General features: G+C 44.0%; 2 protein-coding genes, 1 long non-coding RNA gene and 2 other non-coding genes across 10 annotated transcripts; 3 read left to right on the top strand and 2 right to left on the bottom strand.

The window, feature by feature from the left end:
- The first annotated feature begins 35,734 nt into the window (after positions 1-35,734).
- GGCT (gamma-glutamylcyclotransferase) lies at positions 35,735-44,612 on the top strand. Of its 3 annotated transcripts, XM_021689630.2 has the most exons (4): positions 35,735-36,093; positions 40,377-40,522; positions 41,584-41,719; positions 43,778-44,612. In XM_021689630.2, exons 1-4 carry the CDS (start codon positions 35,953-35,955, stop codon positions 43,919-43,921), a joined length of 567 nt encoding a protein of 188 aa, XP_021545305.1. In that variant the 5' UTR covers positions 35,735-35,952; the 3' UTR covers positions 43,922-44,612. The 3 variants fall into 3 exon arrangements, with proteins under 3 accessions (XP_021545305.1, XP_044775930.1, XP_044775931.1); XM_044919995.1 differs by lacking the exon at positions 41,584-41,719 and having other exon boundaries at positions 43,778-43,880; XM_044919996.1 differs by lacking the exons at positions 40,377-40,522; positions 41,584-41,719.
- A 16,211-nt stretch (positions 44,613-60,823) lies between these two features.
- Positions 60,824-121,866, top strand: NOD1 (nucleotide binding oligomerization domain containing 1). Of its 4 annotated transcripts, none has more exons than XM_021689691.1 (12): positions 60,824-60,853; positions 81,375-81,688; positions 82,803-82,977; positions 84,975-86,799; positions 89,434-89,517; positions 91,830-91,913; positions 92,789-92,872; positions 96,175-96,258; positions 97,137-97,220; positions 100,504-100,587; positions 104,113-104,196; positions 120,856-121,866. In XM_021689691.1, exons 2-12 carry the CDS (start codon positions 81,488-81,490, stop codon positions 120,926-120,928), a joined length of 2,862 nt encoding a protein of 953 aa, XP_021545366.1. In that variant the 5' UTR covers positions 60,824-60,853; positions 81,375-81,487; the 3' UTR covers positions 120,929-121,866. The 4 variants fall into 4 exon arrangements, with proteins under 4 accessions (XP_021545366.1, XP_021545369.1, XP_021545367.1 ...); XM_021689692.1 differs by lacking the exon at positions 60,824-60,853 and adding an exon at positions 64,267-64,303; XM_021689694.1 differs by lacking the exon at positions 100,504-100,587.
- On the bottom strand, positions 109,138-116,670 carry LOC110580035. The gene is made up of 3 exons (XR_002480294.1): positions 116,652-116,670; positions 115,824-115,956; positions 109,138-109,230 (listed from the first exon to the last, which is right to left on the bottom strand). It is a non-coding gene; the product is annotated as an uncharacterized LOC110580035 (long non-coding RNA).
- Positions 112,980-113,107, top strand: LOC123326438. Its single transcript, XR_006541098.1, has one exon. It is a non-coding gene; the product is annotated as a small nucleolar RNA SNORA24 (small nucleolar RNA).
- An 8,652-nt stretch (positions 121,867-130,518) lies between the features above and the next one.
- On the bottom strand, positions 130,519-130,587 carry LOC123326448. The gene has a single exon (XR_006541107.1). It is a non-coding gene; the product is annotated as a small nucleolar RNA SNORD2 (small nucleolar RNA).
- Between the last annotated feature and the right edge of the window lie 13,123 nt (positions 130,588-143,710).

Raw genomic sequence — 143,710 nt, 5'->3', positions numbered from 1 at the left:
GGACACCAGTTCTACTGGATCAGGGCCCCACACATGATCTCATTAAACCTTAATTACACCCCTAATGACCCTATCTCCTAATACAGTCACATTGGGGGTTAGGGCTTCAACCTGTGAATTTAGGGGGGAACATAGTTCAGCCTGTAACAGTAACCCAGCTGAGGAGGAGGTGACAGGGGTAAAGTTAGATGTCTGGATATTAAGTTTGAAGGACACTGTTCCAATGCTGGATAATGCCACATGCCTGCAGATGACAGGAGCATGACAAGACCGTGACATACCTTGACAATGGGCCATCTCTTGGGTGGCCTTTGCATTATCAACCGCAGATGGTATGGAAAGCTGAAAACAAAACACGGTTTTGTTTCAAGGGCCGTAAGGGCCCATGTCGGTTACGGAGCTGCTGTATTCCTTAGTGCCTAGAACAGTGCCTGGTACATCACATGTGCTTGATATATTAATAGTCACTGGGCTTCTTTGCCTATCTCATTCTTTTAAACTCTTTTATTTCCATTTTATTTTGTTGAATTTTTGTCATTCCTGTCTTCTGTGTCCCTAATATTTTCAGCAGTGTTTTTCCTCCCTTGAGCTGTTTTGTTTTTCTTTATTTTCTTTTTACACTTTTTTCCTGAGCTCTCGTTTTGCCTCCTGAGGTCTTCCCATCTTTTCCCTGTACTCTTTCTTCATAGAGGCAGTCCCTTCGTCAAGTCTTTTAAATGCCTGGCAATTGTTTGGTTACAGCTTTTGTCTGCTCTATGGCAGCATTTTCCTGGTAAGCATTTCACATCTGCCACTTGCTTTTCCTATCCCATTCCTGTGCATGGAGAGATCCTCTGCATTTTCCTTTTGATGAATCACCTTTGAACAAGTGGAGTTTTCCCTGGACCAGCTCTTTGCGGGAGCGACGTGTGGGATGGGTCAGAGCAATGCTCCTCGCTAGCCGGAATTTTTCCTGATGATCCAGGGTTCACACATGAGCTTGATCAACCTTCACTTCTCAGCTTAGGCATGTCTCAGCAAGTTTGGCAACCCAGAGATGCTGGCCTCTGCCAAGGAGATTTGCATGATTTGATTTTCATTTATTTATTCCATTTGTTGCCTGAATGATATGAGAGAAGAAGTTTATGTCCCAGTGCCTGGGGGCAGAGAGAGAGGGTGGAAAGACAGAGTGTCTGCAGGTGTCCTCAGGAGGACCAGGTTTGTAGCTGTCTGGAGAGAGTTGCTGCAGGCAGCAGAAGACAGAGCTCTTCTGCTTCGGGGCCAGATGCTCGTGTGAGAGGCCACAGCATGGCAGAGAGGGCAAGCGCTTCTCCCCGCTCCTGCCAGGATCAGGGGCTCAGGAACGGGCTGAGAGGAACGCAGCCCTGCTTTGGCATCATGTGAACTGAAATCTTGGGTTACAGGGGACAGAAGCCAGCTGACCAACGTGGGCAAGCACCCAAGCTTTTCTTTCTCCTTCCACTTTCTCCACGTTTCCTGTGCCTCCATCAACAACAGGACCACCCTCCCCACATCTTGCCAGCCTGGCCTCCTCCTGGTCCTGGACCCAGGCTTGGCCTAGCACCTTTTAAGACCTAGTTAGGAGTCTAAATGTTTGAATATCTTAATCAAAGAGGAATCTATTGTAGATCACAAGATCAAAGGAGGAATTGAGTATCAGACTATGTATAGATGGGGCCCTGCCTCAGGTGGCTCAGCTGGAATCCTCTTTGGACTTCCCTTCAGGTTCAAATTCCTAGAGAGAGAGTCTTATGTTTATCAATAATGAGAGAAAAGAACTAAAATACATCAGCCGCCAAGGGCTAATGTCATCTTTTTTGCATTTGCTTTTATAGAAGAAACACCAGTGCAATATCATGCTCGAGCCTGTCCTTCCTAGAGATTACCGGACCATTTCATTTATTCAGTTAAGATCAAAGGAACCAAATGATAGCAATGGCCAAACTTTTTTTTAAAGATTTTATTTGAGAGAGAGAGCACGCGAGTATGATCGGTGGAGGGGGCAGAGGGAGAGGGAAAAGCAGACTCCTGGCTGAGCAGGGAGCCCCATGCAGGGATCAGTCCCAGGACTCTGGGATCACAACCTGAGCCCAAGACAGACACTTAACCGATTGAGCCACCCAAGCATCCTAGCAATGGCCAAACTTAATCATCAATAACCCTATATTTTGACATGGGTAAAAATAAACTCTTTTATTTAAACTCTTTTCACTATGGGTTTCAAGTTAAAATATGATATTTCTTTGGAAATGTCTGTTTCCTTTTATAATCTTTATATAATCCAGGTCACTGTTGCCCTTGGTTCTTCATTTAGCTACTAAAAAGATTTGATCTCAACTCAGTCCCATCCATATCACCTATTGGCATGAGTTGTGTGGAGCTCAGATGAAAGGCTTGCTGAAAGCCTGCCTAAACCCAACTCAGCAGTCTAAGGGAAATTCTGATGAGGAGAATTTGGAGAGGACTAAATTTGGGGAGGATTCAATTAAATCGATAAAAGGATTAGAAATTGGACTTAAGTAAGAAAAAGGAATTCATGGAGAAGAAAAAGATGTTTCATTACACAGAGAAATTAAAACCTGAAGCAATTACCATTGAGATTTTTGTTCAGGAAATGAGTATCGACTACCTACTGGGTGCCAAATGAGGTACTTCATGCTAACGGTACCAAAATAGATAAGACCTAGGCCCGGAGCTCATTGAGCAGTGGAGAAAGTATTTGCATGTTTCTGAGGAATCATCAGGAACTGGGATCAACAGTCTATTATATTTTAATTGCCATTTTTTTCCTGATTATAAAAACAATGCATGCTTATTGAAGAGAATTTGGGAAACGAAGAAATTTAAAATGGTCTCTGATGCTGCCAGCAGAAATAATCACTGTTAATGTTTTTTGTAAATATATGTGGTTATAATAAACACTGGCATTGATTAAGTGAATTCCATGTGCTAGACTCTCATTTCATCATTAGCTCTATGAAGTGGGTACCATCATCATCATCCTCATTTTACTGATGAGGAAACAGGTTTTGAGGTTAATCTGCTCAAAATCCCATGGCTAGGAATTGGCAGAGGTAGAACTAATCCAAGACTCATCTTGTCTTCTTCTCAAGCTCTCATAGCACCCCAGGGACCAGAAGGACCCAGCAGCCAAGCCTTTGTCATCAGAGGGGCAAGGCACTTCTGAATATAGCCCCATGGCTACCGCTCAGCTCTGACTTTCAGGGGCCTAATGCCCAATTCCTGTGGAGAGACAAGGGCTGAACTAGCTGTACTGTCTAAAAATAAGAACAAAACAAACCAGAAAAACTTGGTCTCTTTGGGAACTCTTCAGTAGTAATGCAAGGGGCAGAAAAGGACGGTTTGTCACACTCCGGGAGGAGGGCACTGTGAAGCCGAAAGGCAGTGCCTGCTGATGTCGTGCTGCCACCTGGTGGAATTAGTGGTATAGGACACTGTCCAGCAAGACCAGCCCTGAAAACACTCTCTGGGAGAAGGAGAAATATTTGGAGAGAACTTTACAAGAAGTCGGAAGTCTTGCATTAGCGGGTAGGGACAAGAGTTATAACTGCTAATGTCACCCCCTTGCTCTCCCTATATCCTGATGGGGGATGAAGAAGCTCAGATGATGTATATTTTCCTATAATCATAAAAAAATGTTTTCTTCAGTACTTTATAATAATGAAATTACCTCTGATGTTCACGCACCTGAAATACTTAGTAGATCTACTAGATCATCGTCAGGAGTTGGTGGACTGGCATCTAACATCAAAAGCAGGGCACAGAGTAAGGGATCAAAAAGTGCAATCTGGAGGCGCCTGGCTGGCTCAGGAGGTAGAGCATGCGACTCTTGATCTCAGGGTTGTGAGTTTGAGCCCCACGTTAGGTATCAAGATTACTTTAAAAATGAAACGAAACAAAACAAAGTGCCATGTGTTGGGTTCGTCCGTTGCACCCCGCCTGGGATGAGAGGCTCTCAATCATTGCGGTACTAATGAGAGCAGAAAACCCTCCTGCCCAGACGCTCATGTATATTGATGACCTGACTCACTTGTCCTCGTGAGTCCCTTTTTGAACATAACTTAGAGGATCGTGATCATTGTCTTACATCTCCGTTCATTAGACAAAATAAGTTTAAAATAAAGAGATATACGTCAGAAACGAAAAAGTGTTGGTTTTCTGGGTCTTCTGTCAAAAAGTCAGATGAAAAGTCCCATGCAGGTTGTCTGTGGGATTAGATATATTGTAGAACACAGGCATGGAATCTCAGGTTCAGGGGTGGACTTCAAGGAATCTACAGAACCCCCAAAATATTAGGCAAAATGCAATTTGTCTGAAAATGTGTTTCTAGCCCCCCCCCCCCCCCCGGGGAGAAGATCAAGAGCTTTCATCAGCTTCTGCAAATGACATATACCGAAAGAGAAGGTTCAAAATCATTGCTAGGAACCCCTCAGAAGGTCCCTCAAATCATGGGGTTCTCTACTGTTGATCAACATCACATGCACTACTGTTGTGAATTATCAGAATTATTAGCTTTAAATAAGTGATGATGGTGGTCAGGCAGACTTTCATCCTTTTCTCCTTTAGACCTGCAGACCCAACTAAAGATAGAGTCCATGTGAACGGGCACTGGGCAACAATAAGGGCCCCCCCACCCCTCGCCCCCCACCCCCGGTTCTGAGTTTGGCTCTGCCCTATAAAAGCTTGGTGACTTTGGGTACTTAATGCCCCTGGCTCTCATTTTCCTTATCTGAATAGTAAAAGCATGTGATGATATCATTTTTAAGTTCTGCATTATTAAAATTCAATGATTTAGGAGAATGGCTTTCAAACTTTTTTAGCTTCAAACCCCATCCTAGGTTTCTGAAGATTCCCTTGGGCCACTCCAAAGATTTGATTTAAATTTGGAAGTCCTAGGGGCTCCAAGGAGCACAGTTTAAAAATTACTGTCTCTGGATAATTATGTGAGTCATCGTATTGATACGTGAAGAGGTAACTAACATTCTTAAAGAAGATTTTGCCAAAAAGTTGTGTTTAAATTGAACTTGGATGACCTAGTAAGATTTCCTATTGATTTAAATTAAATCTAGAATTAGGAGCCCCTGTGTCTTTCCTTTCCAATTGAATTTCTGATTGATAATCAATTAACAGAGTCTTCTCATTTAGCATTTTGCATTTTTTTGCTTTCCAGACTGCCACACATCTAATGAAAGAAAACCCTTAAAGATTATTGGGTTTAAATGAAGTTCTGGAAAAAGCAAATTTAATCTATGGCAGAAAATCAGAAGAATGGTGGTTGCCTCTGGGAGGAAGGGTGAGGATTTGCTGAGAAGGAATACTGGAACATTTGGGGGTGATTTGGGGTTATACATTGGTCAAAACTTAATGGATATGCACAAAGATTTTTTTTTCATTTCATTGAATTTAAATTTCACATTTAAAATATGTGAATACAGGGGTACCTGTGTGGCTCAGTCGGTTGAGCGTCTGCCTTCAGCTCCAGTGATGATCCTGGGGTCCTGGGATGGAGCCCCACGTCAGACTCCCTGCTCAGTGGAGGGCCTGCTTCTCCCTCTGCCCCCCCCCCCACTCATGCTCTCTCTCCCTCTCAAATAAATAAATAAAATCTTAAAAAAAAAAAAGTAAAGAAAATTTTGTCACTTGCTATTATGAGGATGGGCCTTAAGGACATCATGCTAAGTGACATAAGCCAGTCTCAAAAAGGTCTTGTTCAGATGTAGCCTTATAGCATCTGCTCATGGCAAACTGACCATCTCTGATTTTTGCAGCCGGTACTTAACCCAGCAACCCTATCTAGATGAGGATACTATATAAGTCAGGATCTGGCAGGAAAAGGTGACTCACTCAAACAAGGCAACTGAGGAGAGTTTAATGAAAGGACCATCAATAGAGATGTCAAAGGTTCAGGGGATGGTTCCCCTCCACCTGGATTCCACCAAGGTCCCCACCCTTTATATGACCTTATGCCCCAGCCCTCTCCCTACTCCATCCCAGTTCAGGTGGCCCATCTTTAGTCCCTCTGGGGGTGGAGCTGTGGGCTCTGCCAGTGGTTGGCAGTCCCAGTGAGCAGGAAACTTAGCTGGGGAACCTTTGAAATACACCAGTGTCTGGGCCCCACCTCCAGAAGTTCTAATTTAATGGGTCTCGGGTGCAGCCCGGGCATTGGTGCTGCTTAAAAGCTCTCAGGAGATTCCAGCAGGCCCAGATCAATTATTTTAGGCTCTCAGAGGTGTAGGATTGGGTACTTCTTCGAATCTCCCCAGTACAGCCAGAACCAAGAAGCTCTGTTCTGTTTTCTATCAAAATCTGTTGCTTTGGCATAAACTTGGGGGCATAAACTCTGTTGTCCTCAGACCTTCCTTTCAAAGTGGATTTCAGAAGTAAAGTAATTCAATTTAAAAACTGAGCATTGATTAATTTCATCTTAATAACACTACTTGGGGTATTATCAGTAGCTCTGGCCAGAGCAGAGTCGAGAACAAGGGAATAGAGAAAAGCAACATCCATATTTCAGAGCATCATTATGCACAGTATCCAAAAGGTAGAAACACCTCAAGTGTCCACTGATAAGTGAATGGATAAGCAGAGTGTGATGTGTGCATAAATGGAATACTACTCAGCCTTGAAAAGGAAGGAGCTTCTGACACACGCTACAACATGGATGAACCTTGAGGACATCATGCTGAGTGACATAAGCCAGCCACAAAAGGACAGATACTATTTAAGAACATTTTTAAAGCAGGAATATTTAAATAGTTCAAAATACCTTCATACACACATTAGATGAGAAAAACCCCTCAGTCTTCCTCCTGTCCCACCCCCTGGGCTTGCTCCGGATACTGGGAGAGCAAATTTTACCATCTTCCTTTCCTCTTAATTTGGCCTGGTGGGAAGACCCTGCTGGGCCTAAGAACATGAACTCACTGGAAAAGAAAAACAACTTCGCAGGCTCCTCCTAATTCACCATGTGGTCAGCGAGGGTGTCCAGAGTGAGGGGCTCAGCTGTCCAGAAGCAAGCCAGCAAGGACTCCATCATGGGTGGGACCACCTGGGGCAGGGCTGGATAGTGGAAGAAGAGAAAAGTGGGAGTAAAACTTCTCTGCATAGTAAAGTAGAAGGAAACAGATGTTATTTCCATGCATACTGCTGTAGGAAAGTGTTCTTTGTTGACATAGATTCCCCACTGGACTGTCTCTGAGCAGTGTTTATCCTGCAAGCTGCATATGTGGGCTTCTGGCCAAGAGTTACCCACAGGGGGGCTGGAGGATCCCAGGGGAAAGGAGGCTCCATGATGTCACCTGGCCCTGGGGAGGAGAGCTCACAGGGTCTGAGAGACCGGGAGTAATGCCCACCCCGGGCTCCTCTATTGGAGCTCTTTGGTGACTAGATTCTAAACTCACCCCCAGGGAAAGGGATTGCTGTGGTTTACTGTGTTCCACTGTGATGTTCAGGATAAAGGTACAGATTCCAGAGCAACACCAGTCTGTGTATGCTTTCCTGGATGGCCTACAGAACCGAAGAGGAGGGTTCAATTTGAGAAACCGAAAGTGAGGCTAGAGCTCGCTATGCCCATGAGAGGACTCTTATACAGCATTTAACATTTCCCCCCTTTTTAAAATTTACTTATTTTTATTTTTTAAAAATATTTTTATTTATTTATTTGAGAGAGAGAGAGAGAGAATGAGCATGGGTGGGGGGGGGCACAAAAAGGGAGAAGCAGACACCCCACTGAACAGGGAGCCAGACGTGGGGCTCGATCTCAGGACCCTGAGATCATGACCCGAGCTAAAGGCAGATGCTTAACCGACTGAGCCACCTAGGTGCCCCTCATTTTCCTCTTTTGATTTTAGGAACAATAGTTAGCATCTAGTTTTTAGACACTTTCTGCTGTGAAAATCAACAAAGACCAACCAAATGAGATCATTTATTCAGGGCTTGCTATAGCAAAGGAGTCAGCCACCATCACACGTTTTGGCAGAGACCCAGAAGCAGGCAGAGGCATGGGAAAGCTTTATCATGGAATGAGGGGAGGGCTGTGGCCGGCCCCAGTTGGAGACTCTTGGCTTGTGCGACCTGTAGGCTGGCTAACTAGAAGTGGGGTATTTTATGTGACTGGTCAGGAATGTATATTTGCTTTCTCTGGAAAAATGAGGGGCAAGAATTAGGGAGGCTGTCACTTATTAATAATGTGCTGACGCTTTGGGTCTGATTGTTCCAGGGGTTCTTGCTTGATTTCCTGGACTGGTTGGTGGAGAGAGAGGTCTGACTTTCTACAAGTCTGACATAGAGAATAGATCAGCTCCCTGGGCTGGTTGCTGCAGGGTGTAGGTTAGAGGTCTCTTGGTGTATGTGGTCTGGCCATTGTCCATTGGTATATTCAGTCTCTTGCTACCAAACCTTGAAGTGTCTCAGCCCGACAGTCTAGTGATGGTGGATTGCAGGAGTACGAAAGGATGGGCAACCGTTGGAAGTGCAGCTTTCTTTGCTTCCCCTCTGCTCAGGCCAGTGTGGCAAAGGCCATATCAGATCAAGGGGACCAGTGGTCCAGAAGTTCCAGGTGTGGCCACTACCAAGGCCCAAATCGAGGAGTGGCAGGTAACAACAGGGAAGCTCCCTCTGCATTGTGAACCAGCTCAGGAGTCACAAATCTGTAAGAGGAAGGTCACCTTGACAGCAAAAGGAAGCACTCCAGTTCTGCTGGCTTTGGAAGATAAGGGAATTCCCAGAGAGCGAAACCCTTTGATAAAATCCCTACTACCCATGAGTTATTTCAGAGTTTGCCATTGAAAGTGATGTCAATCAGTCAATCTGTCCTAGCATCAAATTGTAAACAGCTTCTTTGCCCCCGCCCCCACCATCAGCTGAGCCCACCCTCTAACTAGAAATCTTCGGAAGTGTCTCTGAGAATCATTTTCCACCCTCTGACACCCTAAGATTTTTTTTTTTTTAAGATTTTATTTATTTATTTGACAGAGAGAGACACAGGGAGAGAGGGAACACAAGCAGGGGGAGTGGGAGAGGGAGAAGCAGGGGGAGTGGGAGAGGGAGAAGCAGGCTTCCCGCTGAGCAGAGAGCCTGATGCAGGGCTCGATCCCAGGACCCTGGGATCATGACCTGAGCCGAAGGCAGACGATTAACGACTGAGCCACCCAGGCGCCCCTGACACCCTAAGATTTGGTTTGATTCTCATATGGCTTCTGGATTGCTGTATGGCTTGTTTTATTCATATTTACTTCTCTTAACCTCCACCAGACTGTAAGCTGTCTTTATCACCTGCGGTGCTGATGCAAGGCATTGCAAAAACACGGGCTGATCTGTGTCTCTGTGACAGATGACACATTCATTCTCCCAGTACATACTGAGAGGCTTTTTCCTGCCAAAGCAGAAGATAGGTGCTGGAGGACACAAAGAGAAGACAGCCACTGGCCACTGGCCTCAGGGTGTGAGAAAGCAGCCAAGTAATTAAAGACAATGTGATAAGTGCTAAGTAAAGGAATGGAAGTAAGTACAAAGTAGCTTGGGAACACAAATAAGGAAGTGACTTGCTTTGATAGGCAAATCAGGTCTCCCAGAAGAGGTAACACTTGAAGGCTGAGTGGAGGTTTTCCTTGGCAGAAAAGGAGTAAGACATCCAGGTGGAGGGAGAGGTTTTGGAATGCGGAGTAGCTCAGGTGATGGAGTACCTCAGGTGATGGCATCCAGGGGCCAGCAGATGGGTGGATGAGGGCTGGTGGAGATGGAGCTGCCCATGTCCACAGGAACCAGACTACAAAGGGCCTTGTTTGCCTTTTTTTTTTTTTTGAGATTTTTATTTATTTATTTGTCAGAGAGAGAGAGAGCACAAGCAAGGGAAGTGGCAGGTAGAGGGAGAAGCAGACTCCCCGCTGAGCAAGGAGCCCGACTAAGCGGGATTCAATCCCAGGACCCTGGGATTGGGACCTGAGTCGAAGGCAGACACTTAACCGGCTGAGCCACCCAGGCATCCCTTGTTTGCCATTTTTATAAGGCATTTGAATTTTATTCTAGTGGCAACATGGAGTCTAGGCAGGCTGCTAAGCAGAGGAATGTCAAACATCTGTGTTTTATTATAATTTTGGTATCTGTGTGGCAGATGGTTGGGGATGCCCAGTTAAGAGACTGCAGATTATAAGGACCTGAACTAGGACAGATGATGAGGATGGAAAGGGAAAATGGGTTTAAGAGGTATTAAGGAAGGAGAATTGGTGGGACTTGGGAAGATGATATAGTTTTGGAATGTTGGTGAGGTCCAGAGCTCACGGCCAAGAAAGAATTCTTGAGACATCTTTGGTGCAAAGAGGTGATTTTATTAAAGCACGGGGACAGGACGTGGGCAGAAAGAGATGCACTGGGGTTGTGAGGAATGGCTGATTATGATTATATACTTGGGAGCTGGGGGAGGTAAGGAAAAAGGGAGGTTTTCAAAAGGACTTTGATATGCTAAAGAAGACTTGGGGTACTGCCTGCCTTGCTATTGTCAAGCTAAGGTTGTTTTCCCTTGTAGTAAGGATATAACATTAAGACGCTCAGGAGCTTCCTGGAGGAACGTTATACTCTGCCTGCCTCAAGTATTTGTCAATGGGCTGCAGGTTATAAGGGCATTTCCTATGTTTCCTTCTGCCTTTGTTTCCCACATTAGAGGGAGTGAAACAGAAAATTGGGGGTGCTAGGTTTTTAGCTTAGACAACTGGATTCGTGGTAAGGAATTGAGAGATCCAGTCCTGGGGTGCCTGGGTGGCTCAGTCGGTTAACAAGGTCTGCCTTCAACTCAGGTCATGATCTCTGGGTCCTGGGATCAAGCCCACGTAGGGCTCCCAGCTCAGCAGGAAGCCTGCTTCTCCCTCTCCTGCTGCTCCCCCTGTTTGTGCTCTCTCACTCTGTCTATCAAATAAATAAATAAAATCTTTAAAAATAATAATAATTGAGAGATTCAGTCCTGGCTCACGATGGACATGCCCAGGGAAGGGTACCAGTGGCCATTACAGAGAAGGAGAGCACACCATATGCACTCCATAGCCGAAATCACAAGGTGTCTCTGAAAATCTGTAAATCACTGCAGTGTCCTTCTGCTCCTATGGTGTAAACTAGATCTTCCTTGGTAGTTTTCAGGCAGTCAGCTTGCCAAAAGGCAAAAGGGAAGTCCCACGGTATCACCTCCTGTGTGGTGTTTACCTTGATACACCCTACCCTACCTTTGTTCTATGATGGTCTGTGCTTGATTTGGTCTCCTGCATATATGAGTAAATATCTGCTGTGAGAAATGTCTCTGAATTATGCCTTGAGAGTTACTTGTGGAATCTCCATCAAGATCGGCCCGCTTTGTTCCCCTGTTGGAGCCTATATGTGGCATCTCTTCTGGACACCTTGAATTCTGAATTGTCTTCCCTCAGCCCCTCTGGGGGGCCTCTTTGGGTGGCCATTAAGATTTGTGACTCTTGGGCACCTGGGTGGCTCAGTTGGTTAAGCGACTGCCTTCGGCTCAGGTCATGATCCTGTAGTCCCGGGATCGAGTCCCGCATCGGGCTCCCTGCTCAACGGGGAGTCTGCTTCTCCCTCTGACCCTCCCCCCTCTCATGTGCTCTCTCTCGCTCATTCTCTCTCTCTCTCAAATAAATAAATAAAATCTTTAAAAAAAGATTTGTGACTCTTGCATGCTAAACCTGGTTTCTGAACAGTTCTGGCTCCACAGCAGCTTGTTTTTTGTTGTTGTTGTTGTTTCCATTGGTGGAAGAAAAGTGGGTGGTTAAGCCTTGATTATCTGATCTCTGTCAAGTGGCAAATGGCTGGGAGCCTGGTGTCTCTTTGTCTTTTTTTGTTCCTGTTTTTCTTGAAGATTCTAATACTTGGGAAACCGGTATGTGTACCTTAACATCACAAGACAATGGTTTAATCAAGCACTTGCCACCCTCAACTATAAAGTTGAAAATTCAGTTATGTCATATCCAACACTGTTGATTTATTATATTTTTTGACTATTAATACAATCCTTTGTGATCTTTGTCTTATGCTCTATATTTAGTTTTGCCAGTTCTCTGAGTATCTATAAATGAAAAAAGCCTTGCCCCCCTTGCAAAGGAAGGAAATATTTTCTTTTTTAAACAGTCTGTTAATAAGTATATTTCTCTCGTATTTGTGGAAATTAAAAAAAAAAATTTTTTTTTCAAGTAGGCTCCACGCCCAGAGTGGAGCCCAACATGGGGCTTGAACTCCCAACCCTGAGATCAAGACCTGAGCTGGGCTCAAAAGTTGGACACTTAACTGACTGAGCCACCCAGGCACCCCATGTACTTGTGGAAATCTTTTTAAGCAGCTTTATTGAGAGGTAATTCACATACCATTAACTTCATTTAAAGCATAAAATAGAGTAGGTTTTAGTATAGCCAGAGTTGTGCAGCCATCACCACACTTTTAGAACATGTTTATCACCCCAAAAAGAAACCCCGTGCTCATTAGCAGTCATTCCCCTTTTTTCCCCAACAGCTGAACCCCCACCCCTAATCCCAAATCCTAGGCAACTGCTAATCTACTTTATATATAGATTTCCCTAATCTGAACGTTTCATATAAATGGAATCATACAATATGTGGTATATGACTGGTTTCTTTCCCTTAACATAATGTTTTCAGGGTTCATCCATATTGTAACACATATCAGTACTTTATTTCTTTTTATAACCAAATGGTATTCCATTGTGTGGATATACCACATTTTGTTTATTCATTCATCAGTCGATGAGCATTTGGGTTGTTTCCACTTTTGGGCTATTATGAATAATGATGCTATGAACATTTATATACAAATTTTTGTGTAGACATGTGTTTTCATTTCTCTTGGGAATATGCCAAGGAGTGGAATTGCTGGGTCATATGGTAACTCTATGTTTAACTTTTTTGAGGAACTGCCAAACTGTTTTCTAAAGTGGGTGCACCATTTACATTTCCATCTGCAGTGTATGAGGGTTCCAATTTCTGCATATCCTCCCCAACCCTTATTACTGTCTTTTTGGCAATCCTAGTGGTATAAAGTGGTATCTCATTGTATTTGGCGTTTCTCTGATGGTTACCTATGTTGATCAGATATATGATTAGCAAGTAGTTTCTCCCATTCTTTGGATTTTCTTTTCACTTTCCTGATGGTGTCCTTTGAAAAGCAAAAGGTTTTAATTTTGATGAAGTCTAATTTATTTTTTTTTCTTTTCAATTGTGCTTTTGATGTCACATTTAAGAAGCCTTTGCCTAGCTGGTGCAGCCACTCTGGAAAACAGTATGGAGGTTCTCAGAAAGTTGAAAATAGAGCTACCCTATGACCCAGCAATTACACTACTGGGTCTTTACCCCAAAGATACAAATGTAGTGATCCAAAGGGGCACCTGCACCCCAATATTTATAGCAGCAATGTCCACAATAGCCAGACTATGGAAAGAGCCTAGATGTCCATCAACAGATGAATGGATAAAGGAGATGTGGCATATATACACAATGGAATATTATGCAGCCATCAAAAAAAATGAAATCTTGCCATTTGCAATGATGTGGATGGAACTAGAGGGTATTATGCGAAGCAAAATAAGTCAATCAGAGAAAAACAAGTATCGTATGATCTCACTGATAAGAGGAATTTGAGAAACAAGACAGAGGATCATAGGGGAAGGGAGGGAAAAATGAAACAAGATGAAACCAGAGAGGGAGACAAACCGTAAGAGACTCAATCTCAGGAAACAAACTGAGGGTTGCTGGAGTGGAGGGGGCTGGGAGGGATGGGGTGGCTGGGTGATGGACATTGGGGAGGGTATGTGCTATGGTGAGCGCTGTGAATTGTGTAAGACTGATGAATCACAGACCTGTACCCCTGAAACAAATAATACATTATATGTTAATAAATAAATAAATAAATAAATAAATGTAAATCTCATCCAAAAAAAAAAAAAAAGGCTTTGCCTAACCTAAAGTAATAAAGACTTATTATGTTTCTATCTAAGAATTTCATGGTTGTAGCCCTTACATTTAAGTCTATGACCATTTTGAGGTGATTTTTGCATACAATAAGAGTCCAACTTCATTCTTTTTTTTTTTTAAGATTTTATTTATTCATTTATTTGAGAGAGAGAGAGAGCACATGAGAGGGGGGAAGGTCAGAGGGAGAAGCAAACTCCCTGCCGAGCAGGGAGCCCGATGCGGGACTCGATCCCGGGACTCCAGGATCATGACCTGAGCCGAAGGCAGTCGCTTAACCAACTGAGCCACCCAGGCGCCCCCAACTTCATTCTTTTGCATGTGGATATCTAGTTGTTCCAGCACCATTTTACTGAAAAGCCTGTTCTTTCCCCCCATTGAATTATCTTGGTACCCTTGTTGAAAATCAGATAACTATAAATACAAGCGTTTGTTCTGGACTCTCACTTTATTGATCTGTATGTTTTTCTTTATGCCACAACCACACTGTCGTTGCTTTGTAGTAAGTTCTGAAATTGGGATGTGTGAATCCTCTGATTTTATTCTTTTTTTTTTTTTTTCAAATTGTTTTCACTCACACCAGCATCCCAGAAGTCCCATCAGATAGTTTTTGGTTTTGGTTGTTAATTATTGGAGATTAATTAGCCACAAGATTTTTTTTGTCATTTGTGAACACCATAGTTTATATCTAATTCAAACAGGCATATTTTCTATCAAAGGGGAGGGAAATGTATACAAAGAAAAAAGAAACAATTGAAACTGTTTTTTCATGACTTGGAAAATAAAGAACTCTAATTGAGGGGCGCCTGGGTGGCTCAGCTGGTTAAGCGTCTGCCTTCGGCTCAGGTCATAATCTCAAGGTCCTGGGATGAAGCCTGCTCCCTGCTAAGCAGGAAGCCTGTTTCTCCCTCTTGCTCTGCCTGCTTGTGCTCTCTCGCTCTCTCTGTCAAATAAATGAATAAAATCTTAAAAAAAAAGAGAACTCTAATTGATAGCAACTGTATAAATATACTGAACGTGTGTTTTTGGAATGCAGATGGAAGTAGGAATGATTGCTTCTGACTTTTCAGAGCTTCATGACATCCCAAGAAATTGTAGAGGTTCTGACTACAAGGCTCTTTCTTCTTCCATTCTCCACTAAAAGGAATAGGGAAGTTCAATGGAAATAAATGCAAATGAGCAATGTCAAGGTATGAGGGAACTCATATCTCAAAAATTCTTCTAACAGTTATCTAGCTTTCCGGACAGTTTGATAAGATATTTTCAATGTATGGGTATGTGATGGTTAATTTTGTGTCAATTTACAGGGTGTTTGGGGATGAAATTAACATTTAAATCTGGATTACCCTCCAAAATGTGGGTAGGCTTCACCCACTCAGTTGAAGAACTGAACAGAACAAAAAGACCAGCCTCCCTGAGCAAGAAGGAATTCACCAGCAGACTTTCTTTGGACTTCATTTGCATCATCCACTCTCCTGGGTCTCAAGCCTTCTGGCCCACACCGAAGATTTGGACTTGACAGCCTCCCTAACAGTGTAAGCCAATTCCTATAATAAGTCTCTCTATATATGTATACCTCCCAATGGTTTGTTTCTCTGAAGAACCCTAATGAATACAGGGTATAAATAATTTCTAAACAAATGGACTGGTATATCTTTGCCTACCTCCAGAGAGAATTTATAGATTGCATTATAAAACACCTTAAAATTAAAGGTGCCTCTATTTTGATTGACTTATAGGAACTAATTATCTTTTTTATTTTTTAAATATTTTATTTATTTATTTATTTATTTGACAGAGAGAGATTCTACGAGAGAGGGAACACAAGCAGGGGGAGTGGGAGAGGGAGAAGCAGGCTTCCTGCTGAGCAGGGAGCTCGATGCGGGGCTCGATTCCAGGACCCTGGGATCACAACCTGAGCCAAAGGCAGACACTTAACAGCTGAGCCACCCAGGTGCTCCCTAATTATATCTTTTATTGAAGTGTAATTGACATACCATGTTATATTAGCTTCAGGTGTACAATACAATGATTCAGCAATTCTATACATTATGCATTATTCATTATGATAAGTGTCCTCTTAATCCCCATCACCTATTTCACCCATCCCCCCATCCACTTCCCCTCTGGCAACCATCAGTTTGTTCTCTGTATTTAAATGTCTGGTTTTTTGTTTGTCTCTTTTTTGTTTGTTTGTTTTGTTTCATAAATTCCACATGTGAGTGAAATAGTATGGTATTTGTCTTTCTCTGTCTGACCTATTTCACTTAGCATAATACCCTTTAGGTCCATCCGTATTGTTGCAAATGGCAAAATTTCATGCTTTTTTATGGCTGAGTAATATTCCATGGTGTATATACACCACATCTTTATCTATTCATCTATTGATGGACACTTGGATTGCTTCCATATCTTGGCTGTTGTAAATGCTGCAGTAAACATAGCAGTGCATATATCTTTTTGAATAAGTATTTTCATTTTCTCTGGGTAAATACCCAGTAGTGCAATTACTGGATCATATGGTAATTATGGTAAATTTTTAAGGAAACTCCATACTGTTTTTCTTTTTTTTTTTAAGATTTTATTTCTTCATTTGAGAGAGAGAGTGAGAGAGAGCACAGAGGGAGAGTGAGAGGGAGAAGCAGAAACCCTCCACCCAGCAGGGAGCCCAGTGTGGGACTCTATCCCAGGACTCTGGGATCATGACCCAAGCTGAAGGCAGACACTCAACCGACTGAGCCACCATACTGTTTTCCACAGTGGCTACACCAATCTGCCTTCCTACCAATCGAGCAGTAGGGTTCCTTTTTCTCCACATCCTCACCAATGCTTGTTTTCTCCTGTCTTTTTGATTCTAGCCATTTTGACAGGTGGGAGGTGATATCTCATTATAGTTTTTTTTTTTTTTTAAGATTGATTTATTTCTTTTACTTTGAGAGAGAGAGAGCACAAACAGGAGGAGGGCAGAGAGAGGGAGAGAGAATCTAAAGCAGACTCCATGCTCAGTGCAGAGCCCGACACAGGGCTGGATCCCGCAACCTCGAGATCATGACCTAAGCTGAAACCAAGGGTCGGTCACTTAACCTACTGAGCCACCCAGGTGCCCCTCTCATTGTGGTTTTGATTTGTATGTACTTGAGGATAAGTGATGATGATCATCTTTTCATGTGTCTGTTGCCCATTTGTATGTCTTCTTTGTATGTCTATATAGAACCTCTCCCCATTTTTTAATCAGATTATTTATTTTTTTGGTGTTGAGTTTATAAGTTCTTTATATATTTTGGATATTAACCCCTTACTGGATAGATACATCGTTTGCAAATATCTTCTCCCATTTGGTAGGTTGTCTTTTCATTTTGATGATGGTTTCCTTCACTGTGCAAAAGCTTGTTATTGTGGTGTAGTCCTAATAGTTTAATTTTGCTTTTGTTTCCCTTGCCTGAGGAGACATATCTAAAAAAATGTTTCGGGCGCCTGGGTGGCTTAGTCACTGAGCATCTGCCTTCGTCTCTGGTTGTGATCCCAGAGTCCTGGGATCGAGTCCCACATCGGGCTCCCTGCTCGGCGGGAAGCCTGCTTCTCCCTCTCCCACTCCCCCTGCTTGTGTTCCCTCTCTCGCTGTCTCTCTCTCTTTCAAATAAATAAATAAAATCTTAAAAAAAAAAAAAAAGGGCGCCTGTGTGGCTCTGTTGGTTAAGCGACTGCCTTCGGCTCAGGTCATGATCCTGGAGTCCCAGGATCGAGTCCCGCATCGGGCTCCCTGCTCGGCAGGGAGTCTGCTTCTCCCTCTGACCCTCCCCCCCTCAGGCTCTCTATCTCATTCTCTCTCTCAAATAAATAAATAAAATCTTTAAAAAATAAAATAAAAGAAAAAAGAAAAAAAAAGAAAAATGTTTCTACAGCCAATGTCAGAGAAATTACTGCCTATATTTTCTTGTAGGAGTTTTATGGTTTAGGTCTGAGATTTAGGCCTTTCATTCATTTTGAGTTTATTTTTGTGTATGGTGTAAGAAAGTGGTCCAGTTTCATTTTTTTGCATGTAGCTGTTCAGTTTTCCCACCATCATTTGTTCAAGAGACTGCCTTTTCCCCATTGTATATTCTTGCCTCCTGTGTCGTAAATTAATCAACCATATAAACATGGGTTTATGTCTGGACTCTATCCTGTTCCATTGATCTGTGTGTCTATTCTTTTGACAGTACCATACTGTTTTGATTACTACAGCTATGTGGTATAACTTGAAATCTGGGATCTTTTGTGGTTCCATACAAATTTTAGGATTATTTGTTCTAGTTCTCTGAAAAATGCTGTTGGTATTTTAATGGGGATTACATTAAATCTGTAGATTGCTTTGGGTAGTATGGACATTTTAACAAGATTGGTTCTTCCAATCCATGAGCACAGAACCAGAAACTAATAATCTGTCATATAAATATAGGAGAATTCAAGAAAAGAAAAATATTTAATTCCATATGCCATAGGTCTACTGACTTGACTATTTTGATTTAAAAACAGTAATATGTTTTCTCTGTTTTCAACAAGGAAAAAAAAAAATAATGGTAGCTAATATTCTAGCTTTTGCAAGACCTGGATTTATTTATTTGTGGAAAGTCTTACTAATCTGAACTTCCTAAATCATGTACTAGTCTTGTTCTTCCGATAAGCTTACGTTACTAATTATTTGACAATATAAAAACGTTAAGAAATGCATATGCCCAACTACACTGAGTAATAATTAGATCTTTTTTAAAGATTTGTTTTTAAGAATTTTAAACAATGTTAAAACCTACTTAGAATGAATTACTCCACTTCCACATAAAATTCATAATATCACCTCTCTGACAATATTTGATAGCAACGGTGATTGTATTATTCTATAGCCTCAGCTTAAATCATAATACCAAGATCCCTCATCAAATTTGTCCTTCAAACCTAATTGCTTCAAAACAATGCACAACAGTTACCTGCCTTTTTTTTTTTAGTTATCTGCATTTTGCCTGTGACATTTTTCCATTGTCCACTTCTCATGTAATTGTCAAGTACCACTCCAACCTCAGTAATCCAATCTAAGGAAACCCATCTAATAACTCCCCCTCTCAATAAAAGTGAATCCCATAGGGCATTTACTTTAGCTCTTCAGACTCTTAGCATTCCCCCTCTTGACTGATATTACCTTGGCCAATGCTGATGTATTATTTTTTCATGGTTCTGATTTTAAAAATGATCAAAGTACGTTCTGTGCTGCATAAATTGTAACTTCAGAACTCTCTGCCTCTTAACAAGAACATGCCATCCCTTTAAAGATTTAAGAATTCAAAATACCCTGATAGTAGATATGCCTTTGGATCATTCAAGATCTTGGCATATTTTGAAAGCAAATGGGTCTTCTAACTTCCTTGAATCAAAGATGGAAAATGAATTAATAACTAACTAGAGACAAGACAACACCTGAAAAAATATTATTTTTAAGATACTATTAAAAGTACTGCTTAAATACTACTACAAATACATACTAATAATACTTTTGAAGCTAAAGTAAATGTCCTAGCCATCTACTGTGCAAAACAAACAGCCCTTACTGATTTTCCCATGATTGTTATTATAGGGAGCGCTACTTAATATGATTTCATCAGGGGCGCCTGGGTGGCTCAGTTGGTTAAGCGACTGCCTTCGGCTCAGGTCATGATCCTGGAGTCCCGGGATCGAGTCCCGCATCGGGCTCCCTGCTCGGCGAGGAGCCTGCTTCTCTCTCTGACCCTCCCCCCTCTCATGTACTCTCTCTCATTCTCGCTCTCTCAAATAAATAAATAAAATCTTTAAAAAAAATATGATTTCATCAATCCAGAAGGATTTATTTGAATACAATGATCTGCCTCTACAGAAGGAAAAAAGATCATAACTATATCAAAACTCTCATGCAGAGCTTTGGGTTTGGGACTTCCCGTGATGGCCACCTGGTGGCTCCCAAGTACACCTGCAAACCTTTATTACATCAGTTACAGGGAAGCATCTGTGAGGCCAAGGATGGATTCCATCTAAAATGCAAAAATACGGTTGGGGAAATTTTACCTGAGGCCCAATAGGTGACTGAAACTTCCTTTGTCTATAAGTATCAAAATCCAGGAAAAACTGTAAAGAAAGGGCAAAGTTCAGAATCCCGCCTAAAGATTCACTTAAACATTTACAAGTAGATTCATTCTTTTTTTCTTTTTTAAGATTTTATTTATTTATTTGAGAGAGAGAGAGAATAAGCAGTGGGGGGCTGCAGAGGGAGAGGGAGAAGCAGGCTTCCACAGGGAGCCCGACGTGGGGCTCTATCCTAGAACCCTGGGATCATGACCTGAGCCAAAGGCAGACACTTAGCCAACTAAGCCTCCCAGGCATCCTACAAGTGGATTCATTCTATTGCCCAAGTGATAAAATTTTAAATATGTTTCAGTAATAGACTTTTCTTACACTTTTTCTTATTGGGACAAATGCTTTATTCTGCTAAAAGGATAATACTTTAATTGATTTTAAAAAACAAACGGGATTTTGTTTTTTTCTACCTGAAAGGAGGAGCTTACAATTTCTATACTTAAGGATCTATGTAGAATCTTCAAATAAAACAGAAACTTTATTGTCCCTTTTATCCCCAAAGTTCTAGAAAGGTAAAACTAACAAATGATATTTTAAAATCAAAACTGTTGAAATTTCTAGAAGAGCTTAACCTTTCTTGACCTTAAAGATCAAGAAATAATCAGATACGGGGCGACTGGGTGGCTCAATCGGTTAAGCGTCTGCCTTCGGCTCAGGTCATGATCCCAGGGTCCTGGAATCGAGCCCCTCATGGGGCTCCCTGCTCAGTGGAGAGCCTGCTTCTCCCTCTCCCTCTGCCTGCCGCTCTGCCTGCTTGTGCTCTCTATCTCTCTGTCAAATAAATAAAATCTTTATTAAAAAAAATAATCAGATGTGATGATTACTGATGAATAATCATAATGCGATGTACACTACAAAAAGCTCAAACTCTCACCATAGGAAATTCATATAAGAAGACCCATAACGGGGGGCGCCTGGCTCTGTCGGTAGAGCATGTGACTCTCGATCACAGGGTTATGAGTTAAAGCCCCACGTCAGGCATAGTTTATTCAAAAAGAAAAAAAGAATAAGATTGAGGCTCAGATTGACTCCTCCAACAGACTTTGCCTTGTTAAACAATCCAAACTTGTCAGCTATTGTCAAAATTAATACCATGTACTCAATCACAAGGTGCAAGCTGCACTTTGAAAATGACAACATCAAATGCATTCCTACATGATATAAAACCAGGAAACTGGGTATATTGAGAAGGACGCCAAGACGCCAAGACATCAGCCTTGGAGAGGTCATATCATGGACTTTGAACTGCCAATTACTCTTAAACTCTAAGGATTAATGATTCCCACTGTACAGATTCTACAGCCTGGACATCCAATCCCACTGGAGATATATAACTCTGAGGCTTAGTAAAAAGCTTTTAGAAGCACGCAGCTCTGGAAATAGATAGCTACTCCAAGATTTATGAATCAAAATGATGATATAAGGTGTAGACAGTTTCTACCTAAGGTTTCCAGATTAAGATCTGTGGTTAGGGGCGCCTGGGTGGCTCAGTTGGTTAAGCGACTGCCTTCAGCTCAGGTCATGATCCTGGAGTCCTGGGATCGAGTCCCACATCAGGCTCCCTGCTCGGCGGGGAGTCTGCTTCTCCCTCTGACCCTCTCCCCCTCATGCTCTCTCTCTCTCATTCTCTCTCTCTCTCAAATAAATAAATAAAATCTTAAAAAAAAAAAAGATCTGTGGTTAGGACTTACATTTTGTTATTTGTTTCCTCCCTTATTACTTATATGCTTTTCTTTGTGTGAGTGAAAGGATGAGATTATAAAATGACTGCCATAATCCTGTTTGCTTTTCCCTCAGCTATCTTCTTTGCCATAAACTCTTTGAACTCCCTAATTAACCTATCTCAAACAATTGCAATGGCTGCCAATGTTAATAATGGATGGATTTGCCAATGGCTTTAGACTCCTCTAATAAGACCCCCTAACATATCAATATATCTTAACTGAACTGTTGGCCTCTAACCACTAGCTGCTGTTACTGAAATCTACATAAGCCTCAAAGGAATGCAAGGAATACAAGGGATAATAATAATAATAATAATAATAATAATATAAGACAAGAGACTTATTTGCCCGGTTTGGTCTAAGCCAGCTGGGAAACTTGGATACAAACTGGGTTTCAAATGTTTTTTAATTTTATTTGCAATTGTTCTCATACATTGTGAGCTCCTCCATTGTCTGATATCCAGTTACTTAAATACTACTCTGAGCTATTATGTCAATGCAACATCCAGTGGGTGATACTGCATCAGGAAGACACTAAAGTCTTCATGGTTAGCCATGGTCCTGGGTCTGAGTTTGACCACAAGAAGGGAGTGAGTAATTATAATGAGAGAAATGGGACAGTCATAGCTTAACTATGGTATAGATACCAAAGGAAGGACATCAGCAGCCAATACCAAAAATGAATATACTCCCTACCTATTCCACAGCTGATATCACAGGATTTCGGGGCAGGGGGGGGATCACAAATAACTAAAATTGTCTATCCTGGTAATAATGCAGTCTGCTTGGGTGCAAATTATCCCCTCGGTAGTTTCAGCCAATTAGCATGCTTAAGTTCAAAACAAAACAAAAAGCTTTCTCATTGTTCCACCGATTAAGGGTTCCTGTTTTGCCTCTTTGGTGACAATCTGTATATGACTAGATCTCCCCGTATGATAAATGTCAGCTGTGCTTTAAACTACATGTCTGTGAGATATTCTTTGACAGGATGATGTCAACATCCAAGATAGGCAATAAAAGCAGGACAGATAGTCTGGAAGGGGGTTAAGGATCAGCACATGCAGAGTTTGTGGTACTTGTAAGACGTACAGGAAATAAGTAATTAATTAAAAGGGAAGATGAGGCTGGAGAAGAAATTAGGAGTTATTAACATAAAAGTGGTATGGGAGACATGTTAAAGTAGATTACCCACAGTGCAGGAGGAAAAAGAGTGAATCACCACCAAATTATCTATGCTGTCATCTAAGGGTTTGTCTGAGGAAGAGGAGTCAATGAAGAAGACTGTGTAGAGCTCTCGGAGGGGGAGGAGGGAAGCCTGTTCACAGGGATGTCAGTGGCACAGGAACAGAGAGTTTCCGGGAGAGGGGAATGGGCATGGTATGAAATACGAAGAAGGGTGAAGAAATTGAATTTTCCAAACACAAATACAAAGTACCATTGATTTTAAGACATCCTGCCCTCAGAAATGTGAAAATTATGTGTGTTAGAATTTATTAAACACAGCAGAATGTGAGCTGAAAAGAAAGCACTGGATTTGGAAACTAGGAAGGCATTGCTTGCCTTACTTAGAGAAATCCCTTTTGTGAAATTGGTAAGTGTAGAACTGATGGCTGTGAGCTGAGCAAAAGGGAGGTGTGGAAGTAGGGACAGCACGCTGACTGCTATTTTGAGAAATTTGTGATGGGAAGATGTGATGAAACTGGAGATGAGGTAGAGTTTAAAGGAAGGTAATGTTTGTATGAGGAGGAATAGAGGCCGTTTGAAAGTGAAGGAGAAGAAGCTGATGGAGAGGTAGAAATTAAAGATCCATGCAAGGCAGTGTAGAATAAATTAGTGGAAGGAAGGACAGCTATGGAGTCAGTCTGGGCTGGATTTAAGTAGTGACTTCTCTACTTACTAGCTCTCTGACATTGGGCATCTCACTTAAGCATTCTGAGCTGGGGTCTTCTCATTTGTAAAAGTGGAGTAATCATTCCCCTACCTCATGTGGTTGTATGTACTAAGTGAGATTATCCACATACAGTCCTTAGCACAGTAGACAGGATATATCAAATGCTCCATAAATGGGATCTACTATTAAGAGATTAAGAGAGAGCATAACTGATTAGTCAAGTCCAGATGGGAAATGATAGAATCAAGCTTATAGGTGGATGAATTACCCTGAAAAGGAAGAGGGATCCCTCTGTTGTGGTTCTAAAAGATGGCCACAGATTCTTTGATACCCCTGCCTTCAAAATATAGAGGCTAATTCCCCTCCTCTTGAGTGTAGGTGGTACTTAGTGACTCTAATAGAATGAGGTGGAAGTGACAATGTGCAACTTTGGAAAGGAAGTTATAAAAGGCATTGCCATGTTTCCCATGCTCATTCTCTTAGATCATTCAGTCTAGGGGAAGCCAGGTGATATTTCATGAAAACATGCAAGCAAGCAACCCTGTGGAAAGGCTCATGTGGCCGGGGAGTGAGGTTTCCTGCTAACAGCCACATGAAATTTTCACCTGGGAAGTTGGTCCTCCGGCTCCGGTCAAGCTTTCAGATGAATGCAGCCCCAGCTGATATTTTGACTATATGAAAGACCTAAGCCAGACCATCCCAGCTAAGCTGCTTCTAAATTCCTGACTCATGGAAACTGTGAGATAATGAATGTTTGTTCTTTTAAGCTCTAAACTTTAGGATTGTTACACAGCAATTTGTTACCACTACTTTCTCTGAGTCAGAAGGAAATTGAAGAATGACAGGTGAAGACATGCATGGTATGGAAAAGGAAAGAAAGTAGATGCCTAACAGTCTCTCTTTTCTCTGTAAATTAAAATATGAGGGATGCTACTTGCTGAGCACATAGTCTCTTGACAAGACTGGTGGGAGGTTGAAAGCCATGCAGAAAACAGGAAAGGAAATCAATGAGGAATGCACATAAGATTGATGGTTTTCTTTTGGGCTTGTCTTTCTTTATGCCACACCCAACCACAGAAATTACACTTGCTACTGGAACTAGATCAGACTCCATGTAATAACCCTTCATCTCAAGTGTGAAATTCAGAGGCATTGTAGCCTGTCTGGGCCAGCCCCAGAGACTACGGTGTGGGCAAACTGCTGACGAGCAAATTCAAGGCTCAGAATGGCTCAGGCTCATCTTGGAAAAATACTCCCTGCTGTCAAAAATGATTTGCAGCAGCTATGTAAGGCCTAGCACATTATTTATGAAGAGAGAGAGAGAGAGTATCAGAGGAAATATTGTAAGAGAAAAATCAACAAGCATTATGTTTTCTGCAACAAGAATATTGCAGTATGGGGGAAACCCACAGTCTTTTAAATGTCTCATTTGCATTATTCTTTCCTCCTCAATCCAGTGCCCCCACCCACCTCTCTCTTTCTCTCAACCCTAGTTATTAGCAGGGGAGCCCTGGGAATTCTCCTGATTTAGCCAGCCTTCAATCTTATCTCAGAACAGATCCAGCACATAGAAGACACCAGGCTAGGACTGCGCCCTTCTAAAGTTATACCACTTTATAGCCCTGGTATCTTTAAACCTCTAAGGTCCCCTAGGAATTGAGTCATTGGTCTCCTTGCGGAATGATAGGTCCTGCTCTCCTTGGGAGCTTAACTTCTCTCTGCACTGATTCTGTTTGCAAATTGGGAAGCTAAAACTTCCTGCAAAACTGGTGCCTTTTCTACCTTATACAATCGAGTCCATTCATTCATTCATTCATTCATCCTTTTACTCACTCAGTTACTCAATTATTTAGCAACTCATTGCTGCATGCCTACTCAATAATGGGACAGTCATGTACTAAGTGTTGGGAATAAAAAGATGAATGTTGCAGTTTTAAGGAGGAGGAAAATGGCCTGCTGGCCCATACTAAGCACTCTATAAATATTTGCTGAATGAGTAATGATTCTCGCGTTCTGTGGGCATCTAGTCTAGTAGGGGAAGAAAGCATGTCAACAAATGATTAAAATAAAATGGTTTTAGTGCAAGAGTAAAGGAATCAATCAAGTGTTATAAACATTGAAGACTGAATCTAGCTAGAAGTTAAGGATGGCTTGATATAGGAAACAACATTAGTTTGATCTTAAAGAACAAATAAGAGTTTTCCAGGAAGGTAGGAAAAGTCTTTGCAGGCAGACTGAAACTATACACAGGGCTTATTTTTAGCAGGTTTATTTCACTACAGTCCAGTCCTACTTTGCTAATGTAAATATTAACCAATATCTTGTGGGTTTTAGTCTTTTGACTTTATTTTTGCTTTTGTTCCCTAGGCAGTGATAGCTTGGCAAAGTAAGATTCAAAACAATTCTATAAAAGAGATTAATTTTGACAGAGTGAATGAAATTAGTTCAAGGGAAAAAAGGATGTATTTTAAGTTTCTTCCTGATAAATATTCTCATTTCTAAGCCAGATGGAAGATATTCTTCTTAAAAATGGTCTCCCTGTTACTTCCAAACCTTCCTCTCTGACACTTGACTGAAAACCCAGGAAGCACCCCTGTTCCGCGCCACATCAGTGTTTACTGTCATTTGCTCCCTTTGGAGAACATCAGATATTGTACACACTAAACCAGATTGGCAGAAGGACTGGAAGGAGCCAGATGCAGTAAATCTGATTTGTCATTATCAATTCATTAGTGATTTTATATGTTGAAGAAATTCTTAATTGCATGGCAGCTTGGAAAATCATATTACACCAGGGAGTAGAATTTGCTAAGCCAACGCTTTTCTCCAAATGGGAATTTAGAAAGAACTCTTATTTGCAACAGGAAACATGAATCAGTACTGACATTTACTAAAATGTTTTAATGGGTAAGCTCAAGCATTTTGTTTCAAGAAGCTACTGGCCTAACAAGACCTGCCATTATTATCAATGGTAATTAGGTACATGTCCATGAAGTTGTCTAACCTGTTTTATTAAGCCTATAAACTTCTTTGACAATCTTAAAGGAACTAAGAAGGGACAAAATAAGAAGGGTGGGAAATAGAAAGAGCCAAGGAGCCGAATGTTTTTCCAGTTTGCGAATTTTGGAAACTATCACTTTTGCTTTCAGCCTTGCAATCAAATTCTTATTTTCACCAGCTTACAACCATTATTGCATTTAATAGAAGTTGGCGGTTGATGGGTATTTTTATACATGACTCTGCAGCTTCAAATTATCAGTTATCTTCAGTTTCTGGTTATCAGGTATTTAGCCAGCAAAGGCATACACTATTTCCATGAGTCAATCCGTGATAAGAGGTTATCTATCACCCACCAAACCAGGCAGTAGCAAACCAGAACAGTACGAAGATTTAGAATCTTCCCTTTCTAGCTCACACACCATTATTGCTTGTCTTCAATTTTCTGGATAATTTAGGGTTTTATTTAATATGATTCTTCAAAAACTTAATAGTCATCCTAAACAAATCAAGGTCAGCCTATCAACACAGAGCAGCATTTTCCACACTCTGAGTAATATGCTTTCCACATCCAAGGGGTTCTGTGACTAAAGAGGTATGGACAAACATGTCACCAGGTTTCTTCACTACAGGTATTCTCAGATTCCTTCATGTGGTAATAGAATAGTGAATCTCTAAGAAGAAATACAGAGTATACTGTTTTCCAGCTCATTTGACTACAGAGCTGTTTTTGGATGGAGGACCATCTAGTGGGGCCAGTGTCTCAAGCATCATACTTTGGGAACTATTGCTGTTCAAGTATAATTGTTATTTTTGAACACCTCCCTATTGTTAATGGAGCACCGGACACTATAAGGAGACTCCAGGGAAGGAGCAGCATATTAGTAATGATTGATTTTCCCTTCCCACAATATCCACCAAGCACCTACTGCAGGCAAAGGTTCTGCCATCATCCCTTGAAAATAGTAAGGGCATCACATTCCTTCAGTGAGTGCATATGGGAACAGGAGTGACCTGTCCGGGAGACATGTCAAATCTGTTAAACTCCTCACCCTCACCTCATATCAGAGGAACTTGATGTCCAAGTTATCCACCAACATTACTTTTTTTTTTTTGTCCCCCACCCCTACTCCTTGATCCACCAACATTCTACTGTCACTTCTCACAGCACTGATGAGAAACCCTGGAAAGTAAATGGGGTTTTTGACTTTTCCTTTTTTTTTTATTAAGATGAAATTCACATAATCTAATATTAACCATCTCAAAGTGAACAATCTGGTGTCATGTAGTACATTCATAATGTTGTGCAACCACCAACTCTTTCCAGTTCCATTTTCATCACCCCAAAATAAAACCCTATACCCATTAAGTAGTTACCCCTCTTCCCCTCCAGCTCTTGGTAACCACCAATCAACTTTCTGTTTCTATGGGTTTACCAATTCTGGATATTTCATATAAATGGAGTCATATAATTTGTGACCTTTTATGTCTGGCTTCTCTCGGTTACCATAATGGTTTTTTTTAGATTCATCCACGGTGTAGCATGTATCAGTACTTCATTCCTTTTTATGGCTGAATAATATTCCATTGTATGGATATACCACCTTTTATTTATCTATTCATCAGCTGATGGACTTTGGGTTATTTCCACCTTTGGGCTGTCGTGAGTAGAGCTGCTATGAATATCTGTGCGCAAGTATCTGTTGAGTCCCTGTTTTCAATTTGTTTAGTTATATACCTAAGAGTGGAATTGTTGGATCATGGAAATAAAATTCTAAAGCATATGGATTCTAATAAAATTCATATGATTCAGCTAGCTTGAGACAGTTTTTAATGCATCTAAAAAAGATGCATATAAAATGCACTACCCTCAGGAAGCTTAGAGGATAACTTGCTGAAGCAAGTTTCTTCTCCACACAAAACACACCTATTTCTCCCATGAACAACTGTCATTTTCAGTGAGCCATCTGAGTTTCTGTTACTCAGCTATCTAGAGTTTCTGTTGTCTTCTCATCCAATAAGCATTTAACAAAGACAATAAGTAGAGATGCCTTTTGGGAGCTCTATTATTGGGATGTGTTGTATTCATGTGAAAGCAGAAAATAATGAAGAAGAAAAAAGGTTGACACCAGCACTAGGTCAGCTATTCTGGAAAGATTTCCAAACATCCAGAATTGTTTTAATAGTCAAGTAAAATGCTTCATTTGAGTGTATGTCTCTGAGAAGTGTTAATTGTTGATTAAATATTGTTGAATAGACTGAAAACATGAAATCCAAGCATATTAATTAAGCAGAGAATTCAAGCATAGTTCTCACTTTCCATAAATGTTTCCAAATGCTTAAACTAGGCCTCATTCCAAAGCCATTCTTCCTATGGGGACGTGGAGAAAACCTTGGCTCTCATCTAATTATTATACATGATACTAAGAATTTACTGAGTTTAAATTTCCAGGAAGAAAAGAATGAGGTCTATCACCAAGGGAAACATTGGGATTCTCACTTAAGTAAATCTACATTCTAAAGTGTTATTGCTTATATTACAGCTATTATTGGCAGTAGAAATACGCAGCAATAGTCTTCCTTTACGTTTTAATTTCAGTTAAACTTAAGGTGTTACAAATAATATGGGCATATAAACAGAAGAGATCAGTATATTAATTATGATACAGTTTGTCAGACTTTAACATTAATGGTAGTAGATCTTGGGATTGGTACATCTTGATCTAATGTAGCTATGGTAAATGACATGGAGATGGCTGAATTGCTATTATTTCTAGAACTTCCTGGAAGGGACTTAAGGTTGGCAGTAGGATCTAGCAGGTCATTGTCCTAGAATATATGTGTGGTCTTCCCCTAAACCAAACTGGGAAAATAGTCTGGGTCTTGTATCCACTGGCATCTCACAGGGCAAAGAGGGACTAACCGGATAGACACATGGAGATTCTGCCGCTGCAGGCCTCTCAGAATGGGGTTGTACCCTTCCACAGAGGAAGGTTGACCTGCTCTGGCCTAATTATCTGACGTGTTGAGAGGTGAGTCACTTGGGAATGTGTTTGCTGGGTCTGCTTTTATTTTGGACAGTTATTTAGTCATCACCCTCTTTTTACCCTCCTGACATTAGATCTCCAGATATTGACTTTAAATTCCATAGGATATGAATTTAATAACATGTATTTTTAAATAATAAAAGTAATACAGGAATGCATGCTCAAACATGGAAAAAATACCAAAGAATACAGAATGAAGAAAATGAAAGCTTTTTGTCCAAACTGCTCCCCTATTCCCCACCCCTCCAATTCCATTTCCCTTCCCATAGGTAAGCACTGTTAGCAGTTTGGTGCATGCCTTTCCAAAGTGTATGGTTATAGATAAAAATACATATAGATATAAAGATAAGCACTCTTTTTTTACTAAGCACTAAGCACTAAAAAACTGTATTGGAACCACTTCCTAGGGTTAATCTCAAAATAAGAATACGGATTATCTGTCAAACATCCTGACAAATTACTGCCTACCAGAATTTTACTTTTTTTTCCCCCAGAACACTTCTGATTTAATATCTTCTGGCATGCTTCCCAGTCATGTGGCCATGAGCTGGGAGGAGATATAAATACCACTATGGCTAATAAAATGTATGCAGAATCCTGTATGTTAAAGCATTAGTATGAATTTTTAAATCTTAAATCAGAGCTAAATGACAAATGCCTCTCAGTAAGTCAAGGAAAGCTGGAAAAAAAAATCATAAAGAAAAAAAGGTTTGGGCATCTCTGTGAAGGGCAGGGGAGATTTTGACTCTGATTTGATTGATCAGCAAATATATATTATTCATCTATGCTGTGGTAAGTGCTGTAGGTGTACAGAAAGATGAGGTGTAGTCCCTGCCTCCAAAGGGCTTACCATCAGCGGGAAATCAGACTGGCCAAATAGAATGGAATCAGATAAGAAAAAGCTTTCACAAGAGCTTGAACTTGATAAAGTAATAGACAGCCAGCCTCACAAGATTTCTGTACAAAGGAGTGATACAATAAAAGCAAATTAAAAGAATATGTCTTTGGGGGCACCTGCGTGGCTCAGTCGGTTAAGTGTCTGCCTTCACCTCGGGTCATGATCTTGGGATCCCAGGGTCCTGGGATTGGGCCATTTCAGGCTCCCTGCTCAGCGGGGAGTCTGCCTCTCCCTCTCCCTCTGCCCCTTCCCCTCACTCACACATGTGCTCACTCGCTCTCTCAAATAAATAAATAAAATCTTTTTAAAAAAAGAAAAAAATATGTTTCGGGTGCCTGGGTGGCTCAGTCAGTTAAGCGTCCGACTCTTGGTTTTGGTGATGATTTCAGGGTCATGAGATCGAGCCCTGCATGGGGATTCACACTGAGCAGGGAGCCTGCTTATGATACTCTCTCTCTCTCTCTCTCTATCTCAGGGCACCTGGGTGGCTCAGTCAATTAAGCGTCTGCCTTCGGCTCAGGTCATGATTCCAGGGTCCTAGGATTGAGCCCCGCATCAGGGAGCCTGCTTCTCCTTCTCCCTCTGCTTTTCTGTCTGCCTACTTGTGATCTCTCTCTCTCTCTCTCTGTCAATAAAATCTTAAAAAAAAAAAGCTTCTCTCTCTCTCTCTTCCCCTCTGCCCCTCCCCCCACTTTCCATCCCTTCAATTATGTTCTGTAACTACTGCCTTAGCTCTGACTTTTAGGACTTTGCCTATTGCAAGGAGCTAGTGCCCAGCACTCAACCATCTCCCCATCCTTCTTCTTCCCAGGCCATCCTACACACAGCCACAAGAATGTTTCTAAAGGTGCAAGAGGGCCCCTTTCTGTTCAAAGGTCAAAAATGTCTCCCCTTTGACCACCACATAGTCTGAGCTTTTTAGTGCGAAGTTCAAGACCCTCCCATAAATCATGCTAGTCTCCTTACAGACTTGTCTCCCATTCCCTAATATGAACCTATTACTCCACTGAAATTGAACTACTTACTATTCCCCAAACCTCTTCCGTGCTGTCCTCATGTGATCCCCCACCCTTACCCCACCTCCAGAGAAAAGCAGAGTCGGGGAAAACAGCTAGGAAGCTGTTGAATAATTCAGGTGTGGGCTGATGCCACCAGGGAGAAGGTAGTGAGTGTGAGAATGCAGAGGATGGCTGATGGCAGCAGATCTTCCTGATTGGACACAGGGTTTGAAAGAAAGAGATGAGTCACAGGTAACTCATTTTGGGCTTGAGGCAGCAAAAAAATTCCTTCTCCATAACTGCTTATTCCTCATCCTTGCAGTTGTTGGAAGTTCATATTTATTTCATACTGCCTGTGTGACCTGGGACCACATATAATTAATGATTTCTCTATACTTTAGGTCACTAATATATATTTATTTAAAATAATACAGGCAGCGCCTGGGTGGCTCAGTCGTTAAGTGTCTGCCTTCTGCTCAGGTCATGATCCCAGGGTCCTGGGATCGCGCCCCGAGTTGGGCTCCCTGCTCAGCGGGAAGCCTGCTTCTCCCTCTCCCACTCCCCCTGCTTGTGTTCCCTCTCTTGCTGTCTCTGTCAAATAAATAAATAAAATCTTTTAAAAATAAAATAATACAAGCAGAACAAAATACTTTAGGAGCTAGAAGTCTTCAAGACACAATCTAAAATATTGTTTTGGGATTAAATATGCCACATTTCACATAACCTATGTGCATTTAATAAAATCTTTCAATTCATTATCCGTGTGGTTTGGAATATAAGGCTTATGAGACTATCTCATGAAAAACAACATGAGAAATTCATCTGGGTCTGGTAACAGCTGGAGCCAGGCACCTCAAAGCTCAGGACTTGGGTTTCTCTAGCTCCGTTCTCTTGTTAGGTGGGGTCTGCTTTCTTCTCAGTCACCCTGCCTCCTCTTCCCATTCCATCTGACACCAGCTCTGAGACCACCAGGTTTTACAGTTTGAGAAATCTGGGAGTCAGTACCCAGTAACGACTCTAGAATCAGAGGGCTTAGCTGTTGAATTGTGTGCCTGTCTTGCTCGCTACAACCTGGGGCAAGTGAGTTAACCTACTGACCTCAGTTTCTTCAACTGTAAAATGAGAATAATATTAGTACTGTCTCAATAGGGCTATTTTCAGGATTAAATGAGTTGATATATATGAGTTTAGATTGGAGCCTGGCATTTGATAAGTGCTCAGTGAATGTTAACTACTAACCAAGCTTTGATTAAATTTGGAAGAACAAAAACCCTTGCTATCTACTAACTTAGCCAACAGGGGTCAGTACACAGCAATCCACATGGGGAAGCTAAATAAAATGCTTAATGGGCATAAAAAAAGATTTTCAGTGTTTGAGGAAACATCAGTGCTTCAGAAAATTTTTGTAAAATGGTGTTAAGAAAAATCAGTAACCATAAAATTAAGCAATTAGCGAGAAACATAGGAAGAGGAAAAAAAGGCAAAGTAATTAAATAATAAATACATTTAGAATGGGCGCCTGGGTGGCTCAGTTGGTTAAGCGACTGCCTTCGGCTCAGGTCATGATCCTGGAGTCCCGCATCGGGGTCCCTGCTCGGCAGGGAGTCTGCTTCTCCCTCTGACCCTCCCCCCTCTCATGTGCTCTCTCTCATTCTCTCTCTCTCAAATAAATAAATAAAATCTTTTAAAAAAATATATATATTTAGAATGTCTAAAAACAATTTAAAATGCAGAAGGACATTTTAAGTGGGAATGCTCCAAAGCAGAGGCCTTGAGAATTCATGATGCAGTAGAGTACTATCTTGCCAACAAGAGCAACTTGCTCACTGAAGTAACCAAGTACGAATTTCAAGTTCTACCTTGATGTTTGGGGGATGGGAGAGGGTATGAACCATCCTATTTTCCGATTACATGACAACAGTGTTATTGCTTATTGAGTGTTCACTGTATGCCAAGTGCTTTACACACATCACCATATTTCTTTGACTTTTTAACATGCAAATGTTGAAATATATAGGATAGAATAATAAAATGAACACCCATATACACATCAATCGAGCACTGAACACTTTCCATATTTTAATTTTTCTATATTATTTTAAAATAAATATAGATACCAAAAATTTTACCCCAAAATATATTAATATGTATATCTAAAAATAGAGACATTTTTCTACATCGGCACAATACTATTATCATACCTAATAAAAAAGCAGTTGTTTAATATCATCTCATGCCCTAGTTCGTATTCAGATTTAATTGTCCCCAAAATATCTTTTATATCTGGTTTATTGAACCAGAAACAAGGACAAGCCATTGCATGTAGTTATTGTGTCTCTTAGGTTTCTTTTAATCTAGAACAGCCTGCCCTCTGTCCTGCTTTTTTGTTTGTTTGTTTTGTAATTACACTGACTTAAGAGACAGCCATTTGTTCTGCAGGATGTTCAGAATTTTTCTAATTGTTTCCTCTTGGTGTCATTTTATTCTTCTATCCTTGTAGTTCCTGCTTGAGCGTGATTATATAGAAGTGAAAAAGTTTGGGAAACAATCCTTCACAGACAAAACGGGGGCATCATATTGTATCACATCAGGAGGCACATAATGTCTGATTGGTCCACTTTTAGTGATTATAAGATTGATCTAGGTTAAGATGGGAGGGACCAGATTCCTTCATTGTCATTATGTTTTTCTTCTGACTACAGCTAGCAATCCCTGGGGGATAATTTGGCCCTAGGTGAATATTCTGTTCCCTGTCACCCTTTCACCACATGGTTTCATTGATGATCCTGGCATGAATCAGTTATTTCATTAGGGGCTACAAGATGGTGATTTTCTAATTCTATCATTCATCTTACATTATTTAGCTGGAAAACTTTTGTAAAGAGAACTGTTTCCTCATCAACTGGGACTATTTGGTTACCCTGAAATACAGCTGCAAGTAGGAGGGCAAGATAAATGTTTAATTTATTTTCTTAAATTACCACTTTTCAGAGTAAAGAGTTGCTGTAACAGTCACCATGGCAAACGAGGCTTTTAAAAATTGTTTTTTATATTTGGTTTATTCTTTTGGTGGGACTTCTTTGACATTTTCAATCAATTGCAGTCATTATTTTTGGTGCTCAAATTGTTCTAATTTTGGCCAGTGGGCATTCCTTCAAGCTGGCTCCCATATCCTTTTGAAAGGACCTCGTTTTTTTTCTTGGATACCTCCAGATTTCACTGTCACAAGATGTCCCAAGCGCTCCTATTCATTCCCAGCTTTTGACCTGGCATATATCATTTCTCCAAGGAGCCCTGGGACCTTTTAGTGGAGAGTGGTTTTTAGAGATCAAAATCTGGGTGCCAAGGATAACCACTGCCCTGAGTTCAAATTAATATTTTCATTTCAAAGTTAACATAAGGTTTTATTTCTTGTTTTTATACTTTTATATCTTATTTTACACTGGAGTTTTTGCGCCTAATAACATTAACAAAATTATTCTTTAAATACTTAAACCAACCCTATGAGATAGGGGATTATAAGTTATATAACTGTGATCATAATTCATGTTAAAATCGCTATTTTACAAGGAGGAAACCGATATGAGAGGTGCCCAGGCTTACGTGGCCAGTAAATGGCAGCGTTGGGATTTGAACCCGGCACGCTACTTCCATCCGGGAAGGGAGTCCCAGACATTCAGAGGGTCTTCTCCACGTTAAGTGATCAGGGCTGGGGATGCAAGAACCAGCATGAGGGGGAAATTGACCCGTCGTGACCGACTGCTTCGAACCGGGAGGGCAGGGCGGGGGGCGAGCTCCCTAAAGAGCACGAAACACCTGGAACCACACAGGCACCACCTTAAGGTGAGAAAACCTGGTTAGGAACCACGCGGCGCAACCCCCAAACCGAACCCACCGGACCTGACCCGCCTCCGCGTAGCGCCCGCCCACCCACCAATCGTACGGAGCCTGGAGCATCGGGGCGGGACAACAGAGGAGTATGTCCAATGAGGAATCGGCTCGCGGTCGCCTCAGAGCTGAGCATTTCAGGGTCCTAACTGGAGAGCGAAGGGGAGGTGGGGGGCTTGGCCAATCATAGGGGGAGACTCAACATTTGGGCGCGCAGCCAGTCAGAAGAGCGGTCGCATCCGATTCGCCCGGCCCACGCTTCCCGCCTTTCCGCTAACTCCAGAGGCCCCGGCTCGTTAGCCACCGGAGTTGGGACGCCCGCAGTCCTCTTCTCACAGTCGTATCGCGGACCCCGGGGCCGCGCGGGTGTCTGGTGGAACATGGCGAATTCGGGCTGTGAGGACGTCCGGGGCGAGGAGGGGGAGAGTTTTCTGTACTTCGCCTACGGTAGCAATCTGCTGACCGAGCGGATCCACCTCCGAAACCGGTCGGCCGCGTTCTGCTGCGTGGCCCGCCTGCAGGTCAGTGCTGCCGGCGCGCGGCCCCTGCAGTGCCGTGCCCACCCTGCGGACGAGAGGGCAGGATTTCGAGAAGTCGCTTTCTCGGGGCCGGGAATGCAGCTCTTGCTGATAAGAGCACGTCGGGGCTGCCTTCACCGTCTGGCTTCTGCCCTCCTGGGCGGGCCCGCCTCGCCCCCACAGCGCTGTGCCCGCCTGGCAGCTGTGCGCCCCCGGGCCGCCCTGAGCCCCCCTGCTGACTTTCCCCGGGAGGCTCCTTCTGCCCAGACCTGGCCGCCTCGGTCTTGCCCACCGACTTAGGGGAGCGCTCACAGCATCCATTCGCTCGGTGCCTCCCAGACGCCTTCTCTGTCCCAAGTCAGGGAACGCGTGGCTTTCTCTTCCCTACCACACACCTTCGCTGCAGGGCTTGTCAGCTGGTATTGTAAAACTCCGTTCACCTGTCTTCCGCTCCCGATGGGAGAGGTCCTGAAAGCTGGCACCGTGTCGTAGTCATAGTAAGGGCCGTGCTCAGTTCAGTCAGGTGGCTGGGTGAACCATAACACACGTTGGTAAAAGTCATTGCTCTTCAGGGGCGCCTGGCTGGCTCAGTCGGAGGAGCATGTGACTCTTGGTCTCAGGGTCTGAGTTCGAGCCCCACGTTGGGCGTAGAGATTACTTAAATAAATAAAAACTTAAAAATAATTGCTCTTCAGTACAATCCGTTCATTCCTTTGGTAGATTTTTTCCCCTGCAGATACAAAAGTGATAAAGTGGGCTGCCTTGAGGACCCGTCCATGTCTATAGGAGGGACACACCAAAAAATTATGTACGAAACCTTTTGACATTGTCGAATTAGACAAACATGGTCTCTGCTGTCCTTGTCAGGTTCTTAGTGGCAAGCAACAGAAAGTGGCTGATTTAAGCAGAAAAAGAATGTGTTGAAAGGCTGTTGGAGGCCTCACAGAATGACCAGGAAGGTAGGACCACAGAGCTGACAAAACAGGGAGGCATAGGGGCGCCTGTGTGAGTCGGTGGGTGGAGCATGGGATTCTTGATCTCAGGGTTGTGAGTTCAACCCCACTTTGGATGTGGAGCCTACTTTAAAAACAAAACAAAAAACAGGCAGGCATAGAGGGAGGTACAGCGACCACAACAGCCCCGGAGGCCACTGGCGCGCCTCTGCTGAACTTCGTAAACATGGACACTAAGTTGTGCATCACTGACCCTGTCTGCTTCGGACCTTGCCTGCTACTGTCACTACTGCAGTTCCTGAAACCTAGATGTGGCCACCACCTCCAGGATGTAGTTTCTGCTGTCCTTGGGCACTAGCACTAGCTTCTAATTCAGTCTCAGGTGGGTGTCCTGATTGGCTAACCCATGGCCACATGCCCATGCCCTGACTGCAAGCAAAGCTGCGAGATCCAACTGCTGGCATTTGAAGCCTCAAAAATGGGAGTTGGGCTCTAACACTTTCTACCCCCCAGACTCCTAAGGTAGGGAACTGCCCAAATGTGGAAAAGAAGTTCAGATGCTTATAGTTGGGACAAGTGGAAGAGTTATCAAACAAGTGATTATTCAGTTACACATGTGGTGAGTTTAAAAAGGAGACACGTACCTTCCTCTCAGTTTTGCTGTGAACCTAAAACTGCTCTAAAAAAAAGTGAAGGCTTTAAAAAAGAGAGAGAGAGAGATCTACAAGGTGCTATGCGAGTGTATGACTTGGAGGTCCTGACCTAAGAGCTTAGTAAAGCTTTTCCTGAAAATATGACTTTTAAGCTGAGACCTGAATGATTGGGCAGGGGGAGACAAAGAAAAGAGAAGGAACAGCATGTACAAATGACCTCAGGAAAGAAGAAGCTGGATCATCCAGCTGCTGTGGCTGGAGTTTAGTGTGTGAGGAGGATATTGCTTGACAACTAGAGAGGTAGAAGGACCACATGTTACAGGATCACAGAGGCCAAAGAGGACTTTGGTCTTTATCTTGAGAGCAATGAAAAGATCCATTGCAGAATTTAAGCAAATGAAAGATTAGATTTACAACTTTGAAAGCTCATTCTGGTTGCTATGGAAAATAGATTGGAAGGAGAGAAAACAGTTGATGTGGGGAGCCCAGTTAGAAAGCTTTTGTAGCAATGCATGCTAAAGATAATGGCACCTTGAACTCAAGTGGTAGCAGTGGCGGGTAGATGGGTTGGGGAGATATTTAGGGGATAACAATGTTAGGCCTTGGTGATTGATTGTGAAGGGAGGAAGAGATAACAGGGGTGACTAAGATTTTTGGTGCGGGCGCCTGGGTGGCTCAGTTGGTTAAGCGACTGCCTTCGGCTCAGGTCATGATCCTGGAGTCCCTGGATCGAGTCCCGCATCGGGCTCCCTGCTCGGCGGGGAGCCTGCTTCTCCCTCTCCCACTCCCCCCTGCTTGTGTTCCCTCTCTCGCTGTGTCTTTCTCTGTCAAATAAATAAATAAAATCTTTAAAAAAAAATAATTAAAAAATTTAAAAAAAAAGATTTTTGGTGCAATAGGGTGGATGATGGTGATATTTGTAAAGAGGAGAATCCGTTTTGGAGGGAAAGTCAAGCTCAGCTTAAATATACTGAGTTTGAGATGTTTGTTATACATCCAAGTGAGCAGAAAAATATTACTGAGCATTTATTAAGTACTCACTGTGTGGTAGACCCTGTTCTAAGCATTTTTGAAGTTTAGAAGAGAGATCTGGGTTGGATTAAAAGATGATTGGAATATCGGATGGTATTTGAAGTTATCGGAAGGGATAGATTGTCTTGAGCAAATTGCTGATGAACAAGAAAAGGGGCCTAAACTGAGCCCTTAGCAACTCTACCATTTGAAGACCAGGTATGGAGGAGGAGTTAACAAAGGGAATTGAGATCAGGGAACAGTCTGAAAGTCAGGAAGGAGGCAGATCAAGACAGGCTGGTTAAGTCTGTCGGAAGCAGCTGAAAAGTGGAGCAAGAGGAGGAATGAAAATTGTCCATTGGATTTAGCAGTAGACAACCAGTACCTAATGTGGTTGTGACTTTTTATCAGCTCTCCTGATGTCCTGCCAGGGCTGCTTGGCCCTAAAACATCCAGTATACCAATTGAAGATACTGGTCACTCAAACCAACCTTTTTCCTGAAATGTCTAACATTTTTAAGAAAATAAAGGTGACAGGGATAAAATATAAACCTTAAATTTAGTATCTAGTCCAACCTTTTTTTATTATTAAGGAAACTAAGCTCTGGAAAGATGAAAAGAAATTTTCTACACCAAATGGCCAAGTAAGGGTTTGTAATCTTCCCCAGGATTTTCTCCTCTGATTACCCATCTCTATAAGGAAGAAACTAAACTAGAAACCTGGCAGGACGCCTGGGTGGCTCAGTCGGTTAAGCGTCTGCCTTCGGCTCAGGTCATGATTCCAGGGCGCTGGGATTGAGTCCCACATCGGGCTCCCTGCTTGGCGGGGAGCCTGCTTCTCCCTCTGCCTGCTGCTCCCCCTGCTTGTGTTCTCTATCTCTCTGTGTGTCAAATAAATAAATAAAATCTTTAAAAAATAAAAATAAAAATGAACTAGAAACCTGCCTCCATTACTTATTAGTTGTGAGACCTTGGGCAAGTTGCTTAATCTTTATAAGCCAGTTTTTCTTGTTGTTAAATGGGTATAATAAAGTTGTTGGCAGGATAAAAATGAGTCCACATAAAGCTCATAATGCAGTTATAGAACCTAGTAATGTACTAGTGTTAGCTGCTCTTAATGTTTATTATAGATATAATAGTACAATTCATGAATGCTAGATTAATGTTAGGAAGTATACAAATCACCCTCAAATGCTGGCTCCTTGAGGGCAAACATGGTGATACATGCTAGTAGGATACTCTCTATGTACATAAAAGTAGGTTATAACCCCTATGTAGCTACCCAGCTCCAACAATTATGTATACTATGGTTGCCTCTAAGTTAAAATCTACGTGTATGTAGGTAGACTGGGAAGTAATTTTTTAGAATGAAAATAGTTACATTAAGGCATTGGGATTATGGGGTTTTTTTTTAACCAATTTATGGCAAAATATATATACATATGTATATTCAGTATACATTTCATTTTTAAAGAAAAATATGAAAAAATATAGTCCTTGAGATCCGGGTCCTTGTTTATCTTTGTATTTTTTAAGCTTCTTATGCAGAGAAAGAACTCAAAGTTTTGTTTTAATTGCATGGAGTTCAAGGTAAATTTTTTTTTTATATTGAAGAGGGAAATTTTGGTTCAAGTTGATATTGATCAAATCATTTTGGCTTCCTTTGTAGGATTATAAGCTTGACTTTGGCAATTCCCAAGGCAAAACAAGTGAAACTTGGCATGGAGGTATAGCCACCATTTTTCAAAGTCCTGGCGATGAAGTATGGGGAGTAGTATGGAAAATGAACAAAAGCAATTTGAGTTCTCTGGATAAGTAGGTGGCTTCTAATTATAAGTTAAATAATAACTAATTCAGAAAGTGGATCATATGCAAAGATGTGTATATATATATATGTTGGTTTTTCAAAACCATATACTACATTCTTTACACTGTAGAGTTAACCATATACTACATTCTTTACACTGTAGAGTTAAAAGTATAATGTGCATATCCTAAAGGAGCATGCAACTCTTGATCTCAGGGTTGTGAGTTCAAGCCCCACATTGGGCATAGAGCCTACATTAAAAAAAAAAAAAAAAAAAAAGCCTAGAAGGGTCACTTATTCCAGTTGAGATTTGGGGGATATTTATAATCTCTTCTGTAAAAAAATGGAAGTCTTTATTTTTGTTCTGTTTATCTTTTATTAAAAAAAATCTCTTTGTAGTTTCATATTGTGAAAAGGCATGAAGATGTTTGTAATTGTTGCATCTTTTTATTGGTTTCAAAAACAGTTCAGTTTTTACTAGAGTCAGTTTTTAAAAAATAATTCTTTAAGGTGGCAGTTGAATCAGTAAAAAGTAATAATTTGTAAAAACTTTGACAACATACTAGAAATGTTTTGATACTGTTTATAACTAGAACTCTCCGGTTGTGTGGTAGAGCATGTATACAAAGAAAGTTGGCAGAAAAGAGTAGGACTTGAAAAGAACGCATTATCTGATATGCATGATACTTTATGTCACTGGTGAATAAGAATGACCCATTCTCTCTACTTTTCTCTGGGTGGATATTCTCTTGTTGTCAGAACACATAGTCATTTTTTGTAGCCTAGAGAGCAGTGTTGAGGGGTATAAAGATTGAAATAACTATATTCAAGCATGGGTTTATATAGGATAAATATAGAGATCTGTTAGAAGTATACTAAGTAATGCTAAATCTGAGGCTTTCCAAATGAAATGCTAGGTTTACTTTTGATGTGGTAGTATTTATAATATGTTCTACCATATCCCAAAATACAAAGGGAGCAAGTACATCCATATATAGTTAAATTTTTAATCCAGTAAACTAACTTGGCTAAATCATATATGGTTAAAATTTGGCTGTTCTGGTTTCAGGCAAGAAGGGGTTAAAAGTGGAACATATGTCCCAATAGAAGTTAATGTTTATACTCAAGAAGGAAAAGAAATAACCTGTCGAAGTTATCAGATGAAAAATTATGAGAGTGCTCTGCCATCTCTCCAGTATAAAAAGGTAAGCTACTTACAAAGACTGTTGGCAATTCCTTTTTAATTTTCACTGAGCTAAACTAAAAAATATCTTGTTTTAAAAAGGCTATGTGTGCATTAAATTCTACACAAACACTTTTTTTTTTTTTGCCTGCCCTACCCCTATGAACACTTCATTTTAATAAAAATGTTTTTAATACAAAAAGGATAGTTATTTACCTAACATGCAAATTGAAAAATATTCAGATTTATTTGTAAAAATAGCACTATGTTCCTAAAACAGATTTATTAAAAAAAGACTGTGGAAATCTATATGAGCCATAATTCTAGATACGTGTTTTCTTTCCTAAAGTAGAAAATAACACATATGCATGTATTTTTAGTGGATTTATTCTATGCATAGGCTTTTGTAATCATTTTTTCTCCACAAAACAGTATTTCATAACACCAAGATTCATTTTTATGGGGAAAAAACACATTTCCTATTGCTGAAATGTTTTCCATCCCTAGATGGAGGGAAAAAAGTCGCACTCTTTCTTTCTTTTTTTTTTTAAGATTTTATTTATTTGACAGAGAGAGCGAGACAGCAAGAGAGGGAACACAAGCAGGGGGAGTGGGAGAGGGAGAAGCAAGCTTCCCGCTGAGCAGGGAACCCGATGTGGGGCTCGATCCCAGCACCCTGGGATCATGACCTGAGCCGAAGGCAGATGCTTAACAACTGAGCCACCCAGGCGCCCCAAGTCACACTCTTTCAAAATCAGAGAAACTACTCCCACAAGCATAGGAAAAGAATGTGGGATAGAAACCCCAACATCCCTTTTTAGAAACCCAAACTTAGGTACTATTGGAAGGCCCAATCAGGACATAGCACGTGGAGTGGATGACCCAGTTCCTGGGCCTAATCTGGAATTTTCTAGTATGGAACCTAGAGGAATTAGCCTGGTATGGATCTGGGAAGTACCACTGAACATAGTTACCATCTATTAGCTCATTTCATATCAGAGGTAGAGTAGACTCCCAGATTAAACTAAAACTGCTCCCTATAAACTTCACATTTTTTTTAAAGAATGGTGTTTTTTCTTAATAGATCATGCCAGTTCTATACAATAAGTTTTTGTCTTAATATAAAAATATTTTAAATTAGAATGACTAGAATCAAAAACACAAGAAATAACAAATGTTAGCAAGGATGTGGAGAAAAAGGAACCCTGATGCGATGCTGGTGGGAATGCAAGCTAGTCCAGCCACTGTGGAAAACAGTATGGAGGATCCTTAAAAAATTAAAGATAGAATTACCATATGACCCAGTAATTCCACTACTGGCTATTTACCCAAAGAAAATGAAAACATTCATTTGAAAAAATATATGCACCCCTATTTTACTGTAGCATTATTTACAATAGTCAAGATATGGAAGCAACCCAAGTGTCCATCCATAGTTATGGCTAAATAAGACATGGCGTGTGTGTGTGTATATATACACATACATACAATGGAATATTATTCAGCCATAAAAAAGAATGAGATCTTGCTATTTACAGCAACACGGATGGACCTAGAAGGTATCATGGTAAGTGAAATAAGTTAGACAGAAAGACAAATACCATATGATTTCATTCATACGTGGAATCTATGAACAAACAAATGAATAGACAAAAAAACACCCAGACTCTTTATCTACAGAGAACAAACTGGTGGCTGCCAGAGGGGAGGTGGGTGGGGGATGGGTGAAATAGGTGAAGGGGATTAGGAGCACACTTACCATGATGAGCACTGAGTGATATAAAGAATTGTTAAATCATTATATTGTATACCTGAAACTAATATAACACTGTATATTAATTATACTTTAGTGTTTAAAAATATTTTAAACCATATTATTGAGTGAAATTGATCCTCCATGAGAATGTATCATGTGGCCTGGAAAACTCCCTGCACATTCATGCTCACTATAAGAGGAATGATTCTATTTTGTTCTATAACTGTTTATTCTAGAGTTATCTAGAAGTTATCATAAAGCTGTGGTATATTAAATTGTGTTCCTAATTAAAAGGTGCTTTTGGTTTCTTTTAACCATTTCTAGGTCATTTGCCTAGGTGCAAAAGAAAATGATTTGCCACTGGAGTATCAAAAGAAGTTAAATGCAGTAGAACCAAATGACTACCAAGGAGAAGTCTCAGAAGAAATTGAAGACATTATCAAAAAGGGAGAAACAAAAGTTCATTAGAACATAATAGGTATTTTAGATAGAAATCTAAATTATAATAGAAAATACAGATATTTTCTGTACGTGCTAATATATTTTTAACATTTGGAAAAGAGATCTGAGGTATCTGTATGTTTAATATATTTTCAGCAGTGCTCTGAAGGGATATCTTACTTAGGTAATTCCTTGTTTTCAGACTCGAAAAAGAAACTAGGTTAGAAATTAGATAATTGAGGGGCGCCTGGGTGGCTCAGTCAGTTAAGCGTCTGCCTTCGGCTCAGGTCATGATCCCAGGGTCCTGGGATGGAGCCCTGCATCAGGCTCTCTGCTCAGCGGGGATTCTGCTTCTCCCTCTGCCTGCTGCTCCACCTGCTTGTGCTCTCTCTCTCTCTGTGTCAAATAAATAAATAAAACCTTAAAAAAAAAATTAGATCATTGAAAAGGAGGCCATGATGCACTGGAATGCATGACAAATGGATGTGGGTACTCCTTCCATGAACACTTAAAGTTATTTTCTGGAGTTGAGTGTATTCTTGCTCTGTGACAGAGGAGAGATTTGCAACTTAACGATCGTGCTGGTGAATCACTCTGCTCTGGGATTTTTTTTAATCAGCTTAATAAAAGCAAGCAAACTGCAGAGACAGTTGATATATATATATTTTTTAATTTAAAAATGGCATACTGTTCTTAGAGAAATAAATGTATTTGTGGTTTAACCTGTCTTCCCTACTGAAGTACTATTTCACTTTGTTAGAGACTCATATCCTCACCCATACTGGGTCTGATGTTGGCTGTACACAGTCCATACTAGAGGATTATTGCACAGACTCTGGAACCGGACAGCCTAGGATCAGTTGTCAGTTCTACCACATTCTAGCTGGGAGACTTTGGGTTATCTGACTCTTTGCCTCAGTTTGCTCATCTATAGAGTGAGAGCAGTTGAAACACCTATGTCCTAGGATTATTTTGAGGAGTATGTATATGTAATAAGCTTAGAACCGAGCCTGGCACGTAATAAGTATTAGAAATCACTAATGTTCTTATTGAAGAATTAAGTTTATACAGAGCCATCCTTGGAACAGGATTTTAAAGTAGAAGAGTTAAGATTATGAGGGGAAAACGTTTTTTGAAAGCTCCAGTTTGACTCTTGGCTTCTTAAATTTATTTACTGAACAAATGGAAGAAAGAAGAGTCATGAACAAAACAGCACTGGTTATCAAAAAACCAGGTCTCTGGAATGCAGTGAGCTAGACTTTTGAAACAGGTTATTGGAATGAAATGAGCTAGCTGCAGGAACATAAAGATTTGGTTCTCTTGGGAAAAATAACCAAAGAACTTTTCAGCTACAGCTGATGAAGTGGGACTGAACCATAGACTTCAGGTTAGATCATGTTTTATAGCTATTACACCTCTAATATTCTAGTTTCCTCCAGTTCGTAACTCCTCCCAAGAAGACCAAGTTTGTCAGTACCTAGAACTCAGTTATGGTAATATAGTGAGCAAGGCTGAGCTTTGTTGTAAAAATAGAATATTATTCTCGTAATCTATCTCACCCACCTAAAATGACAAATTTCATTAAGGAATTTAAAACACTAACAATAAAACCTTCATGTCTGGCCTGTTAACGAAAATCTGGTAATCATGAGGAATACTGTTTCTCCAGTCATTTTCAAGGTAGTAATACCAAATATCATATGTAAGGAATTTGCATTTCTACTAGTGATTTTGGCCCTCTAACCACAATACAACCAACTGGATAAACTATAACAAACAGTTTTATGAAGAGCATTTCTGAGCTTGCAAGAAAATAAGGGAAGTCTTCAAGATATACCAATCCCTGTCCCACGAAAAGAAAAAGACACTTTTCCAGCACTGGTAAACAAGTGACGCTGACATCTTTGGGTACAAATGCCAATAATAGCCCTGGAATTTGACTGCTAACCCTTGAGCAATCCCGCTGCAAGACAGGAAAACAACTTGAAAATTCTGTATGAAACTGGGACCCTTGAAGAGAACTAAAATGGTCTCTAGTAGCTTCCAGCGGAGATGCAAATCCTCTCTGGAGAAAGCAATTCTAATTTAGGTCCTCAGAATGTCCACCTGAAAATTTAAAAGATAATAAGGAAAATGATGCATCATAAGTGAGAACAGGAAAAACACCTAGATCCCCACGGTTTTGAGATACTGAAATGATCAGTAACAGTATAAAATAAGCATATATGGAGACTGACTTCTGGAAAGATGGAGTAGACATACTCTTCCTTATTCCTTCTGTTAAGTACAACTAAAATCCCTGAACATTATATATAAAACGACTCTGAGAGGGAGAGAGAAACCAGACTAGACAGAGACAAGACACAACATGGCACTGAATTCCCTGGGTTTTCTCTTGCCTCCTACATCTCAGACTTGTACCTGAGGAAGCCAGCAATCTGAAAGCACCAATGAGAACAGACAAGCAAAACAAGGAAAACCTACTCTGTAGTAAAAGGACTAGGAAATGGACAATCTAGCAAGACAAAACTTTCAGAGAATAAGTGTTCTCCAGCCAAACAGCACAAAGAAAAATTATGGACCTCCCCCACCCCTCTATACCCATGCCAGGAAAGGTCAAGAGGGGAGCCTAGACTTCCACCCTCACCAGGCTGTAGCAGGGCACCCTAACACTGTCCCCTACCACAACTACCAGTGCAGTGTCAGAAAAGGCTGAGTAGGGTGCCACCCAACAGTAATAGGCCCTGTCTCTCTCCCACTCCCCATAGAGTGGAGACCATGCGGGAACCTGGACTTAAACTGCCCATCAGGCATTACCAAGGTGCCTCCCTCTCTGCTGGGGTGGTGTCAGAGTCCAAGTGGTAGGTCAGGACTTTTATCACCACCCAGTGGTAAAAATGCCACCCTTCCCTGCTATATCAGTGAACACCATATAGTGGGCAGTGATAAGGCTTTCCTACTCCTAGGAGCTGGGGAATTACCAGTGGAGGCTTATTGGGGGCTTGGAACTTCCACCTCCACTCAAGTTCCTTGGGTGACAACAGTAGCTGAGTGGGAACCTGAACTTCTACCTCCATTTAGCAATATCAAGGCAATGACCCTTGCTGCCTTCTGCTGGAGTGGTTTCAGGTGAAGCTAGTTAAAGTAGATTTCAGTAAGATCCAGAGACTTATAATTTCAAGAACGTCCGGGTTTTAATTGAAAATCTCTTAATTCCAAGATCCAGGAAGATCTCAAACTAAATGAGAAAAGATCATGAGTAGATGCCAAAACAATTAGATTATGTTAAAGGAAAGAAGCAGTGAACTGGAAGAAAGAACAATAGAAATTGTTCTATCTAGGAGAGAAAAAACAGACTAAAAAAAAACTAACAGCCTCAAGGACCTATGGGGCTATAATAGAATCTCAGGAGAGAAGAAATAAAGAGAGAAAAAGAAAAAGAAAAAAAAAAGGAGAGGAGAAAGGGCAGGCTGAAAAAGTACCCAAAGAAATAATGGCTTACATGTCCTAAATTTGGCAAAAGACGTAAACCTATAGATTCGAGAAGCTACATGAAGCCATGACAGTTGGCATGTGGTTTAACTTAACACACCTAACTCCCAGGTTTGTGGTGGAATTAGCAATAGTGTACGTAAAATGCCCAGCACAGTGCCTGGTATACAGTTGTTGCCTAATTAGTAGTAGTGAACATTAGAAGGAGGAGGAGATGAGTGAACCCCAAATAAGCCCAAAGAAGTCCACACCAGACACTTTATAGTCAAACTTGTAAAAACTAACAACAAAAGTTCTTGGGAGCAGCACATGAGAAATGACGCCTCACCTGCAGGAGAAACAATTCAAATGACACCAGATTTCTCATCAGAAACCATGAAAGCCAGAAGAAAGTGGCACATTTTTCAAGTGCTGAAAGAAAACTGTCAAATCAGAATCCGGTGAAAATAGCCTGTCAGAATTAAGGGGAAAATCAAGACATTCTCAGATGAAGGAAAACTAGAAAAATTTGTTGCTAGCAGGAATGGCTTAGAAAAGGAATGGCTGAAGAAAGTTTTCTAGACGGAAAAGAAGAAATAAAAAAAGGAACTGGAACATCAGAAAGGAAAAAGTAACATGGTAAGCAAAAATATGGGTAAATATGATAGACTTTCCTTCCCTTGAGTTTCTGAAATAATGGTTGAAGCAAAAATTATGACATTGTGCTTCTAAATATATGTAGAAGTAATATTTAAAATAATTATTAAAGGACTGGTATGAATGATGACACCAGTAGACTGAAAAATTATATGGATATATTGAAATAGCTAAAGAAACAGCTTAAAAAGGTATACAAACAGATACGCTTAAAAAAAACTATAGAGGGGCCTGGGTGGCTCAGTCACTTACGTGTCCGACCCTTGATTTCAGCTCAGGTCATGATCTCAGTGTCCTGAGATTGAGCCTTGTGTCATGCCCCACGCTCAGCGTGGAGTCTGCTTAAGACTCTCCCTCTGTCCCTCCCCGCCTGAACATGCTCTCTCTCTCAAAATAAATAAATAAATCTTTAAAAAATTTTAAAAAAGAATATGATCCAACCTTATTCTGTCTATAAGAAACTCACTTCAACTATAACAATATAAGCAGTTTGAAAATAAAGGGATAGAGAAATATATATGCTGCAAACATTAATTAAGGGAAAGAACGAGTGGCTATATTAATATCAAATAAAGTAGATTTCAAAGCAAAGCAAAGTATCAGAGATGGAGGGGCATTTTGGTAACCCTTACCAATTTATTTTATGAAGCTAGCATTACCCTGGTACCAAAACCAAAGACAATAGAAAAAAACAAGCAAACAAAAATAAACCTACAGGGCGCCTGGGTGGCTCAGTCGTTAAGCGTCTGCCTTCAGCTCAGGTCATGATCCCAGGGTCCTGGGATCGAGTCCCGTGTCAGGCTCCCTGCTCAGCGGGGAGTCTGCTTCTCCCTCTCCCTCTGCCTGCTGCTCTGCCTACTTGTGCTCTATCTCTCTGTCAAATAAATAAAATCTTAAAAAAAAATAAAATAAAATAAACCTACAGACAATATCCCTCATGAATATAGATGTAAACATTATTAACTAAATAGTCGTAAATAGAATTCGGTACTACATAAAAAGAATTACACATCATGACCAAAGAGGGTTTATTCCGGAGATGCAAGGCTGGCTTGATACTTGAAAATCAAAGTAATCCACTGTATTAACAAGCAAAAAAGTAAAGTGACATGATCATATCAGTTGCAGAAAAAGCATTTGGCACAGTTCAACACCCATTCATGATAAAAAAAAAAAAAAGTTCTCAAGACGCCTGGGTGGCTCAGTCAATTAAGCATCTGCCTCTTGGTTTTGGCTCAGGTCATAATCTCATGGGTTATGAGATGGAGCCCCCCCAATGGGGCTCTGTGCTCAGCGGGGAGTCTGCTTGGAGATTCTCTCCCTCTGCCCCTCCCCCCACTTGCACATGTGCATGCTCTCTCTCTCTCTCTCTCAAACAAATAAATCTTTAAAAAAATTCTCAGAAAAATAGGAACGGGGAACTTCAACAATATGATAAAGAACATCTGTAAAATACCTCCAGCCAACATTATACTTAATTGTAAAAGACTGAATGAATGCTTTCCCCCTAAAACCGGGAACGAGGCAAGGATATCTGCTCTCACCACTATTATTCGAGATGGTGCTAGAAGTTCTAGCCAGTGCAATAAGAAAAAAAAAAAAATGAAATGAAGGCATACAAATTTGAAAGGAACAAATGAAACAGTTCCTATCTACAGATGACATGAATTGTCCATGCAGAAAATTCCTGGGAATCTGTAAAAAAAAGTATCACCTAGAACCAATAAGTGAGTTCAGCAAGGTCACAGGATACAAGATAAACATACAAAAATCAATTGTATTTCTATACACTAAGATACATGGACACTGAAATTAAAAATGTAATAACCATTTGCAATTGCCTTTCATAAAACTAATATTTCTTTTTTTTTTTTTTTAAGATTTTGTTTATTTATTTGACAGAGAGAGACACAGGGCGAGAGGGAACACAAGCAAGGGGGAGTGGGAGAGGGAGAAGCAGGCTTCCTGCTGAGCAGGGAGCCCGATGCAGGGCTCTATCCCAGGACCCTGAGATCATGACCTGAGCTGAAGGCAGACGCTTAACGACTGAGCCACCCAGGCGCCCCAAAACTAATACTTCTTATTGAGATGAAATTCGTGTAACATAAAATTAACCATTTTAAAGTAAACAATTTAAGAAGAACGCACGAGTGGGGGAGAGGGGCAGAGGGGGAGGGAGAGAGAGAATCCTCAAGCAGACTCCCTGCTAAGTGTGGAGCCTGATGCAGGGCTCGATCCCAGGACCCTGAGATCATGTCCTGAGCTGAAATCAAGAGTCAGCCACTTAACCAACTGAGCCACCCAGGTACCTCAAAAATGCTGTTGATATTTTTATAGGGATTGCATTAAATGTGTATATTGCTTCGGGTAGTATAGACATTTTAACAATATTTGTTCTTCCAATCCATGAGCATGGATTGTCTTTCCATTTTTTGGTGTCATCTTCAATTTCTTTCATCAGCGTTTTATAGTTTTCAGAGTACAGGTGTTTCATCTCTTTGGTTAGGTTTATTCTTAGGTATCTTATCATTTTTGGTGCAACTGTAAATGGGATTGTTTTCTTAATTTCACTTTCTGCTGCTTCCTTATCAGTGTATAGAAATGCAACAGATTTCTGTAGATTTATTTGTATCCTGCAACTACTGAATTCATTTATCAGTTCAAGTAGTTTTGTTGGTGGAGTCTATGGGGTTATATATATATAGTGTCATGTCACCTGTAAATAGTGAAATTTTACGTCTTTCTCACCAATTTTTTTTTTTTAAAGATTTTATTTATTTGTTTGACAGAGAGAGAGACAGTGAGAGCAGGAACACAAGCAGGGGGAGAGGGAGAGGGAGAAGCAGGCCTCCCACCGAGCAGGGAGCCCGATGTGGGGCTCGATCCCAGGACTCTGGGATCATGACCTGAGCCGAAGGCAGATGCTTAACGACTGAGCCACCCAGGCGCCCCTTTCTCACCAATTTGATGCCTCTTATTTATTTTTCTTATCTGACTTCTGTGGCTTGGACTTCCATTACTAAGTTGAATAAAAGTGGTGAGACTGGACATCCTTGTCTTGTTTTTGATCTCAGTTTTTTTACCATTGAGGGTGATGTTAGCTGTGGGATTTTAATATATGGCCTTTATTATGTTGAGATTTTTTATCGTGAATGGATGTTATACTGTGTCAAATGCTTTTTCTGCATCTATTGAGTTGATCATATGGGTTTTATCCCTTCTCTTGTTAATGTGATATATCACATTTATTGATTTGTGACTATTGAACCAGCCTTATAGCCCTGGAATAAATCCCACTTGATCATGGCAAATGATTTTTTTTAATGTATTGTTGGATTCAGTCTACTAATATTTTGTTGAGGATTTTTGCATCTATGCTCATTAGAGATATTGGCCTGTAGTTTTCTTTTTTTGTAGTATATTTATGTGGTTTGGGTAGCAGGGTGATGCTGGCCTTCTAGAATGAATTTGGAAGCTTTCCTTCCTCTTCTATTTTTTGGAACAGTTTGAGAAGAATTGGTATAAACTCTTATTTAAATATTTGGTAGAATTCACCTGTGAAGTCATCTGGTCCTGGACTTTTGTTTTTTGGGAGTTTTTTGATTACTAATTCAATTTCATTACTAATAATTGGTCTGTTCCAATTTTCTATTTCCTCCTGATTCATTTTTGGAAGGTTATGTGTTTCTAGGAATTTATCCATTTCTTCTAGGTTGCCCAATTTTTGTGGCACATAATTTTTATATATTCTCTTATAATCCTTTGTATTTCTATGGTGTTGGTTGGTATTTCTTCTCCTTTATCTCTGATTGTATTTGAGTCCTCTCTCTCTCTCTTTTTTTTTTTTGATGCATTTGGCTAAAGATTTATCAATTTTATTGATCTTTTAAAGAATTAGGCCCTGGGGCTCCTGGGTGGCTCAGTTGGTTAGGCATCCAACTCTTAGTTTTGGCTCAGGTCATGATCTCTGGGCCGTGAGATTGAGCCCTGCATTGTACTCCGCGATCAGCACAGTCTGCTTGAGATCCTTTCCCTCCCCCTCCGCCACTCCCCACCCTCCCCACATCAGGCCTAGAGCTTACTTAAAACAAAAAACAAAAAGTGAAAAAACAGAGTCAGCTCCTGGTTTCATTGATCTGTTCTATTTTTTTAGTCTCTATTTCATTAATTTCTGCTCTAATCTTTATTTTTCCCTTCATTCTAATGACTTCAGGCTTTGTTTATTCTTATTTTCTAGCTCCTTTAAGTGTAAGGTTAGGTTGTTTATTTGAGATTTTTCTTACTTCTTGAGGTAGGCCTGTATTGCTATAACCTTCCCTCTTAGCTTTTGCTGCATCCCAAAGATTTTGGACCATTGTGTTTTCATTTTCATTTGTCTCCATGATTTTTTGATTTTCTCTTTGTTTCTTGGTTGACCCATTCATTGTTTAGTAGCATGTTATTTAGTCTCCATGTATTTGTTTTCTTTCCAGATTTTTTACTGTGATAGATTTCTAGTTAAATTTCTAGTTAAATATGATTTCTATGCATGATATGATTCCTATCTTTTTAAATTTATTGAGATTTGTTTTGTGGCCTAAAAAGTGATCTATTCTGGAGAATGTTCCATGTGCACTTGAAAAGAATGTGTATTCTGCTGTTTTCACATCTATTTGCATGACAAATGTTTCTCCATCCCTTCACTTTCAATCTTCATGTGTCTTTAAGTCTGAAGCGAGTCTCTTGTAGGCAGCATATAGATGGGCCTTGCTTTTTATCCATTCCATCACCCTATGTCTTTTGATTGGAGCATTTAGTCCATTTACATTCAAAATAATTATTGATGGGCATGTACTTGTTGCCATTTTGTTACTTGTTTTATGGTTGTTTTCATAGTTCTTCTCTGTTCCTTTCTTCTCTTGCTCTATTCCCTTGTGGTTTGATGGCCTTCTTTAGTGATGTGTTTGGATTCCTTTCTCTATTTTTTGTGTATCTTTTACAGGTTTTTGATTTGTGGTTACCATTATGATATATATAACATCTTATGTATATAGCAATCTATGTTAAATTGATGGTCACTTAAGTTTGAACCTGTTCTAAAAGCATTAAATTTTTACTCCCATCACCCACATTTTATGTATGTGATATCATACTTTATATCCTTTTATTTTGTGAATCCCTTGACTAATTTTCATAGATATAATTGATTTTACTGCTTTTGTCCTTTTACCTCTGTACTGGTTTTATAAGTGATTAATCTACTACTTTATTATGTTTATAGTTGCCTCTGAAATTTTTCCCTTTCATAATTTTTTACTCCTGATTATGGCCTTTTCTTTCCATTCAAGGAATTCCATTTAGGGGCACCTGGCTGGCTCAGGAGAGCATGCAACTCTTGATCTTGGGGTAGTGAGTTCAAGCCCCATGTTGGGTGTAGACATTGCTTTTTAAAAATTAAAAAAAAAAAAAAGCATTCCATTTAATGTTTGTTGTAGTGCTGGTTTAGTGGTGATGAATTCCTTTAACTTTTGTTTTTCTTGGGAAACTTTTTATCTCTCCTTCTATTCTGAATGCTACTTGCTGGGTAGAGTATTCTTCATTGCAGGTTTTTTTCTTTCTACACTTTGAATATATCATTCCAATCCCTTGTGGCCTGCAAAGTTCCTGCAGAAAAATCAGCTGATAGCCTTATGGTGTTTCTTTTGTATGTAACTGTTTTCTTTTTTCTTGCTGTTTTTAAAAATCTCTCTTAATCACTACTTTTTTTCATTTTCATTATTACATGTCTTGGTGTGGACCTCCTGGGGTTGGTTTTTTTGGGAAAATTTTAGCTATTATTTCTTCAAATAAATTTTCTGTCCCCTTTACTTTCTCTTCTCCTGGGACCCCTACAATGTGAATGTTATTACACTTGATGATGTCCCTGAGTTCCCTTAACCTAGTCTCATTTTTTATTATTCTTTTTTGCTTTGGCTGGTCAGCTTGATTATTTTCCATTACTCTGTCCTCCAGGCTGCTGATCCATTCTTCTGCCTCCTCTAATCTACTATTGATTCCCTCTAGTGTATTTTTAATTTCAGTTGTTGAGTTCTTCATCTCCAGTTGGTTCTTTTTAATATTTTTTATCTCTTCATTGAGGGTCTCATTGAGATCCTCCACTTTGTTCTCAAGGCCAGTAAGTATCTTTAAGACCATTACTTTGAATTCTTTTTTTTTTTTTAAGATTTTATTTATTTATTTGAGAGAGAGAGAATGAGAGAGAGCACATAAGAGGGGGGAGGGTCAGAGGGAGAAGCAGACTCCCTGCCAAGCAGGGAGCCCGATGCGGGACTCGATCCAGGGACTCCAGGATCATGACCTGAGCCGAAGGCAGTCGCTTAACCAACTGAGCCACCCAGGTGCCCCATTACTTTGAATTCTTAATCAGGCATATTGCTTATTTCATTTAGCTCTTTTGCTGTGGTTTTGTCCTGTTCTTTCCTTTGGGACATATTCCTCTGTCTCTTCATTTATCTAACTCTCTGTTTTTGTTTCTACATATTAGGAAAGTCTGTTACATTTCCTGATCTTGAAAGTAGTGACCTTATGAAGAAGGGTTCCTGTAGTACCCTACAGCACAATGTCCCCTCTTCACCAGAGCCAGGTGCTTCGGGGTGTCTCCTATGTGGCTTTCATGTGCTGAGCCTTGTTTTGCCTTCTGTGCAGTTGACTGCAATGGCTCACTTTGTCTGTTGTGGGCTAGGTTTGATCACTGTGCTGTTAAAGGGCCAGTCTGAGACTATGGTGGGCTTGTATTTGGGTGGTGTCAGCAGGTAGACCAGATGTCTGTCCTCAGCCCATTTGCTGGGGCTGCAGTGGCACCAACTGCAAGGTGCTCTTCTTGCCTCATCCCCCGGGAGGCTTTTGCTGGTGGGTGGGCCTGGCACCAGGCCAGATGCCTGCTGGGGCTGCAGATGCACTGATCAGCAGGGCACTCTCTCTGCACTGCCAGTTTAGGGTGGGGCTGCTGGGGCTGTGAGTATACTGCTGTGTTGTTATCGTCCCTTCTCCCTGGGGCAAGATTTACTTTGGAGTGCCAATGGTCTTGCAGGGGCTGCTTGCAGGATGAGATGTGGCAGGAGCTACTTTGGAAGCACTCCTACCTGGGTGGGGGTGGGAGTAGGAGGGGCAGATCTGCAGGAGATTGTGGTGTTAGCAAGTAGGTGGAGAGTGCTGGTGCTGTTTCCTGCAGGTGTCTGGCTATCTAGGCTGGGGAAGTAGAGGGGAGAGAAAATGGCTCCTGCCAGCTCTTTTGTTCTTAGAGAGTGTCCTAAAGATCTCTGCCCGTCCAGCACGCATCGCAGGATTAGTAAATCAACTGCCTTCGTGCATACCCCAGGCGCTCTTCAAACTGCTGCTTCTATGCTGTGTCTCAGTGGGGTTCTTTGTTATACTGTCTCTTTAAGAGTGGGGACTCAGTTTCCTATCACCCTCCAGGCTGTTGATTTTTAAAGTATGTTGAGTTAAGCCCCACTGGTTATGAAAATTCATGAAGTTAAGCACCACTGGTTTTCAAAGCCAAATATTATGAGGACTCATCTTCCCAGTGCAGGTTGCCCATGTCTGGGTTACCTGATGTAGAGTCTGCTTCTTTCCCTTCTCCGTGCTTGTGGTGTCCCTCCTGCTTGTGGTTAATCTCCCTAGGAGTTTGGTTCCCAACCCCATCTCTGCCCCTCCTACCCTTTTTGATGTGGCCTCCTCTCTATGATTAACTATGGAATGTCTGTTCTGCCAGTCTTCAGGTCATTTTCTGGGTTGGTTGCACTGATGTGGCTGTTATCTAGGTGTGCCCATGGGACAAGGTGAGCTTAGGATCCCACTAATCCACTACCTTCCCAGAACTTCCCAGAACTTCTCTTTTCAATTATTTTGGGTTTATTCCTGGGAGTGGAATTGCTGGATCATATGGTAATTCTATGTTTAAACTTTTGAGAAACCACTAAACTATTTCCCACATTGACTGAACCATTTTACATTCCTACCTGCAATGTTTACAATTGCTTTTTTAAAAAATGTAATACTTAAATGTAAATCTTACAAAGCATATGTAAGCCTTGTATGCTGAAAAGTATAAAACACTGATGAAAAAAATCAAAGATCTAAATAAATAGGCATACCATGTTTGTGGGTTGTAAGGCTCAATACAGTAAAGATATCAATTCTCCCTGATACAGGTTTAAAACAATTCCTATAAAAATCCCAGCAAGGGGCGCCTGGGTGGTTCAGTCCATTAAGCGGCTGCCTTTGACTCAGGTCATGATCCCAGGGTCCTGGGATCAAGCCCCACTTCGGGCTCCTTGCTCAGCGGGGAGCCTACTTCTCCCTCTCCTGCTCTGCCTGCTTGTGTTCCCTCTCTGTGTCAAATAAATAAATAAAATCTTTTTTAAAAAATCCCAGGAGGATTATTTTTCCAAAATTTACGTTGAAAGTCAAAGGAATTAGAATAGGTAAAACAATTAAAAAAAATTTTTTTTTAAGATTTTTATTTATTTATTTATTTGGGGGCGGGGGAGGAGCAGAGGAAGAGGGACAAGTAGACTCCATTCTGAGCACAGAGCCTGATGTGGGGCTTGATCTCACAACCCTGAGATCATGACCTGAGCTGAAATCAAGAGTCGGATACTCAACTGACTGAGCCACCCAGGCACCCTAAGTAAAACAATTTTAAAAAAGAAGAATAAGATGGGAAGAATCTTCCCAATTTTAAGACTGTATAGTATTGGCAAAGGGATAAACACATAGATCAGTGGAACAGAACAGAGAACCCGGAAATAGACCCACACAAAGTTGCAAAGGTAATTTAATGGACGACTGGAGGGAAAATAACCTTTAACAAATGGTCCTGGAGCAGCAACTGGACATCCACAGGCCAACAACAACAAGGAAAGAAAGGAAGAGAGAAAGAAAGAGAGGAAAAGGAAAAGAAAAAGAAAAAATTAACCTTAACTCAAGTCTCCTACAAAATTTAACTTGAAATGGATCGTGGGCTTAAATGTCTGACATAAAACCATAAAACTTTTAGGGAGAAAAAGAAAAATCTTTGAAATCTAGGGCTTGTCAAAGAATTCTTAGACTTAATACAAAAAGCATGATTCATACAAGGAAAAATTGTTAACTGGACTTCATCAAAACTAAACCCTTTGCTCTGTGAAGAATCCTATTAAGAGGATGAAAAGACAAGCTGGGAGTGGAAGAAAATATTTACAAACCACATATCTGACAAAGGGCTGGTATCTAGAATATATAAAGAACTCTCAAAACAATAGTAAAAAAGCAAACAATCCTCTTTGAAAATGAATGAGAGATGTGAAGAGACATTTCACCCAAGAGGTGATAGCAGATGGCAAATAAAGCACATGGAAAGATGTCCAAATCATTAGCAAATTAAAACCACAATGATATATCACTATCACGACACACCTATCAGCATGGCTAAAAACACATTGTGACAGCATCAAATGCTGATAAGGATGCTATGAAACTGGATCACTCATACATTGCTGCTGGGAATGGAAAATGATACATCCACTCTGGAAAACAACTGGGCAGTTTCTTGAGAAACTAAACATGTTGGGGCACCTGGATGGCTCAGTCATTTGAGCATTGGACTCTTGGTTTCGGGTTAGGTCATGATCTTGAGATGGAACCCTGCATGGGGGGGGCGGGGGGGGGTCTGTGCTCAGCAGGGAGTCAGCTTGAAGATTCTCTCCCTCTGCCCCTCCCCCTACTCTCTCTCTCTCTCTTTCTCAAATAAATAAATCTTAAAAGAAAAAAGAGAAACTAAATATGTGGGGCGCCTGGATGACTCAGTCAGTTGAATGTCTGACTTTTGGGGATTTTGTTCTTTTTTTTTTTTTAAAGATTTTATTTATTTGAAAGAGACTGAGAGAGAGCGTGAGCAGGGGGAGGGGGAGGAGCAGAGGGAGAATCAGACACTCTGCTGAGCAAGGAGCGTGACAAGGGGATCAATCCCAGGACCCCAGGATCATGACCTGAGCCAAAGGCAGTCGCTTAACCAACTGAGCCACCAGGTGCCCCTCGACTTTTGGTTTTGGCTCAGGTCATGATCTCAGGGTTGGGAGATGGAGCTCTGTGGGGCTGCACACTGGGCATGGAGTCTGCTTAAGATTCCCTCTCTCCCTCTCCCCCTACCCCTCCCCCAGCTCTCTCGCTGTCTTAAAAAAAAAAAAAGAAGAAGCTAAACATGTAACTACAATACAACCCAGCAGTTGCACTCCTGGGCGCTTGTTATGTTCACATATAAACCTGTAGATGAATGTCTACAGCAGCTTTATTCATAATAGCCCCAAACTGGAAAAACCCAGATGTCCTTCAACATGGGGAATGGTTAAACTGTGGTAAATCTATGTGGTAATGCAATGGAATATTACTCAACAATAAAAGGGAAAGGACTATTGATACATGCCATGACCTTGAATATCCGGGGAATTATGCTGAGTAAACAAAACCAATCCCCAAATGTTACATACTGTATGCTTCTATTTATATAACATTCTTGAAATGACAAATTATAGAAATGGGGAACAGATTAGTGGTTGCCAGTGAATAAAGGGGAAGCAGTGTGGTATGAAAGGGTGACATGAGGGATCTTTGTAATGATGGAAATGTTCTGTATCTTGACTGTGTCAGTGCCAACACCCTGGTTGTGATCTTGCACTGTGGTTCTGGAATATGTTACCACTGGGAGAAATTGGGTTACGGGTGAATGGATCTGTCTGCATTATTCCAGCTGCATGTGAATTTGTAATTATCTCAAAGAGTTTAATGAAAAACAAAATAACTATGTATTTTTTAAAGTGATAGAATTAGCAAACAACAGACTATTAAAAATGACCAAGAATGGGACGCCTGGGTGGCTCAGTCGTTAAGTGTCTGCCTTCGGCTCAGGTCATGATCCCAGGGTCCTGGGATCGAGCCCCGCATCAGGCTCCCTGCTCTGCGGGAAGCCTGCTTCTCCCTCTCCCACTCCCCCTGCTTGTGTTCCCTCTCTCTCTGTGTCTCTCTCTGTCAAATAAATAAATAAAATCTTTTTAAAAAAATGACCAAGAAAACTGGAAATAGAACCAAAATGCTATATATATTGTTAAAATTAAGAACTTAAGTGGATGGTGTATTGTTTCCTAGTGCTGCTATAACAAGTTACCACAAATTTAGTGGCTTAAAACAACACAAATTTATTTTCTGACATTTCTGGAGGTCAGAAGTCTGAAATTGGTCTCACTGTGCTAAAATCAAAGTGTCAGCAAGACTGTTCCTTTGGAGGCTCTATGGAAGAATCCATTTTGTTGGCTTTTCATCTTCTAGAAACCCCCTTAGTCCTTGGCTCAGAACCCCATTCCTCCATCTTCAAAGCCAGCAACATCAGGCCAAATTCTTCTCTGCTTACCATCTCTTTGATTCTCCTTTTTCTGCCTCCCTCTTCCGCTTATAAGGACCCTTATGACTACACTGGGCTCACCAGGATAATCCACCATAATTTTCCCATCTTAAGGTTAGCTGATTAGTATCCTCAATTCCATCTGCCACCTTAATTCTGCTTTGCGGTATTCACAGTTCCCAGGTATAGGCCATAGACATCAGGGGACCCGGGGGAAGGGTATTACTCTGCCTACCACAGATGCCTTAAAAAGCAGATTCAAATATTTGCAAAATAATTGATGAATGGAATGACAGAAATGAAGAGGTTACTCAGAAGGCAGCCAGAGAAATAGGATATGGAAAATAGGAGAGTTTAAAAGCCGTGGAAGATAAAATTCAGAATCCTAGAAGGAAAGAGAATTTTTCTAATTTTTCTACCAGAGGTTAATATAAGGGTAAACTGAAAGAATTAGTATCTTTTTTGTCTTCGTTTTGGTGTTTACAAGTTGCACTTTGTATCCCATCAAGTTTACATTTGCAAAGTTTTATTTTTGAGTTATGAACGTGTTCTCAGAAGGCAGCCTTTGGTAGGAACTTAAATATTCATGAGCATTTGTGGTCACATGACTGAACGTATTTTAGTGTGAATGACAACTTACAGAATCAGTATGCCTTCTGTAGACCTTCCCCGTTTAAAACGTTTAAAAATATTTTATTGGGGAAATTTATTAAAACTTATTTTATTGGGGAAATCACTGATTAACGTATACAGTATAAAATGTACACTGCCAAGAACAAATTTAAGAACAGGAAGAAAGGCTTGGATTTTAAAAGTATAAATCGAAGTAAATGGTCTGTTGTAAAGTTTGATTACTTTGAGCCACTTCTCATCCAGGCGCACGTGTGCCATTTTAACAAGTTTCACCTTCGCGCCCAGGCTTCGCCTCTGGTTGCAGGATCGGGGGTGGTACTTTTAAGGGGACTGGCTGGGCTCGTGGCCACCGTGGCGCAACTGGCCCGCTGAGTTCGCAGGCGTGAACTTGAGAGCGCCCCTTGAGGTTGCTCGCGGCCACTTTACGCGCGCCGCGTCCCCCGACTTCCAGCGAGCCAGCGGCCGGAGCGCCAACCCCGCCTCGTCCGCCGGGCACCGCCTCCGCCCCTCCGCGCTGCCCGGGAAGGCGAGCGGGCGCGGCCGCCAGTACCCTCCCGGCCAGTTCCCGTTCCGGGCCGGGGCGCGGCTGCTCCTGCTCCGAGCCTCCCGCAGCTGCCAGTGCTGCGAGCTCCCCCGGTCTCGGCGCTCCCCGGGCCTCGGCGCTCCCGGGCCTCGGCGCTCCCGGGCCTCGGCGCTCCCAGTCTCGGCGCTCCCCGGTCTCCGCGCCCCCAGCTCTCGCTCTGGTTCCCAGCTGCTGCGAGGTCTGCGCACGTGGAGCCCAAGTAAGTTCTAGCGACGGGGGATGTACGGGGAAAGAAGTTTCCTAGGGTCCTGGGTGCTGCTAGCGAGGAGGCGCAGAGAGGAGGGATCCTGTTTGTGGGCGGAATGCAAAGCTCCCCTGGAAGAGCTCCTGGTGGGACAAGGAGGATAAATAGAGGAATGCAGAAAAAGTTCAAATGGATGAACTTCAGCCTCTGCGGAATCATTGATCCCTCGTTAGGGGATTTTCTAAATCCTGCCTGCAACTTGGAATGCCCCGTCCGCATCCCAGACCAATTACATCAGAAGGCCTGGGGGTGGGACCCAGGCCTCTATAGCGTTTCAACTCCCCAGGTGATTCCAATGTGCAGCCAGGGTTGGGAACAACCAATGACCAAATAAAGGATGGCTGCCAAGGCAGGTGGAAAGGCAGGCCAGGGACCTTGATGGAGTCCGGCTGCAGACGGATCCCGCTGCACCCAGTGTCCTGCGTGGTCTTGGGGACCCGGCAGCGGGCTTCCCTCCGGCTTTCTGGGCTCCAAAAAGGGGAACGAGGATACGCTTGACAGGGTGAATAGCGTGTTCAGAAGAACCTCCTATATTCACAGTCTTTTGGCCCGTTGTGAAAAACAGAAGGACTGCCGGGTCCTTCTCTTATGATCCCCGATTGGTTCTGCATTCTGGAAAATGACGCCATTGTTGCATTTGACATGAAGTTGGGGGAAACCAGTAAACTCATGGCCTCGACAACTTCTGGGTGATCTGCTTTAAGGGTGAGGCCAGGTGTGTTTGCCACAGGTTGGGTTTGTCCCTCCTTCTAAAAGCCTCCATGTGGGTTATATCATATCCAGCGAAGGGTAACTCTACTGTGAATATCTGAGAGGAGTGGATTTCACAGGATGGACCCTTCCTCGTCCCCCGGGGAGGTGCTGGGAGCAAGTAGCTATAATCCCAGAAGCAGGGCCATTGGACGAGACACATTGTACCACATGTGCAGGGCAGATAAAAAAGGTGGATTTGAAATAAACAACAGCCGGGAGGTAGAAGAAAGGACTTTCAAAGGTTTTAAGAAGATTACATTTAATTTTGGTGGAGTGGAGAAATAAGTTCAGAGCTTTGGAGTCCATCAAACCTGGACCCGAATTCAGATTCTGTCACTTCTGTGATACTGACCATAGGTAAGTTACCTGAAAACTGGGGGTAAAAAATAGTAACTCTGTCCTGGGACTAATATAGTTAAGTGTAGCAAATGCCTGGCAGGGCAGGTGGCACATGGCAGGTGCTCTGTGAGCGGTGGTTATTTGTGTCCGACAGCTGTTTTCTTTCCTTTTTTTTTTTTTAAGTATTGCAAATAAATCACTACCGACAGCTGTTTTCTTAGCACGGCCTTGAAGGGGAGGGGGGTGGTGTTTGTCCAGAAACTGTCTCCCTCAACACTCCATTCCCCAGCTCTTCTCCTGCCCTGCTAAGGGGAGGGTTCCTTCCCCCTTGGGCCTCTGGGTGCTTTGATGTCTGGAATCTCAGGCCACCAGGTTCCCCCACCCGCAGCCCCCAGGGCTAATTGATGACTCTGGAATATAGCTTTACTGCATGTGATGGGAATGAATTTCTTGACAAAAGAAAGCAGTCCTGGGGGCCTGGGTGGCTCAGTCGTTAAGCGTCTGCCTTCGGCTCGGGTCATGGTCCCAGGGCCCTGGGATCGAGTCCTGCATCGGGCTCCCTGCTCCACGGGAAGCCTGCTTCTCCCTCTCCCACTCCCCCTGCTTGTGTTCCCTCTCTCGCTGTGTCTCTCTCTGTCAAATAAATAAATAAAATCTTAGAAAAGAAAGAAAGAAAGCAGTCCTTAATCTTGAGACTTCTCCACCCCGCTGTCACGTAGATAAAAAATGGGCTGCCAAGAAAGCTGGGCTGTCTGTAGGGTCTCAGACACACGCACATGTGGGCATACACACGTGGCTGTCCAGCTGGCAGCGTCCCCAGACAATACCCAGGCTGCTCCTGTTTTGCCTCTGACTCTTGGCCTAGGGACAATGACTCGTGACCAAGAACAGGAATTTGGGGAAGGGGGACCCAGATCCTACGATTGCCAATGCCAACACCCCAGATGAACCTTTCACCCTGGGATCTGCTGTGTGTGTCACTGACTATCAGGATCACTTACGGTAACAGCAACACTGTTTAGACGTCGGTAATATACACAGTGATGTCATGTAAAAATTAAGATCAAGTGTTTTTACAGTATATGTGCAATCGCTGATTTTTGCTTAAACAAGAATATCAAATTCTTGTCTTTTAAAAAAAAAAAAAAGATTATTTGTCAGAGAGAGAGCAAGCACAATCAGAGGGAGCGGCAGGCTCCCCGATGAGCAGGGAGCCTGATGCAGGACTCGATCCCAGGACCCTGGGATCATGACCTGAGCCGAAGGCAGACGTTCAACCAACTGAGCCACCCAGGCATCCCTTCTTGTCTCTTTTTATCTAAAGAAAAGAGTTCAATATTTCTTCAAAATCTAAGACCTAAGCCTAGGATTTGAGGTTTAAGTTACCAGTTTATTTTACGATTTCCTTTTTTGGGAGGATTTTAGGCAAGATGAAATTAGAAAAGCTAAAATTTGTCCTTGTGCTGAATTTTTGTCCTGCAGAAGCTGTAGATACTTTGCACGTTTCTAGAAGTCCTGTTTTCTTTCATCATCTGGGCAAAGTCAATTGTGTCGCATACAAAGGGCCTCCTTCCATCCATCCAAAAGTCTGAATTTGTTGGAAGGAAAAGTCTTTGGTGCATCAAATGCTCATTGAGGGCAAGTGTTTTTTCGAAACTTGCCTCGTATAGTAAGAAGTGAGTAGTCACTGCCATTTCAGTTAATTTATGGTTTTTACCCAGCGCTATAAAGTTTGTCAAAGCAAGACTTCCTGGCTTGAATACTTATTCTTATGTTTTATCTAGAACGGCCACAGACCAAACGGTGGGCTGAGATGATGTCGCAGAGTTGGCCAAGCCAGGCTCGCTACCACCTCTGCCTTTGCCCTTCCCCGGCCTCTGATGCCAGCCGCATCTGGGGGGCTGTCACTCTGAGGGCGTCTTGGCTCTCTAGTGCCCTCACAAAGGGATGAGCTGCTGTAAAGCCAGCAAGGCAGTTTTGTGTTGCACTCCATTAAAATCTGAAGGGTAGTCTAGTAAACTGCCATTTTGGAATTTGTTAAGCTGAGTAGTCCTTTTCCTCTAAATTATAGAAAACTATAAAGGACTAATAAAGATGTCATTGTAAGGGCCCAGGTAATTGCAAAGTGAGCACCAGATTAGCACCAGGTTTTAGTAGGTCATTATTTTATTTTATTTTTAAATTTATTTTATGTAGGCTCCATGCCCAGCGTGGAGCCCAGCATGGGGGCTTGAACTCACAACTCCAAGATCAAGACCCGAGCTAATATCAAGAGTCAGACCTTTAACCGACTGAGCCACCCAGGCACCCCTAGTAAGTGGGTCGATATTTTAATAAAACACAAGAAGTCATGATATTGTTTGTTTCAGGATGTTGGTAGTTGCTGTCTTTATGTGTCTTCATCACTAGGCAGGCATGGGGCAGAAAATAGTTGGGAAGAATGTAGACATTTTCAGAGCCACATGCAACCTGGTAGGACAGTCCTGCATTGCTAGGGAAAATCCTTCCATGGCAGAAGCGCTGTGAGCAGATGATGATTTACTTGAAAAAATATTTGTGTTGTTCTAATTACCAAAAGGTTAATTTGTCTCATGACTAAGAACTCCCTGCTCTTTGTTTTAACACATCCCCCAGTTGCTGCCTGTGACCCCAAACCAAACCTTCTAGAAGGAACTTGGTGAATGCTAGGCTTTTCTCTGGGGATATCCTTACTTTGTTCAGTTCATGACCACGGGCTCTTTCATTGAGATGGAGCCACTCATGGACCCCATTTATAAGGAAGTGTTTTACATTTAATAGGAATTCAGGCACATTGATGGTTTCAAGTAGAGATAGGAGATCTGTAACAAAGACAGGCAGGACAGAAATGGAAAAAACTATGGAATTGGGGTCAGAACTGAGCTCAAGCCCCTACTTTGTTCCTTAACTGTGTGACCTCAGCCAAGATATTTAACCTCTCCAACTCTATGTCCTCCTTTGTCACACAGTTATAAGCATTCTTTCTTTTTTTTTTTTTAAAGATTTTATTTATTTATTTGAGAGAGAGAGAAACAACATGAGAGGGGGGAGGGTCAGAGGGCGAAGCAGACTCCCTGCCAAGCAGGGAGCCCGATGGGGGACTCAATCCAGGGACTCCAGGATCATGACCTGAGCCGAAGGCAGTCGATTAACCAACTGAGCCACTCGGTGCCCAGCATTCTTTCTTTACAGAGTGGTTTTGAGTATTTGATGAGGTAATTGGTGTAAGGTGCTTAGCACACCATCAGGCTTTCAGGAAATGGTAATTATTATGATAATGTTGATGAAGATTGCTTGGGTTGGAGGGCTGGTCTTGCCCTGTCTGAGCTGTGTGGCTTTGGATAAGGTACCTAACACTCCTGAGCCTCAGTGTTCGTATCTGTAAAATAGGGATAACTCTATCTGTGTGGAAGGTTTGATTGGAGGCTTGATGAGATGATGATGCACCTGATCTGGTAGACCCTAAGTAAGAGCAAACACGTAGATTTACTGTGCACAACCCTGATCCAACAACCCTCTGGGCTGGTTATCATTCCGCCCATTTTACAGATGAGACAGCGGAGGCTCAGTGAAATGAAATAACTAGCTCGAAGTCAACAGAGAGTAAACGCTGCACCCAGGATTGCAAGCAGAGCCCTGTTACCGGCCCGAAGCCGAACTCTGGGAGCACCCCTCCCTCTGCTCACCTCCTCCACTTTGCCATGCTCGCCTCCTGTAATCCAGGAGCTCTGTTTCTCACACAGGACCCCAGCTTCCAAAGAATTGTCTGCTTATGGAGTGAAAGTGGGACTCCTTCCCCACCCCAGATTTGCAGCCTTTCAATCTCAACCGTTGCTTCCACTGGCGGAGCTAATATCCACTGGGTGTGGTGGGGTTGGGGGAGTGCTGATACTCACCTGGACTACTGTTCTTAAGAGTGGGTTGTGATGTTTATTTTGAGAAAAATGGCATCTGCGTGCACTGAGATTGTTAGCCTGGGTGTAATAAAACCTACCTTCACCCAGACAGGTGTGCGGGGTACTTGGGGCCACAAAAACCGGGCCTGGAAGTTCCAGGTGGGGCTCAGGTGGGCACAAGAGTAAAGGACACCCCCCTCGAAAATGCAGGGCCCGTTCCAAGTAGATTGCCTTTTCTGAAATTTCTTACTCCTCTCCCCTCTTCTGTACACCTCCGTAGCTTTTGCCTTTTTGGGGAATCAGGCGATCTTCCAAGAGGCCTGAGCTGATGGAGCTGGGCCCAGATAAGCAGATTCTCCATTGAGTGCATTGTGGGTGCTTTCGTCTTTCAGATAATGAGGTGGTAATGGTTTTTCTGGCTTTCCCCTGGGTGCGAAGTGCTTTGCTGGCTCCCCAGCCTGGCGTTGGGGGCTGTTAGAAAGCTCTTCGTAGCTCCTCGTTCCTCCTGGCTCATGGGGCCTTCAAATCTTCAACACATTAATTCAACAAATATTATCAGAAGACCTTGCCAGTGCCAGGAGTCTATGAAACTATCTGGGCTACAGCAGTGAATGAAATAGACCCAGCGCCTGGCCAAAGGGAGTTCACAGGCTCGCGGAGGAGGAAGGGGTGTGACACACCAGTACCCGGGTCTGAACAGTGCTGACTGCTGTAAGCGGACACAGCAGGATCTCTGGAGACAGTATCAGAGCTGGACTCGGATTCCGCAAGTCGGGGATATGCCTTTCCAAGAACGAGCCTTTTCGACTAGGACTCGGGATGAAAAGGAGTTAGAGCATGCCAGACACAGGGAACGGCGTGTTTGAAGGCTCAGAGGTGGGAAAGCATCGGGTGTGTTGGGGAATGTGCAGACAGAGCTAAAGAATGAACCAAACTCAGGCCAAGCAGAGCCTCCTGAGCTGGAAAGGCTTTGGAATTTTACTCTAAAAGGCGATGGGAGGCCTCGAGGAGATCCTCCCTCCCCCACCTTTTCTGTTAGTAATCTATAAGAAAAAGATAATGAGCGACCCCTATTTGTTAAGCTTGATAAAACTTGTCTCAATGTGTGAGACAGTTCTGGAGACAGAAATTACGGTTTTCAATTTCTGGATGAACCAACTAAAGCTCAGAATAAAGTAAAAGCGGGCAGAGCCAGGAATCGGAGCATCAGCTTTGTGGTTCTCTGGGGCCGATGTGTAAATGCGTGTGGGCCTCCTAGGCGCTAGCATCCTTCAGCAGGAGCCTCCGTGGGTGGATGCAGGTGGATTCCAGGCCTTCCTGGCTCCTTGAAACAGGAACAAAAGGCCCTGAAGAACAGAGGCAGTTTGGGAGTGTGGTTGTCAGAGCATCAGGGTGTGCAGGTACAAAATGCTGGGCATCCTGTCCCCCCGGCCAAGGGCAGGGGCATCGGACAGTTTTTTATGCTGTCTGCTCTCCCTCTGGCTTTTGCCCAAAAGCCCTGAAAGAGGTGCTTTCTCCGCCCTGTTCATCAACCGGGGAAATTGCATACACTTAAAAGGCACAGGGTTTGGGGAAAAAAAGAAAATTATTTGGAGCTTTCAGATCACAGAAAAACCCTCCAAACCAGAAGGGGCCGAGACCTCACCACGTCATGCCAGCTTGTTTTGGGGGGTCTGCACTGCCCCCTTTCTCCATACTCCTGTGACGTTTTCATGAGGTCCCAGAGTGAGAGACCATGGCAGGTCAGGTGTATTTCGACTGGTGGGGGACCTGTTCCCTAAAATAGGACATACTGCATGAGGACTCTGGAGGGCCCAGGCCCTGAGTGTTGCTGCCTCTTGGGGGAACTTGGCATCTTCTCAACCTCTCAGCACCCCTCAGGGCCACCCTACACACATCCCAGATACCCTGCGACCAGGCTCCGGGGTAGATTTGTGTCCCAGACCGTTCTGACTGTGGCTGCATGTTCAAGTGGAGTGAGTAAGAAAAGTCTCTAGCTAAGTGTTTTGACCAGTGGTCAGCAGTGTTTATTTACTCAAGGTCAAGTTTCAACTCAAGCCTCTGAGGTGACTAACACATTCTGTTCTTATGGAGTGCCTTTCCTTTGAGAAGCCCCAGACACTTTCTGTGTTGGTTCTCAATGCCATCTCCAGATGTCCTGGGGCTGACGCTTTCTTCCGCCTAAGTACTTGAACCCACTTACAGAGTTCCAGATCTGGGTCTCTGATTCAAGGCTCTGTTGGCTTTTGTTGGCTTTCTTTATTGAGATATTTTTATTCACTGGCCCCTCAGAGATGAATACCAAGCAGGGTGTTTTTGGAACTTTGTTTTTCAAAGCCTGGAGAACACCAGGAAAATATCAATCAACAATCGCACATCAGCCCCTTAAGGCATCGTGGGGGGCATTGTCACAAAGCAGAGGTGATTTTGTGCCGAGAGCATGCACAGACAATGCCCTGGAAGTTGAGAGCTGAGCTCTGGTTGAACTTTTTAAGGCAGCAGCTAATATAAATGCCTTCGAGCAATAGCAAGTACTGGTGCCTGCAAATCTGAATTTATCCACCGATAAGCTTAGCAAGTGACCTCCCCTAAGTGAGTGTGTGAACTCTGGAAATCCACATATTCGTTCAATGCATGTTAAGGAAGCACCTGCTCTAAGCAGGGCATTGTGCCGGATGCATTCATTCAATTTTTTATCTAGCAGCCTCTATGTTCTGGAGAGATGGTGACTAACCAGATAGACACCATCCCTCATAGTCAGATGCCGGGCCTCGAGGGGGAACCAGACTGAAGTCCTAGCCTAGTCTCCCTTCTTGACTGTGATAAGTGCTTACGGTGGGACCAGTGCTGTTCTAAACACTGTGTGTATATTCACTCACTGAACCCTCACAGTGGTCTTAGGCGGTAGGTGCTAGTATTATCTGCATTTTGCAGGTAAGAACACTGAAGCGCAGAAGGGTGGTATGGTGTTTATCCAAATCACACAGCTCGTGACTGGAATCAGATAAGCTGGTTTTAGAGTCTTGGCCCTTCACTGCCACCATCAATCAATATGAAGGGAGAGGTCAGGGAAGAAAAATGTAAAGTACCTGTCCTCTGAGAGAAATGGGAACAAAGTACTGTGGGAGTTCCCAGCAGTGAGAGCGGGGCTGAGGGGAGGAACAGGGTGAGGGGGCCCCACCCTTCCCCATTGGGACAGGTGTCAGTCCCTGCTGGGGAGTGGGGGAGGGGGGGAATGTGCTGCTGCCGCCCAGGCAGCTCTTCGAAGCAGAAGTAAACCAAAGAAGGATTTGCCTCAGTGCCAGAAGACCTGGGTTCTGGTTCTGGTTGACCCACTCTGCCCTGGGCCTCAGTTTCCTCATCTCTAAAATGGGGACATTGAACAACATTCTGTTCCACCCTGGAAGTCTGTGGTTCCAGCAGATAAGCGAGGGGCTGGCTCTGCATGCATTCTCCACAGGGTTTCTTGACCAGAAGGTTTGACTCTGAGGGATGTGGAGTCAGACATTGACTTCCCAGAAGGTCCCGGCAGTGTGACGGGATGTCTGCGTTTCATCAGCGTCCAGCCCGTCCTGAGTGCTTACATCAGCTGGGGCTGCATTCCTTCCTTTGTAGGCAGGGGGGCGGAGTCTGCATCTGGAGTCCTGTGGCACTTTCCCAAGAAAAGAAGATAGAAACTCAGATAGATGGAAGGGTTCTCCAGGGCCGATGTGTAAATGCGTGTGGGGGAGGCGGAGCAGGAGGAAGAGAGAGGAGATTATGAGAGACTGACTGATTTCTGTATCTGCTTTGAAATTCTGAGGGATTAAGGGCTTTCAGATACTTAAAGTAAATGAGTGTTAATGGAGCTCAAAAGCTTCAAATAATAATTGTAGCCTCATCCATCTGCTAAATTTTCTCCAGAGGGAACTGTCAGTAGTTTTCTGGTATGACAGAGGCATACAGGAGTCGGCTTGTTTTCCAGGATAAGAAACTAAAAAGAAAGAAGAAAAGTGAAAAGAAATAACAACAAACCCGAGAGAGAAAGAGAGAGAGAAGGAGAGAGAGAGAGAAAGAGATGTAGATCTCTTAAAGAACGGCAGCTTGTGTTTATCTAATGTCAGGGGCCTGGGACCATGATTGAACTAATGTTTTTGTGGATTATACAGCAGGGAAAGTGGGAGCCAATTTGAGTTGACCCATTGCATGTATTCTCTGCACAGCTCCGCCGATATAGTGTGGAAATATGCTGGGCATTAGCTTTCGGTGAGATTGCCGTTGGGATGGGTTGGTCCACCCACTTGTTGGGCACCTTGAGTATCCAGGTTCTTCAAGTCAACAAACACAGTATCATCTTCATCGTTTTAAAACTGGTCTGAGGAAGCTGTGGATCATATTCACCAAAATGAATCTTATTCAAGAGAGGAGAGATCTCCTTGAGGAGAATCCAGATATGACCCTCAGTGCTCATGGGTGTGGGGGGTTCAAGTTTTGCTGGGATTTACCATCAGGTTGGCAGGCTCTATTCTAGTTGATGTTTTACAATCCGGGTAATATCTCTGAAGTAGGCAGGGAATGGTGGCTTTATTGAACTCATCTTGAATCTGAATTCAGTAAATAACTACCAATTGTCTATTATCTGATGTCTGATCGATTTCTGTCATCCAGGTCTGTGGGAGTGAGAGTGTTTTAGAAACCCATATTGTGCATGGCAACTTGGGGCTTTGCCAGACATACTGTTTGCTGGTTAGACCTTCATGACTGGAAAGAGGAAAGAATCTAAAACGGTTTCTTTGGTAATGATACCTTTTGGGTGGGGAGCAGATATTGGGTGGAAAAATGTGAGGTCCTTTGGGCATCATCCATCAAAATGAAAACATCACTCGGGGTCAGAACGTTCCACAGAAAGCAGTTGAGCTGATATTGTTTTAAACTGTGCAGAGGTTTGTGCTACATGAAAGGAAGGGAAAAACAGGGCACCTGGGTGGCTCAGTTGGTTAAGCGACTGCCTTCGGCTCGGGTCATGATCCTGGAGTCCCGGGATGGAGTCCCGCATCGGGCTCCCCGCTCAGCAGGGGGTCTGCTTCTCCCTCTGACCCTCTTCCCTCTCGTGCTCTCTGTCTCTCATTCTCTCTCTCAAATAAATAAATAAAATCTTTAAAAAAAAAGGGGGGGGAAGGGAAAAATACAAAGGGAAATGAAGTATTTAGTAATCATGGAGCATTTCTTCAATAAGATACTGCTTGAGGTCCTAAGATGGAAAAAAATCTACGCGAAAGTCAGTTTTGTTGATTCTTTTGCTCTGTAATTTTTGTGTGAGGATTGATATTTTCAGTTGAGATTCCTTGTTTCAAACCAGACTTAGTGGCAATACCCTGAGAGGACAGCCTCCTACTAAATTGAAGACAAAATAAACCTGTTGCCACCCACAAACCTGTCAGCTTGACTGTGATATTTCACCAAACCAGAAGGAGCATTTCATTTATTTAGAGGTGTGCAGAAAGAGTCGTAGCAGCCCATCTGCGTTTGTTTTGTTTTAACGAAGCATCATTTCGTTTAATGGGGATGGGGCCTTTTTGTGTAGGGGGGTGGGTTTTTGAGTTGAAAGTCAGAGTTCCTTAGGACAAAGTGATTGCTGAGAATGTTTCACTGACCTGTCTCAAAACGGCCTAAGATGCCCTGATGATTAAAAAGGTTCTAAAGTGGGGCTCCTGGGCGGCTTAGTCAGTTAAGCATCTGCCTCTTGGTTTCAGCTCAGGTCGTGAGCTCAGGGTTATGGGGTCAGGCCCCATGCTCAGCTTGGAGTCGGCTTGGGTTTCTCTCTCTCCCTCTCCCTCTGCCCCTCCCCACCACATGCGTGCATGCTCTCTCTCTCTCTCGCTCTCTCTCTAAAATAAATAAGTAAATCTTTAAAAAAAAATAAGAAGGCTCTAAAGTAACTTTAAATGATGCAAGTATATATTCTTTTTCTGAAAAGTTAAAACATTACCAATAAAAATACTGAGCAATCCTGGTGTCCTCGTTCCCTGTCCAGAAGTGATCTCTATTCTCGTAGAGTGTGTTGTCTTCCAGATATTTTTCTTTGCATTTATGTTTACAGATGTATGCTTGTAGAAAATATATAGTGTTTTGTGTGTTTCTAGGGTAGGCGATATGGGCAGGTTATATAAATGTTATACTCCGTATTTCTTTCAGCAACTTGCATTTCTCAAGTGACGCCGTGTCTTGAAGGTCTTTCTCTGTCCGTACATATGGCTCCGTCATGTTCCTTTTCATCACTGGTGATGGTTCGTACCCAGCCATCCTGACAGTCGTGGTGGTGGCCGGGGCTGAGGTGCAGCAATTCTGGGGCAGGTAGTGGAATGACAGGATGTGGGACCAGCAGGCAGATGCGGCTGCCCCAGCCCCAGTCAGGAGTGTGTGCCTTTTTCCCTTTTTTAATATATTAGTATTTTTTTAATAGGTGACTGTAAGCCAGAGGTAAGCAGAGAATGGTGTTTTATTTTAACTTAACTCTTAACTCAATAAATAGAGTCAATTTTATGGTACCTGAAAAACCATTGTAGCGGCTTATCTTTACTCCAGGTGGTCCTTTAATGTCATGGGGTTGTGTCTTAGAGAAACTGCCGTCTTGTGAAGCAAGGGTGAGGGCTGTGCTGTGCCTCCTGCCCGGCCTCCAGCCGGCTGTCTGGCCTGTGGCAACTCACGTCACCCCTCTGGGCCTCAGTTTCCTAACGTGCTTAATGCTTTTCTTGCCCAAAAGCATGGTATCTGTCAGGCTGGGCTCGGTTACAGATAATCCCCAAATCCCAGCAGCTCAAACAACAGAGGTCCGGGTCTTGCCCGCACTGCACTGTGCCCATCACAACCTGGCAGGAGGCAGTCCTCACTGCCCTGACTTGGCCCGGGCGGGTGAAGCAGCCGCCATCTTGAAGGAGCTGGTCAGAGAGCCGGAGGAAGAGGAGTTGCATGCTCTGCCGACTGAGCCAGCCAGGCACCCCGTTAGTCCACACTATTTAATGAGCCACCCACTTCCATCACTGCTGTTCTGTAAGGAAGCAGGAGGAGAGTCCGAGAGACTGTCCCATGGTCAGTTAAGTCATATCCCATATGCTGATTCTCTCTAATGTATAAAACCATTGCCCTTTTTTGTTTCCTGTAGCCTCCCAAGTTTCCAGAGAGCAGCAGCCTGTTTGGGAAACTCACATTTCGAGAAATGAACAGAACTTGGCAGCAGGGGGACAGGGGAGGGTGGTGGCAGGTGGCGACGGGGTCGGTGTAAGTGCAGAGGTTCAGAGCCCTGGCCAGATTCCGTAGCACCTGATGCCAGCAAAGCTGGCTTTGATTTTGCTCGTGTTTGTATTTTTTTTACAGTCTCCATGTGGCAAGTGTCCGCAGCAGAAATGCTTGAAGAATGGCCTGACTCCACTGGAGCTCCCTGTTGAGAGCACTCTGGGTCGTAACTCTAAGTTGACCTCTGCTGCATTGTTAAAGAATGTTTGAGGGAATAGACCTCAGCTCTGTTAGGGATCTTACTTGGTGTTGCGACACCAATTTGTGGAAAGCTGTGTCATTTATTCTGAAATCTCTTATCTTTCAGGCCCACGATGAATGATGATTGCCAGCAACTGGGTGTCTAGGAAAGAGTGAAATCATGAGGCCAGCGTAGATGACGGGAAATGATTTTCTTGTGGTTTCTGTTCTTGATCTAGGCCGTGTCAGTAGGGATGGAAGCCAAATTCTGTCTACTCGTTCTGGGAGTTGACATTCACAGTTATACTGTGGGCCAGGTGACCTCTGCACCCCGGCTTTGCTGGGTGATTCTGCGCAGAGCGGACGTGTTTGCCAGCATCTAACTGACCATCTCACTCAGAGATAACCCTGAGGCTCTCTCTGTTCAGAGAGGTTTATTATAAAGATGCACAGGATAAGGGGTGGCACTTCTGGGGGCCCGAGGAGACTGTGTCGCTCAGCAGTGGGCCGCTTGGACCAAGCACTCGTGTGCTGGGGGTTACTGGGACTCCGTGTGTCTCATGTTCCAACTCCTAAGGGACAGGGGCTCTAAGCACTTGTCCCGGTCACCTGCCGCCGGAAGCCCAGGGGGAGCCGCAGGCTGGCACTCTGGCTTCATTGCTCATTTGGTGTGCTCACCGCACTTGAAATCTGTTGTTCTGTCCCATCTGTCCTGCCGGATTATAAACTCTGTGACTTTGGGAAGATCGTTAACCTCATGGGCCTCAGATTGCTCATTTGTAAGTCGGTGGTAACAATGACCTCTGCCACCTAGTGTTGTCCTAAGAATTGAGTGAGATAATAGAGAAGATTAAATCAGGTGATCATTACCGAGTAGTTACTCGGTGCCTGGTCTAGACACTTTGAATATGAACTCAGTCCTCACAGCAACACTTTGAGGCGGGGACTGTCCCTGTGAGGAAACCGAGTCACAGAGAGGCTGGCTGGCACCAGAGACCACCTCTAAGCCCTGCGTTACTGTATGTGCGTGGAAAGCATTAGCTGGATGCTGGGCCCCCGGTAAACGGCTTACTCAGTGTTGGTGATGGTCCTTCTGTGTCCTGCTGGGGCCCCCACGCAGTGCAGGGCTTGACACCGGACCTCTGGAGAGGACGCGGGAGGCCGGCATCCTGGAGTCTTCCCGGCGCCCCTCCCCCGCCCGGTCCCCGGGGGCCCTTCCGCGGGTCCCGTGGGTGATAGCAGGTTGTCCTGGCGACTGGCCGCAGATGGGAGCATCTGGGTTTGCTGAGGTGGTTCAGGCAGGCAGGCCGGCCCAGGCCAGGGTGGGTGTTACTACTACTGAGTGTCATCTTTGATCCTCCAGTTTGGCACGTGGAATGTCTCGGTTATGGGGCTTTGAAAGGTCAGGGTGGCAGGTGGCTCTTACTTTCCTTTATAAAATAAAAACCCAGTAAGTGGGTGGGAGGATGGGTTAGCCTGGTGGTGGGTATTGAGGAGGGCACATTCTGCATGGAGCACTGGGTGTTATGCACAAACAATGAATCATGGAACACTACATCTAAAACTAATGATGTAATGTATGGGGATTAACATAAGAATAAAAAAATTAAAAAAATAAAAAACCCCAGTAAGTAAAGCGTCTGTCAGAAACTAGCTTCTGCAGCTTGAAAGCGGGCCTTGGTGGTTACCTAGAAACACACAATAATGGTAAAGGTACAGCAGCCGTATACAGTGTGATGCCAGCAGAAGACCAGTGTAGGCCTACCTGCACCCGAGAAAAGCAGAAAGGGAACGTTCCAGAATGGTAACAGTGGTGTAGGTGATTTGGGGTTTTCTCTCTCTCTCTCTTTTTTCTTTTTGCATTTCCCGAAGTTTCCACGGTGAGCAGATAAATTGCTTTTATACTTGGGGAAAGTTATTAAAACATAAAAAGGAACATCTATGGAGATGAACATCGTTATAAAGTGCTTTTTATCTTAGCATCTTGGTTACAAAGAATGCACATTGACTTTCAGGGTCCCTGGGGATAGTAGAGAAGGAAGAAAGCAGCAGCACTGGGCAAAATCCCTCTTTAGAAAGTGAAAGTGAGTGTGGGGGAAGGGCCTCCCCAAGGCTCGGGGACTGAAAGGCAGCAGGTCTGCGCAGGAGGCCCGGTTGCTCTGTCCCCAGGTGGGACTCCTTTCTCAGTGAATCCTTCCCCGACGTGCCCCTGTGACCTCCCCACAGGCATTCTGACCGTGGGTCAGCCGCAGCGCCCCGCTAAGTCCCCCGGGCCTCCCCGGCCTCCCCCAGACTTCTGGCTAAGGCAGACCTCCCTCCATTCTGGGGTGCCAAGTTCACCTCAGGCGGAAGTCTTTGCTCTGTTTCCCCCATTCTTCGGGTATTTTGTTTTCCTTGCATTTGGTGCCGCTAGGTTTCTGTTGATGATGTCGTCTCTCTTGTCTGTGAGCCCCCTGCCGGCAGGGGGACAATGGCCTTTATGCCTGAGGAGTGTAAACGAGCTAAGGAATGACCCTGAGGTCTCCGCTCTCGGGCAGGCCTGCTCGCCTTCACCGCGCTCTTCAGCTGGGAGGGCGCCCCAGCTGAGCCGTTTGCAGAAGCACTGCCTTGCAGTAATGCTCTCTGGAAGAGTGGCTTCATAGAACTCCTCACCTGCTGCCCCTCCAGCTTCTCTTGGCCACTGGCCGGCAAAGGACAGTGCGGGGGCAGCCGGAGAACACAGGGACCTGCAGTGACCATGTGCTGGTTCTAAAGAAATTCCTGATCTTAGAGGAAAAACTCTCAGTTTTGCACCATGGAATGTGACGTTCGCTGCGGGTTTTTGACATATGGCCTTTAGTATGTTGACATACATTCCCTTTAAACCCGCTTTGTTGAGAGAATTTTTGTTTGTTTTTTTTTTCTGAGAGCGAGAGGGAGAGAACAGGGGTGGCGGAGGGGCAGAGGGAGAGGGAGGGAGAGAATCCTAAGCAGGCTCCACGCTGGGTGTGGAGCCAGATGCGGGGCTCCATCTCACGACTCTGAGATCATGACCTGAGCTGAAACCAAGAGTTGGACGCTTAACCGATTGAGCCACCCAGAAACCCTTGTTTTTCTTTTTTTTTTCCCTTTAAGATTTTATTTATTTATTTGAGAGAGATATAGTGAGAGAGGGAGAGCACAAGGAGGGGCAGAAGGAGGGGGAGAAGCAGACTCCCCGCTGAGCAGGGAGCCCGATGCAGGGCTGGATCCCAGGACGCTGGGATCATGACCTGAGCCGAGGTAGATGCTTAACTGACTGAGCCACCCAGCCACCCCTGTTTTTCTTCTCTAATCTAATCTAATCTAATCTTTTAAAAATAAATAAATAAATAAATAAAAAATTTAAAAAATCAAGCACAAAATTGTCAGAACCTCTGAATCTTTTCAGAAGGCAGATTTCTAGAACAGGAAATATTTGCAGAAGGCAGATTTCTAGAATGAGAAGTTACTAAATCGAACTTTTCACAGGCTCCTGATACATACTATTAAATGGGTTCCCAGATGGTCTCCACCAGGATACATTCTTACCCACGGTGTCCGAAAGTCCCTGTCTCACTATACTATCAATAGCATTCTTGACAAAAATGCTTTGACAAAAAATCGTTCTTACTTTTAATCTTTTCCGCATACAAAGCTTGAATTTGTTATCTAATAGTTGAAAGGAATTGTATGCTGACTATAGACCAGTAGGTGCCATACTTCTTTCCTTTCTGAGTTCACAGAACTGTCCGTGATCTCACCTCTTTAACTACCTGCCTCAGTGACTTTCTGAGAAATTAATCTGAAAAGCCAATTCAGAGTCCTTCCTGGCGTCAGTCTTTTAGATGGCGGTGGGGACGGGGCAGGAGCTGCGATGTCTTCCTGCCCCGGCTTCTAGTTGTTGCTCTGGGGCTACACCATCCAGCGCAGCAGCCACTGGCCGCAGGTGGCTCTAGAGCACCTGACGTGTGGCTGGTCCAGTTTGAGAGGTGCTGTAAGTGTGAAATGCACACTGGATGTCAGAGCCTTAGTATGAAAAAAATGAATGTAAGACATTTCATTTATTTATTTATTTATATATTTATTTGAGACAGAGAATGAGAGAGAAAGAGAGCAGGAGACGGGGGAAGGTCAGAGGGAGAAGCAGACTCCCCGATGAGCAGGGAGCCCAATGCGGGACTCGATCCCGGGACTCCAGGATTATGACCTGAGCCGAAGGCAGTTGCTTAACCAACTGAGCCACCCAGGCGCCCCAAGACATTTCATTTAATTCTGTGTTGATTACATATTGAAATAAGATATTTAATATATTGGGTTAAAGCATTATGAAAATTAATTTCATTTCTCTTTACTTTTATTACTGTGGTTACTAGAAAACCTTAGATTACACACATGGCTTGAGTTTTATTTCTATTCAACAGTCTGTTCTATAGTCTTACAGAGTTTCTCTCTCCTGTCTCTACTTCTTTTTTCCTTTGAATGCCTGCCCTCTTGTTTTGTTTTCTTCAGAGAAGCTTCCCTGAGCCTTTTTTGGAGGCTCTGCAGACTTTATATTTAGTTTGGAAGATCATATTGCAAGATGGGACCTAGGCACAGATCTCCACAAGGAGCCTAAGGTGGTGGATTGACCCTGGGATTCGGTTACCTGGAAACTAAACCTCTCTGAGGGCAGGTCAGAAAGCCGGAAGAAGAGGAGGGGCTGGGGGTACCATCTAACCCCCCAGCTCCCAAGGGGCTCCCTGCCCACCAATAGGCTCTACCCCCACTTGCCTTTGTCTGAAGAGATGGCTTTAGGTGGTAGACCAGCCCTCCCCTGACCTCTTCTGCTTCATATCTCTCCTTCATCTTCCTCTTTTATTCTGCGATGGGTCTTGTTTTCTGGCCACCTCCATTGGCTTAATGGGGTTTGTTTGGTTGTTTCCTGGCCTTTCCTCACCAGGATCTCCACCTTCAGTCCTCTCTGCTGTACACCACTGCTGCGGGGGAGCTCCAGCCACTGGAGCAGGTCCAGCTCACTAAACTTGACTCTGGCCCAACCTCGCTTTTCCTGTGTGCCTGGACGTGACAACTTGACTATCTTCACTAGCCAGACCCACCTTTTACCAGGTGAAGACCGTAATGGATCCCCTGTGAGGGCCAGGAGATCCCCGGTTCTGTTTGGTATTTCAGTTACCAGATGCCCATGAAGTGAATTTCTCTACAGTGCCCTGGGATATAGATTTGGTCTACCCTTGGATTCTGTTTACCAGGCCAGGTTCAGCCTTCTCTTTCCTCTTCCACCATCCACACCTTAAGTTCCTGCTGAATTGAGCTAATTCCACAAATCTGATTAAATCTCAACCAACCGGGGCTTTGGAAATTGTAGAACAACAGCCTCCTTGCTAGCTGGCTGACATGGGATTTGTTGCTTTGCTTAGGTGGCCGTAAATCAGGGGATGGAAGTTTCTGCCTTGGATAGCAAGAGGAGGAGATGTCTGCGGGCTTACCACGGGCAGGCTGAGGGGCGAAATCACTGATTTTGTGTGAATCACAGGCTCGGAAGAGACAAGAGCTGTGAGTAAAACAGGACGGACGTGGACTAGGTTTGAACAGATGAAACGTAACACCCATTCCCAGCCTTCTTCCGTCATGGCAGCTATGCCTGCCCAACGCTGACTCAGGAAGTAGGCAGGCAGCTCTCTTTCCGGTTCTCGTAGATGAAGGATCAGCGCAAAGAAAGTCTCACTTTTGTGCTATTATGTCTATAACACCCTCAAATGCTCCTGCGAGCAAACAGGCCTCAGACCTTGGATCTTCCCATGCAGGACTGTTGAGGTGGAATACAATAGCATAGGTTTATTTCCAGCGAATTTATTTTTGTGTTACTTTCTATTTATTGAAAATGATAGTTTTCATTTATAATGGTGATATAATATTTCCTTTAAAATTAATCTGAGTTTTAAAATAGTCAATTTATGGGGATTAAGGAGTGCACTTGCTGTGATGAGCACAGGGGAATCACTAGAGTGTCTACCTGAAGAGAATATAACACTGTGTGTTAACTATACTAGAACTAAAACAAATGAAAAGCAAAAAAATAAAACAGTCCATCTAAAGCACAAAGTTAAGCAAATAAAGTATAGGTAGGACTCAATTATGACCAAAAATATATATATATAAGTGAATATGTTACCCGAATGACATTTAGAAAACATTGTCCTGAAGGAAGAAGGTACAGAGAAGACTTCAATGTCCTAGAGTTCTGGATTTAAAACTATCCCGTCATCAATTTCATTTGTTCATTCACCATTCATTACAATAGTATTTTCGAAGAAACCTGTCCTTTTTTTTTGATTTTGCAGATTCTGGAAAGAAATTGAAAATTGAAGATTTCAGAAGAGAAAGTTGTTTTAAAGTATTTTGATTTACTTCAAAGAATAATGCCAGAAACTTAAAAAAGTATCATTAACCCCTAATTTAATTTAATATTACCCACCAGTATCCCTTCAGGGAACCAGTTTTCTAAAGCTGTGGATCCTAAAATAGGCCATACAGTTGACCACAGTGGAAAAGGCTGAATTAACATCTAAGAGACAAGTATACATCTAGTACAGTAGTAACTAACCAGTCATTTCCATCCCTGAAAGTTCTTTTCGGTAAGGATGTCCCGCCCTCCCACGGCTTAGAGTGTTAAATTGTATTATCTCTTGCTCAGTCACTCAGGTTATAAAAGGGAACTTTTTGCGTGGGGCACTCAGGTTATAAAAGGGAAGTTATTGCGTGGGGTCCCATTGAGAAATCTCTGTAAGGCTTGCAAAGTTTAGGAAATTGATAGATAAAAGAAGGAAAAATGGTTGTGTGTAAAGACCAGGAGACTCATGTGTGACTTGGGGGCGGAAATCCAGAACCGCTGGACTTGACTGTTAACGGATGTGGGCTTGTAAGAGCTACAGTAAAGACACTGACAGGGTTTAGAAGTCTATCATTTTGGGGGCGGTGGGGCTCAATGAAAAAGTTTAAGCACTATCTCTCTGGAACGTGAGTTTTCCTACCTCGATGAGGCACTAAGTGGCCTGTTCAGGGCCTTCTACTTCCAAGATAGTGACCCAGTTTATATATACAAGGATGAGTGGAGAAGTGGCGGAAGACTCTTTCGGGACAAGAAAGGGAATCAGTGCAATTTGGGGGTAGGGCAGATGAACCCAAATGAGTTTTTAATACCCAAATAAAAGGGCTTGAGTCCCCGTTTCTACCCAGACAGGAAGTTCAGCAGGTACACGAGGTTTTCAAGGATTTCCAGGGAGATGGCTTTTCATAGTCATCTGCCACTTGGAAGTCCACGTCCCCTTCCCTCCTGCCCTCCCGCTGCCCCGCTTCATTCCACACGTGGCCATTGTTCCTCCTTCATTCCCCAGGGTGCTTGGTATATGGCAGACTTGGCTGGAGGTGTGAGGATCTCTGGAGCAGTGGTCCAGCGGGGCTACAGAACAACCCGGAACGGGCAAGAGTGATGGCAGCATCCCTGTTCCCAGGTCCCTGGGCTCTGGCTGCCACAGGAGACTTCAATCCCAGGCTGGGATTGAAGCACACTTTTATTATTATTATTATTATTTAAAAGATAAGAAGTTTTGCTATACAAAAGGTTGTCTACCTCTGGTCACCCTCCCTAGGCATGTAACCCACAAGCGGAAACAGTTCAATTATGATTTTTTTCTCAGATCAGCATCTTTTTTTAAATTTATTTTTTCATTAATTTTTTTTTGAGAGGGAGGAGGGGCAGAGGGAGAGGGAGAATCTCAAGCAGACTCTATTGCAAGCGCAGAGCCCGAAGTGGGGCTCCATCTCACGATTGCGAGATCATGACCTAGCCAAAGTGAAGAGTCACATGCTTAACTGACTGAGCCGTGCCGGCGCCCCTCAGATCACCATCTTAAGCATAACTCCTCCTGCTTGAAGTACAGAAATTCCAGGACCAAAGAGAAGGGGAGGGATATTTCCCATGGCTTTTGCTTCATTGGTGTTTTCGTTTGTCTCTTCAGGGGCGGCACTGAGAGAGAGAGGCGGGCGCCCTGGATCCTGATTGCCCTTCTGCCAGGAAGACACATGTAGCCAAAGATGAATTTGGGCAAAGTAGTCGCTTGCTCCTTTAGCCATGGAAAAGCAGGGACACGGTGAGATGGGGATAATCCCATCAGAGTCTCACTCCCATGTTAAATTGTTGAAAATCAACCGGGAACTTCTGGTCACTCACATCCGCAACACTCAGTGTCTGGTGGACAACTTGCTGAAGAACGACTACTTCTCTTCTGAAGATGCGGAGATCGTGTGTGCCTGCCCCACGCAGCCCGACAAGGTGCTGGTGACAGGGGCTGGCCTTGACGGGCTGTGTGTCTCGGTCGCCGGAAGGGGCTTGTCCCGGTGACCTGAATGAGGACCTCTGGGCATTTGGCACATTGGCGGGTTTTCCCATTGGGGTCATTTATAGGACAGAAACACTTGGGTTATCAGCTTATGACACAATTACGTATTTTACTTCTGTGTTCGTGGGGAGAGCAGACTCCGCTTACCTCGCTGCCCTCCTTGCTATGTGTATTGCTTTCCAAACCAGTTGTTTTCAATCCACTTTTGACTGGGAGGAGGGAAAAAGGAAATGACCATCGAACACTAGCAGTGATGTTCATTCAGTGCCTTTAACCTCCAGAGAGCTGCTCACCGCTGGATGAGACTCCAGAGAATGGCCTTCCTCCGCATTAGGAGCAAACACATCCCAGGCTGGGTCCATAGTGAAGACTTTTCCACACTCCACTGTGGGAAGTCCTAACAGCCCTTAATTTCCTTTCAGCTTTGTGTCCTCTCCTGAAAAATAGAATTGGCAAGACCCAAACCTCTTTGGTTGGAGGGGTGATAGAACTTGTTTATAATGGGATCCTGCCAGGCTCCGGGGAAACCAGAGGGTTTCTGGTGGGGGGGGAGGGGGAACAGTAGCTGACTTGTGTGATTTCCCCCCCCCTGCATTTTTAATAATACAAAAAGCCTTTTTTAGGGTATAACTTAGATGGGGCCCTTTGAGCCCCTTGCTGTGTGGCCCAGCACCCGCCTCGTTCCACCTGTGCCGTAACTTTGTCCCAGCAGCACTCATTCCCAGCCAGCAGCAGTGTGAGCTTAAGACAGACTGGAGACACGGGGAGGATTCCAGGGGTGGGCACAGCTCTCGTTTGTGAGTCTGACCTTTTCACTTTGAGGTTCAGGGAAGCCTCCCGGCTTCTTAGAGCTGTGTGGTTTAATTTCTTACTACGGGGGGTCCCCTTCACAGATTCTAGGCCTTCAACAGGTAGCATCTCACACTGCTGGGTGGACGGTCAAGCTCCAGGCTGTCGTAGGAGCTTGGAGCCCTGCGTGTGAGTCTTCCTGGTAGGAGGACTCCCCAGGCACTAGCTCACCACCCCTCATGCTTATGCTACCACCAGGTCCGCAAAATTCTGGACCTGGTACAGAGCAAGGGCGAGGAGGTGTCCGAGTTCTTCCTCTACGTGCTCCAGCGACTCGCAGATGCTTATGTGGATCTCAGGCCTTGGCTGTCGGAGACGGGCTTCTCCCCCTCAGAGCTCATTCAGAGCAAAGTTGTCGTCAACACCGACCCAGGTATGAGTCCGCCACGGGGAGGACTGCAGATGCCAAGCAAAGCCCTGGGGTTTGGAAATGCTGTGGCATGTGGGCTCAGCAGGGCATGAACGTGTGGCCCACCATGGCCCTCCACCTCAGGCAGTAGGCCCAGTGCTATGTTCCCCGTCATCCAAGTGCCGCCCGGGGGACTGTGGCTGAACTGACCACATGTAGCTGGTCTGACTTAGAGAGAGGCCTGTGAAGGTGTGGGAAGGGCCTCTCTTCTGACTTCCTGCTTGCTTCCCATTCGGACACATATAGACATTTTAATGGTCGCACAAATTCAAGGTTGCGTTTTTTTCCTTTAAAAATCTTTCCACATTTTATCCTAGGCAAAGTATTCTTGTGGCCAGTCCTGATTTCCCAAGCACAGTGGGACTGCATTAGCTAATCGATTCGTTTTAACAAGTATTGATGGTGTCCCCACTATGTGCCAAGACATTGTGCTGGATGCCAGGGGTACGATGGGGAGCAGACCAGATATGGTTCCGGCTCTCAGGGAGCTCGGAGGCCAGTGCGGGAGGCCCAATAGTAAACGGTCGCAGGAATGTGTGATGGCACGTGGTGACCAGGACGAGAGGAGTTCAGGCTGCTATGAGTGCACGTAATTGGGGCCATGATCTGGTCTGGGCGCCGGGGAGCCTTCTTTCCATGTCTGAGTGCTCTCTAGTTGGAGATACTTGCTGGCAGAATGCCAGCACCAAGGTCCCCAACTCTGATGTTTAAAGAATCCGGTGTGACCTTGAACACAGAAACAGAGGAAAGTGTCCCAGACAATCAGGGGTGTTTGGGGGAAACCAGGCCAACCAGCAGGGTCAGGGCCCAGCTCTTCTGTGGTCGCTGTTAGCTGCTTACTCTTCCTGCTCCTTCCCAGTTCATTCTGCTTCCTTCTCCAGGAGCAAAGGAAAATGTTCCTGCCCGTGATCATTCTTTCAAAAAGACGTCTCCGCTGGTTCCTTTAGCCAACTACTTCAGTAGCTTTTAAAGTATAAGTCACTCCACAAAGCCAGATGTGAAAGACTCCATCTTGTGTGATTCTATTTATACGAAATGTCCAGAAAAGGCAAATTAATAGAGACAGAAAGCAGATTGGCAGTTGCTTAGGGCCAGGGGCAGAGATTGGCTAGAAGTGGGCTTATGATGGAGAGGTTTTAGAACTGGATTGTAGTGAGGTTTGCATAACTTTGTAAATTTACTAAAAGTCATTGAGTAGTACACAATGCCTATTGTAAAATATGTGAATTTGTGGTATATAAATTATGCCTTACTAAAGAGATGTAAGAAATAAAATTCATAAATTTTAAGCAGACAACCAACTTGGACTGAGTTGATGGGGAAGAGATTATAGATGAATTTGGAAATGGGCATGTGTGTCTCATTTTTGTTAACTGAATTATAATTAAAATCCCAAAAGTATTTTAAAGGAATTTACAGAACAGCCTTTTGTCTGGGGAGGGACCACCTCCCTCTCGGTGTAAGCCGCACCTCTAGCTCAGGTTTGCTGAGCTCCAGGCCCATGTGAGCCTGTTACCCTGTCTGCTCCCCTGGGGGCAGGTGCTAAGTCAGTGACCCTCAGGTGTGGGCTGGGGGCCTGGCGCTGGTGTGCTCTGCGCCATTGAACAAGGCAGTTTCTATCTTAGTTTACTCTCTTTTTGTGCTTTGGCACAGCTCGTTTGTAATCCAGATTAATGTCGAATGGTATATCTTCTCGCTCAAAGTTTTGGCATTTAGTTTTGAGACTTCCCGTTGTTCTCAGAGCCATGTGATAAGCAAAAGAAAGGTTAGGGCAATTTCTTCTACAACAATACGAGTTTCCAGGGCCTGGGCAGCTCAGTTCCGGGAGCCCGCGGCCCTTGATCTCGGGGGTGGTGAGTTGGAGCTCCACGCTGGGTGTAGAGATACCTTAAATAAATACATGCACTTCTTAAAAAAGCGTTTCACTGGGACCTGGCTGTCCTCCGTCCCCCACCCTCCAGTGAGCAGGTACACGGAGAAGCTGCGACAGCAACTGGGCCGTGACTCCAAGTTCGTGCTGTGCTACGCCCAGAAAGAGGAGCTGCTGCTGGAAGAGACGTACACCGACACCATCCTGGAGCTGGTGGGCTTCAGGAACGAGAGCCTGGGCCCGCTGGGCAGCCTGGCCTGCCTCCTGGACCACTGCACCGGCGTCCTCAGCGAGCAGGGCGAGACCATCTTCATCTGCGGGGACGCGGGCGTGGGCAAGTCCATGCTGCTGCAGCGGCTGCAGAACCTGTGGGCCACGGGGCTGCTGGATGCCGAGTTCAAGTTCTTCTTCCACTTCCGCTGCCGCGTGTTCAGCTGCTTCAAGGAGGGCGACACGCTGTGCCTGCGGGACCTGCTCTTCAAGCATTACTGCTACCCGGAGCAGGACCCCGACGAGGTGTTTGCCTTCCTGCTGCGCTTCCCCCAGACGGCCCTCTTCACCTTCGACGGCCTGGACGAGCTGCACTCGGACTTCGACCTGAGCAGCGCACCAGACACCTGCTCCCCCTGGGAGCCCGCCCACCCGCTGCTCCTGCTGGCCAACCTGCTCAGCGGGAAGCTGCTCAAGGGGGCCGGCAAGCTGCTCACGGCCCGCACGGGCATCGAGATCCCGCGTCAGCTCCTCCGCAAGAAGGTGCTTCTGCGGGGCTTCGCCCCCAGCCACCTGCGCGCCTACACGCGGAAGGTGTTCCCCGACCGCGCGGTGCGGGAGCGCCTGCTGGCCCAGCTGGAGGCCAACCCCAACCTCTGCAGCCTGTGTGCCGTGCCCCTCTTCTGCTGGATCATCTTCCGCTGTTTCCAGCACTTCGGCAGTGTTTGGGACGGCTCTGCGCAGCTGCCCGACTGCACGGTGACCCTGACCGATGTCTTCCTGCTGGTGACCGAGGTCCACCTGAACAGGACTCAGCCCACCAGCCTGGTGCAGCGGAACACGCGCAGCCAGACCGAGACGTTCCGCGCCGGCCGCAGCGCCCTGCGCTCGTTGGGGCAGGTGGCCCACTGGGGCATGGAGAAGAACCTCTTTGTCTTTGGCCCGGAGGAGGTGCAGGCGGCCGAGATGCAGGAGGAGGAGCTGCAGCTGGGCTTCCTGCGGGCCGTGCCGGAGCAGGGCCTGGACGGCGACCGGCAGTCCTATGAGTTCTTCCACCTCACCCTCCAGGCCTTCTTTACCGCCTTCTTTCTCGTCGTGGACGACAAGGTGAGCACTCAGCAGCTGCTCAGCTTCTTCCAGGAGTGCGCACCTCCTGGGGGGGCAGGAGCCGAGTCCTGCTATCCCCCCTTTCTCCCCTTCCAGTGCCTGAAGGGCAGTGGCCTGGCGGGGGAGGACCCCTTCAAGAACAAGGATCACTTTCAGTTCACTAACCTCTTCCTGTGCGGGCTGTTGTCCAAGGCCAAGCAGAAACTGCTGCGGCACCTGGTGCCCGCCGCGGCCCTGCGGAGAAAGCGCAAGGTCCTGTGGTCACACCTGTTGGCTAGCCTGCAGGCCCACCTGAAGAACCTGCCCCGAGTGCAGTCGGGGGGCTTCAGCCAGGTACAGGCCATGCCCACCTTCCTCTGGATGCTGCGCTGCATCTACGAGACCCAGAGCGAGAAGGTGGGGCGGCTGGCGGCCAAGGGCATCTGCGCCAACTACCTCAAGCTGACCTACTGCAATGCGTGCTCGGCCGACTGCAGCGCCCTCTCCTTCGTCCTGCACCACTTACGCAGGCGGCTTGCCCTTGACCTGGACAACAACAATCTCAACGACTACGGCGTGCGGGAGCTGCAGCCCTGCTTCAGCCGCCTCACCGTCATCAGGTGAGGACGCTGGGCACAGGGAGCAGCTGGTGGGGCCAGGGCGGACCAGGCTCAGGAGACACCAGGACGCGCCTCGAGGCGTAGGAGCTCCTGACTTACCCTGGCACTCATGACCACTGGTCCTGGAACACCCGGACCTATTCTGTTTCAGGATGGTAGAGGGCAAGGAAAACAGCTTCCATGGCAGGAGGCCCCAGCTGGGTGTCCTTGAATGAGTTGCTTAACCTCTCTGATTTCTCATCTGGATAAGGGAGATGCTGGTATCCTAGCAGTTACAGTAGTAACAGCCAGCATTTACTGAGAATGGGTGAAGTGCATTTCAGATTTTACATGATTGAATCTTCCACCCTATAAGGTGGTAGGTAGTCTTATCTTCATTTGACAAACGAGGAAGTGGAGGCACAGAGATGTTCTCAAGGGCACACGGCACGGCCACGATGGAGCCAGAATCATAAAGAACCAACCTTTTGAGATTCATGGGAGGCTCAGAGATGGCCCGTGAACGGTTTCTGGCACGTGGGAGCTTTTGTGATTGCAGAAAAAGCAGACTGTGTGCTTTTCGGCCTCAGTTACTTTCCATGATCAAAGCCAGCAGCCCTGAGCTGCCAGGGATCCTAGTACAGAGTGCTGACTCTTGAGGGGTTTCCTGTTTGATGGTTTAGAGGAGAGGCCAGTCCGCTTTCTTCTGTTAGCATTTCCTCTATAAAATACACCTTGTAAATCTCTACGAGGGTTTCAGTTCTCATAACTTGGCTCATGCATTTCTGAGAAGCAGAGGGGATTTGGAACAGATCCTGGGTGCCTATTACACCAGTGCCACAGTGTCCATTATGTGGGGGATGGTGGGGTGCAGGGAGCCCGAGGCTGCCCTGGCCTGCTCTCTGTGCTCTCAGCCTGGGGTGCGCTCACACTCCAGGCCCCCCGTGCTCATCTCACGAGATGGGGCACACCAAGGTGGTGCTCCTGCCCCAGGCAGCTGTCCTCGGGTGACGTTTTCCTCCACACCAGTAAAGGAGAGAGCAGGAAGAAATGGGCAACTCCAGAGAAGCATTTTGAGCTCCTTGAGACCATCAGTTAGGGTTAATTTTGACTGAGAGTTAGTGAAAGCTTAGATAGGTTACAAGCTTGTCTCCCATGGAAAAGTCCAGAGGAGGGCAGTTCAGGGCTGCTATGGTGCCTCCATGACCCTCAGGAGCCCAGGCTCTCTTCTGCAGGTGGCCGGGCTGCCCTCACTACCTGATATCCACCTCTTGGCCCAAGATGGCTGCTCATTTCCAGCCATTCAGTTGACATTCCAGCCACCAGGAAGAAGAAAGGGCAAAGAAGGACACACCTCATTCTTTTAAGAAGACTTCTCAGCTATTGCTAATGAGACTTCTGCTTAGATTTCATGGAGCAGAACTTAATCCCATGTGCCCAGTTAAAGAAATGGGGGACTCTACTTCTAAGGAAGCACAGATACGGGATGTGACTAGTAGCCTCTACCACCCTGAGGTGGCCATGCAGTGTGTGTGCGCCCTGTGCCCCAGCACCATAGTGGGCACCATGGGAGGAGGGGTCCTGAGCATCGGACCTGATCATTTTGATGTGGCCTGAAAATCAAACTTTTACTTGTTCAGCCTTTGACTTATTACAGAGGTCAGCTTGTGGGCCCACGTTGGCTCAGGGCTTGTGTTTGTAAATAAAGTTTTATTGGAACACAGCCACACCCATTTGTTTACACATCGGCTGCTTCACACTACAGAGTCAAGTGGTTGCAATAGAGACCACACAGCCCGCAGACCCTAAAATATTTGCTCTCTGGCCCTTTAGAGAAGAAGTTTGCTGACCCTTGGATTATTATCTCACCCACTCCTGATACCTCACTCTCATCCATCGCGGAGCCTTACTGTGTCTTTCAGCCTCACCTAAATAATGGGGTGGAGGGTTGAAAAAATCAGGGTAGTTTGTTATACAGGTTACTTGGTAGTAAAAGCATTTCACATTTTAGCCACATCAAAACATCCTGTTAGTATGGGGATTGTGCAGAACAATTCCAGCGAGTGGCTGGTCCTCGTGCAGGAGACCGCCATCATCCCGAGGGCTCTCTTTTCCTGCCCCCTCTGTGGATGGGACTTCCAGATGGGGAGGCTGTCGGCATTGTGGGTGAGACCGTTCTCTGTGTTCTGCCTTTTGCAGGACATCCGCTATCTCTGGCCCCACTTGCAAGACAGGGGAGCGTCCCCTCGTCCAGCTTTTCATCACTAGAAGCAGCTCCGCGTGGTTCCAAATCCCATGGCCCCTGCTATGCAGTGAGAACCACAAAGAGGGCCTGGCTGACATGGAGGCCACCCACAAATGACGGATGTCAGAGCTGGCTGGCCTCGCGCGTCCTTTATGTGTCCCGCGTAGCCCTCCGTTGGGTCGGGGCTGTGTTGTAGCCTGCTGCCCGGCAGGTTCTGGGTGGTCTGTCGGCCCCACGATGGCTGGGCTTTTGGGGAGCTATTTGGCTGACTGCTCTGGCCACCCCCTCAGGGGGTGTTTCTAGCTGGGAAAACTCGGGGACCTACAGGCTCCCGGGTCCTTGTGGCGCTGATGCTGCTCCATAGCGAGCAGCTGCCGTGATTTGTAACTTTCCTTGCTGTTTTGTTTCAGACTCAGTGTCAACCAGATCACTGACAGCGGGGTAAAGGTGCTATATGAAGAGCTGACCAAATACAGAATTCTGACCTTCTTAGGGTACGTATTCCTGAACAGCGCCAGGCCAGGGGTGTAGCAATAATACAGAGGAGTGGGGAGCTGCCATTCGTGTGGGTCGCTGGACGGTTGGGATGGTGGCCGAGGCACCAGGAAGGTCCCAGACGGGGAGCTGGGAGTCCTGGGTCCTGCTCTCGGCTTGGCCAGCAGCCTGCTCTTTGAGCAAGTCGGGAAATGTGGCGGAGCTGCAGGCTTTTCACTCGCGTATTGGGATCCTAATATAGGCAAGCGTTTGACGGTGGTGATTGGGGTTTGCTGAGGGAATAACTGGGGATGTGGGGTTTTTTTTTAAGATTTATTTATTTGAGAGAGACTGAGCTGAGTGGAGGGAGGGGCAGAGGGAGAGAGAGAATCTCAAGCAGACTCCCCACTGAGAGTGGAGCCCGACACAGGGCTCAATCCCAGGACCCTGAGATCATGACCCGAGCCAAAATCAAGAGTCGGACGCTTAACCAGCGAGCCACCCAGGCGCCTCTGGGGCTATGTTTCATAAATGCTGGATACTGTTTACGCATTAGATTCACCACTACGGGCCCATGATCTCTCATCCAGAGCCCTGAGGGCCAGACACCAATCAGAATTCCGTGTACGTGCTGTATCGTGGTGATGTGACCAGTGAGGTCAAGGGCACTCACCCTGGTTTCAAATACTTTAATATTTCTGCAACCAAATGTATGACTAGTCAAAGCAGTTAGGATAAAGACCATGAACGGCGCCACATCAGGGGCCAGAACGGTTGTGGAAAGCTTTGGGTTTTCAGAGCCTCTGGGAGTTGGAGTGTGAGCGCTGGTGGCCTCTGCTGACTGAGCTGCAGCCTGTCGTCAGCCCCCGGGCCTGCCCTCCCTCCACGGTGGAGCGAGGCCCTGGGAGTGGCTTGGGAGCTGTGTGTGACTGAGGAACGCTTGAAACCCGTCTAGTTACCACCTTCAGCTTCTCTCTGCCTTCTTGCTGAATTGGTATCGGGGCTAAAATGACTAACAGGGAGCAGCGAGGAGGTTACAACACTCAAACATTTTCCCCTCAAGATGCTGCTTGCAACCTGAATTGAACAGTACCCGTCGCGGGCTTGGGGTGATCGCCCGCCGTTGTCCTGATGCCCTGTGGGGGAGCTGTGACTCCTGCTCCTTATTACAGATGCTGAGCCAAGGCCGGGCCAGTGGCAGAGCTGGCTCTGAACCCGGCCTGCGAGACCCCGGAGCCCCAAACTGCTCTCCGTGTGTCCTTCCTCTCTCCTTTCAGCCCAGACCTTAGAAATCGGCAGCCAGCACATGCCCACTTTAAAAATGGTCATTAAGATGACACAGGGACACAGGAATAAAAGGCACAGAGTAAGGAATATAGTTAATGATATGGTTTTGTTTTTCAACAGAAATATTTTTAATTTAAATTCAATTAATTAACATATATATAACAATATAATGTATTATTGGTTTCAGAGGTAGAGGTCAGTGATTCATCAGTCTTATGTAGTACCCAGTGCTCATTACGTCATGTGCTTTAATGCCCATCACCCAATTACCCCATCCCTCCACCCCCCTCCCCTCCAGCAACCCTCAGTTTGTTTCCTGTGATTAAGAGTCTCTTATGGTCTGTCTCCCTCTCTGATTCTGTCTTGTTTTATTTTTCCCTCCCTTCCCCTATGCTCCTCTGTTTAGTTTCTTAAATTCCACGTACTAGTGAGATCATATGACACTTGTCTTTCTCTGACTGACTTATTTTCGCTTAGCATAACACCCTCTAGTTCCATCCACGTTGTTGCAAACGGCAAGATTTCATTTTGTGATGGCTGCATAATATTCCATTGCATGTGTGTATATGCGTGTATATATATATATCACATCTTCTTTATCCATTCATCTGTTGATGGACATCTAGGCTCTTTCCATAGTTTGGCTATTGTGGACATTGCTGCTATAAACATCGGGGTGCACGTACCCCTTCGGATCCCTACATTTGTATCTTTGGGGTAAATACCTAGTAGTGCAATTGCTGGGTCGTATGGTAGCTCTATTTTCCACTTTTTTGAGGAACCTCCCTACTCTTCTACAGAGTGGCTGCACCAGCTTGCATTCCCACCAACAGTGTAGGAGGGTGCCCCTGGTCAGTGATACTGTAAGAGCATCCTATGGTGACAGATGGTAGCTACACTTGTAGTGAACATAGCAAAGCTTATAAACTTGTGGATTCACTATGTTGTACACCTGAAACGAATGTAACACTGTGTCAACTATACTTAAAAATAAAAAAAGCTGAGATTGGGATCCTAAAGTCTCACACTGTGCTCTCTCTCGAAGCCTGTACAACAACCAGATCACTGACGTCGGAGCCAGGTACATCGCCAGAATCCTGGACGAGTGCAAAGGCCTCACACACCTGAAGTAAGTGGGGGGTAGGCATGGCAGGTTATTCAGTAGCCCCTGTGGTCACCCCTTCATTATGCAAACGGTATAAATGTCACTCATAAAGAGCACTCGCCCTAAAGCCTTCTGCTTGCCCAGAGCCATACGGGTCAAGTGAGGAGACCTGTGTGTGGAAGGTAAGCTGTCCGCGTGGGGGAATCATGGCCTGAGGGGGAGGCTCGGGTTTCCGCAGGGCCAGGGGAGGGTCTGGCTTCTGGTTCACGGACGGGGCCTTTCTGCTGGGTCCTCACATGGTGGAAAAGGAGGCAAGGGAGCTCAGCGGGGGGAAGGGGGCTCTTATAAATCACTGATCCCATTCACGACAGTTCCGCCCTCATGACCTAATCACCTCCAAGGGCCCTGCCTCCTAATACCATCACCTGAGGGGTTAGAGTTTCAGCATATGGATTTTGGGGGGACACAAGCATTCAGACAGGGCACCCATCTGGTTGCCAGGAAGAGCTGGATCGTTGGCCCTGTCCCAGACATGCTCTGCCAGAGGTGACTGAGCTCCAGGCTCGGAGGAGCCCCTGGTGCTGCCCAGGTGACAGAACGCACACCTTGGCCACTTGCAGCCGAGGTGGGAACCTCCCGGGTCTGCTGAGGGAAATGAGGGACACACTGAAGGCCATTTAAAGAACCCCCGGGAAAGCTTGGGTCCCTAAGTTTCGGCAGACACAGCGACCAGTGTCCTGGAGAGAATTCTGATGGCTCTCTAGGGCGGTGGGGCCTTCCTTGCGAGGAAGCCGGGGGCATGGGTGCCGCAGGTCCCAGGAGAGAGGGGGGCGAGGAGCTGACAGTGGGCCCCCCCCCCCCACCGCTGGGGGCTGACCTGTGCACGGCTCTCTCTGCAGACTGGGGGAGAACAAAATAACGAGTGAAGGAGGAAAGTGCCTCGCCCTGGCTGTGAAGAACAGCAAATCGATCTTTGAGATCGGGTGAGTGGAGGCAAACACGCGTGTGCGTGTGCATGCAAGTGTGAGTGTGTGAGATACACGCTGCTCGGCGTTCGAGCGCGCCACTGCTGATCTCCGACGTAAATATACCCAAGTCCCGGGCCGGACTGCAGCTTCCCTTGTGCACACTTACTTCATTCATGCAAAAGTCCGTTATTCTCACTGCCAGCGAACAGAGGGAGCCATTCTAGCCTATGTGGTAACTTTCCACAGGCAGGCGGTCTTCACCTTGGCAATGTTCTATACTCCCTGGAGGCTTTTTTTTTCTTTTTTTAAAAGATTTTATTTATTTGACAGAGCACAAGCAGGGGGAGGGGCAGGCAGAGGGAGAAGCAGACTCCCCGCGGAGCAGGGAGCCCGATGCGGGACTCGATCCCAGGACCCTGGGATCATGACCTGAGCCGAAGGCAGACGCTTAACCAACTGAGCCACCCAGGCGCTGAGGCCATTTCTTTTTAATTCAGTTTTTTTTAACTGTGGTAAAATACATATAAAAAGTTACCATCTTAACCATCTGTAGGGATACAGTTCAGGGGCATTACGCATCCTTATCGTTGCGCAACCATCACCACTGTCCATCTCCATAATTCTTTTCATCTTGCAAAAAAGCTCTCTACCCATTCCCCAGTAACTCCCGTCCTCCTTCCCTCCGGCCCCCGCCCACCACCCTCCGACTTCTGTCCCTGTGACTTTGCCTTCCATAGGTACCTCACAGAAGTGGCACCATACAGTATTTGTGTCTTTGTGCCTGGCTTACTTCACTCGGCCCAGGGTTCTCAAGGCTCATCCACGCTGTAGCTTGTGTTGGAATTTCCTTCCTTCTTAAGGCTGAGTAACCAACAGTCCACTCTATGTATGCACCACATTTTGTCCGTTCGTCTGTCAGTGGACACTTGGGCGCCTTCTGCATTTTGGCTTTCGTGGGTCGTGCTGCTAGGAACATGGGTGTACAAAGATCTCTTGGATTTCTTTTGGCTAAATACCCAGAAGTGGAGTTGTTGGATCAGCTGGTAATTCTATTTTTAGGTTTTTGAGGAAATGCCACAGTGTTTCCCACAGCAGTCGCACCGCATTACATGCTTGCCCGCAGTGCACAAGGGTTCCGGATTGTCCACATCCTTGCCAACACTTGTTATTCTCTGTTCTTTTGGTAGTAACCATCCTAACAGGTATGAGGTGGTATCTCATTGTGATTTTGATTCTGGAGGCTTCTTCAACCTTTTTATATTGTTATAATTTTTATATTATAAAAAAACCCATAATTTTATGAAATTGATTTTATGAAAAATATACTAAAAATCATCTCAGAAATATTATCAACATTTGAGGTCAGTTAAACTTTCTTGCTCTCACATGCAGGTGCATGCTTTATTTTTTTGAGTATAGTAAAGGTCAAACTGTATGTACAGAATTTTATTCTTTTTCATTTAATCTCATACCACAAGTAGTTTTCCACTCTTTTAAAAATTTGATACCATTCAACCGTATAGTACACATAACGTTTTTTTTGTAGTTTCAATTTTTTATTTAAATTCCAGTTAGTTAACATATAGCGTATTAGTTTCAGGAGTAGAATTTACAACACCCAGTGCTTATCACAAGTGCCCTCCTTAATGCCCATCCCCCATCTAGCTCATCCTCCCCCCCGCCCTGTGCCCCGCACCTCCCTCCAGCAAACTGAGGTTTGTTCTCTGTAGTTAAGAGTCTGTTTTATGGTTTACCTCTCTCCCTTGCCCATGTTCATTTGTTTTGTTTCTTAAATTCCACACATGAGTGAAATCATATGGTATTTATCTTTCTCTGACTTATTTCACTGAGCATTATACTCATTAGCTCCATCCACATTGTTGAAAATGGCAAGATTTCATTCTTTTTGATGGCTGAGTAATACTCCACTGTGTGTGTGTGTGTGTGTGTGTGTGTGTGTGTGTGTGTGTGTACACACCACATCTTTATCCATTCATCCATCGATGGACATTTGGTCTCTCTCTGTAGCTTGGCCATTGTAGATAATGCTGCCATAAACATTGGAGTGTATGTGTCACTTCGAATCAGTATTTTTATATCCTTTGGATAAATACCTAGTAGTGCAATTGCTGGACCACAGGGTAGTTCTATTTTTAACTTTTTGAGGACCCTCCATACTGTTTTCCAGAGTGGCTGCACCAGTTTGCATTCCCACCAAGAGTGTAAGAGGGTTCCCCTTCCTCCACATCCTCCTCGAATACACATACTTTTTATGCAAAACACTGAGAACTCATTGCAGGGCGCTAGCATCTCCAGGAGGATGGTGGCGGGTCGCCACATACTTTTTATGCAAAACACTGAGAACTCATTGCAGGGCTCTAGCATCTCCAGGAGGATGGTGGCGGGTCGCTGGTGCGGTGAGAGCCCGTTGCCCAGGCAGCCCCAGGTCTGCTGTGTGTGGGCCGGGCACACAGTGCTCTCAGCCTATTAAAAATAGGCGTCGCTTGCTGTAGGCCAGGCGCTATTCTAAGTGCTCTGCATATATTAACTAACTTAATCCCCACAATAACTCTAGAGGGAATGTTCCTATTAGCCCCATTTTACAGATGAGGAGACTAAGTTCCAAGAGATAATGTAATTCACATAATCTTAAATCCAGATAAAAATCCAGTTAACACCAGAGCCCAGCATCCTGCCTCTCAGGGCCTTGCAGGTTATCCACTGTGGGAGGGAGGATATGGGGCTTCATCGTTGCAGCTCCCCACCCAGCGCCCCAGACCACAACAGCCCACTAGCACGCTGGAGTAGGGTCCTCTTCACCTAAAAGCAGCATTGCTGTGAGGTTTCCAAGGGTGCTTCCTGATCTTTGCTTCTTGGAAGACTGACTGTGTCCTCACGAATGTCTCGGAGCCCTGCAGAGGGTCAAATGGATGCTGGCAGTTGGCGCCTCCACAGGCTCCCTTTCAGGTTGCTGCCAACCCACATCCTTGGCGGCGGAGGGGGTGTTTCTGCGACAGTCGTGTGCTCGGGCCCTCTGACAGCTCTCTGAAAGCCCACGGTGATCTTCGTCTCTCATGGTGCATCTACCCGATGGGCTTCTGTTCCCAAGGCTTCTGCTGCTCTTATCCCTACATTCCCCTTTGCATTTGAAGCCTAGAGCAGCTTCACTAAGGGGCTGGTGCAGGAATATTCCCCAGGCCGGGGCTCCAGGGACAAAGCCAAGACCTCTGCCTGTGAGCGTACAACCAAGCGTGGCCACCAGCAGCAAGTCAGGGGCGAGCACGAGCTCCTGTTCACCATCTTGCCTCTGCCCTCAGGATGTGGGGCAACAGAATCGGCGATGAAGGAGCAAAGGCCTTCGCGGAGGCTCTGAGGAACCACCCCAGCCTGACCAACCTGAGGTACCTGCTGCTTTCTGAGACCCGCTGTCCCCGGGGTCCAACCTGGGCACTCCGTGTGCTTCCTGGTTTGCGAGGGGAGAAGCCAAGGGGAAGAGAGTGGTTGGCTTTCCTAATGTGTGGGGGGGATTTTTCTTTCGTAAACAGTTTTATGGACATGTAAGAAGCATAGCACATTACTGTTCAGCTCGGCCACTTGTCATATGTAACCACCACCCGGAACAAGACCCGGGACTTTGCCAGCCCCTCTGCGGTCTCCCCAGGCTCCTTGGCAGTGGGGGAGTGGGGAGGAATTCTCAAGTCCAGATAACACTGAAAGGGATGCCCCTTCCTCACTCACAGGACAGTGCTGAGACAGAAGGGAACCTTCCTCTCTGTAAAGACCTACTCCTCCCTAGCCTTCTTTTAGTCCTCTGGCCAAATCTCAGAGCCTCGGCTGTCTCCCCACTGCCCGGGTTCTTCCTAACACTGAAAAAGAAATCCAAGTTAGTGGGGGCAACAGCAGAGTTTCTTCTTCATGAGAACAGAGGACGCTTCTCCAGGTCTTATTGATGGGCACCTTGAAAACATCAGCCGCCTGAAGCAGAGCCCTCCCAGCCCCTGATCTGCTTGCGACCAGGTCTCGCTGATGTTCCATTTCCTGTCTGGCCTCTCCTTGAGCGGTCTTGTGCCTGTCCTCATGCTCGGAGCGTGCGCCCTGGAGCAACAAAACTGGAACTGCTGCTGGCCAGGCTGAGCACTTCTGCTTCCTGCCTCAAGTCAGCTTCCTTCTCCGGCAGGGGCCACCTCCAGGCAGCATCTTCTGGGTGTTTCGGTTGCTGAAGCCAAAGCCAAATGTAGACGTGTCTCTAATGATTGACCCCACATGTTTTCCTTCCTAGTCTTGCATTCAACGGCATCTCCACAGAAGGAGGAAAGAGCCTCGCACAGGCCCTGCAGTGCAACACCTCTCTGAGAATATTCTGGTAATAACCAGAGTCCTTTTGAAAGGTTGAGTCTCAGGGATTATTCCAAAGACCGGACAGCCTGGAATCTTAACTGAAAAACCACCTTTTTAATTGGAAAGGCTCTAGACCTTTCCTCAGTGTTGAGTTGATATTTTCCTCCTAGAAGAGAAAACAGCCATCCCTAGAAGCACAAACAGGTACAGAAGGGGGAGGTGGGCCCCAGGAGCATGGGCTTGACCTTAGCCTTCTTTGCCAACCCAGACCTCAGGATTGCTGGCCATTCTGTCAGGATTATCCTCAGAGCACCTTCACATAGGCCTTGCAGAGTCCAATTTTGGTGCACTTGGCTCAGACTTTTCTCCCTTCCTCCTCTTAAGTTGCCTTCCATGTAGCCCCATCACAGTCTGGCCCTTCGTGGTCCAGCTCACCAGTCACTGGAAGCCCACATTCCTCACTCCCTCTCTGTCCTCCAGGGGTACTAATTTAGTGTATGTTGCCTTCTGACCATGCTTTTTTTAGGGGGAGGGGTTGTTTTTCCTTTTGTTATTTACTCTAATTTATTTGAATTTTATTTACTTGCCTGTATCATAAATTCCTTACGGGTGAGGGAACTGTATTAGGGACTCAGGGCACCTGAGGTATCAGCTGAGTTTGTTAATATTGACAATGTCATCATTTTGAGAGTTCTCCTACTAGACCTGTTGGCCAGTAAATGCATTTTTAATTCTTTTCCTCTAAAAAAAATCTTTAAAAATACTTTGAAATATTTTTAAAAAACTGTAAGGAAGTCAAAAAGTAGGAAGTGAAAGTACTTCCTCCCTTGTGTTTTCCAGATCAACCTTTTTCTTCTAGCGTTTGAATGTATATTCTAGCCTTCTAGAATAATAGAAATAGCATCTTCTTACAAAATAGAATAGCATTTAGCAAGTGGCTTTTATTTATTTTTTTAAGATTTTATTTATTTATTTGACAGAGACAGACAGCGAGAGCAGGAACACAAGCAGGGGGAGTAGGAGAGGGAGAGGGAGAAGAGGCTTCCCGCTGAGCAGGAAGCCTGATGCGGGGCTCGATCCCAGGACCCTGGGATCATGACCTGAGCCGAAGGCAGACACTTAACCGACTGAGCCACCCAGGCACCCCAGCAAGTGGCTTTTTAAAAATATCTTAAGGGGCATCTGGGTGGCTCAGTTGGTTATGCGTCCAACTCGATTTCAGCTCAGGTTGTGATCTCAGCGTTGTGAGATCAAGTCCTGTGTCAGGCTCTGCACTTAGTGCAGAGCCTGCTCAAGATTCTCTCTCTCCAGGGCGCCTGGGTAGCTCAGTTGTTAAGCTCTCTGTCAAATAAATAAAATCTTAAAAAAAAAAGATTCTCTCTCTCCCTCTGCCTCTCCCCACTGTGCGTGTGCACTCTAAAATAAATAAATCTTAAAAAAAAAAATTTTAACCATGTATTGTCCACATTTTACATGTCCTTTTATGTCAGGGTATCTCATTCTCAACACAGTTGACATTTTGGTCCAAATCATTCTTGTGAGGGGCTGTCCTGTTCATTACAGGGTGTTTAGCAGAATCCTGGGCATCTACCCATTAGACACCAGCAGTACCCTCCAATTGTGATGATCAAAAATGTCTCCAGATGTGGACAAATGTCCCCTAGAGGGAAAAGCACCCAGTTGAGAACCCCTGCTCTATATGGATGGTAACAATGTTAGTACCGAACATTTCTCGAGTGCTGACTGTATGCCATGCACTCTGCCTTTTACCTTTTTTTTTTTTTTTTTTGGAGAGCGGGAGAGAGAGAGAGTGAGTAGGGTGGGGGGCAGAGGGAGAGAGAGAGAATCTTTAGCAGGCTCCACGCCCAGTGCAGAGTCCAACATGGGGCTCAGGCTCACGACCCTGAGATCATGACCTGAGCCAAAATCAAGAGTTGGACGCTTAGCCGACTGAGCCACCCAGGCGCCCCTATTCTCAGCCCCTCATATGTGTTCACTCACCCTCACAGCCACCCCATAATGTCTATACTGTGCCTGTTCACCTTTATTTCTCTGGTGAGAAAACTCAGGCCCAGAGAAGTTAAACCACCTGCCCCCTGGTTGTCCTGCTAGTGAGCGACACACACTGGGCACGTCTGGCTCCTGAGTTCTCTTAACTATCATGTTCTTCTGCCTCATTCTCTCTACCTCATTCCCTCCAAAGGCTGCACAACGTCCCATTGAACGGATGTTTGCAATTTAGTTTCCCAGCAGCCTCTGCTGACATTTACTGGTGTTCACACTTTACATTATGACTGATACTACTGCAGTCGATACCGCACGCACAGCTCCTTGTGTGCACACGTTTGCACACTCCAGGCTCAGTGTGCTAAGTACTGAAGTACTTTGTACAGAAAGTACAGAAGTACCACTGTGGGCTCAAAGTACAACATGTTTAACGTTCAGATAGACGCTGCCAGATTGCCTTTTGTGGAATGATTTTTTTTTTTTTAAAGATTTTATTTATTTATTTGACAGAGAGAGATACAGTGAAAGAGGGAACACGAGCAGGGGGAGTGGGAGAGGGAGAAGCAGGCTTCCCGCGGAGCAGGGAGCCCGATGCGGGGCTCGATCCCAGGACCTTGGGATCATGACCTGAGCTGAAGGCAGACACTTAACGACTGAGCCACCCAGGCGCCCGTGGAATGATTTTTTTAAGATTCTGTTTCATTCTTCTTATTTATTCTTTCATCCACTGGCACAACAGGGTCCAATCCTATTTACAGAGCTAAGAGTCCTCTATGCTTTATCCAGATTACTTCTGGTTTTAAGAACAGCTGAGAGACTTCCTGAACTTGGAGTCCCTGAACGTGGGTCCTTCACGACAGGCTTCAGACCAGAGCATTGAGCACATTTTAACATGTAGCTGACAGGCTTCTCTAAGTCTTCCTACGACTGACTTCGGTAACAGGCTGTCAGAGACGTTCAAGGGGCTTTAGGGGCTGGAAGAAGCCTGGGAAGAGGGCATTGGCCCCTATCTCCTCTGGGATCTGAGGCCCCAGCAAAGATGGGGAGGGAGCTTGGGCTCCACCAGAGAAGCAGAGCTGAGAAGTAGGAGCTTGGGTACAGGATTTGCACGAGAAATGAATCCCCCTTTATTGTCTGTGGGGCTCAGAGGCTGGGATTGGGACCTGGCTGTTTGCTCAGTTCAGCAAGTGATTAGCAGCCTAAGCTGGAGAGAGCTGGGCTGGGATCCCACTTCCGAGAACCCATTTAAGAATGTGTGCCAGGTACGGCTCTCCTGAGTAAACACTTCCTTTCTTTCCTAGGCTCACCAAAAATGAACTCAATGATGAAGTGGCAGAGAGCCTGGCAGAGATGTTGAGAGTCAACCAGACGTTGAAACATTTATGGTAACTCAGAGAACCTCAGAATTTCAGGCTGTGCTCCTTTTAAAACGTATTTTTTGAGATGAGGTGCCTGGCTGGCTCAGTTGGTAAAGCATGTGACTCTTGATCTTGGGCTTGTGAGTTAAGGCCCCATGTTGGGTGTAGAGATTACTTAAAAAAAATAAAATCTTAATAAAATGTACAGGTCAGTGGTCTTTAGTGTATTCACAAGGTTGTGCAACCAGCACCACGATCTAACTATAGATCGGTTTTACTTTCCTGCTGCCCCCAGCCGGAGTACACCCCCATGCATTAAGCAGCGCCTCCCCGTCTTTCTCCCCCAGTCCCTGATCGACTGTCTCTATGGATTTGCCTATTCTAGGCATTTCACAGAAATGGAATCCTACAACATGTGACTTTTTGTCTGCATTCTTTCACTGGCATGAGTTTTCAAGGCTCATTGACATTTTAGCACGTGTCAGAACCTCATGGCTCTGTGTGGCTGATATTCCTCTGTGTGAATCGTCCACAATCTGTCCATCTGTCAGTTGGTAGGCATCGGGGTTGTTTCTACTTTTTGACTGTTGTGAATAATGCTACCTTGAACATTCCTGTGCATGTTTGTGTATGGACATGTGTTTTCATTTCTCTTGGGTATACGCTTAGGAATAGAATTGCCGGGTCACATGGCCACTCCATATGTAACTTTTTGAGGAGCCATCAAAGTATTTTCTGAAGTGGCTGCTCACTTTACCTTCCCACCAGCAATGTGGGAAGGCTCCCAGTTCTCACATCCTCACCAGCGACACTCATCGTTGTCCACCTTTTTTGAATCTTGTCACTCTTGTGGGCGTGAAGTAGTATCTCATTGTGGTTTTGATCTGCATTTCCCTGCTGACTAACATTGGGCATTTTTTTTTTTTTAAGATTTTATTTACTTATTTGTCAGAGAGAGAGAGACAGATACAGAGAGAGCACAAGCAGGGGGAGTGGGAGAGGGAGAAGCAGTCTTCCCGCTCAGCAAGGAGCCCGATGCGGGACTCGATCCCAGGACCCTGGGATCATGACCTGAGCCGAAGGCAGACGCTTAACCAACTGAGCCACCCAGGCGCCCCTAACACTGGGCATCTTTTCATGAACCTGTTGGTCTTTGTGTATCTTCTTTGAAGAAATGTCTCTACATCCTTCCCCCAAATTTAATTTAAATGTTAATAAATTTATTTGCCTTTTTATTGCTGAGTTGTTAGAGTTCTTTATATATTCTGGGTACTAGACACTAGGTAGACAATTTGCAAATATTTCTTCTGTGGGGTTTTTCACTTTCTTGTTAGTGATCTTTGAAGCACAGAAGTGTTTAATTTTGATGGAAGTCCCATTTATTTTTTTCTTTGGTGGTTTGTGTTTTAGGTGTCTTACTAAGAAACTGTTGCCTAATCCAAGGTCACAAAGATTTACATCTAAGTTTCCCTTTAAGTGTTATAGTTTGGCTCTTACATTGAGGTATTGGATCCTAAATTTTAATTTCTGGAGTTGATTGTTGTGTGCAGTCTGAGGCGTAGGGCCCAAATTAATTCTTTGGCATGTGGCTATTCAGCTGTCCCAGCACCTCCTGTTGAAAAAACTATCTTTCCCTTTTAATTGGCCCTGACACTTTTGCCAAAAATCAATTGACCGTAAACATTCGGGTATATTTCTGGACTTTCTATTCTAGTTCATTGATCTGTTTATCCTTACGTCAGTATCACACTGTCCTGATTATTCTAATGAGGTAGTAAGTTTTGAAATCAGGAAGTGTGAGTCTTCCAACTTTGTCCTTCTTTCTCAAGGTTGTTTGGGCTCTTCTGGGTCCCTTGTATTTCCATATGAATTTCAGCTCACCTTGTCAGTTTCTGTGAAACAGCCAGTCTGTGCTTTTACATCTGTTTTGTTGTTGTTTTTCTGGCCTGTAGACTTTCTTTTCTCTCCTGCCCTTGGTGCCAGGCCAGCCCCTGCAGGGAGCTCTGAGCGAGACCGGGGCTAGAGAGCGAGTCTCGGCTGCTTCGTGCGTGCACAGACCACACTGCCCTCATGAAGGCGGCCCCGGGGGGCATGTGTGCCTGAGCCCGGCCACACTCTTTGGCTCTCTTACTACCCGGCCTCTTGCCAGCTCTTGGTTGGAAGCAGCTCCCCCAGCAAAGTGGAGGTGATGAGGAAGCAGCAGTTTAACCCGGTGCATGGTTCTGGCTCCACTTCCAGGTTCTATCGTTGCTCCTTTTGCTAAAATGTCCAAGTTACGTTGTGGTCGTCCTTACCCAGGGGGTCATCACCTCTGCCCCTGAGCCTAGGGGTCCCACTTTGGGAGATGTGTCTGGGAGACTGGGGCACGGTCCTGTGTGTTGGGGCAGCAATGGCGACAAGAGCTCCCTGCCCCTGGGCACCGGGGCAGAAACTGTGAGAACGACTTCCTTCGTACACATCCTCCCACTGAGACCTCACACACCCAGGGAGGGGGTGTTCTCTTGCCTCCATTTTACAGATCAGGCCACTGAGGCATAGACAGCGTGAGCTTATTTCTTCAAGGATCTGTGGCTGAGAAGTGGGGGCTGGGTGTGTGTGGAGGAGGGGAGCTTTGAACCACGACACTGTCCTGCCTCTTCATGGGGTTGGCCCCTTCTCACTTAGTTTCTATAATCTCATCAGTCACGATGGTGAAGTTCTCATCTTCCTGGTAGGGCTGCCTTGTTGGGTCAGTGCCCAGGATTTCTTAGGGTCAAGTTCAGTAGTAGCCTTATTCTACAAATAGCCAGGAGCGAGGAGTGGGTCTGTGACGAAGCACAGACACATCACTGCCTTGTGCGGTGTGTAGCTCTTGGTTGGGTTGGAAGCCCAGCTGCCCAGGAGAGCACTTGAGAAATTGTCCAGGCTCCCTGGCTATACCAGAAACCTTTGTTCCATTTGGATCACTGCTACCTGACCTAATGGGGTGCCTTCCTAGAGGTCCCGTTATTGATGCTTTCCCACTGGGACCCATGAGCGGCAGCAGGAGAATCTTTCTCTTCCCTCCCCTGCCAGAGGTTGGAGAGGACATGGTGCATTCTTAGAAGCCTTTGTTTCTTCAATGAAGTGAACAGCCAGTTAGCAGCTACTTAACTTGAAAAGCTGCCTTGCCTTCCCCAGCCAGCTGGAAGGCCACTAGACTGCCTGTCCTCTGGGTGTTTCTTAGAATTTGTTGTTCAGACTGGTGGGCTCCAAACATTTTTGGTTGGGCACCCCTGCAGCGAAAAATGCCAATGACACACATAAATGCATTCATGTATTAAATTATCTATGTATGAATGCACAGATATATTATGCTCACTCTAAAAATATACCAAAAAATTAAACATTTTAAAGGATGTCCTTTATTCTGGTAGATCTGCTCAAGACAGTCTTCACCAGATTAAAAGTCACGCGGACACCGTTCTTCCCCTGGCCCTGTCTCATTCCCACCATACCCTTACAACTCCCTAATGGAGAGGGCAGAGTTAATCCAGTATTAAGGATTTGCTACAAGATATGTTCTTCTTTCAGGCTTATCCAGAACCAGATCACAGCCAAGGGGATTGCCCAGCTGGCAGATGCCTTACAGAGGAACACTGGCATTATGGAGATTTGGTAAGACTCGTCCACCGCTGGTCATAATAGTAACAGTGCTTACTTACTCAGCACCGCCATCTGGGTGCCAGGCACAATGTGCAGGGGAGCTCTTTGCACTTATTCCTCATCTTTCCCATTATCTTGTGAAGTAGCTGGTATTATTTCCATTTCACAGATGTAGAACCTGAGGCCCAGAGCAGTGAAGTAAACCTGCCCAAGGTGCCACCTAAGAAGAGCAGCTGGAATCTGGCCCAGTCGGCCTGACCCTGCTCTCCTCCCCGGTCCCCTGTCCTCCTCTGCTTCCCTGAAGTTCCAGAGCAAACAGCTCCGGAAAGGCATTCCCACTGCAAGTGAAGCACTCAGGGACTCAGGAGGCTGAGAGACGAACGTGCTAGCTGGCGTTTGGGGCCCATTCTTCTCCTTTTCTGGGCTTCCTGGGCTTGAGGAACTACTTCCATGCTGATTTGAGCTGACCTGTGGTCTTCCTCAATTTCCTGTTTCTGTCTTGAGGAGTGGCTTCTGGGGCTAGTGGGAGCCAAATCGTTTGCTTTCTACAACACTGAGCCCTATTCCACCCCATTAGTGCCTCACAAGACACATACCCCTGCCCCTGTTTGGGTCTGGGCTTGTAGAATGTGCAGGGCCATATGGGGTTTGGGGGGCGTTCTCATTAGTAACAGTTGCAGCCATGGTTTGGGTGCTGGGGAAATGGCAGTTAGCCAGACAGAAAGGACTCTGATTGCATAAGAATACCGGCTTCTTGGGCGCCTGGGTGGCTCAGTTGGTTAAGCCACTGCCTTCGGCTCAGGTCATGATCCTGGAGTCCCCGGATCGAGTCCCGCATCGGGCTCCCTGCTCGGCAGGGAGTCTGCTTCTCCCTCTGACCCTCCCCCTTCTCATGCTCTCTCTCTCTCTCTCATTCTCTCTCTCAAATAAATAAATAAATAAAATCTTAAAAAAAAAAAAAAAGAATACCGGCTTCTTGGAGCTGAGAACTGGGGGCTGAACAGACTCCTGAGTGCTCTGGAGTTTGTCCTGCACCTCGGGCGGGAAACAGCCCTGCAAAGCCACCGTGTGGAGGACCCGGCAGGGGGCAAAGCCAGACCTCCCTTGAGGACACAGACGGGAGGAAGAGTTCACGCTCTCACTGTGGCTGCTCTATGAACTCAGATCCTCAGCTCAGGGGGTAGTTACTCATTAACTACTTTATTTCTTCATGACTGGGGGAGAACTTCCCAGCCAAAAAAAAGTAAACTGAGGTATAGCCCCTTGACCTCGGCTCCGAGAACAGTGCTTTTTAAACTTTCCTTTGGAACTTGTCAGCGGAGCAAAATGAGTTTGGTGGGTTGCAACCAGCATTATTTAAAAAATGAACTTGAGGGCGCCTGGGTGGCTCAGTTGGTTGGGCGACTGCCTTCGGCTCGGGTCATGATCCTGGAGTCCCGGGATCGAGTCCCGCATCGGGCTCCCTGCTCGGCAGGGAGTCTGCTTCTCCCTCTCCCGCTCTCCCGTCTTGTGCTCTCTCTCTCAAATAAATAAAATCTTTAAAAAAAAAAAAAATGAACTTGAGCAGAGTACCAGCAAGCACTGTGCGTAGTATGAAGTGTGATTTTTTTTTTTTTTTAAAGATTTTATTTATTTGACAGAGACAAAGCGAGAGAAGGAACGCAAGCAGGGTCAGAGGGACAGCGGGAAGCAGGGACTCGATTCTAGGACCCTGGGACCATGACCTGAGCCCAAGGCAGACGCTTAATGACTGAGCCACCTAGGCGCCCCTGAAGTGTGATTTTATTTTATTTTATTTTTTAAGATTTTTATTTATTTGCGAGAGAGACAATGAGAGACAGAGAGCATGAGAGGGAGGAGGGTCAGAGGGAGAAGCAGACTCCCTGCCGAGCAGGGAGCCTGATGTGGGACTCGATCCCGGGACTCCAGGATCATGACCCGAGCCGAAGGCAGTCGCCCAACCAACTGAGCCACCCAGGCGCCCTGAAGTGGGATTTTATAATTTTGTTTCAGATATGGGTATGTGCGTATGAATAGATTGGTTCACAATGTTAAATATAATTCTTATTCGGGTCATGGTTGGAAAAACGCTTGGAAAACACTGTTCTAGAGGAGAGAGCCCGCCTCTGGCAAGACTGATGGCGCTGTGGCCTGTGAGAGCTCGTGGGACTTGAGTTTGCGTTCATCCCGAGCCCCTCCTGCCTGTGGCCCCTTCCCCAGAAGCCCTTCATGTCCTGCCGCTTCTGTGGTCCAAGGACAGCGGGCGGAGGGGGAGGCCGATGTAGGCCAGGCTGCAGACGTTTGCAGGCAGCAGTTGGCCTCTGCTCTTCTGGTGAGGCTGGTGAGGACAGCTGTAAGGGTACACAGCTGCTTTATTAACTGTCAAGCCTGAAGAGGTGCGTCTGTCCTTACAAGGGACGGTTTGTGCAGGGCCAGGTGTCTTTAGCTTCCAGGTGTGCTACCCAGAGCTGGAGGGAGGCACTTTGTGTGTGTATGGGGGGCAGGGGGCGGATTCAGAGAGAAGGCGAGAGGGAGAGCTCAGGGGAGGGGCTGGCCTGGCGGCGGCTTCACTTCCGTCCCTAGCTTGCCCCACGTGGGTGACGCCATGGATCTGGGCTCTGCGAAGTCCAGTCCAGGGCTGGGGGGAGTGGGGGGTGAGGGAGCCACTCTGCCTGCAGCCACCGGCGGCACAGCGACTCGCTGTCTGGACTGACGTCTGGTTCTGCCTCGCCCCTGGCCCCGTAGAACTTGCAGCCCTAAGTCCCGCCGTGGGTTCTGCTGCAAAGACAGGAGGTCGGGTGCTCCGTGACTTGACACTGTCCGGCATTTATCACACACCTTTGTCCTGCGAGGCGGTCTACTGCAGACCGCGAGCTCTTTGAGGGTGGGGCCCGGGTCGTGGTGTTAAAGAAGCAAGATTCAGCTGAGTAAATTGGAAGGTCTAATTGGCTTTATTAAACAATTCAGGAGTTGGGCAGCATCCCACCTAGCAAGTACAGGGGAGCTCTGCCGAGCCGAACGAGAGAAAGGTTCTTAAAGCAGAGGCATAAACAAAGACGAATTTATTAGCAGAGAATGCATTGTTTAGGCAAGTTTGCCCTCCTAAGGGGAGCTGAAGGGGCCTCTCAGGAAATTGCCTAGTATCGACGAGGAGATTCTGTGTTGACTGATTAAAGGTTCCATTCATTCCTCTCAGCTACTGCTCTATAGTTCTGAGAGCCTCTGCTGATCTTCGGCATTCTCAGGTCATGATGTTTTGGCTTTCTCTCTGTGATACTCACAGGTTATGACTTCAGATTTATGTTCCTTTAAGTCAGTTGTCCTCTCTGTACCTTTTTGCTGGTCCAGTCTGAGGGGACCATGTGCTTGGTGGTTAAGTGGCTGCAAACATGCCTTTAAAATTTTTGAGAGAATATAATGCACCAGGGAGATTATTATGATTATGGTAATTCCCAGTGTTTGCAGGGTACTTTGAAGCTATGCTCTCCAATCCAATCAAAATCAAATAAATCAAAGACCCCATGGAAGGAGTCCTCTTTTTAAGGCAAGTGGCTTATTTTGTGATTTGATGTAATCGAGTTTCAAATTTCCCAGAACGGTGAATCCAGGTGTAGCAGGTGGGATTGGCTCCAGCAGGCACCTCCGTGCTCCGCTGAAAGACAATCAACGGCTGTTCTGTTATGGAGAACAACTTTGGCCAGAGAGTCCAGGGATCGTTGTTGGGCAGTTCTTGCTTTAGTGGCAATTTGGCAAACATTTCAAGAATTAAGGAGAAGTTCCTGATGAGAGCCTCATTATATCTATCCCTGGAAGTAGGGATCTGCCAAAAGGAGAGTCGTGAATCACGAAAGCCTCCTGGTAGTTCCCTTCGAACTCACGATGTAAATTCACAGGACTCGACCCATGATAAAAGTATGATTTTCTCCTAGCCTGAAATAAAGGTGGCTCTGAATTCCAGAAGTTGCCCCCTGAGCAGTGGCCTGGGAGGGAAAGATAAGGGTGTTATCTCGCTAAGCCAATGCCAGAGGGAGGGGAAGGAAAAGAGGGCAAATGGTGTCCTGTTCAGTTCCGGTGTGAAGTCTTGATCCGGCGTCGTGAGTGGAGGCAGTCTACTTGGGTGGCCAGTGTTTCTCTCCCTGGTCAGGGTGATTGTCCAGGACCAGGGCTCCAGTGGAGCTTTCTTCAGTTGTGTGATGGGGACTCAAGGCTCAGTGCCTTCTAGTTGCGCAGCGGTGTCAGTGGTCAGGAGCATTCCCGAAGGTCCCAAGAGCTGTTTTTCTCTGGTGATGTTTCCAGAATCCCTAATCATCACCAGGCTCTAGACTGTGCCTAACAGGACCCTTTGAACTGGGATCCCAGATGGTTTTTTGAAGCTGTTCATAACAGGCTGGAGCACAAGACACAAAAGACTCACAGTGGCTGGTCACACTGGCATGAAACAACAAGGTTGTACACGGATAGAGTTTCAGGAAATCTGCAAGGTTCTCGTTAGGTGAAGAGGGTGCCTCGATCACTGGAGATTATACAAGGTGTACCCCAAGTGGGAAACACTTTTAATAGTTTTTTTATTTCCTACTGTGAGGACAACAGTCTTGGGGGACGGAAAGGCTTCAACCCTTCCAGAAAACACACATGCAATAACACGACTATTGGGCACCTGGACCAAGAGGCAGTTGAATGCGGTGCAGCTACTGGTGTTCAAAGGGTCCAGAGCGGGAGGTCTGAGGCCTCTGGGGACAAAAACGGTTTTTTCAGGATTGTGGACCCCACCAGTCAGACACTGCTAAAAGACTGTTTTTGCAATTTTATAGACCTTTCCCCACTAATGTCTTTTTATAATTTGAGTCATCTTGAATGTACTTTGATGGGCGCAGGACGGCAAAAACCAAAAACAGGGTTTGTTAGGGAGCGAGGAAGAATCAAGTGGCCATCCTGGGTTTCCCATAGCCCAACTGTTTTAGTTTAATTTCTCTGATTCTGGAGCAGACCTTTGCCACGTTATAAGGACGTCAGGATGGCAAACGTCTGGCACTGAGGGGCCATTTTCTGCAGAAAGAGAATGGAGTTAATCCACATCTTTATAGATTCTGTTGCTGCTGCCTTGCACAAAAGTCACCTGGTCACATATTAAAATTGCTTTCCAAAGATTTCTTTCCACAAACCTTCTAGAACTTTCCTTTTTTACATTCAGATTTTGTCCTAAGCTTTCCCTTGTTAAATAACCAGTCTCACTTTAGGACAAAATTACCTTCTTTCCATCAAAGATGTATTTCTGTTTTGTGTATTTTTTCTTACCAAAAACACATATCCTTCTTTCCTTACATACAGAGTTGTTTCTCTTATTTCCAGTAGCCTTAATTACATTAGAATTTTTAAAAAAGCTTTATTTAAGTAATCTCTAAATGCACCATGGGGCTCCAACTCATGACTCCGAAATTAAGAGTTGCATGCTCTTTCAACTGAGCCAGCCTGGTGCCCCTTTATGAGAATTCTTAACTCTTAAGTATATGCCTTTTTCAATTTCTCAAAGTAGCCCTAACATATCAAAATATCTTTTAGTTTCTCTGTAATAAGTAGTCAAACATAGATAAACCTATGTGTAGTAATTGTTTTAGTATTTTAAAATAAAAACTTTCCTTAAATCTGGAAAAACAAAACATATTTAAAAAATCAATGTTTTAACCAAAAAGTTATAAAAATTATCCTCCTTAGTTAATTTAGTCACATATATTTCTGGTTCTGCTTGAATTTAGTTCTTCCATTAGTTCTGGAAATTCTTACCCAGTTTAATTGTATGAGCTGAAGGTTATCAGAAATCTGTACTGAGAGGTCTTTCCATGAGTCTCATTTAAGACAAAATATATTTGCAGGAGGCTTCTGTAAAAGCATCTGAGTAAAAAGTATACCCATAAATGATAAAAGTCTTAAAAATGGCCATGGTTAAAGATCTGATTAGAGTTTATTACAATGCAAGTGGCAAGGAAACTTGGTTATTTCTGTGACATATAACACTTTAAGATAATAATATATCAGGACATATCAGATTGTTTGTGGAGTTTCACATAATTTTTAGAACACTTATTTTGATAACTGACATCTACACAAATATAAAGTTTGGTAGCACTTATCTGACAGTGCTGTCCATGGGATTAAACACAACAAACAAGCCTTATGAGTTTAATTATTCACAAAATCTTTGAAATGTACAATGGGCCCTCTGGAAAATTTCAGTTAGATTGTGGCCAGAAAGACTTCATTTTAGAATTTGATTTTGGGAAGTATGTCAAAAATATCAAAAGGTTTGGACATTTGGTTAAATAGGATCACGAATTGTTATAAAACAATAGTTAACTATCCATTTAACCAAAATGACAATAAAAGATTATAAAGGCCAATACAGTAGGTTACATAGTTGTAAGCAAAATTTAGCCCTTTTAATATTAAGACTCAGTTTAAGTAATCCAAAGACCTGATAAACATAGGAAATTATTTTGGCAAAACACAGAATCCTTGTTTTTTATAAAGAAAAACTTTTGTTTATAATTTCTTACTAAGAGCAGACCAGGAGTTCAAGAAAAGTTTGACCTTTTAACAAAGAGAAAACAATTCTAATTTTGCACCAGTGTACTTTCGATAATAAAACTCATTTACTTAAATTTACCTTCATCTTACCCAGTACTAGCCACACAGAAAATTTCTTTCCAAAGATTTCTTTTCCATAAATCTTCTACAATTTTTTTTTTACATCCAGATTTTGCCCTAAGTTTTCACTTTGCTTCAGGACAAATTTATATTCTTTTTCCTCAACAGAAATGTATTTTTATTCCTCATATTTTTTCTCACCCAAAACACATATCTTATTTTCAGTTGCCTTATTTACATTTATTAGAATTCTTAACTCTTAGAAACCTTAATTTCTAGTGAAAACTAAGTAGTAAGCAATTGTAAACTGTTACACCAGAATTCTTTAGATTGGCAATTTTTTTTTAAGTAAGCTGTATGCCTAATGTGGGACTTGAACTCATGACCTTAAGTCACATGGTCCACTGACTGAGCCAGCCAGGTGCCCCTAGATTGGCAAATTTATGAATATATTTCATAATTTAGAAACATGTGTTTCTTCATAGTACAACAGCATAAAACAGAACCAAATTTGTTTTATACAGAGAAACTAAAAGTAGGTGAACCTATATTAATACTTAATGTTGTATTACTTTTTCTTACTGGGAAATGATCTAGATACTCAATGAATTTTTTTTTTTTTAAGATTTTATTTGAGAGAGAGAAAGCACCAGTGGGGCAACGGGGAGAGGGAGAAGCAGGCTCCCTACTGAGCAGGGAGCCCAACGTGGGCCTCCATCCCAGGACCCTGAGATCATGACCTGAGCCAAAGGCAGACACCTAACTGACTGAGCCATCTAGGTGCCCCTAGGTACTCAATGAATTTAATTATCCATTTAATTTAGCAAAACTTTTTAAAGTTTTGCGTTACCATCAAAAAGATTTTGGAAGCTATTTAAAAGTTTACCTAGCCTGGGTGGCTCAGTCGGTTAAGCATCTGCCTTTGACCCAGGTCATGATCTCAGGGTCCTGGGATGGAGCCCCATGTGGGGCTCCCTGCTCAGCAGGGAGTCTGCTTCTCCCTCTGCCTCTCCCCCCAACTTGTGCTCACTCTCTCAAATAAATAAAATCTTTAAAAAAAAATTTACCTAGAAACCTTTTTATCTTATTTACATCTATTTAATTTAATAAAACTTCATGAGGCATTAGACTCAACCATTATTCTGGGGTTTTTTTCTGACAGATTTTGCAACAGAGAGAACATGAAACTCATTTGACTTTCAGTAAACACAGGCAGAATAAAAGTTTTATATTTAATGCTGATAACTCTAAAGACAGGTCTATTTTAATTAAACCAATAATCTTAAATTAGCTTTAATACCAAATATTTTCCCAGATTATGTGAACTTAAACATTTGGGTTAGTTTTTAGCTTTCTCAGTTTTAAAGACTTATTTATTTTAGAGAGAACTAGGGGTGGAGGTTGGCAGGGACAGAGGAAAAGAGAGAATCTCAAGCAGACTCCCCTGTGAGCACGGAGGCCAACACAGAGCTCCCTCTCACAACCCTGAGGTCATGACCCCTAGATCATGACCTGAGCTGAAATCAAGAGTTGGACGCTTAACCAACTGAGCCACCCAGGCACACCACAAGCTTTCTGAGTTTTAGAATGCCCAATTCTTACCAGCGCATGCCTTCAGATAAACTAATTAGAAGTCTGTTACAATTTTAGCCATACCACCCAAAAATACAGAAAATATCTCACATTTACAACATACATGGACACACATACAAATACACAGACCAGAGGCAAACAAAATCTTCTAGCTTTTGGTTCTACTCGCGTTTGTAGAGCGATTATAGGCCCAATTTCCAAATACTTCCCTCTCTCCCTTTTTCTAATGAAAAACTTCCCTCTCAAGTTTGCATTTCAAAGAATGGCTCCTACCTAGGTCCTACAGAAGATGGGGTAGAAAATGTACAGAGAAAGTATCGAAGTTTTGTCCAAAGTGGAGATTTGGAGCTTATCTGCCTGTTATCAGAGGTGCTCAAGTGGGCATGAGAGCCCTGTTACCGGTTTGTATTTTAAAAAGGCCTCTTCCCCTCTCATTTTTCCTTCAGCCTCAGGTAATTGTGGGCTGTGTTCACATTTCAAAGACGTGATAAGATTTATGATTTAGAGGGACAGAAAGAATGCAAAAAACTTTAAGAGTTTTGGGGTAATTGTGACTTAAAATTGACCTTTTCTAAACTGGTCAGCTGTGGCAGTCTTCCTTCCTAGCCATGGAAAGGCATATTCTTGTTTATTGGCAAAGCTGTACCCTTTTAATGGGGAGCCGATTCTGACTTTCACAGGTAACCTCTTCACGTTTGAAAACCTGGAGGGTGCTGGATTCTTGGGCACACATCTAGCTATTGGTCAAATGCTTCTAGGAAGCTCAGTTGTTCCGATGGGCAATGGAACACAGGACAAGATATTAAGAAATTCAAAGTAATGTGGGTGAAGACTTGTTTATTTAGCGTCCTGTGGTACATTGCCAAACATGATTTTAAATCTCAACAGCTTGGGTCCTGAATGGTGAATAATGTTCTGGAACCTATCAGGGCAGTATTTTCAATATAGGCCTAAATATTATTTCTGCCTAAATATGGCATTTAAGGAGAGAATAATTGAGTGCTTCCTTGTTATAATTAAATAAAATGCTTGATTGCTCGGGGGGGGGGGGGATTACCTTTTTTCCCCTTAAGTACAGGGCAATTTTGTTCCAATATCCTGACCTTTGATAATATCCACAAATATTTTGAGAGGAATGGAAGAGGTTGGTAAAGATAGGTGGTTTTTGACATATTTCTAGAGTTGCATTTCTGGTTTTATAGAGATTTGGAAGACAAAGACAGTTGTTTTTAATCCCCCCAAAGAACTGGATTCCAGCCTGAATATCAAGGGACTGGCCTACCTCTTTAACTAAATTTGCTTCTTTATATCAAGCGGAATTTTATGCTTTTGTACAGTCTGGATAAAGCATTTTAACAAAAGCCTTCATGGTTACACAGTTCAGCCAGGACTTCTATTAGCCCCTCAGCATCAGCCTTCCTCTGATCATTTCTAGGAGGGCCTAGGGGAAATTTTATTGGTCATCTCTTTCCTCTGTGAAGGGGAGGTTGTGAATAGTCAAATCTTTTTAATATTTCTCTAAGTTTGGTAGGATCTTCTGAAAATGGAGGAAAAAGGGCTTTATAAAGATTTGCTGCTGTTTGGGGGACATGGATTTTTTGCAGTAGGGGGCGGGATCTAGGATACACCTGACAAAGGTGAGCATATAAAAAGGTCTGAGGCTGGGGCGCCTGGGTGGCTCGGTCCGTTAAGCACCTGCCAGGTCATGATCCCAGGGTCCTGGAATCGAGCCCCGTATCGGGCTCCTTGCTCTGCAGGGAGTCTGCTTCTCCCTCTCCTTCCCGCTTGTACTCTCTGTCTCTCCTCTCTCTCTCTTTCAAATAAATAAAATCTTAAAAAAAATGACACTGACAGAGGTTGATTACAGTAAACCAAACCCTCCTGTTTGTCCTAGGTGCTTCTGTTAAATTCACTTTTTGGCTTCTAGCATTTATAAGAGTAGTCTATATACTGTGAACCTAGAGGTTCCCCTTTTAAGAAGGGGAATTTTCATGGGACATTTATCTGTCTGAAGTCTAATTTTTGTTCTTTTATCTTGTCAAGGGAATCCCTAAGACTAGCCATTATACTAATAAGACAATTGAGAGCTCTTTATAATTTTTCTCTTTCAAATAGCCAATTTAAAAGATCTAGTGTTTGGCCATTGACAAATTGGATCTTATTAATTTCAATAGTGATTCAAACCCATAAGCCTTTTAAGGGCTTAATCCAAGACTTAAGAGGTGTCCCCAGAGAAAGCAGAGATGGTGCAGCCCCCACGATCCAAAAGCCTACTCCCAAGAATAGTCTGAGAAAGTAACCACCTCCGTTGTACAGGCTGTAAGAACGAGGTGGTATGTACGGTGCCTCTGGTCTCCCAGAATGTAAGACACCTCTAGGCACAGACCTGCTAATCTGTGACATTGGGCTGGTGCTTCTGGAATGAGATTTCTCTAGCACTAAGGAGCAAGAAAGGTTGAAGCAGCAGAGGCCCCTCCCTTCGGGGCTGGGGCCCCTTATGACAAACTTTCCTGAGAACTGGCGTGGCCGGACAGAGAGCGCTGTTTGTAATTGTGTGTCTCGGGTCCCCGGTCTATTGGACTGGCCACCACGATGCACCTCGGTGAAGTGTGCCCTCCCAAGTGAGGGAGACCAGAGAAAATATGCTCACTGGTCACAAAGCCAAGCGCTTAGGACACACAACTAGACAAAAGGAAAAATCTCTTATGTTCACATTAACAGCCCTGCCTAAGCCTCGGGTCTGCGGGGGCCAAACCAAGACCTAGAAGGGCTATGCCTTGACGTTGGGGACTGTGTGCCGTTTTACTGTGTACCTCACTGCATGGATGTTTTCTTGAGGCCGGCAGCAGACTGAGTGTCCATCTAACCCATTCCATGACCTTATCCTAACGGCGGGGGGAGGGCGGGAGATCTTTGAGTGAGATGACAAGCAATCTAACAGCTTCTTAACTGCTGACCCGTGACCACCAATTTTGTCGCTTGGGCTTCCAAGATGTTTCTTTAGCAACAGCCCTTACTTCATGTGCGCATTAACCCACGGCAGAGTTCGTCTAAACAGACCCTGTTCTGAGGAGAACTGTGACCTCACCAGTCTGTGAGGCCGGCTACACAGCAGGCTTATAGGGCTGAAGCCTGCATTCTGTCCCGTGAGAAGTCCTTCCGATGACACTCAACAAAAAAAGACACAGATGAAAGAAAACAGTGACCACCTCTGGGAGAATATGATCAGTCACCCAAGAGTATGCTACCAAATTTTTACCAAAAGTTGTTCAGCCCAAGGAACTAGTTCTACAGTATTTTCTCCTGCTAACTAAATTTAGAGAAAGGAAGATTGTTACCACTCTCAGGTTCCACCAGGCCCTGCAGACAGAGAAGCCGGGAGGCTGGCGTGGTCAGAACCTTACCTTCTGCTGGCTGTGCGTCAGCTGTCCCAGGATCTCTGGGCGAGCTGCTGTCCTGCGAATGAGTATCCACCGGCTACGCCAACCGGAGGGAAGGGAAGGTTCTTCCTCTACCTTTCAAGTTCTTCCAGCTGGACTAAGAGTTACATAAGACAGATTAACCAGAGGGGAAAAAAACAAAGTTTTATTGTGTGTGCACAGTGGGCCAATAATGAAATTGAGACCTAAAGAGATGACCAAGGCAGGCAGTTTTTGTATTTTTTAGGCAGAGACAATAAATAAATCCATGAGGAATTGACAGGATGAAGAAAACTTAACTTTGGGAGCCCCAATTAGTAAGGAATTCTAGGCAGAATTTGGGGTGTGATATTGGTAAAAATTAACAAGGGTTGTTTATACAGCTTTTCTGGCTCTAAATTTCCTGTCTCTGGTGCTAAGAATGAGGGTGCCTTTCACATGGGAGATTTACCTCCTGCTTTCAGTGGGACAGAGGGGGGTCTGAGTGTCGTCCTTGTACAGGTTGTCTCTTAAATACGTGTTCTTTAAAACCATCAGCATGCCATAGTGGCACATTTTGGTGCAGCCTGCCCTTGGGTCCTACAAAACCAACCATTTCTGTAGATATTTACAGCTCTGGCACTGTGGTTTTTAGACCTAAAATGAGCAGGTGTGCTGGAAGGTGGCATGTTTGACTCTTCAGAACTTAAGGATCCTATTAGCTAAGGCTTTGTTTCCACGATCCGCTCTTTTACAAACTGATTTTAGTAATACCATCCAGAAACAATATCTCACATTTATGACATACATACAAACACACAGAGGCAGGAGCACCTGGATGGCTCGATTGGGAGTCTGCCTTCGGCTCAGATCATGATCCCAGAGTCCTGGTTTGGGTTCTCTGCTTGGCAGGGAGTCTGCTTCTCCCTCTTCCTCTGTGTTCTCTCTCTCCTTCAAACAAACAAACAAACAAATAAAATCTTTAAAAAAAAAATACAGAGGCAAAGACTCTATAGTTACTAATATTTGTGGAGAAGATTTTTTTTTAAGATTTATTTGTCCCTGGAATCAAGCTTAAGGAGGCTGTAGAGTTTGGGCACAAGAGCCCTTTTTAGCAGTTTGTACTTTAAAAAGGCCTCTTTTTTCCTTTCTGTCTCAGGTCATTGATAGGTTGTGTTTAATAGATGTATAACTTCAAGGGACAGAGAAAGAATGTAAGTTCCTGCAAGAAGGACTTGGGTTTCCCAAGACCAGTAATTTACGAGCCTTTGAGATAAATGAGGGAAGTTTCGGAATAGGTGTAAAGGAATAGGTGAATTTTGAATTGTGCCTGGAGTGGACTTTTATTTTGAGGGGAAAAAAAGAGATAAGGACAGTTGCTCTCAATTTCTCGAAGAATTGGGCTGTAACTTGAATGACATCAAAGGTCGGTCGCCTATCCCAACTACATTATCCTCATTCATTTTCTTTCCCTCTGGGTACATATTTGAATTTCAGATATTTCTGGCAGTACTGAATAACCCCCCTTGGGTGTTAAGACGGGTTCCCAAAGAGGCCACGAAGGATATATCTTCCCGAAATCCAGAGTCACTCCCAAAGACAGCCAAAAGAAAGAAGCAACAACCTGCACATCCCAGGCAGGCAGAAAGCCAAGCCTGGTTATGCAAAATGAGACAAGGAAGAGGGTGACAGCTGCCCCTGGGAGGGAGGGCATCAGTGAACAATGGGTTTAGATTCGGGAAGGAAAGGGTGACGTGCAGTTTTCTTTTCCCCTCTCCATGGGCACTGCGGCGGGCACCTTCAGAAGAAGTGATTCTGGTAAGCATTTTCACCCTTCACTGGCTTCTGCCAGTTTTTCCAGGGTCCCCTGTGTGGGCTCTGCTATCTGCAGGAGGTTCCCCTTAGCTATTTATTTTTTTTAAGATATTTGAGAGAGAGGGAGCGCAAGTGAGAGAGAGAGAAAAAGAATGAGCACCAGCGGAGGGAGCAGCAGAGGAAGAGGGACAAACAGGCTCCTCGCTGAGCAGGGAGCTCAACGCAGAGCACGATCTCAGGACCCCCCACCCCCGACCCCCATCCCAGATCATGACCTGAGCCTAAGGCAGATGCTTAACTGACTGAGCCACCCAGGCGCCGCCCCCCCGCCAACCCCTTGGTTGTAGCAGTTTACCAAAAAATTTCTCAGTTTCACTAACTCTGAGAGGGGCCCTGTATGGCCAATACCTTGCCAGTTTTGTTTCTGGTGGCATTTTCAGAGCGGGGAAAGGCAATGTAGACCGAGGATTAGCAGAATGAGTGCTCAGAGGACAGAGGGGGACAGCAAGAGTTCCTTCTGTTTTGCTTTAGGTCCCTCTTACACCTTTAATTTTCGTGAGCCTTTTGCTAAATCTTTTTATTAATCTTTTAATGAAACTATTTCAGAATTTTGAAACCTTTGGGAGCTTCTGCTTGCCAATGTAAACAGGCATCCCATTCGGTTTGGGAGCTTGTGCTTTCCAATGCACTTCTTAAATGACCTTCTCTAATGGGAACGTTCCCCTTTGTGGCCAATATACTGCTAGGTTGTTTTTAGCAGAGTTTTGCCATTTCTGTAGAAATTCACAGCTCCCGGCACCATGGTTTTTAGACCTAAAATGAGCAGGTGTGCTGGAAGGTGGCATGTTTGACTCTTCAGAATTTAAGGCTCCTGTTAGCTAAGCCTTTGTTTACACGAAACAAGACAAACATGCACCTTAACACACCAGCAGTAACCACAAGGTGTTGCCATGGAGTGGCCGAGAGTAGGCCGTGCCCAGCATGGGTAATTCCCTGTGTGGACTGACCCAGTGGCCTCCAGCGTGGGGACTGTGTACTGGAAATGGGAAAGGATTCAAGCAGCAAAGCCCAGTAAATGGGGATTGCAGGTGGGAGCCCGGAAGGGATTCCAGCGTGGACTGGCGGGCTGAACCCAGGGCTAAGCACTGGCGCTCCATGAGAGCCCCCACCAATCTATGCTGACCTGGACTGGAAAGCCAATTAGGTTGGTAGCTCAAAGGCAAAGAGGGGAGCAGAAACTGAGAGCACTCACTGGCGGCAACCAGGCAATGTCGAGAAAGGGGAACGTAGAAGGGCTCGCAGGGGGGGTCCCCCGTGCCAGTGATTCTCCCTGTCCCCATGGGCCATCAGAAGCTCGCTGTAGATCCCAGTGCCGCCACCAAGTCTGTGAAACAAAATTCAACCACATAAATTGGAAGGTCTGGGTGGCTTTATTCAACAATTCACGAATCAGGCGGCATACCGTCTACCAAGTAGAGAGGAGCTCTGCTGAGCCAAACAAGAGAAAGGTTTTTGAAAGGCAGAGCAGAGAAGGCATTTAAAAAAGGCATTAAAAAGGCATCATTTAGGGCGCCTGGGTGGCTCAGTTGGTTGGGCGACTGCCTTCGGCTCAGGTCATGATCCTGGAGTCCCAGGATCGAGTCCCGCATCGGGCTCCCTGCTCGGCAGGGAGTCTGCTTCTCCCTCTGACCCTCCCCCCTCTCATGTGCTCTCTCTCATTCTCTTTCTCTCAAATAAATAAATAAAATCTTTAAAAAAATAAAATAAAAAAAATAAAAAACAAAACAAACAAAAAACAAACAGTCACTGCTGTGTCCCCGGGGCTTAGCGCTGCGTTTTCATTTGCTGAATAACGAAGTGCCTGAGTGCCAGGCACGGTGCTGGCACCATCCAGTGGTGACCAAAAGGGACCTGCCCTCATTCGTGGGTTTACCACCTAGTGAGGGGGACACCCAGTAAAGAAAAAAATCATTCAAGCAATTCACTGTGAGAGCTGTAAAGGAGAGAGCTAAGAAGGGAACCTAATACAGACGAGGTTTCATGGAACTTTTCCCTCAGGAAGTGGCATTAAGCTAAGCCATGAAGAATGAATAGGAAAGTATTCCAGGTAGAGGGAACAGCATATGCAAAGGCTCTGAGGCAGGAAGGAGGAGCATGGTATCCTTGAAGAACAGCAAGATGTTGATGTGCCCTGGGGTTCAGACAGTAGAGAAGAAGGGGCAACAGGGGGCAGAGGAATTGGGGCATACTAGACTATAAGAGATCTGTGGGTAGTGTTACATATTCTGGTCTTTATCCTAAAAGCAATGGAAAGTCATGGAGGGATTTGAAGCAAAGGGGGATATGATCAGCGTTGCATTATAAAAAGACCACTCTGGCTCCTCCAGGAAAATGGATTTGAAGAGGTCACATGGGTACATGTAAAGGGACCAGTCAGGAGGGCACTGCAGTGATCCAGAGAAGAGATGATGGTACTCAGTACCACGATGGTGGTGGTACAGATATGGAGGGGTTCCAGGGAGGTATGCTGGAGATGTTTCGAGAGTAAGATAGAACTCTGGGATAGACAGAATATGAAGATGAGGAGGAAGGGGTCAAGGCTGATCCCCAGGTCACTGGCTTACACAGCTGGATGAAGAGTGGTCTGACATGGAGTTACGGGCCCTGGGCCAGCGTGGCCACCGTGAGGTGCCCGGGAGGCGTCCAGGTGAAGATGCTGAGTAGGCAGAGCCACACAGGAGAGGTCTGGGCTGCAAGTCCACTGACGTGGGGACGAGGTCGCCTGGGGGCGTGATAGGCCCTTCCCCCAGCCTAAAGGAAATCCAGTATTTAGAGGCCACATGCAGGAGAACAGGGGAGGGGAGACTGAGACGGAGTGACAGACACAGGAGAAAACCAGAGAGCCTAAGAGCAAGCCAAGCGAGTGTGGTGTTTCAAGGAGGCAGAGGGCAGGACAGCCAAATGCCTGTGAAGGACAAGACAGACCAGGCCTGAGAGATGTCATTAAGTTCAAGTTTATAGAGGCTACCGGTGACCTTAGTGAGAGCCAGTTCAGAGAGTGACGATAGCGAAAAGGAGTAATATTATCACACAAGTGTCTGAATAGAGTACGTCTCTTAACTTCAGGGCCATGTGAGGAGCAGGAGTGTGTTAGGAACACACACTGGCAAGGCTCCCACAAGTTCCTAACATTTTACTTGTGTTCTTTGTTTTTCTCCGACAGCCTAAATGGAAACTTGATAAAGCCAGAGGAGGCCAAAGTCTTTGAAGATGAGAAGCGGATCATCTGCTTCTGAGAGGCAGGGGTCTGAGCCCAAGGAGGAGCCCGTTGCCCTGATGAACAGAGGAGCCACCCCGCATAGCTGTTACAATTTTGCAGGGCCTGAGTGCGCCTGGTGAGCCATTTTAGTGACTAAATGCACTATGAAGAGATGTAATGCATATGCAGGATCATTTTTATCGGACATGAGAGGAATAAGGCTGAGCTCAAAACTGGCCCTCAGCACCAGGGAAGTGAGTCAGTCATGCTGTCTTCATGGAAGAGTTGAGGACACAGTAGAGAGTTAGTGCCACGCTTCTTGCAGAAAAGGTGCTCAACAAACAAGTGTTTTACCTGGAACATTCTCTTCCTCCTTAGTACCTCCCAACAGGTTGACGGTCTGCCCACTTCACAGCTGTAGAGACTGAGATATGCGCAGCGTCGGGATTTGGCGCTTTTAAGGTTTTGCCAAAGCAAAGGCTCCTTGTGGGCTTCTGGTTTAGTCCTTGGGTCTCAGTGTCTGTTGACGGAGATCACAGGGTGCCCTCTTAGCAGGTCTAAGAGAAAGGGTGGCGTCTTCATACTGCGGAGTTTCCACTTAGGGCTTCCTCATGCTGGGCTGACTTCCTCAGGAAGGCTGCTAAGTGTGGGCATAAGTGCTCTGCGCCAGGAGGAAGAACCCGTGCCCTTCCTCGAAAAGGAAGAAGGCCTGGCTTGCCTTTGTGGCCCTGGGGTCCAAACAGAAGCTTCTGTCTCTGTCTCTTGCCCTCCTGAGGAAGGGAGATCTCTCCCTGCCCCGGAGTAGTTGTGAGGATGACTGAACCCGACTGAAGGCTGAGGGAGTTGCTGAGAACCCGGCTAGCAGAGCATGTTACACGGACCATCACGGCAGGCATGTGCTGGACATTAAATGGGGGAGGGGTGGTGATATTACCAGATAACTTGTTCTTTTGCCAATTCGTTTAATAAAGTACTGAAAACATTATTTCTAATCGCCCGAGTCTGGGATTTTTAAAAGGGAATTTAGCCTGAGAAGCACGGGAGGGTCCCTGGACTCCATGGCTTGACTCCCTTCAGGATCCTCACTGTGTTGGGTGGGGCCCTGGCGTGTAGTGCTGTAAAGGGCCTGCTGAAGGAAGGGCCAGAGGCGTCATCGTTACGGTCCTTTGCAGGCCTCTCCACCTACCAAGGGATCAAAAAAAGCCGAGGAAGCAACTGAGGTCTTTTCCTCCATCTGACCTCTGAATCCATACAGCTGGCTTCTCAGAGGCACGGACTTGTTCCGGGGAGGCTGGGGCCAGGGTATGCTGCCTGGGCCAAATTCCACAGCCCTCACCACTGTGGCTCGGCAGACCCTGGCAGGCCGGGCTCTACGTCTACTACCTTCCGTGGCTGTTCGCTGCTGAGTGGACCTGTCACCTGCTGTGGCAGGCGGCACCAAGCTGATAAGGACCAAACACGAGAGGGGAAGGGACGGGGAGGCCTTCCAACAGTACCTTGGAGTTCTCGGAGGTCCAGTGTGGCTTTGTGCAGGAGCCCCTGTCAGGAAGTGTGCCACCGAGCAAGTTAGCTCTAAAACTCCTGTACGGTCATTCAGCTACATGGTGGTTGTTCCCCTGCAGGGCTGCTTTGGTAGCTCTGACCCACCCCTCCCTTCACCCCAGATCTGAGTATTCACCTAAGAGTCACCCCCTGAGGCAGCAACTCTCTCCCTACCAGAGATTCTGGGCAACAGGTATGGAATGAGCATGGCGAGCTGAAGGCCAGCGGTGCTTAGAACAGACTTTAGACTTCCTGAGTAAAGAACTATACTCAGCTGACAGATTCGGGTTTTGTTAAACCACTAAAACTAAACTTTTGAGAGACTAAAGTTTACTCAGAAACTACCAAATAGTGCTGCTTTTACAGATTATCAAAATTAAAACTGCTGCGTCTAAGGAAATTAGAATTTGTGTAGTGTTGGCTTAAATTCTATTTGGAAATACTTCTGGTCTTCTAGATGGTGAGCGATAGAATTTTTGATTTCTCAGTCTCCTGATTTGCCGGAAAGGTTCCCCATTACTCACTGGTGAGCTTCTGTGCGGAGAAGTGGAGCCTTTTCCTCACCAAGAAAAAGACCATTGAAAATTGAAAGAAAAAAAAAATTCCACAAACTTAGGATAGGATTATTTCTTCCACGGGACATCTTGGTTGGTTTCGGGAAAGAAAGGACAGCTCCTATATTTCAGACGTGCATTTATGGCATGTCTGGGCTGATTTGGAACTTATAAAAAACAACAACAAAAAAACCCCTGTCGAGTCACCAGGTGGCTTTGGTCCAGGTGCTAAGACTCGGACTCTCAACCTGCGTCTTGAAAACCGGACCTCCTAGGGTAGCCCTCCGCCCTCCCCCGCTGTGGGCGGCCGTGAGGAGCAGACGCGCTGAAGCTGGAAGGCGGGGTCGCTGCTCAGTACACACCACCGGCCACCGTGAAACCAACCCCGCTCATTTCCGCTCGCCAAGGAACGCCCCGCGGCTTCTCTTCTCAGCTCGGGACCTTCCCGACAAGGTCCCCTATGGGCCTGGAAGCTCTCAAAGTCAGGCCCAAGACTACGATTCCCCCTCGGGCAGCTTGGACTAGTCTAGCTTCATCAGCGAAGGCGTAGCCATTAGTGTTCACCACTGTCACCCAAGAGCCCTACCGCTCAAGTGTGACTCACAGCCGCGTGGTCCTCGTACGGGGAAGAACGGAGCAGGAGCCCACGAGCCTCCGCCAGGGGTCCCCTTCTGCTCCCCACTGGACGCGGGTGGCTCACGGGATCTTTTGGTCCACTTCCAGGTGTGCCACGTCTATTTCCAGCAGCGAACTGCTCCCGCACGGGAAAACCCCTCGCCCTGGAGCTGAAAGGCAAAACCGTGATCATTATGCCAGGCGCCCCCAGAGAGAGGGATTTTAACGAAAACGGAACTCGCTGGCAAGGAGGCTCGTGTTCCCACTCAGATGTGCTTGTAGGGGCGGCCGCAGGGCCCCGGGGGCCATCCCAGCACGAGGCTCTCAGCCTTCATGTGCAACTGACTGCGCCCAAGACCAGCTTAAAACTTTCAGAGGCACTAAGCACTGACAAGGTTATGGGCCCCCAATGATCTGTAATTTAAAAAGTTTTTAAACAATAGTAAATGCATAAACAGTAAATAAGTGCAAGGATGTTAAGCAAGTTTTCCCATGACTACTTGGGTGTTCTGTTTTGGTGGGGGTTTTTTTTTGCAAATAACAAATATCAAAAGATCTCAAACTTTTTTTCTTGATTTTTTTTTTCTGCCAGTGCTTTTTGTTATAAAAGCAGTATCACAATATTAAAGGAAAATTTTTAAATAATGCTTATAAATAATACTAAGTTACTTCAATTTTTACGTGTCATCTTCCCATGTTTTGCCTACTTTGTGACATTTTTCCCAATTTTTTTTATTTTGGTAAAATACACACAAGCAATTAATCCTTTATGTCAGTGGCTCCCAAGGATCCAGCTGTGCTAGGGGCCTGGTGACATTGTTCTTTAAGACTCCATACCAAGTACATAATGTTAAAAACAATTTCCTTTTAAGCCCATTCACCCTTGTGTCCAAAGACACTGGTAAGCAGAGAGTTGGCCCCAAGGCTCAGTAAGGAACAGTACTGCAAGTCTCTGGGTGCTGAGGATTTAGGTTCAAATCTCAGTGCTACCAGTGGTTGCATGACCCTGGACAAGTAACTTAGCTTTTCTGTGCTTGGGTTTCCCATTGTAATACTAGTACTCCTGTCAGAGGGGTGTTCGGTTAGAGGAGTAAATTAATATATGTAAAGAACTTAAGACAGTACCTGACAGGTAGTATGGGCTCCAGGAGTAGTAACTCTTATTATCTGATCAGAACCTTTTCCTTCCAGCAGGGCCTTAATGAGCACCAGGGATAAGGCAAGAGAAAAGAGGGGCCTGGGCTGGGCCATCCTTCCCATCCTTCAGAGCCCCTCCAAAACAACATCACCATTTTCAGACCGATAGCAAGCTCTAGACATTTAAGTGACCTAGAGCCAGAAGCCATTTCCAAGGCTGAATACCTATGGGATAAGAACCATTCCCTATACTTGACACTGTCTTTCATTTTCACTTTGTTAAGGAACTGCATATCTGTGTCATATCCAGAAACATGGATTAGGGAGGCCAAAAGCCTGTTCGCATTTTGATTTGATTTCACAGATGTTAGAGAGTATTATCTGGCCTTTCACACTACAATCATGTGGCTGAAGGTCATTTCTTTGATGTGAGCCCGTGGTTCTCTGTTTCCAGCATTCTTTTCTTTCACTCATTAACACTGCTACTGATTCCCCAGCCTGCTGAAGAAATGAATGCTGGGTGTCTTGAGAGGAGCAGGAGGAGAGTAGAAAGGGAGGTAGAGCAGGGAATAAAGCCAAACAAATTGGGAGGGTGGGAGATGGGTGGGGGGACTCCTGACTTGCACCCAGCTTTGCCCGCTCCTATGACCTTGTCCAGGAACTGGCCCAGTGCGTCTCAGGCTGTCAGCCCAGCGTCCTGGGCACTGGTGTTTATGGAGGCGGCAGCTCATCATCTATTGAGCAGCTGTGGGGTATTTCCCAATGGATTTCATTTTCTATTTCCCACATTCCTAGGCAATGTGTAAGGTCTTTTTTCTTTCATCAAGATAATGCACTTATTTCTAATTCATTTTCCCAGGAGGACCCATCGGTGATGAACAACATTCTTCCATTTGAATCATCTAGTCCAGTGTTTCTCAACTTTTTTTTTTTTTTTTTAACATTTTCCCTTCGAGGAGACTTTTTAGACATTTTTTTCCTAATCCCTCTTCCCACCATGGAATTCTAACACCACAGTTAGACTGTATTTCTCTTTATGCCCCCCTGGGCACAAACCACTGAATACCCAAGTTCTTTTTGGTCCCCCATGAACCAATTTTCACCCTCTTAGGGGTGATATCCTCCCGGTTGAGAATGCTTGATCCAGTCAAATCCTAGATAATTCTTGTTACCCTTGCCATCTCCAAGAACCCCACTGTCACCCTAAAGACCATTTGCCTTTATACACATTATTCAGCTTCTAATCCAATAAATTTTAGTAGTTACAACATTCTTAATCCTTCCTTCACTCTTTTATCTGTCCTGAAACGATTTTAATCATTGTGCAAAAACATTGCTTGTGTTGTTTAAAAAAATGCTAAGTGTAAAAGGGGAACAGGCTGTCCTAACAGGGACCGTTCCTACCTGAAGCATTCTGGCACCAGCAACTTCAGAACTGAATTTCGGTGACTGCCACCAAGCCTTTGGACAGAACCTGAGGCTGACCAAATTTGCCTTTGCTGTTGTCCCACTTCCTAATTCTCACAACCCATTCAAGAGATCCACAGAACCCAAGCCTCTGCCCACCCCAGGGTGCCTACCTTCTACATCAGCATCCTCCTGCTCAGTCATCTCCCTCACAACCCCAGATTAATTCCAGAACACATTTGGCTCTTTTGAAAGGGTTTGATCTCTGCAATGTCTTAAGCAGAGCTGAGAAAGCCCATGCATGCATGCATGCATGCATGCATGCATCCATCCATCCATCCCTCTCTCCTTCCCTCCCTCACCGCCCCCCCACCCCACCCCAGATAGATACTGAATACCTACTTTATCCCAGGCGTTTTGTGGGCTGGTAAGAATACAATGGTTAGTGTCATGTCTGGGATTTGATTTTACCCCATTTACAAGTTAATAAGTTAGACTGTTACTGTTTCATGGATGTTTGCATGACACATGAGACTCCTGGGTCAGAGACACAAGACTTTACCATCCACAGAACAACAGAGAGCTGATGGCAAATAAAATGGTTTCAATAAGGAAATTAGTCAACACTGAAAGCTTTTTTAAGGTCAAAGTGAGATTAATCCTGAAAAATGCCCATAGATTTAGTGACATGGAGGTTAAAGATCACCTTGATAACAGCCGTTTTGGTAAACTGACAGCAGGGAAGTCAGACTGGAATGGGTCGAGAAGGAATTGGATTAAGGACGTCTTTCAAGAAATATATGAAAGAGAAAAGACTGGACAGTGCTCAAAGGGGATATGGAATCTGGGGAGGGTTACTTCATCTGAAGTAAGACCAGTTGAATAAACGTTAACTGGGAGGGAGACAGGCGTAGGAGAGAGACAGAAGTGGTGACTGAGAACTCGAGACTCCTGAGGTGAGTAGGACCAGGGCCTGCAGCACAGATGAGACACTGAGCCTCTCACAGGAAGCACGGCTTGGCCAGGGTGAGGTGCAGAGCAGACGGCTGTGTGACGCTAGGAGGAGGATGCTGGGGACTGTCAACATCCAGGGTTAATACTACACTCTATGAAACAATCATCTCTTCAGGGGGAAGGGGAACCAAAAACAGAGTAGAGTAGAATATATTTCTTCTCAATGTGGAAACGTTTTTCAGGACAATTTTTGCCCATCTTGTTTCTGAAAAGACAAAAAGGAAAGGTATTAAGTAAGCAGCACTTACAGTCTTCCCCCAACTGTCCTTCCTCAGAAGGAGGACTCCAGGGCCTACCATCACTGAACATCATTGAAGGAAAGAGGTCAAGGATACTGAGAGATTACCGGAATTGTGGTAAACTCCCATAGAAGGTTCACAATATGTCAGACCCTCTTCTAATTATTTATATATAGTTGTTTTTTTTCCCCACTCCTCACAGTCACCCTATGAAGTCAAGGAAACTGAGCTACAGAGAGTTTAAAGTAACTCGCCCAAAGATCCACACAGTTAGTGAGATGGCAGGTATTCCAACACAGGCGGTCTGGCTCCACTTGGTATGTTCAACCACGTACGCCATGCTGCTGCTATTACTGAGGACCCAGTAAAGAGTAATCCAGGGATGAGCAGAGACAAGAGGTGCTGGAGGGAGAGATGAGGAGACAGTTTACGGCTGGGGGAGAGGTGGATCCATTAAACCTCAGGTACAATGGGCCACCTTAATCTGGACTGTAAGTTAAAACACCATCACTACAGTGGTTTAAACAAATGATCAAGACTCATTTATTTAGGGGCGCCTGGGTGGCTCAGTTGGTTAAGCAACTGCTTCGGCTCAGGTCACGATCCCAGGGTCCTGGGATCGAGCCCCGCATCGGGCTCCTTGCTTGGCGGGGAGCTTGCTTCTCCCTCTCCCTCTACCTGCTACTCCCCCTGCTTGTGCTCTGTGTGTCAAATAAATAAATAAAAAATCTCTTAAGATTCATTTATTTAAATGCCAATTCTACTCAACTAAATTTATAATGTATCAGTAAGTATTTCATTTTTATAAATAGGCCTGAAATGTAATTTTGAAACAAAATCAATATGATTTTTATTATAACCAACAGTGATATTAGAACTTGATTCGGGTTACGAAAACAGCCTCATAGCTGGACTAGATCATCAAATACGTGACTAAGATGTTACAGATATGTGAATGATTTGCCCAACTTGTGCATTTGTACTATGATATGTATGGTAGATTCTTATGGCAAATGCTCCCCAATAAACTACATTTCCCTCTACCTATGTGACTTGTGATGGGTCAGGAAATGATACACTGGCAAACACATGCAAGCAGAAGCCTGAAAAGGGCTTGCAGATTGGAGCTTGTCCTCTCTTGCTGCTGGGAAGCCTTCCACTGCCAAGTGAATAATCCCAGGCTAAGCTGCTGGAGACACGCGGGCCAGCCAGCAGCCAGCCAGCACTTACCTCCAGACATGTGCAACTAAGACAATGCCCCCAGCGGACCCACCTGCTGGCTGCAGCCACGTGAACAAGTCTAGGCAAGAGCCTACATTTCTGACTCTCAGAACTGCAAGTTAAGTATGGCTGTGCTTTTAAGCTACTAAATTTTGGGGGCGGGGGTGGTTACTCAGTGAAGGATAATTGAAACAATACATAAAAATTGAGGAAGGCTAGCTGCTGTATTAAATGACCCCCAAATGCACAACGGCTTAAATACAATAGACGTTTACCATTCATAGAAACAGTTCAAGAAGGTTTCAGATTGGTGGCAGGGGGCTCTGTTGAATACAGTCACTCACGGACCCGGGCTTTCAGTTTTTGCCATCTTCAATGTGTAGTTGCCATGGTCACCTAGGCACCGTAAACCAGATAGCAGAAGCAGAGAGAGCACGGAGGGCAGCAGATGGGAGACTGTATGGGCCCACTCAAGAAACAAGGCACGGCCCTTCTATTCACATTTCAAAGGTAGAACCAATCACATGGCCAACCCTAACTGCAATCAAGGAGTCTAGTTGTGTGACTGGGAAGGTGAGCAAACAGTCTGATGAACTCACAGTTCGATGCTATAGACTTATATTAGCTTTTTAGGCACAATGAGAACACAGGGAACCTAATCCATGTAAATTTTCATTTCTTCATCTACAACACAGGGAAATCATTGTTTTTGCTAGGTTGTTATAAGGATTAAATGTAAAGTACTCAGTAAGAGTGTCTGGCACGTGAAAGGCATTCAGTAAATGGTAGCTATTAGCATTATTACTGTTACTAAGTTGAATGGTGTGAGAAATCAAAGAGTATGGAAAGGAGTCACACTAAGCTATCCAGAGAGCAGTAACATTAGTCATGACATGTCCAAGTGCAGTCACAAAAGTCTAACTCAAACCAGTGTTATCAAAAAAGGGAAGGGACTTATTAGGATAGAAAGACAGGGTGTAGCTCTCCATGTCAAAGGAAGACCTGCCAAACTGGAACCGTCACCAAGATTTCAGAGGTTGGAACTCTCTTCCCTTTTCATGTTATATGCCACTTACATAGATCTTCGCTTCATTCTCTCCAATGACACACCCTTTGCTTGTTTCAACAGGCTCCAGAATTTTTCTGCTAATTTTCAAATATATGATAATATTGTTGTAGTTGTATTTTTAAAGGGTGTCTATTGGCCATGAGTTGGTAATTGCTGAAGTTAGGGGATGGGGACATGGGAGTTCACTACACTGTCCTCTCTACTTCTGTATACATTTGAAAATTTCCACTAAACAAACAAAAGAAAACAAAAGCCCAAGACGGATCTCATCTTGACTTAGAGATTCAAGAAGAAAGAGGGATGCACTTGACCGGCCCATCTTACATCACATTTTTAAGCAGAGATTTTCCGCTTTGATGAAAACTCTATGTACTACAAGGGAAATGCTGCCATGATCAGCACTATCATCTGTTTGGCTGTGGGTTTTCTGGATTTTGAGAGACATGGCTAAAGTGATATAGAGACATCAGGACTTGAATTCAACTACAACCTTTTCTTGACCTTACTGAGAACACATTCCCCACTTTCCTCACATCGTGTCACCTTAAGAAAGGTTGAGCTATCTTGGCAGCATTTTCCATGAGCACCCTCATATTTAATAGTCTCAGGAGAGAATAGATCAGAGAAAAAAGCACAAGAACTATAAAAATTACAGATCTACTTTCTAGTGATGGGGACAATAAACTCAGGATAGTCACGTATGTATTAAAGGTATCTAATCAGAATATCCAGTACATAAGAGATCCTCTGGTCAGCAGCAGAAAATAAAAGAGGCTGAGAACAGCTACTACTCTTTCTTATAAGATTTTTCATCCCCCCCCAAATAGCCAAGTGATTAGGAATGAGTATTCTCTTCATTTCAGGTCAGTCCCAAAAGATGATTGCCATCATTTCACTGTAGGATGAATTTTCTGAAGAAAAAAAAAATCAATTTCTCTGTATTACATTCTTCATAATCATATCCTATGAATTGGTTGATCTCATCTATTATACTGACCACATAAAAAATAAAGGCTAAGGGGAAAGATGCTGATAATCTTAGAAAAAATTCTAAGGCTGTAGGAAGCATTTGTTGACTACAATCTAGTACTCTGTCCAAAAAGAAAGAGCATATTGGAATATAACCTTTACAACCAAAATCTTTGCTAATCAGTCTTGATATTCAAATCATTTTGCATCCAAGTCAGATTTTTATTTTCACAAAGGTGAAAGGACTGTCCTTTCCAAAGATAGATATCACAACATATTCCATCCTACATGGTGTTTTTTTTTTGTTTGTTTGTTTGTTTTTACACACCATGTAACACTAACATTCCTTCCATTGGGTGGTAGAGTCTGTGTCTTCTCCCTGTGAACTTGGGAAGAACTTGTGTCCCCCTCGACCAATGGGGTACAACGGAAGTGACTCTATGTGACTTTGAGACAAACTCACAAGGAAGTCATGCACTTCTGCCTTGCCCTCTTGGGGCAACTGTTCTTGGAATTGAGCCACTGCTCTATGAGGAAGTCATGCAGCTACATGGACATGTCATGTGTAGGTATGCCAGCAAACAACCCCCATTGAGGCCCCAACCAACACCTAACATCGGCCACTAAATGTGAGAGATTGAGCCTTCAGCTGATTCTGGCCCCAACCCACTGAGTCACTGCCATCTCTAGCTGATAATGCACGAAGCAGAGATGAGCTGTCCCTGCAATCCCAGCCCCAATTGCAAATTTGGGAATAAAATAAATGATTGTTGTTATCTTAAGCCACTAAGTTAGAGGTGATTTACGATGCAGCAAAAATAATTGAAAAAATAAATATGACATTATTAAATAAGTAAAACTTTTGCCTTTTGTATATGGCAGAATAAATTGTTGAATGAGTATGAATAAGTGGAGTATTTTGAAGCAGTCATGAGGGATGAATTAGACTTACAGGTAGCCATATAAATAGATCTCAAAAAATATAGTGGAAAAAAATGAATAATCCAAATGATAGACAAGAAACATTTATATACATTTTAAAAATATACTCAAAGCAATCACATATATTTTTCAGAGATTCATAAAATCTAATTAATATATAGAAGGTAAATCAGAAGGACATACATTAAATATAACTAGGGTGTAGGTCTATGGGAGTGGGAATGGGGACAAAGGAAGAAAATAATTTAAAAGAAACAACCACGAAAAACCCAAAACAAAGAGTGTTGTTATGTAATTATAAAACTCAATTCACATTTCTTCTGAGCACACAGTTAAAATCTACTTTCCAGCCTCTTGTGCATTTAAGTGTGGGCACATGATTGCATTTTAACCAACGGAATGTAGGCAGAAGTGATATATGCTATCTCCAGGCCAGGCCCTTAGAAAGGGCAAAATGGCCTTGACAACTTAATAGAAAGGCTGTAACATTCCCACTGGAATATAAACAATGATCACAATATGTCAACAATGACAAGGCAACTCTGTGACAACAGTGGACCGAGACAGAGCACAGCCACTCTGTGAGCATGTCTGAAACAAGAAACCGACAAAAATACTCCAACTGCAGATATAATTATACACATATAATTTTGGTTTTTGGCAATGATGACTCTAGCTCAGCTTTAAGTGTACAGCCTTCTTACATAAAATTACCAAAGTATACAATCAAATAGCCCCCAACAGGACCCAAATCACTACTGGTCTCCACTTCCGTTAACCTTTCCTGAATCACCCAGGACAAGTTCAACCCTACAAGCTTGTCCAATTCTCTTACAAGGATGCCCCTGGGTTCCTCGACTAGCTCAAGAAACCTCCCTTTGCTTCACCTCGGTTGTGTGCTGGGTGGTCTCTGGTTGGTGAGCTTTGACAAAAGTGGAGGCTCTGGAAATCTGGCTTCAACCCTTCCCCGCCCAAACTCTGACCCGTTGACCTGAAAACGGTGTATACACCTCAAATTCCTTGAATCTCCATATTCTCAAGGCCACCTTTTCTGAGACAACAGCAGCTGAGTATGAGCTCCAAATAATCCATTGAGCCCTTCAGTGTTAGGTCTATATTTCATTCCTGGGACTTTTGAATTCTGATCAGTTTGTACTGTTCTTTGGTGAAATTTTGCTTCTAAGCATTTAACTCAGCATTCCTATTATCTGTCTGGTTGTCCACAGTCTTAACTATCACTCATCTGTAAGAGAAAAGCCTATAGGGAGGGACACAGACCACGTAAACTCAATGAGGCTGGTCCTGATGGCTGATGACTCTCAGCCCTGCATCTTTAGAACAGATTTTGCCTTGGGTCATTATTAGTTTGCTAGGGTTGCCACAACAAATTCAACAAACTAGGTGGCTTAAAACAATAGATACTGATTCTCTTACAATTCTGAAGATGAGAAGTCTAAAATTAAGGTGGCGGCAGGGCCATGCCCACTTTAAGGCTGCAGAGAAAAATCTTTGCTAGCTTCTGGTGGTCGCTGTAATCCTTGGCTCTCCTTGGCATATACCAGCAATGCTCCGATCTCTGCTGCCATTACATGGCCTACTTCCCTCCTTGTGTGTCTCTGCATCTCCAAACCTCCCTCTCCTAATAAAGACACCAGTCATGGGACTTAGGGTCCACTGTGATCCAGCAGGACCTCATCTTAACTTGATCCTACTTCCAAACAATGCCACATTCACAGGTACCTGGGGTTTAGATTTCAACACAACACTTTGAAAAAACAATTCAACCCACAACAATCACCTTCCAAGATATTTTAAGAATTACTCTTTCTAGTTTTATCTTCCTAGAGCTCTTTTTGTTTTGTTTTGTTTTTACAGGAGTCCTCAGTTGGCACCAGCTGGTCCTTGGCCAGATGCTGGAGACACGTAGTTACACAAGCACATTATCTGTGCAGTAATGCTCATGAGGTCTTTGTAGTCGAAGTCTGCATTCAACTTCAGACCAAACATCTTTTCCTTCATGGTATCTTGTTATATTGATAAATCATGCATACAACTTTCCAAGTTGCACAACTGCATCAAGGACAATCCAGTATTGCAGTGGTCACTTTGGGGAAATCTGACATGAGCAAATCGTTCACTTGATAGGCACCTTAGCACAAAAAGGAAATAAGATCCCAACTATCCAATGGTATGATTCTACATTCTATCTGAAGTGGTATCATGTTGATAACGGTAGACTGTGATAAGTTACATATGCAAATGTAGAGTAACCACTAACAAAATTATACAAAGAAACAGACTTATAAACACTATAAATAAATCTAAATGGAATACTAAAAAATGTTCAGGTGACTCACAGAAGACAGCAAAGATCAAAGAGGAACAGAAGGAAGAAACAGTAAAATAAAATAGGTTACTTAAATCCTAACATACCAATAATTACATTAAATGTAAACAGTTTACATACATGAATTAAAAGAGATGGACACAATGGATAAAAAAGCATTTTAGCGCCTACGAGGAAGAGAAAAGACAAATTACCAACATCAGGAATAAAAAAGGAGATATCAGCAGACATTACAGACTCAGCAGACAGTAAAAGGATAATAAGGGAATATTACAAACAACCCTATACACATAAATTCAACAACTTAGATGAAACTGACCAAGTCCTCAAAAGCTACAAACTATCAAAACTTACCCCAAATGAAAGATAACTTGAATAGTCTTACAACTACTAAAGAAATTGAATCAACAGTTTAAAACCTTTTGATAAAGTTATCTCTAGGCCAAATGGTTTCACTCCTGAATTGTACCAAATATTACAAGAATAAATAACAGCAATTTTACTCAATTTCTTCCAGGAAACAGAATAGAAGGAAACACTTATAACTGAGTTTTTCAGGGTCACAAGATAGAAAATTCACATACAAAAATCAACTGTATTTCTGTTTACCAGCAACAAACATATCAAAACTGAAATTAAGAACCACAAAACCACTTATAATTGCTCCACCTAAAAGAGAAATACTTCAGTCTAAATCCTTTTTTCTTTTAATTTAAATTCAATTAGCCAACATATAGTACATCATTAGCTTTTGGTGTAGCATTCAATGACTCATTAGTTGCATATAACACGCAGTGCTCATCACATCACGTGCCCTCCTTAATGCCCATCACCCACTTACCCAATGCCCCCACCACCTCCCTTTCCACAAGCCTCAGTTTGTTTTCCAGAGTCAAGAGTCTCTCATGGTTTGTCTCCCTCTCTGGTATTCAAGATCTATAAAGAACTTATCAAACTCAACACCCAAAAAACAAATAATCCAGTCAAGAAATGGGGCAGAAGACATGAACAGACACTTCTCCAAAGAAGACACACAAATGGCCAACAGACACATGAAAAATGCTCCACATCACTTGTCATCAGGGTAATACAAATCAAAACCACAATGAGATACCACCTTATACCAGTTAGAATGGCTAAAATTAACGAGACAGGGAACTTCAGTCTAAATCTAACAAAATATGTTCAGGATCTATATGGAGAAAACTGCAAAACTCTGATAAAAACATTTTTAAAAGACCTTAATAAATAGAGAAACTTAGTATGTTTATGTTTTGAAATTCAACAAACTAAAGATACCAATTGTCCCCAAATTGAATTATAGGCTTACTGCAACTTTATGAAATCTCAGGGGTTTTTTTTGTAGTTCTAGAGAAACTATTTCTCTATAAAAAAAAAACAAACAGAAAATAAAAAGGGAAAAAAAAGAAAAGTTGGTAGAATCACACTACCCAATTTTCGAACAGTTATTCTATAGCTACAGTAATCAAGGTAGTGTGGTAATGTGGATTACACAGATCAATAGAAAAGAGTACCAGAAATAACCTACCCAATGTAGCCAAGTGATGTGGACAAAAAGGCAAAAGCAAGTCGAAGGAGAAAGGATGGGTTTTTTTTGTTCTGTTTTTGTTTTTGCTTTTTCCAACAAATGGTGTTAGAATAACTGTACATTCTTAGGCATAAACAGGAACCTTGACTTAGACCCTCACACCTAATACAAAACTTAACCCAAAATGGATCATAAATCTACATGTAAAAGTGAAATCGTGAATCTAAAAGACAACATAGGAGAAAATCTTAGGAGTTAAGCAGAATTCTTAGACATGACATCAAAATCATGGTCCATAAGAGGAAAATACCAATAAACTGGACTTAATCAAAACTAAATCCTTTTGCTCTGAGCAAGACCCTGTTAAGAGATAGACTTGGAGCAATATTTGCAATTCACAATTCTGACATGAGATCTATATTCAGAATATATATAAAGAACCCTCTAAATGCAACAGTAAGAAAATAAAAAATTCAATTAGAAAATGTGCAAAAGGTGGCGCCTGGGTGGCTCAGTCGTTAAGCATCTGCCTTCAGCAGAGGTCATGATCCCAGGGTCCTGGGATCGAGCCCCACATCAGGCTCTCTGCTCAGCGGGAAGCCTGCTTCTCCCTCTCCCCCTCCCCCTGCTTGTGTTCTCTCTCTCGCTGTTTATCTCTCCCTGTCAAATAAAAAAAATAAAAAAAATAAAAATCTTTAAAAAAAAAAAAAAAAAGAAAATGTGCAAAAGACTTAGACATTTCACCAAAGAGGATATTCAAATGGTAAATGGTATTTAATGGTAATATAAGCACATGTAAAGATATTCAACATCATTACCCACTAGAAAAATGCAAATTAAAGCCACTATACATCTACTAGAATTGCATAAAATAAATTCTACAATGCTAATGGCTGGTGAGGATATAGAGCACCTAGATCTCCCATACATAGATGGTAGGAATATCAAATGGTACAGCTACTCTAGAAAAGAGTTTGGCAGTTCCCTATTAAGTTAAACATAGACTTACCACAAGACTCGGCAATCATACTCCTGAGTATTTATCCTAGAGAAATGAAAACACACATCCACATAAAAATCTGTACATGAATGTTTATAGCAGCCTTATTTGTAATAGCTGAAAACTGGAAACAATCAAAATGTCCTATAAAAAGTGAATGGATAAACTGTAGTACATGCATACAATGGAATACTACTCAGCAATAACAAGCAACATGCAAATAACTATTGATACATGCAAATAACTATTGATACATGAAGGGATTTCAAGGCCATTATGCTCAGTAAAAAAAAGCCAATTTCAAAAGTTTATATACTGTATAATTCCACTTACATAACATTCTTGAAATGGCAAAATTATACAGATGAAGAACAGATCAATGGTTGCCAGTGGTTACAAGTATGGAGAAGGTATGATTATAAAAAGGTTAGCATCAGAGAGTTTCTTTGTGGTGATAGAACAATTCTGTATCCTGATCGCTGTAGTAATTGTAAGAATCTACATATATGAGCAGGGGGTGCCTGGCTGGCTCTGTTGGTGAAGCATGCAGACTCTTGATGTCAGGGTTGTGAGCTTGAGCTCCATATTGGGTGTAGAGATTACTTAAAAATAAAAATATTTTTAAAAATCTATATATGTGATAAAATTCCATAAAACTACACAAAAATTCAAATAAGGTCTGTCGTTATAAATATTGTACCAATGTCAATTTCTTGGTTTTGATAATGAATTATGCTTATATAAGACATCACCACTGAGGTACCTGGGGAATGCTGGGTGAAGGTACACAGTAATTCTTGTTACTATTTTTTGTAATTCCTTATGAGTATAAAATTATTTTAGAGGCACCTATGTGGCTCAGTCAGCTAGGCATCTGTCTTTGGCTCAAGTCATGATCCCAGGGTCCTGGGATCCAGCCCAGCATTGGGCTCCCTGCTCAGCAAGGAATCTGCTTCTCCCTCTCCTTCCACACCTCCCCTGCCTCGTGGCTCATGCTATCTCAAATAAATAAAATCTTAAAAAAAATTATTTTTAAAATACAGCTAAGAAACTGATGGCGAGGCTTCTAAATACAATCTAGATTCTAAAATTTCCCTAAAATTGTTTACCTAGACCAATGAGATATGAAAAATTTTAAATCTGCCTCACATATGGATCCACCTAAATCCTGTTCCACACCTTCCTGTTTATCTTTCCTTTCTCTTCCCTCCTTTTCCATCTTCAGAACTATCCATACTCAAAGTCCCTTAAAATTGCAACCTCCATATGAAGAGGTGCCTCATGTTTCCTAATGTGTCAACTTCTGATCCTAGTTACATTCAGATCTTTGTGTCATTGTTAAGGACTTCCCAAATCCCATCTTGGCCCATACACTCCAAACTTTCTTGAGCACTATCAAGCAGGACTTCTTTTGGTGGGTCCAGGAGATGCAGAAACTTGATACTGTAAACAAAAAGGTCTCTGGAAAACTGTGCCATTTTAGCCCCAAAGAGGAAGAACTAGATCTTCTGAGTGATTATAAAGGAGATCCAAGGGAACCTGCAGTATCCAAATCCCAATGGTTCCCTTAGCCTAACAAGGTGAATTCTTTTTTTTAAGATTTTATTTTTAAGTAATCTCTACACGCAATATGGGGCTCAAATTCACAACCCTGAGATCAAGAGTCACACACTCTACTGACTGAGTCAGCCAGCCCTCCCACCCCCACCAGGTGGATTATTTCTGATGGAAGGACAGAAACCTTTCAAAATGACACCAGTTACACTATAAATCCTACAACTGTTTCTATAATTATAAAAGTATATTTTTCAGAATTATAAAATTATCAAGTGGTAGGTTAACTTTGCCCCCATCTGATCTACCTATAGCTGGCTCCTTCTCATTTCCTCTCCCCCTCCCTTCTCCTTCCCCTTCTCTCGGAAAGACTTTAGGAATAAAAAATCAAAAATGGATCAAAAAGTATTCTGTTTTTATTCACATACTCATACAGTCCAGATAAAATTCAATAAAAGTCTCAAGCTTTATACATAATGGCTCTTTAAATTTTTCTTGTTAATATACAGGAGGAAAAGCTGTTTGAATAAATGATCTTGGTTACTAGGTTATCAGATCCAAAAAGTAGGAAAGGTAAAACTTTTGACATGATATGAATTTTTGGCTTATGAATACAGAGGTTAATTGTATATCAGAAAATCTTTAAAAGATGCAAAATGTATAGCAATGGAGTAAAAAAAAATAGGTTTATGTTTTCTTTCCTTTTTTTTTTTTTTTTAGTTCTGTGTTTGGAAGAAACAAAATATGTTATTTTGGTTAAGGTACTAAGTAATAAAATGTTTGAGACTATGCTATAGTACAGTCATAAAACAATATATCTCATACATATGAGATAATAGTTGTGGTCTATTTGTTAAGGGAACTGTTAATTTTATTAAGATAGTAAATTCAATATACTACATGTTTATTTAATATGCTCATCCAGGCAACTGTATTTTAAAGCTGAATTAAAACTGTAATCTTAGTGTTTACATGCGTCTAAACAAATATTTGGGAGGGCTTGAGAAAGGTGCATTAAGGGAAGGCATACAAACCCTTCACTGCAAATCATCACTTGATATAACAAGAGTCATATTAAAATTAGGGTTTCTTTCTGAAAATGACCCAATTCATTCTGTACACACATAGTAGAGTTTATTTTATTTAATTTTGTTAAGATTTATTTATTTGAGAGAGAGAGAAAGAGAGCACAAGTGAGAGGAGCAGAGGGAAGGAAGAATCTCAAGCAGACCCCTAGCTGAGCTGGTTGTGGGGTTGGATCCCAGGACCCTGAGACCATGACCTGAGCCCAGGAGTTGGAGGCTTAACCCACTGCACCACCCAGGCACCTCCAGTTTCTTTTTAAACACACTGTGAAATCTCTATACTTGCGGATAGTTATAAATTATTTTAACACAAAGTTTATTTTTTTTAAAGATTTTATTTATTTGAGAGAGAGTGCACACAAGCGGGAGCAGGGGGCACAGGGAGGAGGAGAAGCAGACTCCCCGCTGAGTGGCGAGCCCGATGCAGGGCTTGATCCCAAGACCCTGAGATCATGACCTGAGCCCAAAGCTGTCAGTTCTTACTTTTGAAAAAAATGAAATTTCTTATAATCATCATCACTTATTGCTGCTGCTTTTACATTTTCAACTTGTGAAATTGTCCTGCATTTAAACTGGTGCAGCCACTCTGGCAAAGAGTATGGAAGTTCCTCAAAAAGTTAAAAATAGGGGTGCCTGGGTGGCTCAGTCGGATGAGTGTCTGACTCTTGGTTTCAGCTCGGGTCGTGGTCTCGGGTCCTGAGAATGAGCCCTGCATTGGGCTCTGCACTCAGCACAGGATCTGCTTGAGATTCTTTTTCCCTCTGCCCCTCCCCCAGCTTGCGCTTTCTCTCTTCCAAATCAATAAATCCTTAAAAAAAAAATAAAGTTAAGAATATAACTACTCGGGCGCCTGGGTGGCTCAGTTGGTTAAGCAACTGCCTTCAGCCCAGGTCATGGTCCCGGAGTCCTGGGGTCGAGTCCCACATCGGGCTCCTGGCTCAGCAGGGAGCCTGCTTCTCCCTCTGACCCTCTCCCCTCTCGTGCTGTTTCTCTCTCTCTCTCTCTCAAATAAATAAATAAATAAAATCTTTAAAAAAAAAAAAAGAATATAACTACTCTACAATCCAGCAATTGCACTACTAGGTATTTATGCAAAGGATAAAAAAATACAGATTCGAAGGGGTACATGCACCCCGATGTTTATAGCAGCATTATCAACAATAGCCAAACTATGGAAACAGCCCAAGTGTCCATCACCTGATGGATAAAGAAGATGTGGTATATATACAATGGAATATTACTCAGCTATCAAAAAGAATGAAATCTTGCCATTTGCAATGATGTGGATGGAACTAGAGTATTATGCTAAGTGTAAGGTCAGTCAGAGAGACAAATACCATATGATTTCATGCATTTGTGGAATTTAAGAAACAAAAGAACACGGTGGGGGAGGGGGAAGAGACAAGCCAAGAAATAGACTCTTAACTACAGAGAACAAACTGATGGCTGCCAGAGGGGTAGTGGGTGGGGGATGGTCTAGATGGGTGATGGGTATTAAGGAGGGCACTTGTTGTGTTGAGCATTGGGTGTTGTATGTTAAGTGATGAATCACTAAATTCTACACCTGAAACCAGTATTACACCACTGTATGTTAACGAGCTGCCATTTATTTTTTAAAGATTTATTTTAGAGAGAACAAGCATGTGAGGTGAGTGAGGTGAGCGGGGTGGGGGTGGGGGTGCAGAGGGAGAGGGAAAGAATCCTCAAGATGACTCCTCACAGAGCACAGAGCCTGATGCGGGGCTAGATCCCAGAACACTGAGATCATGACCTGAGCCAAAATCAAGAGCCGGCCACTTAACTGACTGAGCCACCCAGGTGCCCCTAACTAGCTGGAATTTAAGTTAAAAACTTGGGAGAAAACGATTTCCTGCATTTAGATGCTTAATTATGTTTATATTTTGTCTCTAGGTCAACTCCTCTTTATTTTGCCTTCTCCAACTGGAGAATAGTAAAACTACCAATGTGTCTTTTAGAACTAAATGCTTTGGAGCACCAGGGTAGCTCAGTCAGGTGAGTGGCCAACTCGATTTTAGCTCAGGTCATGATCTGGGGGGTCATGGGATTGAGCCCCATGTCGGGCTCCACATTCAGCACGGTGTCTGCTTGTCCTTCTCCCTCTGCTCCCCCACCTCTCTAAAATAAATAAATAAAATCTTTAAAAAAAATAAATGTTCTTTGGATATCCTGGAATTGCTACAACCTGTAATTTGCTTCTTCATCTTATAAAAGGATTAATAATAGAATGAACTGAATTGTTTAGTACTTCAAATTTTAACTCACTTGAAACTATTTTGAGAGCTCCTTTTAGTTTTCTAAATACAGGCTAAAAGAACAAATACTGAAAAATCCTGAGAGAAATTTTAAAAAGTGATGTAGGGGCGGCACTTAGGTGGCTCAGTTAGTTGTCTGTCTTCAGCTCAGGTCATGATCCCAGTGTCCTGGGATCAGTCCCACCTAGGGCTCCATGCTCAGAGGGATCCTGCTTATCCTTCTCCCTCTGCCTGCCACTGCCCCCGTTTGTGCTCCCTCACTCTGTCAAAAAAAATAAAATCTTAAAAAAAAAAAAATAGCGATATAGTATCAGAGAAAAAGTACCTTTGAATCTTGAAATAGGCCTTTCCAGGAGATCCTGAGTTCCTGAATCTTAAAAATCCTCAAGGAGCAGATAATCTTCAGATGAAGTCTGCGAACTCAAGGCCCTCAGATCCAAGCGATAATCTTGGAGCAGACAACTTCCACCCAGCACCACAGAACAAGATGAATTTTCTGATATTCAGTTTTTTGGGGTTTTTTTTGCTTTACTGCAAATCACACTTACTACTGTACTTTGGTGCCCTCTAGCAATCGCCTAATGGTTTCACAGAATGCTTTTACATTCTCTCACTGTTGTATTCTCATTATCCCATCTTCCCTGTGACATAAGAAAAGGCAAAACGCCTGTGCTTTTCTCTGTCCATAGCTACTGCTCTAAATCTAATGGATTGCCAGATTATTTTCATTCCCCGACCTGAACTCACTGATGAAAAAAATGAACAGCTGTTACTTTTTATATACCTCAGGTCCTTTCTGATATTTTAATTTTTCTCATATTTATTAACCCCAACCTCCAGCCTTTTAAAAACAGGAATCTAATCTCAAGTCAACAAAATACTTTTGCTGAAATTATTATAGTACACACATTACAAGCTCATTAGAAGTGGGAACAAATCCTGGGTCTATCCTTGGGGCAATGGTCAGTGTGTTCTCCTCAGAGACTTGCCAGCTTGATTTGGAAGAACTCTATTTTCACTCAGTGAATCTGCCTGCCTTAGGGGACAAGCAGTTGTCCCTAATGTGATAAACTTTATTTATCTAACATGATAAATTTTATTTACACTCCCAGTATGGTCTACCCTCAATCCTTAAGCCAATCATGTTTCCACTGTTCTTTTCAACCAACATATCACAATTTGTTGGATACAGGTAAAGCAGGGCATAGAGGAAAATTTATAGCCTTTTATACAAAGTCTTTCAGAAAGTAAAGAGAAAGGACCACTTCCCAACTCTTTTAGTGAGCCCTTCACTACCCTGATACCAAACCCAAAGATACTGCAAGAAAACTACAGACCAATACCCCTCATGAATATAGATGCAAACAATTCTTTAACATTAGCAAATCAATCCAGAAATATACAAAAGTATGGTTTTAACATTCAAAAAGCAATGAAATTCATTATATCAGTAGATTTAAAAAAGAAAACCCATATGATCATTTCAATAGATAAAAAGCAGTTGACAAAATTCAATATACATTTGTGATAAATCCTCTTGGGAAATAGGAACAGAAGACTACTTCCTCATTATTATAAAGGGTATCTACAAAAACCCTAGAGCTAACATAAACTTAATAGTGAAAGACTGAATACTTTTCCTTTAAGTTCAAGAACAAGCAAAGTTCTCAGCTTTTAGGGCTTCCATTCAAATCATACTGGAGACCCTGGCCAATGTAATAAGAGAAAAGCAAAGAAGGGAAGAGGAAGGGAGAGAAGAGCAAACAATAAAAACAAACAAAAAACCCCAGGAAGTAAATAAAAGACACACAGGTTAGAAAGGAAGAAATAAATATTTTCTATTTTTGGACAGTATGATTATGTATACAGAAAACTACAAAGAATCTACAAAAAAGCTACTACGGTGAGTTTAAGATGACAGGATACAAAGCCAATGTACAAAAATAAACTGTTTTTACATAATAGCAGTAAACAACTGGAAATTAAAACTCTAAGAACCATATCATTTTTAGTAACACTAAAAAACACGAAATACTTAGGTATAAATCTATCAAATTATATGCAAGATCTGCATGCTGAAAACTATAAATCACTGAAGACATCTTCATAAACTGAACTAAACAGATACTGTGTTCAGTTGCTAGAAGGGTCAATACTATAAAAGACTGTAACAATTGATCTATATATTCAATGCAATCCCAATGAAAATAGCAGTAAGAGTTTTTGTGTAATTGACAAGCTGATTCTAAAATTTATATAAAATAGCAAAGAAACTAGAAAAACTAAAAAAATTTTTTTGGGG

Source organism: Neomonachus schauinslandi, chromosome 12 (genome assembly GCF_002201575.2).
Source record: "Neomonachus schauinslandi chromosome 12, ASM220157v2, whole genome shotgun sequence".
NCBI lineage: Eukaryota > Metazoa > Chordata > Mammalia > Carnivora > Phocidae > Neomonachus > Neomonachus schauinslandi.
Note: the sequence above shows the minus strand (reverse complement) of the source record. Positions and strands in the feature narration are given on the sequence as shown.

Excerpts from the sequence above, each read along its gene's own strand:
- GGCT (XM_021689630.2), top strand. The coding sequence starts at position 35,953 with ATGGCGAATTCGGGCTGTGAGGACGTCCGGGGCGAGGAGGGGGAGAGT. Across the intron at positions 36,094-40,376 it reads GCTGCGTGGCCCGCCTGCAG|GATTATAAGCTTGACTTTGG; the intron begins GTCAGTGCTGCC and ends CTTCCTTTGTAG. Across the intron at positions 40,523-41,583 it reads AATTTGAGTTCTCTGGATAA|GCAAGAAGGGGTTAAAAGTG; the intron begins GTAGGTGGCTTC and ends TTCTGGTTTCAG.
- NOD1 (XM_021689691.1), top strand. The coding sequence starts at position 81,488 with ATGGAAAAGCAGGGACACGGTGAGATGGGGATAATCCCATCAGAGTCT. Across the intron at positions 86,800-89,433 it reads AGCCGCCTCACCGTCATCAG|ACTCAGTGTCAACCAGATCA; the intron begins GTGAGGACGCTG and ends GTTTTGTTTCAG. Across the intron at positions 89,518-91,829 it reads AGAATTCTGACCTTCTTAGG|CCTGTACAACAACCAGATCA; the intron begins GTACGTATTCCT and ends TCTCTCTCGAAG.